The 144,179-nt window shown below is 38.9% G+C and overlaps 5 protein-coding genes across 9 annotated transcripts in view; 3 read left to right on the plus strand and 2 right to left on the minus strand.

Annotated features, from left to right (window-relative positions):
• Positions 1 to 12,453: 12,453 nt before the first annotated feature.
• LOC130563390 (synaptopodin 2-like protein) lies at positions 12,454 to 30,898 on the plus strand. Of its 4 annotated transcripts, none has more exons than XM_057348857.1 (4): positions 12,454 to 12,475; positions 17,372 to 18,540; positions 23,702 to 25,647; positions 27,680 to 30,898. In XM_057348857.1, exons 2-4 carry the CDS (start codon positions 18,348 to 18,350, stop codon positions 28,382 to 28,384), a joined length of 2,844 nt encoding a protein of 947 aa, XP_057204840.1. In that variant the 5' UTR covers positions 12,454 to 12,475; positions 17,372 to 18,347; the 3' UTR covers positions 28,385 to 30,898. The 4 variants fall into 4 exon arrangements, with proteins under 4 accessions (XP_057204840.1, XP_057204837.1, XP_057204838.1 ...); XM_057348854.1 differs by lacking the exon at positions 12,454 to 12,475 and adding an exon at positions 13,172 to 13,283; XM_057348855.1 differs by lacking the exon at positions 12,454 to 12,475 and adding an exon at positions 13,319 to 13,506.
• Positions 30,899 to 32,309: 1,411 nt separating this feature from the next.
• On the plus strand, positions 32,310 to 54,235 carry tspan17 (tetraspanin 17). Of its 2 annotated transcripts, none has more exons than XM_057348858.1 (8): positions 32,310 to 32,761; positions 40,641 to 40,695; positions 41,746 to 41,888; positions 42,973 to 43,143; positions 44,577 to 44,702; positions 45,007 to 45,054; positions 50,259 to 50,375; positions 50,722 to 54,235. In XM_057348858.1, exons 1-8 carry the CDS (start codon positions 32,675 to 32,677, stop codon positions 50,785 to 50,787), a joined length of 813 nt encoding a protein of 270 aa, XP_057204841.1. In that variant the 5' UTR covers positions 32,310 to 32,674; the 3' UTR covers positions 50,788 to 54,235. The 2 variants fall into 2 exon arrangements, with proteins under 2 accessions (XP_057204841.1, XP_057204842.1); XM_057348859.1 differs by lacking the exon at positions 32,310 to 32,761 and adding an exon at positions 32,849 to 33,660.
• Positions 54,236 to 68,115: 13,880 nt separating this feature from the next.
• On the minus strand, positions 68,116 to 77,166 carry LOC130563836 (melanin-concentrating hormone receptor 1). Its single transcript, XM_057349620.1, has 3 exons — positions 76,731 to 77,166; positions 75,259 to 75,984; positions 68,116 to 72,749 (listed from the first exon to the last, which is right to left on the minus strand). Exons 2-3 carry the CDS (start codon positions 75,657 to 75,659, stop codon positions 72,110 to 72,112), a joined length of 1,041 nt encoding a protein of 346 aa, XP_057205603.1. The 5' UTR covers positions 75,660 to 75,984; positions 76,731 to 77,166; the 3' UTR covers positions 68,116 to 72,109.
• A 22,368-nt stretch (positions 77,167 to 99,534) lies between these two features.
• Positions 99,535 to 144,179, plus strand: part of ctnna1 (catenin (cadherin-associated protein), alpha 1) — an 87,032-nt gene continuing 42,387 nt past the window's right edge. The window contains exons 1-7 of the mRNA XM_057348971.1: positions 99,535 to 99,802; positions 101,231 to 101,349; positions 101,617 to 101,812; positions 107,231 to 107,397; positions 109,962 to 110,081; positions 111,721 to 111,990; positions 120,199 to 120,402. Of these exons, the coding sequence (XP_057204954.1) occupies positions 101,245 to 101,349; positions 101,617 to 101,812; positions 107,231 to 107,397; positions 109,962 to 110,081; positions 111,721 to 111,990; positions 120,199 to 120,402 (1,062 nt within the window). The 5' untranslated portion in view covers positions 99,535 to 99,802; positions 101,231 to 101,244. The remainder of the gene's footprint in view (positions 99,803 to 101,230; positions 101,350 to 101,616; positions 101,813 to 107,230; positions 107,398 to 109,961; positions 110,082 to 111,720; positions 111,991 to 120,198; positions 120,403 to 144,179) is intronic.
• lrrtm2 (leucine rich repeat transmembrane neuronal 2) overlaps positions 139,620 to 144,179 on the minus strand; it is a 5,738-nt gene continuing 1,178 nt past the window's right edge. The window contains exon 2 of the mRNA XM_057348972.1: positions 139,620 to 144,060. Coding sequence (XP_057204955.1) covers positions 142,436 to 144,060 — 1,625 coding nt within the window. The 3' untranslated portion in view covers positions 139,620 to 142,435. The remainder of the gene's footprint in view (positions 144,061 to 144,179) is intronic.

The raw sequence follows: 144,179 nt of genomic DNA on the forward strand, positions 1-144,179 counted from the left end.
CAACAAAAGACACTCCAAAAGATGAGTCTGGCAGCAATTTGGCCACTCTTACTAAAGAGGACTTTGGTGTCTGCTCAAAGACCTCTTGTAACAGAATTGTCAGAAACTGACAAGTGTTAACAAAAAAATTATTCCTTCCTTTGGTCTTTGCAGTGGAACAGACAATTCTCTGTCTATAAAAAGATAAAAAATGATAGTTGGCCACTGGAAAGAGTAACGTTTTCCATGCATAATGGAATTCAGCTGTGATTCTAATCAATAGAAGATGGCAAGAAATGTAACAAAGATGGCTCAAACAATAGCTGCAGGAGAGTGTCTTTGAACAGACCTTCAATCAAACATGTTCCCATAGACGACAGACTGCAAAAACAGGCGTTTGAGAAGACCTGGAAATGATATAAACATGATAAAGAACATTTCTTCTCTAATCACACAAGACTCCCATGTAAAAGAGACTTCCCCATGCAGCTCTCACCACCACAAGTCCTGTTTCTCTTGTTGTTATTTTAAGCATGCAGGGAAAATGCTGAAAGTGGGTTTTAACATATGTTGGGTTTCTATAGTGGGCATCATGTTGGCTGAAGCATGGAATTGTTTAAAGCAGGGGAGGCATAATCACACAGACAGAGTCCAGCTGCCCCCTGTACAAGTGCCAACCTGTCATCTGCTTGAGCTGGAGGAATATTACTAATGTTATGAATATTATTATGTCAAACACTTACATTATGTGAATTACATCTAGTGAGCCATCATAATGTAGAGGACTACATCCAATAGCATACAATATTTACAGCAGTATACAGTATTAACCATGCTACAAATTTAACTTGTATCCTACTTGTTATTAGACATATTCAAATTGTGTCTTTACATCAAACTTAAATGAAAATGTATTATTATTATTATAAGTTTTATTATTATTATCATTTTACAAAATAGTAAAAATACTATTTTACAAAACAGTAAAAATACAAAACATAGTAAAAAACACTAAATATTGTGTTTTATTGATGTACATGATTGTTGTGTAAAATGACAAACATAACTTTGCAATGTTTGTTTTTTAAAGAGTCTTAAGCTGATCCGTCTATGTCTGTATTTATGTCTATGTCTCTTTATTCTTGATGCAACATAGTCATAAAAGGCCTTTTTTACAGAAACTCTAAAGGCTGAGTGTTGATTGTTGTTGTAAAAAATTTAAGTGTGTTTTGACAAAGGTAGCATTTGTGATTAATTTCTATGGAAGCCAAAGGTCACACTAGGTGGATTGTGGGATAGACGTGGCATCTATAAAGGGTCCTCGCATGCCCCAAAGTTTGTCATTATTTGGCATAGTTTTTGGTTACACAATATTTTTCTGTCTGTATAATAAACTTTAACTCTTTTTCATTTTATTTTATTTTATTTATTTATTATTTATTTTATTTTATTTTATTATCAGGCTGTAAAACATTTAAGATTCCAACTGAAAGCTCATATTAATCGTGTATGACAGCGGATTTCATTATTAATCATAAGCTGCAAAAAACCTTTGCTAAACATAAAGAAGATTAAATAGATCTAGGTCCATGCATTATTTTTTATTGTTGATAACTAATAGCAAAAGACATAAAACTCTTTGCCAGGTATGGGAAGAGATGATGTTATGGCAAAGATAAACACTGAGGAATGCTCCTCATAAAATATTGTGGTCTGTTTTTTATCATTTAAATCTCAAGACTTTCCTGTTCCTGGCAGTCAAAACGCTCATATACCACAACAAACCATTCAGACTCAGACCACAGAATGAAATAAAATTACCTGTTTGGAAGTGGGAGTCATTTGTCTACTCTTTACAAGGTTTCTTCAGTCTCTCTGTGTGAGAGCGCACACCAATATTTACAGTGACAAATGGAAAGAAAGATAGAGGAGAACTTGGCTTTATTCAGCTTGGATGCCTCAGCAGGGACTGTAAGGTTTCACTGAAGGACATTCTCTCTGGAAGAGAATATGCATATTCATGTCATGGCTAGAAAATATTTCATGTAATTGGAAATGTCAGTTTTTATAGAAAGTAAAGCAGTAGTATTCCTTTCAGAGTTTGGTCTGCATGAAATGCACGTGCAATTGTAAAAATGGTGCATGTGCTTTTGTGTTTCGTTTGACCTTTTCCCCTCAAAATGTAGAGAGTTTTCCGAGAAGAGCTTTGACCTAATATGGTTATTGGTAATTTAGTCCCTCCACATTCCTTCAGAGATCAGACTGGCCCGTTCATCTAAAACGAAGCCAAATCTTCTTCAGAGCCAGCTGATAACAAACCACCATTATTGAGACACAAAAAGTCCTTGAATACTGTATTATTAATGTATTGCAATATTTTATCAAAGTATTTCAAGTATTTTAGATACCACCGTAGACTACACATATCAGTCCAATTTTTTAAAATACTGCCAGGAAGTTTCTGAATCCTCCCATTGTGGAATATATTGATCAGAATAACACATATATGTGAAAGCCAAGAGCTTAAATAGGGCTGGGGGGTGGAGGTTAGCACATCCATACGGGAAATAGTGACACAACAAAACCTTCAAGGACAAGTCTCATCCAGCTATCCGGGGTGAGGGCATGTCTGCGGTCTTGCCTTTGTGTGAAAGTCCAGAAGACACACACACCTGACTCACTCCACACGCACCTCATTTTAAGACCTGTGTGTGTAAGAGAAGGAGGGAGAGAGAAGGAAGTATTTTTATGGAGGGATATTCCAAGAGTAGGTTTTCCCTCGTGCTTAACTGGACATTAATAAAAAGAGTCCAAAGACATGCTGAAAGTTTTGTGTCCTTGACTGAATTATTTATCCAGCAGAGGATGACCTTGACGTTTTGTATTACCAAGCAGAGTTAAAAAGTCTGGGGTTTATGTACTATAGAGTAAAAGGATATGGAAATCATGTCCTCTGCGAAAAACATTACTGTCTTCTTCTAACATAAATTAATGCCCACTCTTCAAACGCTTGGCTCTTTAAATCTTTTTATCTTTTTTTTTTATGTGAACAAATTTTACATATCCACTGTGGTCTGTTGTTTTATAGATCTTTCAGTCTCAGATTTACAGTGTATTTAGAGAAATTCTAAGAAATGTATAACTATTTTAATGCACTGGCATTAGAAAATGTGGTGCACATTATACAACATTTTGTTTCAGTAAAAACAAATGTTTTGTTCACCACCATGCGAGGCTGGTCTATGGGAATGGTTCCATAAAAAATTACAAGGCTTTGAATTTTTCGAAAATGAATCACTAAGGCCTCATACAATCACACAAAACAATAACACCTCTCCAAACGGACACAGATATCACACGCCTAAATAAATCATTGCAGTTATGTCGGTGTAGAAAAGCCTGTCTAGGTAATGTTAAATTACCCAAACCTCCCGTTCTCTAGCTTTCCCGTTTCCTTTAGAACAAAGGAAATTCTTTTCCCAGCTCCAGTTAACCCATGCATCATCTCAAAGTCACGCTGGTTGTTGTGATAATGCACGTCCATTAAACACCTGTGGGCACGTACGTGAGGCTGTTAACAACACACAGCAGACTCTCCATTAAAACGATAAGCCTTTCTTTCAGGGCTGAGCTACTAGGACACACACCAACAGTTGACCTTGCACCCCTTCAAGTAGCCATGAGTGCCCATAAAACCCGAGAAAGTATGGAAAGCATAAAAATCCAGCTGTCTGAAGAGGAGGAAAAAAGAGGAAAATAAAAAAGTGAGAGCGTGAGGAGACTACGGTAACATAAACTTTCCAAAACACAGTTTAGTCTGTTTAGTTTCTACATTAGTATTGGAACTCTGTTTACTTGTAAAGAGACGCCGCTATTAAGTTGCGAGCATGCCAGTGCCAACTTTTCAGTGAAACATGGGGTCCAAAATTAACATTAAATGCAAGTAATATTATGTGCTTAAAACTATACAAACTATACAAATGCATTATGCAGACATATTTGATTAGTAGTATAGCAAAAGCGTTTATTTAAAGTGTGATATAGTGTATTGAAGTTATACATTTTTGCAGTCTTTTCACAGGAGTGCAATAGAGGAACCATTTTGGTTCCCCAACATTTTTCTTATAAGAACCAATTCACTGCAAAAGTTATGGGTTTGATTCCCAGGAAACACATATTCTGCTAAACGTATGCCTTGACTGCACTGTAAATCACTTGGGATGAAATTGCATAGATGTAAATCAATAAAATGAATGTCTAATAATGATACATGTAAAAAGTATTTGTACATGCACATGAAATTCTGTCTATTGGAATAGAGATACACTAGATAGTATAAAGAGGTGACTGTCACGTTATTTTACCTACTTGACTTGCTATTTAGGTTATGTAGGGTTTTACTAGTTGTAGCCACCAAAAAAGCAGCTACATTTCATGGCCGATGATAAATATTTATTGGCATTGCAGGTCTGGAAAGTTCATTACGGACCCTGGCGAGAAGCCCCGCAGAGCCCATCTGGAACTCCAGTGCCAAGCTAAAGGTGTTAAATAACCCAAACCAATTCAACAACCTGTGTGTTAAAATGTATCACTTCTAAAATGCCTGTCAACCACAGCAGGACTCTGTCAGTGCAGAGAAAATGTTATGTTTTGGCACGAAGCATTAAACAGATTCAGTAAAAGGCAAAGATGTAATCTGAAGTGCAAACATTTAAGTGTATTACAAAAGAAAACGTCGTATGTGCATACAAATATACAGCCTGACGGTGATGAATGGCATTAATGAGCTGACATTCTACTTTCATCTCGTCCTGTTTGACCGAGCGTAAGCAGCAGACTATGTCTGCTTATCTCTTCTGCATCAGAAGGAGAGATGTGGGGTCAATCCACAGCATCTGTCCAGCAGCTGTAGGAAAGCTCATTGGGGGGTGGGGGGGTTTTCACCCGACTCGTGCCCTGGAACTGCAGAACTCTGTTATGTAGGCGGTGAACTTGAATAAGCTCATTCTGCCTGTTGAAAGGCTTGGTTTTGTGTCTATGGCCTGAGGCACTGCAGGCGAAAGTTATTGGTTCGCTCGAAGTCCTTTCGCATTTTCCACAGCAGGAGCAAATGGAGAACCCTGTGGTTAAATGATGTATGTACAGTTCATGCTGAAAATGAGTGTAAACTTCTTTAAATTCAGGGTTCTCAACCGAATCCCAGGATCAACTTTTATGAGAGAAACCACAAATCTGTTCTCCGATCAGGATTAAAGAAATAAAAAAATATTACTTATAGCTTAGAGCTTATTGGTTATTGTTAAATGTTCTCTCATTTGTAAGTTGCTTTTTGCTTGCTAAATGAATAAATGTAAAACAATTTGAACATGATTTAAAAGTAGTTTTCCTACTGAAAACAAAACGTTAAACCGCACTACAGCATTAGCCTGCATTTACATTTTCTGTTTAAATGTACAACAAAAGCAGCAACACCGCTAATCCAATAGTTTTATTTATTTATTCTATAATATACAATCATACATTAATATCTAATACAGATGCTGAAAAAATGAAGAGAGCATATAATTTACTATTTATGTGTATAGGTAAAATGATCATTTTTGTTTGATTCCGTGAACTACTTACAATATTTCTCCCAAATTTCAAATAAAAATATTGTTTCTTTTTGCATTTATTTAACAGGTCAAAATAACAGACCTAAACATTTTTTCAGACCTCAAATGCTGCAAAGAAATTAAGTTCATATTCACTTTTAAGCAATACAACAGTAATATTTGCACACATATTTAGGAAAAGTTCACAAATTATGTTTTTATGTGATAACCTTTGGAAAGGTGTTTTAATTATTTTCCATGACTGTATATGTTTTACACATATTTTGATCTATTTATTCATAAAATGTATATGATTGCGAAAAAAAGCCAGAAGTTATAAAGCACAAAAGCATTGTGTTTAATGTCCAAAGAATAAAAATACCTCAAGTCACTGGATGGAAAAGATATGAGGGGAGTTGTTAAATCAGTGTGTAAGAATTTGAGAAGCCTGAGCACATATGGCTGAAGTCATAGTCTGTAATTGCTTCCAGGCCCGCTGCAAAAGGAGGGAAGAGAGGTAGCTGTACAAATACTGCTGTGAATCATGGGATTCATATTTTTCCTAAGAGGCTATCAGACTCGAGCACCATATTTGGACTGTCTGAAAAGCCCTGAGAGTTGTCTCAACAAAACCACCAAACATCTTAATTAAAAACTTGAAAGACACAACTGAGGAGTAGATGTATAGATTCATTTATTGATGTACAGTGGATTTATTTGTTGTTAAACGTTAGCGCGGCGTATATGCTCAGCCCGTAATTGCTGCCGGTCTCCAGAGAGAGAGAGAGAGAGAGAGAGAGAGAGAGAGAGAGAGAGAGAGAGAGAGAGAGAGAGAGAGAGAGAGACTTCATACAATAGACACATGAGCCCCTGCTCATTACAGCAGCACAGGCTCATGTAATGAAACACACAGTGCAGCACAATCACATTGGGGGCCACTGAGTCCCTGGAATGCTGAATTACACAGTTAGGAAAAAATAGTGAGAGATTGAAAAGGAAAAAGAGAAAAGCCAGTTTCTAATATTTTGAGCAAATCGATGTAAATGTCAGAGATTGCGACAAAGATGGTGTGATATGATGCAGACTAAAAGGGGAATTCACCAAGAATAATTTGGGCCTGCTGATGAGGTCATTTATTTGCATGCTGCAGTAATCCTGGCTCAGTAGTTAATGATGAAGCAGATTACCAGGATCAGATATACTCTGAAAGGACTGCACACCACTGTGATCTACATCCACTCTTCTGAACCTGTTATAACTCTCTTTTTTGGCTATGGCTGTATTAGACAGGGTAGTGAATAGATGACAGGTAATCATATATACGGGCCCACAATCATACGTCGCAGCCCATGAGGACATCGGATTGGACGTAGTGTTGTCTCGTCATGCGATTGTCATTTTATGAATAGCAAAATTTTGAGAACAAATAAAAAACAATTTTTGCTCCTTGTAAAGTTTACTTAATTTAAGCAAGTTAATTAAACAATTTTTTAAAACATTTAGATTTTACCTTGTTCAGTCATCTAACTTAATCCATTCAAGTTTGGACTACATGAATGATTTGTGTTGTGTTAACACAGATTTGTTCAAATTGGCAGATGATTTCCATTTCCCAGCATCCTGAGCGTAAGACTGCATTTGGAGAGAATGTTTCTTAATTAAGTGTTGTTTTATATCTTTTTCAGTTAAGAGAAACATAGTGTTTAAAGGTGGGGTGTCCGATTTCTCTTAGCCGTTGTTGATGTTCAAATCACCAAAACAAACACACCCCTACCCACATCTGTCGCTTTCGTCAGCGCTCGGCTCGGCTAAAGTCCGTCCTGTGCACTGTGCACCTTACTGCTGATTGGCTACAAGGTTGTTTTGGTACTCGGCCCGACTCAGTTGTCTAAAGCGTAATTTGGAAATCGGTTACCCCGCCTTTAATGTTCACTTATCTTTAAGATTTAAAAGAGTTTGCGATATTTTTGAGTTTTGTGGTTACCACTGTTCAGAAGACTGGTGCCATTTGCTTAGGTAGTGGGAGGTTACATTTTTTAATTTGAATGTTGGTGAAGCTGTCTTAACCTGATATCTTTTTGAAAAATATAAGTGAATATTTAATGTTAAATTAGGTAAGAACATTTGAATTGAGAACTTTGAATTGAAATTTTTTATGCACTAATCATGATTGCTTAACAAATATTGGGTAATTTGAACACAGGCTGAACTAAAGCACGTGCGCATACATTGCCAACAAAACACAGACATCAGTTTCACTCACCGCATGCGGTTCATGTCCGGCATCTTTTAGCGCTGGGACAGCTCCATATATCAGTTTCAAACGATCTCCAAATCCAGCGTTATATCAACCGTTTATATAACATTCATCACCCAAATGCAGTGAACAAACAAACACCTGAACGTTGCGAACATATGCGCTCTCTCTCTCTCCTGCACACAAGTGAAAGTGACGTCTGCGCATGCTCCTTCTCCTGCTCTCCTTGCTGCCGCGTGGGCGTGCCGTGTGCTTTTCCGGGAGAATTGTCCAATAAGGGACTAAGAAAAATAGTTACGAAACAGTTTTATATGTTCGAAAAAAACTTTCCGAAACCTGTACGATCGCTGGGGGAGTGTATCGAGCACAGAAATACTACGTAATACGCCCAACTCTTTTTTTGACAAGTTGACCATGTTAAGCATGAGAAGACAGCACGTTTAACATTGTAAAGAAGTCAGAATGCATGACACACCGTTGCACCACCCCTTTAAATATTGCATGTAAATTAGTTTTTACTTTTTGGCTTACCACAATCTATAAACAGAGTTTCCCATGTTTTAGTGATGGTCTGTGAATAATTTGGTAACCAAAACTTGGTAACCATTTAATTAATTCACAATATGCACAAATTTATTCCTAGTCTTATCCATAATAAAACGCTACTCCGTTACTGTCTCTTGTCTTGTCACACTTTTAATTGTGAATAACATCACATCAATCACATAAATGTCATATATTTCATCTAAAACAACGTTTTGTAGTTTGCAGCAGTGGATACTGTCGGTCAACAAAAGTTGTAAAATATTGGATGTTTAGCCACTTACATCGTGCATTGCATTCTGAATCTAAAATGTCTTCTTTGATTTTGGTCACTGCTCGGCTCTCTAAACATCAGTAACTCCTGCCTTCTAGCATTTAATTATAGCAAAATAATTTTTTAAAATGTATTACACACAGTGTTGGGTGTAACTAAGTAATACATAAAATGTAATTCAATTTGGAAAGGTTTTCCTTAATTTAATGAAGTTTGTTAAAGAACTTGTTTTTTTTTGAGTGTAGAATTAAGTATAATCTTCAGTCTATTATTATTTAGTCCATAAAAACTACCTGCAAAGGAAGGATATGTGTTCTGATAAAACTTGAATGCTCATTGTGTTGTTCACAGCCTTTAAAAGTAAATTTCCCACTGAAAAGTCAGATAAAATATTAATATGAATAAAAACAGGTGTACACACCAGTACTATTAAAATAATTATATTTATTAAGAATGTAAATTTTATTTCATTTTAATTCTGATTGTTGTAATGTTCTGTATTTTGTTTTGATTTTTTATATTTGAAACAAAACTCAAAATGTATTTTGGGAAAAATATATACATTCATAGGATTTCATTACAGGGTATATTTATGTTGTTGTTTTAGCAGTATTGGTTACCTAATAGTCATACAGGCCAAGTAAATGTGCGTTACGGCAGGAATTCAGAGGTGTTTGTGCCATTCTGAAACATGAGAGGAAAAGCTCCCACCCGTTTCCTGTCATTCTTTGACGTCTAAGCATCATTAATACATGTAAGAGTACTGCCAGACATTCCACAGTTGCCTGTTATACTGTGATCAGTGTGTAATCAGATTATAACCTGCCAATGCTCCATAAATCAGACATGACATGATATTAAAATAAGGGATACACTGTATTCCATGACCCTGAGCACAATTATTTGTTCTACGCTCCTTGATACATTTTTACGATATGTATCTTGATAAAAATATGAAAATATATCATTTTCATCAAATAAGTGTGGAACATAAAAATGATGTAGGCATGGATGAATGTTTACGAAATGGTTTTAATGTGACCTTGCTAAACTAAACATGACATGACCATTGTTTTCCTATAGGAAAGTATGTTCAATGGAAAAATGATAACTCTTTGTTACGAAAATCACATCTGACTTTTTGTGTTTGAAAAATGTGCACTTCATGAAGGAAGACTCTCTCATTGAGTGGGAGTCTGTTTGAAGACCTGGAGAGGTTTCAAAGGTGCACCGATTTATGGAGATTTATTTATTAGGGAAACATTTGATACGGGATGTTTCAGAGTTTCCAGGTGCTGGTTCAGACTTGACCTGTGACCTCAAAGTTTAGGATAAATCTCTTTCTACATTCCCTCAACATCCATTCCGTTTATCTAAAGAAAGACTGGCAAATATACTTCAGATGTTTAGAATAACAATTCTCCGTCATGTGCAGCACCCACATAAGAACTGTTTTCCAATCTCCATTTATTGCGCAAATAACCTCATGGCCTTATCTGCCATATGTTTGCGTTGGCCCGTGTAAAATCATATCATCTCTGTTGACAGATTACACAACAGAGCCAGTATGTGTCATATTAAGCAAGCCATCAAAACAAGTTGGAAACCAAATTGCACTGATCGTTTCCTTATGGTTAATCCAGCTTTGTAATGCTGAATCATATCTTTGAAGTTTCGAGTTTTGCAGGCAGAACAAGCGGCAACGGCTCTCACCCCCAGGTATGCTTGCGGTCGGGGTGGATTCTCATGAACATGGGAACCATGTAGACCGAAAAGAGATTGGCGATTGATTTGTGCTTCCCTTTTGACAAATGATTTAATAAGCAATGAAAGCATTTTGTTTTATTAACTCTTTAAAACACCTCCAGAGGCCAAAAAATGCTCCATAAAACAAACATTACAGTAATTTGGAAAAGTTGGGCTGGGATGGGAAGGGGGATTGCAGAGGCACGGAGCTGGTTGAGGTTTTGGATGCGTGTAGGAACTCCGGCCACATAAAGACGCCCAGACGCTCGCTGTAGAGATGCGGCCCAGACTTTGCCTTTGCGTCTGATGCTCAGGAGGCTTCTGGGTTTCTCACGTCATTGCTCATACAAACACCCACACCCTGTACCACGTTTGGGCATGCTTTCTGAATACACACTTTACTCCAGACCACAGCCCAGCAGGCCCTGCAGTGTCTGTGGCGCTGGGTGCATTCTGGGATATATCAACGCAAATCATTCTGTACTTGTGAGAAAAGAGATCCTGGAACACAGCTGTAGTTTGACATTTCCAGACACAAAATTACCTTTATTTGAGGAAAAAAAAATACATTTGATAAAACACTTTAAAAACACAAAAATAGCTATTAAGATCATTGTCAAAAGTACATTTCTTTAGGGGGTCTGGATAACATTGTTGTCATTAACCATTTTGAAGTCTGGGACACCCACAGGGCTCTTGAAGTTGCCGGTGTAGTGTAATCAAAGATATAGACTGATTCAGTTTCATGTCTCAAAAGGGTGCTGGTGGTCTCCAGAGAGGTTCATTTGCAGGCTACGTATGATTTCAATCAGACAAACACTTTCTCAGTAACATACTCAGAGGAGAGAATGTAAAACAGAACACTTAGGAAATTCCACATGCTCTTCAGAAGAAAAGCCCAGATTTGATGGAATGTGTTGTAACATTTCCTTCACTGGTTCCTTCACCCTCACATGGACACAGATGCTACAGTGGGACAAGCACACATACTTATAGACGTACACAGACACAGCTGCCCTTTGGAACAGTCACGCTAGTCTACTAAAAGAAGAAAAGCTATGTCAGGCTGGCCAGCTGTAGAGAGGGCGTCAAGAAAAAACAAATATGTTTGCAGAGGTGGGGGGATAGAAAGAAGTACAAGCAAAAATGAAAAATGTCCTGTGGTTCACACTGAAGAATTGACATGTATATGCTTTGTGCCGTATCTCTATGGCTTAGCATGCAAAGAAACATCATCATGTAGGTATATTCTGGTATTGTATTTTAATTGAAACTAGAATTGTCAAATATTTCCAAGAAATGTTGTTTTGCATTTGATTATTTGATACATTTTCATAATGATTTAGGTACATCTCCACAATTGTTAACAAAGAAAAATAAGCCAAACCAATTCTTGACAAGCATTACATTTTCACCATTTCTTTTGCCAATTAATAATTTGACCATGTTACAAGTGACACTTAATACACATTTTTGTACTCCACGTCGTAAACCATTAAAACTGTTTGAGAATTATTGTCATTTTAATACAAAAAACAGGTCTCCGTTCACTTTAACGTGTTTATACCGCAGCCTCGCCCAGTCCAATATGGCGGCGACGTTGACGCATCGTAGAAACGGGCTGACGCGATCATATGCGGAGTCTTTTTACGTCAGTTGCGTTGCGCGGCATCGAATTTCTTTCTTCCGCGGCGTTAATAACGTGCTGTAAAACCAAGCACAAGTTGTTGCGTCTGCTTTTAAACAAGCACAGCTTTGCCAATACCAAGTTTTAAACGCTCGGTACGCAGCGTGTTGCGCGTGCGTCGTGCGATAGCGCGCCAACAAGGAGAGGGCGCCCACACACTGTTTTGATTTGTGTCTCGTCGCCTCCTTTTCTCTTTGTGCTGTGAGACAAACAAATTGCTTTTTGATGGAGTCTTGTTGCGTCGCGTCTCATTTAAACCAGAAGTTTACCAGTTTTAGCTTTGGAGCCCATCTAAAAGTTTTATTAAACCCTTCTGAAATAACTTCTCGCCCTGTTCCTATAGACCTGACCCAGAGTGGTCTGAATGGAGCTGGAGGCCTCCTAATATCACACAGGTATGACATTTCAAACGGGAGCAAATATTTGATGGCTCTTCAGAGAAACTCATTTTTTCAACGGCGAGAAGTTCAGAGGTAGTTTACACAATTGCATACAACGCTGAGATGTCATAAAGATCATTTTCTTTACAATAACGTAATAATGTTCAGAAATCTTTCCGTCTTTCATGTCTGCTATAGATACCTTGTTTTCCATCTTAAGTTTCTGTCCTCATGCAGCCATCACTATCAGCACATCAGTGGGGTTTGTATCCCATCCCAGCGAGAGTTTCAATGTCTCGCTTTGCCTTAACATGCATTACTGCCCAAGAATCATTGCAAGGGCTCTCCATGTCTGCAAAAGCCATCTGCACGGCGCTTTTGTGTTACGCTTTATTCTCCAATTGCACCTCTCTAGAGTAAAATACACTTTATATGATTCATATCAATCTGCGCTCAAAGTGTATGGATATGTTGCATATGGCTATTCCCTGTTTAACAATGTTGTTCATAAAAATGTAAGCAGAAAAGTTCAGAGCTGAGTGCAAACAGCTCCTAAACGCTCGTGCTTTAAATATGAAAATATATAATGGTATAATGTGTTCAGTATGCACTTTTGAAGGAAACCATATGAAGTAGGCAGACAAAGAACTCTCTGTGCTCCAACTCTTTCTCGTCCACACCCCCTTTTCCCTTCTTTCTGTCTGAGAGAGAGAGAGAGTGAAGCTTTGTGTGAGATACGAGAGGGCGGTGAACATAAGGAAGGACCTGAAAAGGGGCAGTGCAAACTAGCCATCACATACACACGAAACACTTGGGAGTACAGGTGAGTCTGCTATCTCTTCCACAGCTTCAACTGCATTTCTCATTAGTTTGCCGACTATATGAAAGACAAACTTGCAACTAGACTTGACACAGGAGAACTTTATCACCTGTTGAATGTAAACTACATCCTTGAAGGACCTTCTCAACTGCTTGAGGTAGCCAGCTGTGCTGGCAATATATGACTGCACTTAAGAACGTATCTGAAGTATGTATTTCGCATATATGTAAGTATTTGTCTTGAATCAGTTAAGGATGTAACTTCTTCTCTTCCCTGTGGAGCATAACCTCGCCGGCGGTGGGCTTCATCTGTTCGTGTATACTCAGTGCTGTTCTTTGTCCTGCCTGCGTGTGGTTGTTATGATGATACATTTGAGCAGCGTCCTGTAACAGTAGGACAAATATCCGGTGTTGAGTTTCTTAGCGACGGTAATGACTTATACATTAGGTCGAGGCTGTGCATCTGTCACTGACCTGCTGTATCTGATCCGAACTTTCATGTGTGTCATAATTTGCTAGACGTAGTCAGTTTGTACATTTCATTGGTCGAGTTTTAGTTTCTTTATGAAGTCAATGGATGGGTTAGTTAGTGCTGTATTTGTATTCATTGGTGTCTGCTTTTTCTCCTTTTATGGTGTTTTTGTTGATCTTGTTGAAGGGTTGCATGTCATTAAAATCTAATTAAAAGCTATTAAACTGTCTTATCACAGTAAGTTCATCACAAAGCACCTTGGATTTGTTTTCTTTCCTGTGCTTGATCTTTATCTGCAGATGCTCATCTTTGCTCTTGGACGAATCCAGTGAGAAGCCCTGCATCTAATGCGATCCTGACGACAAGACGCTTTTCTTTGTCATTTATACCTGGGGCCGCTATGTACTTTGTATGAATCAGGAACCACGTTCCATTGAAGTTTATAACCGATGGTGTTTTTGCTGTCTGTCATTAAGCTGCGCAAGCCAAGGCATGCTGGCTATCAGAATCTTGCTGTGATTTGCTCTACAAGAATGCCAAATGTTAAGTGCAACCCCCAAATTATTTTTCAGACCACTTACAGGTGCTTGAATAGGCCTTTGTGCAAGAGAAGCCGAGTTGAAGAGCAGGTCTCTGCATTGTGCTGTGGCGTACGGTTGAAGGATCCGGCCCTGGAGGGCTGTAATGGATCTGGGAGATTAGAGAGACCTGTCGGGCCCCTGAAGTTGATCAAAACGCTGTGTCAGACATTCTTGTGTACACCATCACTATAATATGCACTGTAATGGACCTACTGTTGCTAGAAATGCACACAAATACTTTTCCCCCACTACCTGTCTCCTGTGCCTCAGGACTTGTGGAAGCTGACTGTTGACAATGCGGGTGATCGAATTGGTGTATGCGCACAGGAATGGCCTCATTGCATTGGAATGACGGTTATACGGATGAAAAACCATTAGAGCATAACTGAGAAATGTGTGAGATCACTGCAGGTCAGAGTTAGTGTAGTTTCGTTTTTTAGTTTATTGTAGTTGCATTCATATTTGTAATTAGCTTTTATATAATATTTTTAGTTTTTATGTTCAATTTAATTTTTAGCACTTTTGTTTGGTCATATTTTATATTTACTTCACTTTTGGTTTTATTATTTAATTTTAATTTATTTTTGGTTAAATTGTTTTTGGAATTTTTTTTAATTAAAAAAAATCGTAGTGCCTCAAATTAAACTTAATTCAGTTCATTACTGAGGCAGCATTTCTAATTGTTGTTTAGTTTTTCAAATAATATTTAGGCAGATGTTTATTGGATTTCAACTAACCAAACTGTTGTAATAGTTTTAGGGTAGCAGGTAGGCTGGTTTGTAATTGGTGGAATATAAGGAAACAAAACAGAAAATACTAACACACACACGTGTGCATGTGTTTGTGTGTGATGTAAAATCAGATAAGATAGACTGACGCTTTAAGATGCATCAATATTTATCATCAGAGTGTTTTTTTGCAGTAAAGATTTGGCTTACATTTTGGATAATTATCTTTGCAATTTGCAAATGTCTCTAAAATGCCATCCGAGGTCACATTACGCATTGCTAAATTTTTAAGAAAATTAAAATGTGGTGGCTGGTTTTCCAAAAGCGAGCACCAAGGCCAGGGTGTACTGGGTGGATTTTAGGGTGTTGCTAGGGTGTTTTTGGAGTTTGTCTCTTGAAATTCAAATTTTTAATGTGTGTTGAGTTAACATTAGTCTATGGCTGTGTTTTTCCATTTGTTTTACCATCCACCAGGTGAAAATGTACTGTCTCAACTCTTAAATAAATAGCTACATATCACTTACACAAGCCACATGAATTGAGCCATCATCCACGGTTATAGCACAGATGGTGTGGCCCATGCTATTGTAGAACTCGGCACATTCTCGTTCATTGTGGACATACAAATAATTCGCTGGAAACTTGTTGCATCATGCCCGGTTAGTGTTCGGGTTTGTTCAGAGCACTTTTAATGGTGATCCTTTGACAGCAGCATCTCTAACAAAGCGTCTGTTCTTCACTTTTGGTCCAAGCAGAGGAAGGGGCAGAGATTGTGGGAGGCTTTTGTATTTGTTTTGTTGTCTGTATTGTAAGGATGGCAGAGAGGGCGTGATCGGTGGATATTTTCTTTGCGGCCTGAGTAAACTGTTGGAGTGGGTGTGATATAAACTCCCAAACATAAACGCACAGGGGTCAAGCTAATCGCAAGAAGAGTGAGAGCACCCATTTGTCATGTGTTTTATTGGTTTTAGCGGCAGTTGATGAGAGTTGATGAAGATTAATGGGGTTTTATTACCTCATGTGACCCTTAGCTATGTTGTAGCCTACAGGATGTGATGGGACCAGTGTTGGGTGTAAATTGAGAGCAGGCTACTTGTACCAAATTGTCTTAAGTTTGAGCATGAAACATTTTTAATTGGAGGTCATTTGAGAGCCCTTCCCATTAAAGAATGGGAAAACAAATTCCTTAATACATTTATAAATGGCTTCATGAAACTAGATAATCTATGGTGACCACATCTTTGAAACATAACATTTGTAAGCCTGGCATGTTTGTCATTAATTTAAAGGGTTAAATGGATTGTGCAGACAAAAAGTGTGATGATTTTGAGGGCAAATCTGGTGTAATAGATTCAAGCATGTTAAAATATGTTGAACTAGCCAAATTAAAAAAAAAAAAACGAGGTTATGTATTATTAGAATTTTATGGATGATAGTTTCTGCAGAACTCTGTCATGGTTTCTGCTGAGGTCTATGTCGAAAAAGGCAGGGTAGTATGGAGGACCAGGAGTGCCACTTAAAAATAACATGAGGAATCAGTTTAATAATTAAAACTTAAAAATGTCTATACATTAATCTCTTTTAAAATTGAGAAATTAATATACATATTTTTTAATATGGTTTACTGTTTTATTAACTACATTTTAAAACACAAATTAAATAAACCATTTTAAATATGTCTATTAATTTTTCCATTGAAAAGTGATTTATTTACTTGCATTTTTATGTTTGAATTATTACATTTATAAATTGATTCTTCGTTTTTATTTTTAAGCTGCACTCCTGGTACTACATAGGGAAGAAGGGCATTGACTAACACAAAACAATAAAAAAATGTTTATTACGATGTAGTGCAGGTAATAATAATGTGACTAGTGGTGTACAGTGACAAGCGGTTGTAAACCATTAGTGTAAAGCTTTAAAAAGTTTTGACCTTCCTTCCTTTAAATTGGGTTTTATTGAATGAAATCTCATAATTGGCCAACACCTGTTCCTTTAAATATCCTGTCTCCTTGATAATGCTTGAAGAAAAAATGAGATATGCATTGTTTCCACATGTAGGAAATGTAGTTCATTCCTCCCACTGATTTTGACAATGGGTGGGGAGTCATTTTCACAAATGCTATCAAGTGCAGAAGGCCAAAGGAAGTACCCCTCCTTTATGTAATAATAAAAACATTTCTTTCCATTATGTTTCCCAACGTTAGTCTAGTTCAGATCGCCATGGTATTATGACATGTTTAATGTTTTGTAGAATATTATTTATTTTTATAAATGCATTAATTGAATTGTTTCCACCTTTATGTTTCAGGAAGTAGCAGTTCAGAGGAACATCATTCCAAACAACAAAGACAGCGCTTCATTTCAACAGCACAAATACACAGAGGTTAAGACATTAAACCATGTCTGGATACACCATTGCCTGTGGAATCTCATTGGACGTAATCTGAAATGAGTAAATAAACTAAACGTCAGCTTTGATGGTGAGTTAGAGATCATATGGCCCATTTAAGCCACCCAGAGAGACCCAATCAGTAATGCAGGGATATAGAAAGAAAACTACAGAAGCCATCTGTTTGTAATATAAACTGAAAATTTAACTTTGTGAACGATTACAATAGCTGAACATTTGGATGACTTTTAAGCTGAATGTATCTGTCATTTGCTAATGAAACAAAAGGAAAGCACCAATCATAGCCCTTCATCATTAAGAGCAAGGGGTACGCGTGCCTTCCGAGAAACCGTCTTGGAGAAATCCTGGTAAACTCTGGTAAAAAGACTGGAACTTATAAAAAAACGAAGAAAAATATCTGGATCGGTGGATATAAACAGACACAGACAAATCAAACAGTGGAGAGTCTTGAGCCCTCACCGGATTTGCAATAGAGCATATCCAAGTTGTGAAATTCTCTTGGAAGTTTTCCATGGGAACTGCTCCAAAGTGCATTGAGAAGTGCCTCCTGGGAGGTCTTGTTAGAGTTTGAGTCATATTGTGTGGATTGAATGTACAAGTGCATTTTTCAGCTCATCTCTGGTGGGTAATGGGTCTGCTCGGAGGATTACCGTGAAGACAAACACCTATCAAAATGTAGAGCTTTCACTTTGATCCTTGCTTCTTCATAAATCGAAAGGGATAAAACAAGCCGAAACCGCCTCTAACAAGCCAAACTTACACCTCTGCTGAGTAACAAAAAGCTTGTCACACCCAGGCGAGCGTGCACGCTAAGAGGGAGATCAGTGAAGAGAGAGTTTGTTAAGGAGCGACACAACCAGGCACAGAAGCAGAGATGGATTATAAACATGAACCGGTGAGGAGAGGGGACAGCTGGGGTGGGCCGACTGCCACATCATCCACCCCTGACAGGGCTGTAGGAGAGAAGTCCCTGGAGAGAACCTGGATCTTGGAGAAAGATGACCACTGTGGGGTCAAAGGAAAACCAGACTTGACGACGTGCATCAGCCAGGTGGAACGGAAAACAAGTAAATATTTACTTCTTGTTTGCAACTTTGAGTCAAGAGAGCAGGTTATATTACACTGCAGTCAAGTAACACAAAAAGCCTAAACCCATGTAATGATACAGCTCGCTTTTAAACCTATTAAGTTGTTTTAAATGACCATGAGAAAGGAAAATCACAAATGGTCTTGTTCAGGTCTTATTTCTCCTAGATGGCAAAAGATTTAATGAAGGTTGAATGAAGATTTTTGCTTTCAGATGTTTTGATAAGAAAAAGACACCAGTAATCTCACATGTGTCTGGTCGAGTTTCAGTATACTGTAGATCTCAACAATGACTCAAACTTGACTCAGATTTGCCCATATTCATGAGTCAGAGTTCTCAATATGAAACAAAGCATTACTCATTAAAGCATCTAAACTATAATCTGCATGTTACTTTTAATGTAATACTTCGACTAAACAATTGAAAGGGACAATTTATCATTTACTCATCCTCATGTCATTTCAGACCTGTATGACTTTTTTCTGCAGAACACTAAAGATATTTTGAAGAACGCTGGTAACCAAACAACATTGAACCCCATTGACTTCCATTGTGTGGATTCAAAACCACCGAGACATTTCTCAAAATATCATATTTTGTGTTCTACGGAAGAAAGACTGAAAACATGAGGGTGAATTAATGATGACAGATTTTTTTTAGGTAAACTATGCCTCTAATTTGTCAATTTTTACTTCTTCTAAAGAACGTTAGAGACTAAAGTTTATACTTAAAATGATCATTTAAAAAATCTTAAGTCTCCCAAGCTACACTGTAAAACATCTAATAAAAAACACACACAAAAATGTATTCACATCTAATTTCTTTATTTGGCTCAGTTTAAATTTTGTACATTTTACAAACGTCTGTTGAAAATATGGATGTAACAAGTGATTATCAAACCTCATGTGAGTCAACTGAAAAATGTAGATGTTACCAGTCGCTAGAAAATGTTAAGTTGGTCTCTGAATTTTTTGTATAAGAGCCACCTCTGAGTGGCTACCTGTCATTATAATTAAGCAATTACAACTGCCATGAGATGATGCATTGGAGATGTGACAGGCCACTGTTCCCAAACCGAAACCGAGTTTAACAAACCCTCCGTGACACATTTGTTTCCTCACAGCAAAGACACATGAGCTGTACAGTAACGTCAGTGCATACCCAGTGACCATAATGTTTAAGCTTTAGGGAAAAGTTATCTGGAAGGAATGTGTAGTTTGCAGATGACCAAGCACCACTGCAAGAATGCGGCATTTCACAGCTCTACCGATGAGAGTGAATAAAAAAATTCAAGATGCTGCTGTGATGTCGGTATGCTTTAAAGTGAGTGTATCACTATTTGAGCTGAATGAGCTAAGCCAAATCTTCCATCTTATGTCGGTTTCATGCTGTTTTTTCCTTTACTTGTCCTTTCTCTCACTCTCCTTGTAAGCAATGATGTAATTTTCACACAGCGTTGTAGTTTGTTGACATAAAATGTTGAATGCTTATATGTCTTTCCAGATGCTGACTGTCTAGTAGCACTCATCTGGAAAATGAAATACACCCTCTATTTCATGCTCATAATTCATTTGCTTCAGGATTGATATAGAGATGAGATCTGCAGTAATGTAGAAGCTGAAATGAGAGGCATGTCTAATCTGTTAAATGCTTTTCTGTGAGTGTTGGCCTCTAGAGGTGTGAGTCTCCCAGAACAGGTTTTGATACCACAGTAAGGTGTAAGTGCATATTCATGGTTTTAGTTTATACAGCATCATACTTTCACACACGTTGTCCAGAGGAAGAGTGACATTTTATCCCACCCCCCTAACAAACCATAACATCCGACAGGGGAATCTGACCTTTGATATACAACCCCTTGGGCTACCAAATCCTCAAGCTTTGAGGGAATTTCCATCATCTTTCAACACTGAGGGGCTATACACATCTTAGGCAGCTCACTGCCAATGGATTTGGGTAACAGTTTTTTTCTCCCTCACATTTCTGCTGCTTTGGGAAGAGCTTTTTTGTCTTTCCTTGCTGGTTAGTAATGAGTTAAGAGATGAGTCAGATACTGGGTCAGCTAAGAAAGCAAATCTTTGCGGTTTAAACTGAACTCCGCCCTTGAAGTTTAGGTGCCCATTTACCCAGCCCAGCATTTGTAAAAATCACTAAAACTAAAGATCTGATTCTGCATAACAGAGGAAAAAACATTGGAATAGAATGTGTGAACTTTTCTATATTTTGTATATTTAAATATTTAGCTGGCTTAGGGCGTGGCAACATTTAATTTAGTATCTGCCGTTCGAATATCTTTTCTGACCCTTTAATGTATTGCAGTGCGGTTACTTGACGTTTGACGTAAGTTAAACCCCTCAAGTTCTCCGTGTGACAACTAGCCCCGGTGCTCACTAATGTGTAGCTCTGCAGAATGTGACGCGTATACAAACCAAAAACAGAGGCGGCAAAAACATTCAGAAACGTCACACAGCATAGCCACAGTTTTTTGCCCATCCTTAAAAAAGCAAAAGGGAAGCTAAGCCTTGCTCAGTGCCCCAGCCTGCTGCCTGCCTCGTGCCTGGTGCGCATTTGGAGCGGCGGAGCGCATCTTACACGAAATCCGATCTGAACTCGCTGTGGAAGGGGAGTGGAAGACAGATGAAGTTAAATTAGAAAAGCTTGTGAAGCAGCAACTAAACAGACTGTACTGAGAGTTTATTAAGGTAAGAGAAGGGAAATTTATAGGCTACGCGAAGTTTAATTTGAACTGGCATGGCTCTTTAAGTTGATATTTGTCGCGAATGTGATCCAATTTGAACGTAGGTTTATGAAACGCACTTTCAAGTCTTGAAACGTGATGACACATCATATTAATCACATATTAATACGGTGTCATATGCTTGCCGCTTATTCTGCTTGGTTAGATGGCATGAGAGCAATATTTTGCAATACATACAGGTCGGTCATTAGACAAAACTAATTTATTGCTGCTTTGGTGTGAAAGTGTTTTCTGAAAAGTATAAAGATTTTATTTGAGTTTTTATTTGTTCACAGTTCTTATGAATTTAGATTGTAAAAGTCTGGGACTACTAATATCTGGCATATTAAAATGTAAATGTTATTTTGCTTGAATTTATTTTAAGTAGAATGCGAGTCATGTATAATTTAACAATATCCTGTGAGACGTGTGACATGAGATTTTTTTTTGTTAAAAGTGAAGTAAAAGTAAGTATTTGTTGGAAGCTGTGCATCAGGTAAGCATTTGTCCAGGTTAGAGAACTTGTGGAAGTTGAGGTAAACGAAAATTGCTGTTGAAGAGAAAAGTTGCATTTATGCATGATTATGGGATTTTGCTCCAGGTTTTAAACAACCAAATCGGATCTTTTTAAATCTGTAGAGTCTGTAAAGAAGGAAAATGGAAAGCTTTTAACCACAGCGCTGGAGGTTGTGTTGCATGGCCAGACTAAATGAATAGGTATTTTTTGTGCTGGTGGAATGAATCGCAGATGCACATCACTCGGGCTCTGTAATAGTTTTATGCCATGTGATGCGAAAGCTCCTTTGAGTCTGGCAAACTTGCACATAAAACAAACTGAGAAGGTTTTACTACCTGACACAACTCAAATTAGGCTCTGGCAAAACAAAGACCTACCTGCTAAGCAAAAACACGCAAAATGATTTTCCTTCCAAGTCTGAGGTTTAAGATAAAAGCTAAGAACTACCTTCGGGAAGTCTACAGTCATTATTTGTTAAAAGGTCTATTAGGAAAACAGATAGTGTTTATGTTCCACACTTATTAGGTGAGTTAAGCTGACAACTAAGATGTGATTGTGTTCTTTATAATGTTATGTTGTGGAATGAGATATTAAGTGTTTATGTTTTGAATTTCTTGTCTTTTCCTGTTGTGTCTCGAAAAGCAGAATCTCCAAAGAAATGTGACGCTGAAGCATATAGCAGTAACAAATGCTTAAGGCCAGAGTTCAAGCATTTAAATGTAGACTTTGTCTTGTAAGTGATGATCGAAAGGGACCCTGACAGGATGTCAGCATATAGACCTATAGCTCCAAGTGGTTTGGAGAGTCCTCATGGCACGCTGCACTCTCAAGCGGGGAATTTTCTCGGCAGTTGAGGAATGCTAAGGGAGGGACTAGAGCCCATGGTGAAGGAAATACTTTCTGCAGCTTGGAATGGGTCTTTGAGGCCAGTCAATAAACCTGTGCCATTTTCAACAAATACATGCCTGTTTTAACATCCCTCTTTGCCAAATTATTGGCAGAACTGCAAATCTCAACATTTTTGTATGTTCAGGATGTCCTCAGACAATAAATATCTGAAAAGTTTATGCGGCCCTCAAAAGGTTTGCCTTTAGGCAGCATGAATCAAAATTAATGTTAAAAAGTTTTTTTTCTTTGCGATTGAAATTAAAGTAATTTCTTTTATGAATGTGTCTGCAGAAATTACATTAATTTTATGATTCACCTTTATTAGCAGGATGACTTGAAGTATTAAAACCCATATAATTCGCTTGACTTTTAAGATAATTATACTCTCATGTCAATACAGGACTAACTTTAATTGAAACTTAAATAGCTTTGAAATAACTGTGGCCTTAATGATGAGATCATGGAATAGCATTCAAGAAAGGCTTGTATTTGCCAAAACCTGTCCAGTGTCGGTCTCCAATAAAGCAGGTCTGTAATATTAAATGTGACTTTTTGTTTGTTAGTCTGGAAAACCCATATGCACTTAAAAGTGCCTTTTAAAAGTTCATCCCTCATACGACTTGAAAATTACTCGACCTTAAGTTGAGAAGTTTGGAAGAATGTCAGCAACTGAGATTTCTGGGGCACCATTGACTACCATAGAAGAACAAATTTAAATGGTAGTCAAAGGTGCCCCAGAACTGTTTGTTTTTCTACATTCTTCAAAATATCTTTTGTGTTCAACACAAAAAAAATGATACAAATGGTAGTCAATTGTGCCCCAGAAATCTGGAAAAAGAAATGTATACAGGTTTGGAACAACTTACAGTAAGGTTGAGTAATTCATAACAGAATTTTCATTTTTGGGTGGACTATCCCTTTAAAACGGGCAGGCTGTGAATATTTCTGTATACTGTTTTCATTTTGTTAACTGCTTTCTGTTTCATTCTCTTATTTCAGACCTCAGCAGAAGTGCCAGTTTGTCAGAGAAAGAGCTGAAGGAGGCGCGAACCAAAAGTCAGATCATCGCTGCTCAGCTCCAGGCCAACTCCAACTCCAAAGGTGTCCAGCTCTTCAATCGCCGTAGACAGAGAGTAAACGCTTTCACGCTTGTGAGTGTCGGAGGAGGCGGAGCAGAAGAGTCCAAGAATGTAATTGACTCACCTTCTAAAGGTCCATGGGACAAACCACACACAGCTAAGGACCACAAGGAGTTAAATCACAGAAATCTCACGTGGTCAGCCGGAAAAATCTACGGTGGTGGGTGCAACATGGAGGATGTAAGCGAGGTTGTGCGTGAGGATGTAGTCGAGGAGCGTGAAAGACACTTTCTCCCTGTCAATGAGAAAGATGAGGAGCTTTCAGAAGGTCTTACAGAAGCAGTAAAGGATGAAATTACTTCTGGAAGTGACAGTAATACGGTAGTTTTGGACAGCGTTGCTCAGGAGGAACCTCAGGAAAATGGAGGACACGCTCACTCTGTAGATACCAATAAAGACTTGAACGGATACAGTACGCAGTGCAATGGAAAAATAACCAAGGCGGTGACAACAAAAACCTCCATTATCAACCGAACGGCTCGGCCATTTTTCTCCCCAACAACAGTAGGCTCTTCAGAAGTTGTAAGTCCAGTGATGGACATCCCACCAGCTCCATCCTACGACTCCCCACCGTTACCCCCCTTCCAAGAGCCCCCTACCACATACTTTCAACCACAATCTTTCACAGCACACACACGACCTGTCTTCTCTCAACCACCCCCTCCGCCTTCATATCCAACTCCTCCACTCCCATCCTACTCCATCCCACCTCCACCTGACACAGCCATCGCTCCCTCACCCCAGCCTTCCTCGTGCTATATTTGCCCATCTGCCCCCAGACCCACATTTGTTCCTGAGCTCTTGACCAAGAAGAGGTCTGTGACGCCCATCAAAACCGGCATCCTCGATGAGGGCATGGCTCGCCGAGCAACCCGCAAGTCCATGTTCACATTTCAAGAGAAGCCAAAAGTAGCTCCAAACCCTGAACTCCTCTCCTTGGTGCAAGGAGCCGATGAGAAGAAGAAACAGAAAGCCCAGCCAGATCCATCACAAGAGGAGGAGCTGCTGGCTCTCGGCGCCGAAGCCTCAAACTTTCTAGCCAAGGAGGAGGTTGTTCACAAGGACGCGTTGGTGCCAGAGTGGGCCTCGTGTTTGAAGAGCTCCAGGACGCATGCCAGGACAGAGCACAAGCCTGAGCAGGCCCTCACCAACGCTTCAGGGAAAGGAGCTGAACTGTTTGCCAAACGCCAGTCTAGGATGGAAAGGTACGTCCATGATAGCAAGGAGCAGAGGAGGTCTCCCTCTCCGACCATGTCTTTACCGCCATCCTGGGTGTATCCATCTAACATGCCTGGTCGTGTCAAAGCCATCGTTAACTCTTCAAACGTCAGTGCACAGATTTCGATGACGCTGAAAGCTCACCACGGCACACAAAAAAAGACTCCGGTCAAAACGCCAGAACCTTCTCCGGCTCCAGAGGTGCCTTTGGAGAACGGCTGCACTAAAATCGAGATGGAGCTGTCGAAACATCAGCCATACCAGCTCAACTCATCTCTCTTCATCTTCAACCCAACTAAAGATCCATATAGCACTCTTCCCAGAGCAGCCCCGCCTCCTAAGCCCGTCATGACAGGCTACACTTTCTCCAGGCAAACCTCGCTTCCCACAAGTCAATTGCCATCACCATACAGCCCTTCTGCTGCCTACAGGTCCACCCATTGCTTTTCTCCTCCCATGATGCCTTGCAGTCCCTGCATCAGTTCTCCAGTGTCTCCTTTAGCTCCAGAAAGAGTGGCATCGCCCCGCTCTGGCGTCCAGGTGCCCAGACCCACGTTCTCAGCCAAAAAAGCTGGTATCACCCCACAGGTGTGGAAACCATCTTCATTCTTTTAATATTTTACTTATTTGCACTTTCTCTATTTTTTAAGTAAGTGGTCACCAACCCTGCTCCTGGAGATCGACCGTCTTGAAGATTTCAGCTCTAACCCCAATCAAACACACCTAAATTATCTAATCAAGGTGTTCAGGTTTGCTTGATAATTACAGACAGGTGTGCTGAAGCAGGGTTGGAGCTGCAGTCTGCAGGACGGTCGATCTCCAGGAACAGGGTTGGTGACCACTGCTTTAAGTACTCTTAACACTAAAGTGTTATGGAAAAGTCCAAATGATCGCTTGCTTAGTATTGAGAGAGCATTAGACAATTTTTTACAGGTGGTGCATCTCTCACTTGAAAAATCCATGCATAATGCAAAAAATGAAACCCCAATGGGTTTTGATCACTGTATAAGACTTTTTAGAGAATTTATTGTGAAAAACGTGGAAAAGAATATTTTAGTTTTTAGTTTCAAAATGCTGTTATTTTAGAGATACATCGGCTTAAGAGAAAAAAGAGTTTAAGAGTTAAAAATCGTTTACATTGTTTCCTCTCAAGTAAATTGATTTTGCTTTAAAATTGTTAGATATATTTGATGAACAAAAAAAAACCTCATTAAGAACATTTTAGCACCGCACACTTGCCTTCATCCAATCCGTTTTGTGTTTATTTACTGGTTTGGTTTTGCGTTTTAAATGGAGGCTGTAAATGTCAAGCCCTATGTATTTAGCATTGTTATTCATGAACCGGCCACTAGAGGGCCATGTAATTGAACCTTATTTAGTTTTTATCAAGACATTGTAATTTAGTGCAGCTGTGTGTTTTAAAAGTAGAGTTTATTCAGTTTTGCGCTCATGCCATATGTATTTTAGGTTCAAAACTAGTGTGTCTTTTTCCAGTGTTTGCTTCCAAGTTTTAAGGCGGCAGTCTGGTTACGGTTTCATGAAGCACTTTAACAGATGGCGTCTTGCCTTTTATGATCTACAAAATATAATTTAGTGGGAAGACATGTGAGTTTCTATACTTTCACGTGACACCTGTGCTGTTTTTCCTTTTAATCAACGCTGTATGCTTTTGTTTAATAAGTATGTTCACTGCAGGTATACTTAGATTTTATCTTTACATGTGATATCTGATAGGGATTTCTATGCTGGTTGTTTTCAAACAGTGCAGTTTTTTGCACAGATATTTTATCTTAGTTTTTTCTCTCGGCTTACTAATTAAAACCAAGAAATTCTGTTCATCTGATTTGTCTCTGTTTTCATACTGTGTTATCATCTGCTATGTACTAATCTGATATGTTCTGTGTTTGTTGTATTTCTCTTCATCATCTTAAAATCTTCTTTTACAGTAGTATCTGTACTGTTTAATGCAGAAAAAAACAGTATGCTTTCCCACAGATAGAGGTTTTTCTCCATCCACTGGCAATAGCAAAACAAAGCCGGGTGTATCACTAGGGGCCGCCCGCTGAGTGGTGCCCCGGCCCAAAATGAAATGAGAAACTTTTATCTAACGCTGACTGAATATGAATGTGCCCCGCGCATTCCTCGCCTGCCCCTGAAACGTACATCTGAGCCAAAACATCAGGCCCCTGCGGGCTTGAGCTTTAGACAAACGGCCCGACCTACGGCCTCCCTCATGCTTGGAAAAACACATTTGCTGGGGGTGAAAACCTACCCAACAGCCTCAGCGGCACAAATGCATATCTCAGTAAAGGTTAGTGGCCTTGGCAGCGTGTATGCTGGTAATCTGAAGATGGCATGGTGTCTTGGTGTGCTGTGAGACTTGCGTAGACGTCGGACAAGAATAAACGGCTCACTGTAATCATGAGGTGCATGAGAAGCCCAGATTCAATGGTGTGTTTAGAGATTTGCGAATCCAGCCAAAACCTGCATGATACATGGAAAAACCCGGAAAATCTATTTTTTTGTTGTTTTGTTTCTGATTTCGCAAATCAGATATCTTCTTTGTGGTAAAATATATAAGATATTGTGTGTAACATAATCGTTTTCAATATTCTTACAGATCAAGGAGGAAACCCCGATACCGATCACCAGCCCTGGTTCCACAACCCCGACTTCCTGGACACCCAACCTCACACGACGCTTTACCAGTCCAGATGTGCTGTCCAGTGCAGTCTGGTCTCCCAGCAGCCCCGTGGTGACCTCCACATCCACTAACCCCATCTACAAGCCCACACCAACCTCCCATTCCCCCCGACCGATCCATAAGCTCGCCACAACTTCTCCATCTCCGGGAACCATCTTCAAACCACCTGCCACCTCTCCTCTATCTCCACCCTGGGAAAACAGGTGCCACTCCCCGGCCGTCATCCAGGACACCAAAGCCAACCACCGAATTTTGGCCAAAAACATCATCAATGCTGCCAAGAGAAAAAACAGTCCGTCTCCAGGTGCTCTGAGCGGACACAGCCTGCCCATCTCCCCGGTGAGCGCTGGCACCTCACCTAATGATCACAAACCTGTAAGCCCCTTTCAGCCACGGATGCTGGGCGCTCAGTCGCCCACCCTTACCAGCCCATCTCCCACCCATATGATCCACTCTCCGGTGCGCTTGTACAACACTCGCTCTCTAACTGATTCTGATGCCTCGGTCGAGTCAGAGGATTCGGGTCTGCGCTCGCCTGGGGTGCGCAGCTACAAAACCTGCCCCCGTGGATGGACGGCCAGTTTGCAGGTGAAGAGAGGGAGCGTGCCTGAGGATCTGTAGGAAGCACTTAGACGATTGTATTTCAGTCTGAAATTCATTAAGAACGGGATCTAAAGAAACTTTTGATTGTTGAATGTATAAGATTTGGGATTTGCTGCACATGGCTACATTGCATTTGTTATCATGTTTATGTGTGATTCATTTTTTACATGTTAAGGGATGAAAATACAGTTATCATTTATTCTTGTGGCTACATACTCGTATGGCTTTTGAGTGGGGCACTAAAGGAGATGCGAGGCAGATTTTTACTTTTGCATACTGTACAATCAAAGTGAATAGGAAGGGATGCTGGAATATCGGACATCGCATTCTTTCTGAAGCCATACTTTGTGTGAGAAACAGACTAAATATAAATGAAGAGTTTGGTTCCAAAATGAGATAACTCCGTTTTAATTTTTTTTCAAAAATCTTGTTTTTTATTGTGCATTTCAATTAATGTCAGTCAAACTGCAGTTGGTTTGTTTTGATTTAAGCCATAAAAACTCAAAAGATACAGCCAACTAACACAATAAAACAATAAAAATATGATTAAAAAAAATCTCATTTTGGAACCAAATTCTTCAAATATAAGTCTTTTTTTTTGCTAATAATAAGTATTATTTGCTGGAAATCTTTCTCTCTGTTGTAGCTTGTAAAAGAAATAAATCTCAAATTGTGGATCTCAGCCTTTTTTACTTTTAGGCCCTCATTGTCCAAAACAATATTTTAAGGTCCCACCACTTACAATTCTAGCCAATAAAATATTTCAGAGCATGTACTGTTTATTCTACAGAGATGTATATTAAATAAACAAACACAAGATCTTGGTTTTCAGTTTTTGTTTAGTTTATAATACTGTTTTGTCCTATTGTAAATATTTTTGGCAAATTTGAGCCCCCCCCCAGTTGAGAAACAGTGATCACATGATGTTTTTTGTCATTTTTAGCATCATACAGCATCCCACCCTATTTACTTACTGTATATTATATAGTAAAAAATCATTCTGCCTGACACCTCCTTTAGTGTATAATGCAACCTAGAAGGTCCAGAAATAGGTTTGGTTTGGAATAACATGAGGATGAGTAAATGATGACAGTATTTTAAAGCAAAATTTGGGCCTCTGTGCAGCTGTCTGTAATCTTATGCAGAAGGGATTGTGTGGATTCAAAAAATATACCCAAAAAACTGACACTTATTACCAAAGAAAAAATATAATATGCAAGGGTTTTCAAAGCAGTATTTGTTATTAATCTCATTTTTAATATACGTAATATAAAAAGGTTTATCCTTATGCTTTTTTTGTACAAAATTGCTTTGACAGTATTGCTTTGAGAGTATTGGAATGTTGTTGCACAGTGACAAAATTTGAAGGTCTGACTCAAGTGAAACTTGGAAGGAACAGATTACTTATTGCTGATAATAAGTCAATTTACACTAGATGTAAAGTAAATACTGCAAAGTTTTACAGTGTGAAAAGAGAGTGGCTGGAATTATCTACATTGCATGAACCATAAATGGAAGATGCTGGTGATTTGAAATCCAATGCCGCTTCCATTCTGGTTTTGTGCTGACTTGCAGGATGGTAATAAAATAGGTGGTCGTTTTTAACAAATGCCTCCGGTGATCTGCTGTGAAATAGGACAGAAGAGAACACAGCACATAGAGTTCGCAAAAAAATAAGGAATAACGGGAATTTCAGTAGTCAATAATGTGTCTTGCTTAGTTCATTATATTTCACTTCCAAATAAAAAGTTATTGGTTAGTTTTTCCAGGCGATACCTACAGTATATATTCTAAATTTCACAGCAGCTTTACACTATACAGTGTCACACAAAATGAACTTCAGTAGTTTGGGGTTTAGGCTGTTTTATTACTTTTTTGGTACAGTAAGGTGCAAGGAATTATGGTATATTTGCTTTTTTACACATTGCACACACAAACAAATATATTCTTGGGTGCATGTAAGGTTTGTCATATAAAGTTAAAAGTCACCCATGATGCTGTCTGTCTGTACACAGCATGCATTACGCCAGATTGGTATATTTTTCACAAAACACATTGTATTCTGTTTTAGTAAAAGGACATTCACAGTATAATATCGAACCATTGTATGCCATAGTTCTGAAATCTGTCTCTCTGCTAATATTGAGCACTCTAGCGAGGATTAAGTCTCATGTAGGCCAGTCTACTCATGTTATGTACTCGAGTATTGAATCACAGCACATGAGAAAGTGATTCTCTACATTGGTACATCAGCAGGTTCATGAGCATGTAAACATGGTTTGATTGACAGGGACATCAGCTGCAGAATGACTTGGCACCTTTGGCTAGAAAAATCTTCTCAGCATCAAGGATGTTTTACAGCCCCAGTGAGCTGGTGTAATCCTTCCTTTGCTCTTCTGGGAGATGTTATGCGTAATTGAACTGACATGTACGTTTTTGATGTCATGTTTAAGGAATCTGCTCCAACATTCTCTCTCGCTGTCTTTACAATTCTTTGTAAATAAAAGTAATACACACAAATAAATAATATCTCCTTGGATTAATATTTTTATTTATTGATGTCTTCTAATAGTTATTATTTCAGGTAATAGCTGTCAGTTAATGACTCATGTTAAAAACTATGTATATTACATGAGGTATTTTATAAAAAGGTGTTGGTCATCCTGGAAATGGTCGAGATTCACTGGGGGGACATTTAAAAAAAAAATATTTTTAATTATTCTTTTATACATTCAAAATAAATACAAATTTAAATACATTTTTTAACCACAAATGCAAAAACTGCAACTTTATGTATGTACAAAATGTGCATAGCGTTTGGAGGCTTCTGGATAAAAAGAAAGTTCTCTATATTTTGAGGTGGAACTGATGAAATTTACTCTCTGGACTTTGTCCCACTGTGTTCCCTCACATTTCTACCGGGGGTGTTTTACGGAGTTAATTATTCTAAATCAGATAGTACAAACATGTGGGTGGAAATTTTTAAAGGTACATATAAACAATTCTTAATTCAAAGTGAGTACCTTGATTTTGATAAAAAACATTCAGACTGCCGAACGCCTGGTAAATACTACCACCTGCAGGACTGAAAGAGTAAAGTTTTTGTCTGTGCTCCCTCACTGCTGAAGGTAACCTCAACATGCGGGTTCAAAATAATATAGCAAATATTAATTAATGATAAAGAGAAATTAATAATAATAAAAAAACCCGCTAATATTAACCGGTACCTTTTCATTAACATTTAAATTTAAACGAAGACAGAAGTGTTTAAAATAGTTCTATGTTAATGAACAAGCATTACAGTCTCCGGGGAGACGCTGCAGTCACAGATGCTGCAATCGAGAACTGCTCCAGTAGCAGCAAAAAGCCACGATTAATAATAACAACAACCGGAAGCTTCCAAATAAACCAGTCCATCTATAACTTATGGTTTGCCTATGTATTTTTTTGTAACTGTATCGTTATTTAGGTTAAGATAAAATGTAGAAAACATGCATCCACATTAAGTGTCAATTAATTAACAAAGAATGCGTTGCTGTAAAGTCAAACAAATCTATATGGATTATATTTGGCCTATCAATAAATGTACAATAGGCCCACAAAAACACCATAAAAATTAAAGTCACGTTTTCTTGAAAGATGCAAATCCATGGTTTTATTATAGTAATGATTATTTTTAATAGTAATGTTAATACTGTAGTAACCATATATGTTTATGATAACAAAACCATGGTTAATTTGAGTAAAATACATTAAAACACAATAACATAATAAATGACAGTAACAACATTCAAATTTCATGTTGCGTTCCTACTCCGCCTGTAACGTTATTTTTTTCTCTTATCATCTCCATTAAAAACAGCGTGGAAATTCAGCCGAATGACTTTTATTGTGAAATGCTGCCCAGTTGACGTCGGAATCGTGGCATGTGATTGCAGTGTCGCGCTTCATTGCCCCTGCTGGATTGTTAGATTGATCAGGGTTGTTTTCATCGGGACACTCACAACAAGGTTCAAATATCAAACACATTTAATGACAGCAATCCAAAGCGCTGGGGCTTTATCAGGGGGGACCCGGAGCCTTAATGTCGCCACGCATCTAACCCTCTGTTGTTTTGATTTTAAACAACAGTTTCAGATCTGTATAAAGGCGAATGTTGACGGTGTGTTGTTGTGGTTCGCGATGTATTGCTGATTTTTTTAAAGAGAGGCTCGCAGCCTCTTCGCGTAAAATATAGATGCATGAATCGTTTGCGAGTTTTTCGCCAATCGTTGAATCAACACAATAGCGTTAGCTGGCCTGGACAAAATGAGCAGAAAACAGCATCATTTTAAAGGAGCAGAGGTCAGCTGCTGTGTGAAATACTTCTTATTTGGATTCAACATCATCTTTTGGGTAAGTTCTGTCTTGTCAATTTAATTTGCTTTATTGCTGCTGCCTTTATAATATACTCATTGTGTTTTCAATGATCTGAACAACTCCGAATTGCAAAACAAGTTCAACAGGATAGACAATTGCCTGTTCATCTCACAACATGTTACGTGAATAGATTTGTATTTGGTTTGATGTGTCGTTACACATTCTTCTCTATGGAAATCATCTCTTCTATGCATGGGAATCTTCTCTTTTTCTGTATGGAAATGATCTCTTTTTCATGAAGTCGAATAGACATTCAAATGCTCATTTAGGTTGAAGACTACCTGCTTCCATCGGGATTTGATCACAATGGTATTGTTGGATCTCATTACTGTAACTTATCTTGCCAATTACATCCCATTCAGAAGTGAGTGGAAAGAGTAAATAGCTTTATTCTTGCATGAGGGATCTTGGCTTAACAGCACATCACCATATATCACCATTAAGCTTTTTTCCTTTTATGCATTGAAATTGATGTATTTATTTCTGCCTTTTTGCATCAAACTTGCTTTTCCCAGTTTTCGAAGTGATTTGGAACTAAACTGAGTCTATCAGTGATGTTAACTGTAAAGAGAAAAGTAAATTTCCTGTATAATGGACATATTCTTTATCTATTCATCTACCCATATGGAGTATAATTGTTTTATTTTTGTTATAGACTCATATAACATATAACTGACTCAGTTGATGAATTCCGCAAGAGAATCTTGCTTGTATTAAGTGTTGTTTTAATCTCAGTATAATAAACACTGATGTTTCTTCATTACATCATTGTGATGATGAACCCATCACGTTGTTCAGTTCCACTGTGGTTTGTACGTATGACAGTGAGGGATCGTGAGATTACAGGAAACACTTGGACCGGGAATCATCAGTGAGTAAGTAGCGCCGAGTAGTGCCGTGGTGAACTCATAGCCTGAGGCATGTTTCTAGTAAGCTTATTGATGTCATAAATATTGGCCTGGTTTCTTTTCGGTGGTTCATGTTGAATGGCATTTTGAAAATCTCTTTGTCGGGCGTGTTGGTAATCGGTCCCCTCATGCATTGATGTTGTCCCATCTGAAATGTTAGCCGTGCATAATGATCCGCTGCACTCTGTTACAGCAGACATTCATAATGCCATTGTGACCACATTATAGACAGCCTGCTTTGTCGAGTTGAAACTTAGACCGTATTGACCAGAATAACTCCTGAAACTCCTGGAATCTGGAAGTCAACCCCAGTTTTTCAGGTTCGAATTTAGTCAAAGTGGCACCTCTGAATCATCCAAATTGACTCGTTTCAGTTGACTCAAATGAATAAAATAATCCTCATATTCTTTTTTTAAACTGGGTAGAGTTTGTCTGTCTGTTGCTAGGGTGTGCTGGCTGGTTGCATACCACCATGTCAAAAGAGGGCACCCCCAAGTGTGTTCCAAACTTTATTATTGTGAATGTTACATTGTGCAGTAATTGCATGCCTCACTTTTAAAGGGAAAATTCACACAAAAATACTGTCATTTTTTCACCTTCATGTCATGCAAAACCAGTATAAGAATCTTACTTCTACGGAACACAAAAGAAGATATTTTGAGAAATGTTTCAATGGTTTTGTGTCTGTGCAATTGAAGTCAATGGGGCCAGTGTTGTTTGGTTACCAACATTCTTCAAAATATCTTTTTTTGTGTGTTCAGCAGAAGAAAGAAAGTCATACAGGTTTAGAAAGACATGAGGCTGAGTAAATGAGCTTTTATTTTTGGATGAACTATCCCTTTAAGTGCTCACTCAAACTAACCATGCTTTTACTACAATAATCATAGTCGAACTACAGTATGTAGTAAAATCATAGTTACCACAAATTAACCATTGTATTTCTACAGTAACCATACTTTAACCATAATGTTTGTTGTAAAACTATACTAGTAGCGCATGTTAACCAGTTCAACCAAAAAACTGCACTACACTTTTACTATAATAAAGCCACGGTTCATTTTCTTAAGGTCCGTGTCACTGGTTTAGTTTCACACTATTACTCAAAGGCTTTTAACCCTCAGATGATTCATAGTAATAGTGATGCTTGCTTTAATTAACTGAGGCCTGATGTCTTCACGTCCCCCTACAGTCATATTGTCCCCCCCACCTTGTTTGAAAACCTTCTTTTGTCTCTTGACTCCTTTGTCTTTGCAGACGGTTTGACCCCTCCGTGCCCGTTCTGCGTAATGCCCATCTGATTGGTTTAAAGTGGAGACAGCATGAATTAGCAGAAACCTACCTGATCCCCACAGACCACATCATTCAGCTCAGGAGCTTGAGTGTGGATGAGGCTGATGGCCTGTAATTACAGCTGTCTCGCTTTCTAACCAGAGTCTGATATCTACCCGAGAGGCTATGCAGGGACATCCTGACATTCCCACCATTCAGGCCGCCCCCCTCCACCCCAGCAGCCTTTAATTTCTCCTCGACAAACTCTCCTCCTCCTCTCCTTTCGAGCCGTTGTCCACTGTCGGGGCTCCTCGCGCCCTCTCTGTCTCATATTCAAATGAAGATGTTTTGGGGTGTGGGAATGGCGTGCGTGAGAGGGGTCTCGCTGCTTCCCACAGCGTCCGAGAGGCCCGAGAATGAGCTGAGGTCTTGTGTCTCTCATTGAACCCCATTCAGCTTCGGTTGACGGCTATTGTCGCGCACGCTGCCCCCCATACAACAAAACCATTTGACTGCTGTGTTTGTTTGCACGCTCGGTGTGCGTGTGGCGAGTGCAGATTTTTAACAAAAGATGCAAATTTGTGAAGTTGGCAGCGTGCAGGGGGAGAGTGTTTTTGTGTGCTGTTCTATCCTTGCATGAGCTCGTGTTTGTGCGTGTTTTTGTGTGTTTTTCCTCTTCGTATCCTCCAGGTTCATGTGGCAGATGGGAACCACATGTCTGTTCCCCCCTTCCTCTGTTCCTCTGCGAGGGAGTTTATTTCCATGCCATTTCCCAGCAGGCACCGTTCTCACTTACACACACGCCCCACATTGACTCATTTTCACTCAAACGCGGATGAATCAACCCAGAGACTCACGCTGTTCCATCAATTATTAAAAACCACTCCTAATGCGCTGATATTGAGCCTCGGCTGACATTAGCATTGATGACATAAAGCATGCTGTCGTTGTTCATTGTTTTAAAGGGATACTTCACCCAAAAATACAAATTCTGTCATACTCAACCTCAAGTAGTTTCGAACCTGTATACTAGGGGTGTCCCCGACTAAGGATTTACATAGTCGATTCAGAAATGTCTTGCCTATAGTCAACTGATGGTCGAATCACGTGTGTGTGTGTGTGTGTGTGTGTGTGTGTGTGTGTGTGTGTGTGTGTGTGTGTGCGCGCGTGTGCGACACCAGGTGGTTAAGGGTACAGAGCAAAGTGCAGCGCAACATTGATGCACCAGAAAACGATCAAACATTAATTTACAGAATTTGTTTATAACAGAATATACCGAAATAAGCCAGAATCAAGTCACAATGTGCAAAATAAATGTGTTTAGGCAAAATGTCTGAAATGCAGGGGAACATGTATTCAAAACACAAGCCACAAATATTAAAATTAATGGACATTTTCCTTAAACATCACGTAACTATGCTGTGCGACTTGCTAGACCATATCTCACCTCAAAACTATTTTTAAAACTACTAGTAGATAATAATGAATCATTTTTTACAAACGTGAATACAGCACGTTCATTACCAATGAACCACCATGAAGTTACTTTATTAACAGCTTGTAAAGGAGGAAAGCATCTTACCACTTAAACAGTCAAAAAGTCTCTTTCTCCGTCCTCCTGACACGCGCGCTTGCTTTCAGTGCAGAGAATGACAATTTACGGAAGTCTGCGCCGTGCTTGCTATATGCGGCGTTTTTGGTTATATTACTTTATTATTTTTTTGCATCATGCGGCGCAAAGTTCAGTTTAAGTAACAAACCACGTGCATTTACAGACAAAGTGTTAATTCATATTTATATGCCCAAACATTCAGTACGTAACAAATGTTTGGAAACGGTGTACACATTCATTTGCGAGTCATCGTGCTGCTTTTCTATACCGGTCTCACAGCACAGAAGACGCGGTCCTGCGCTGGGTCATAGCCAGACCTCGCGCTCATATGCGCCAGGGGTTTCGGGACCCAACCCTAAAATATCCCATTTCTTTACGTCATAAAAAATATTTTTGATGGCGCAGTATGTGTGCCCGTCTGCTACGCCACTGCCCATTTAACCAAAATGGCATGATCCCCATTGCATAACACCTCTGCGAAGATTCGACTGTGAGATTGGTAATCGAATCAGGCTCCTCCTATAGAAGCATCGAATCTTCGACTATTCGGAGTCAACCCCTACTTACTGTATACATTTCTTTGTTCTGTTGAACACAAAGAAAGATATTTAGAAGAATGTTAGCAACTGAAATTTCTGGGGTAGTCAAAAAAGGGCAGTCAAAGGTACCCCAGAACTGTTTGTTCTTCTTCTTTTGTGTTTAATAGAACAAAGGAAAATATTAAAAAAATTCTACTATGGTAGTCAATGGTGCCCCAGAAATGTCAGTTGCTAACATTCTTCTAAATATCTTTCTTTGTGTTCAACCAAACAAAGAAATCTATACAGGTTTGGGACAACTTGAGGATGAGTAAATCATGACAGAATTTTCATTTTGGGTTGGACTAACCCTTTAATATATTCTAAGGCTTATGTTGTCAGGGAGTGTTGCAGATTTGTCCCTGAGATGGAGTGTAGAAAATCACAAGATACCTCCCTTGTCTTGGAAACTATGAACTATAGTAGTCAACATTTCCATAAGCCTGTCCAGAGGAAGATCTTTTAGAACCAATCTAGAACCAAAATCAACAATAAATTTTCACGTTTTCCTAAAGGAATTGTTATTGTTTATTGCACAAATCTTACTGTGTTGATGCTGAATTGTTTGGGTGGTTGCCAGAGCGTTGTTATTTGGTTGCTAGGCAGTTTTGGGTATTTGCCTAATAGCACAAGATGAAAGAGCATATCCCCTCATCTCTGTGGTATTCTGGTTCCTATATATAGCGAAAGTCAATCTTTTAAAATAAGTCTAAGCACATTTTTCGACACATTTTGTCATCCACCAGAAGATAAAATCTGAAATCAGTAAGAGCTCTCCTCAACAAACCTGCATCATTCATGTCTTTAGCACTGTAGCAGGCGTGGAAGGACAGCTGTGCCTGTTCGCACCAAATAAAATAGGACTTTTCTTAAATAAAAGATTATTTTCATACTCCGTTTAGAAGATTATATATAAAACTTTGGTAACACTTTAGTATAGGGGGCAATTCTCACTATTAACTAGTTGCTTATTAGCATGCCTATTATTAGCATATTGGCTGTTTATTAGTACTTATAAAGCACATATTCAACATGACCATATTCTACTTCCTTAATCCTACCCAATACCTAAACCTAACAACTACCTTACTAAGCAACAAACTAGGAGTTTACAGAGGCAAAAGTCCTAGTTAATGGTTTATTAATACCGAGAATTGGACCTTAAAATAAAGTGTGACCAAAACTTTATAATTGTAGTTGTTATTATCATCTGTGTTGTGATCTTTAAAGGGATAATTCACCCAAAATGTCAAATTCTGTCATTTATTATTCACCCTCATGTCGTTCAAAACCTGTAAACCTGACTCTTTTTACCTGTGGAACACAATAGAAGATATTTGATGTGGTGTTGTTTGGTTATCAACGTTCTTCAAAATATCTCTTTTAGTGTTCTGCAGAAGAAAGTCACACAGGCTTGGAATGACACGAGAATGAGTAAATTAAACTCATTTTTTAAAAAGTATTTTTTACTTTTGAGGATAGCCTTTAAGTTTAATATTTCTGTTTAAGGATTTGCTCAAGTCTCTAACCTAATATATGTGCAGTAAACGTAAATCCAGAACGCTAGTCAGAGTTTCCGAATGACGTGCTTCCATGCAACAGTTCTTGAATAAAATAAAGATAAAGATGTCAGAAGGCGCACGAAAAGCATTTCAACAGCAAAAGCTGTTCTTATTGAAGTAACAGCTGGTGGAAAAAGTGCTTCTGCTTACTGTCAGAGAGTCGAGAGTTTAAGCCAAGAGTGTATTTGGCCGGCACTTGCCATAATACAGAGATACTGTAAGTATAATCATCTCGCTTTCTATGATAGCTCATATAGATCTATGATTGTCTCTGATTGGCCAGAATAGATATGATATACACACAGCTGGGACAACACTCCCCACACAACACGGATCAAGAACCAAAACGATGGAGGACATAGGCCCAAGTCTTCATGATGGGGTTCAGGGATTCTGCACTGCTGTATTGAGTGTGTTCAGTGGATCACTGGTTTAGCTCTGTCACCACCGTCCAATAGGATTAATGGAGACCACAGGGAAATGGGATTATGGGATTTGTGGCTGTTACTCGACCTCCGACTCTCACCTTCTTTCTCTTATGTTCTCTTTTATGTTCTTCATGCCGTAGGCACTGTAACACACACAAACACGCACCTCTCAGATCACTGGTGTTGGACGCTTGTGTAGTTGTACTTTACAAGTTAAAGCAAAAAGGTCAGCGAGTAAAACGCAATAATGTTGAGTGAGGTATCGGACTAAATCTGATATCTGCTTTGGTCTAGTCTAGTAGTTCGGGTGCTAAAGTAGGAGATGGAGGTTTGAATCTGACCTGGGTCATGTACCGATTTTATTCCTCTCGTCTATATAGTTTGTGTTGGATTTTAACACGATGTGATATGATATGTACACTATGGCTTTATAAAGGCGCTTCACGATTCCATTGAAAAAACATTTTTCTTATCTTAACATAAGAAAAACCGTTCTGTTTCACAAAAGGTTGTTTAAAAAGATTCTTCAGACTATAAATAAGAAGTAAATGGTTCTTGTACGAACTTTTACGCGAATCATTCTTTGGGGAACCAAAAAGGGTTCTTTTATAAGTAACCATTAAAAAAGTATTTTATAGTATATACGATACAATAAGTTATGATACGATGAGGTATTCTAGTTGATATGATACTTTATAAGCTGTTTGTGGAACAGACAAAAATTGCTGTAAAATGAAAATCAATGATTCCATTAATGTTTTTTTTTTTTAACATTTTAACTTTATTTTATAGACGTTTTGATTAGACACACGCACCTGTCGCGAAGTTAACGTCCAGTCTGTGTTTGGTTGTAATATAACTATTTAAAATATATATTTAATTAATATTAATATTTAGTTGTACTTGTATATTAATTGTATTAAATTAAAACTACTCCGTTATTGATTCTTCGCGGAGGTCTACCGGAAGTAATAACGTTTGTTTATGTTGTTGCCGCTGAAGAAGTCAATACAGTCAAGTAATGTTTAAAATAGTGATAAAGAATTATTAATGATACCTCAGTTTTATACCTATGAAAAATGACAGCAGTTTCTATGATGTTTTTTGTGCGTGGGTTTGTCAAAAAAGGGTTAAGGTTGGAGAATTCGCTTCGTCTCCGAGTCCGACTTTTCACAGACTTATTACTGGATAGACATTCCAAATCATAAAAAATACAGTAATCCTCTAATGCAAAAAAAACCCCTGGTTCCTGTAAGCAGTTGTAGCAACACATCCAAGTCATTTCTCTCATTCAGGTAAAAACAAGTCTTGGCTCCCTCACAGATTACGCCAAAGATCTCCACTTTCCGGATCTTTGACTGAAACTGCGCCAAGATACTTTTTCTCAGGTTGCCGTCAGATAAAGCAGTGCTGTCTGCACAGCGCAAACCTCGAGCAGGAATGAATTGTGTAAGTGGCTTAAATGTGATGGATTCTGTTTTGTTCTTGTGTGTTGCAGTTGCTGGGTGCCGCATTCCTCGCTATTGGACTTTGGGCATGGGCAGAAAAGGCAAGTATACAGAGGAACACGAGGGTGCTTCAAATTCTTCATTTCGTTATCCACGAGGTTGCCCAAGCAACAATCTTAAGACACAAATAGTGGCGTGGACAACAGCACTATTTACCAGTAAAACTTACCCACAATTCCCCCCGTTATCTCATTCAGACTGCCAGTTTAAGCAGCATAATTAATATCTGTTGGGCTTCACATTTTATTCTGCTGAAAGTGAAGTAAGATTCTTTTTTGCCTGCAACAGATTAAACGCTGTTCGGAGGCTCCCCATGATGCCTTTTCCCCTCTTTGATGTCTGTGCTTTCCTCGTAAAAACCCTTCAACCGTGACACATGAGAGCATATGGGTGGAGTGCTTTATTTTCCCAGCAGTTTAATGTCACTGTTATGTTTTCTTTTTGCGACACGCCTGTAACAGTAACCTAAAAAGGTTTGGGTTTATCATGTCTCTGATTTGTCGTTCCTCTCCGAAGGTCAGCCTCGCTGTTATGCATTCATGCGCGAAAGGTGAACGTAATTTATTCACACTAATTCGAAGTGACTTAATGAATGTAAAAGTCAATTGGCTGATAAATATGGTGGAAATTGCTCATATTGGGTGGTTGATTGCTCTGACACTTGTAGACCATATGGCACTTTGTATTAATGTCATCCAATTAGGGAACACCTTGGCGACACCATGTAAATAATTAACAACGTGGTTCATTTCTAATTCGGCTAAATGTTAATCGCTGAAAAAAGCATTTGGAGTTAAAGTGGGGTTTTATTTAATTTCATGCAAATTATGTTCTTTTTAAATAAACGTCAGGAAGAATAAAATGGACGAGTAAAAACACACAAAACGAAATTCTGTATATATTCAGTGTCAGCGTGCCTTTCGTTCTGAGGTCACACTAAGATTTTACCCTTGTGTACAGAGCCAAACTTGGAAAGTACGGATCCCTGTGGAGATTTGTCCAAACAAATCCGACGGCTTGGCAGGTGGTAAAGGATTTTAGGGTCACGCTATAAACTCACAGCAATTCTGTCTGATGTGTCTGGCCCACAGGGAGTGCTGTCAAACATTTCCTCCATCACAGATCTGGGCGGTTTCGACCCTGTATGGCTCTTCATCGTGGTAGGGGGGGTAATGTTCATCCTAGGATTTGCCGGATGCATCGGCGCGCTCCGGGAAAACACGTTCCTGCTCAAATTTGTGAGTTTCACACTTAAAAAAAAATAGTTGAGTCAACTTAAAATAATAAGGCAACCTATCACAAGCACGTTTTTGAGTTAACTCAACAAACAGAAACTGAAGTTCACCCAACTTAAAAAATAATGTTGAAGTCATTAGTTGTAACAACAAAGTCAAGTTTACCTAATGAACAACAAAACAAAATATTGTTTGTTGCCTGAACATAAATATAGAATATAGATTGGTTATTTAAAAATAAACAAAAGTATTTGTCTTTTACTACAATTGTACATGATTTCTGCCCCAGACAGACCAAAACTTTGATCAAATAACTGTTTGAACAGTTGTGGCATTGTGTCATGCACTTACACCTCAACATTGAACTCACAAACCTCAACCATAGTAACTATCAAAAACCATCATTCATTAAAAAACTCTAAACACAACAGATAACTAACAGTAACAACATTATTAAAGCATAAATGAAGCCAGCAAGAACTAAAACACTAATCTTTAAAAGAAAAACAAATAAGACAGAATTGAACATGCTGCAATGCATCTTGGGAACTTTCAAACTCTAGCAATATTGTGTGTTCAGAATGCACTGTTTTGTAAGTTGGGCAAGCTTTCTGATGCATTTTGGCCCAAAACTTGAGAATCTAAGTCCAGTCAGCAAAATTATGTTTGTTAGAAACATGTTTAGTCTGATTTTGTTTAGTATATGCAAAACAATAATTTGACTCCTTTAACTAAAAATTCTATGTTCAAGTTACTTATTTATCTTTGTAGGGAGAACATTTTGCAAGTTGGATTTTTTACAGTGCACCATTGTGCCCGAAACGACCTGTTTGGTTCCAACTTTTACGCTTTTTTCCGTTTCATCCATTTCAAGGTTTATTAGTTCCCAAATATAAGAATTGAATTTAAATTAATTTGGTATTACACAAAAAGTATTGTGATACCTCCACAAAGCACAGCTCCTCTAAAGAGTAACCCGATAGCAACACAACATAATACGTTTGGAATAAGGTCAGGGATATTTAGCAGGATGAATGGGGTAATCTGATTCTAATTTCACTGTCTCTGTGTGTGTTTTCTCCTCTAGTTCTCAGTGTTTCTGGGGCTCATCTTTTTCCTAGAGCTCACAGCTGGCATTTTAGCGTTTGTGTTTAAAGACTGGATCAAAGACCAGCTGAACTTCTTCATCAACAACAATGTTAAAGCCTATAGGGATGACATTGATCTCCAGAACCTCATTGACTTCGCTCAAGAATACGTGAGTCAGCATCAGGCTCTCTCATTTTCTGCTGTGATGGGGTACACCGTGTACTGTATTATGTTTAGTTCTACAGTTTGAATATGGACATGAGATGCCTTTTTTGTCATATCTGGCTGCAGGCATTTTTATTATACCTCAGGATTGTATTTTTCTTAATTTCAGACTTGGAAACCTTAATGGTTTATTTTATTACTGAATATATTATCATTTAAAATAACACAAACAGTTAACATTACAATAATACATTTTATTTTTACCCACATTTCTTCTGTCACCATGTTGTGGCAACATTTCTACCACGACAGACAATTTTATAAATAGGTACAATAAAGCTCTATTAAATTTTTACAAACATGTTCTCGGTTACCATGGAAACTGCAGTATCAGGGAAGCGTATTCTTAAAAGGGAACATGAACCATGATATGTGAAGGATTTTTTTTGTCATCTCATGTAACCTTTTTTCTAGGGCTGTCAAACGATTAATCGCGATTAATCGCATCCAGAATAAAAGTCTGTGTTTACATAACGCATGTCTGTACTGTGCATATTAATTTAGTGCTTATAAACACATACATGTACACAACATGTATATATTTAGAAAATGCTTCCATGTATTTATTTATATTTGCGAATAATTTAAATTATATGTAAATGTTTATTCATATTAAAATTATATATTTTTCTTAAATAAATGCGTATGTTTTTATAAATATAAAATTAAAATGCACAGTACACAGACATACATTATGTTAACCCAAACTTTTATTCTGGATGTGATTAATCGTGATTAATCGTTTGACAGCCCTACTTTTTTCTATTTGCATCACAATAAAGTAAAAAAATACATTTACATTTAGTCATTTAGCAGACGCCTTTTATCCAAAGCGACTTACAGAGAGTTCAGGGAGCAATAAGCGATATGTCATACAGGAGCAATAATACAATAGTTGCTAATACAAAGTTACTAGTTTCAATATTAATGTTATTTAACAAAATAAATGTTATTTATATAGCACTTTTCACAATTTCATTAATAAGGTAAAAAGTGTAAAAATATTAATTGTGTTTATTTCACGCACAAAAGCATTAATCATGGCAAGTCAAAGTGTCCACAATTTTATTCCAAAAACGTTTAAAATGTCATTTCCACCGCATAATGTTATTTAAAAGAAATGATACACAACTTAGGGTGAGGTTCAGAAAAATTACACATTTTTTTAGTGATGCTTAGATTAGTGAGAATGCAAACAGCGTATTTTAAGTGCATTTTATACTTTGTCATTTTGTTTAAAAGTTCCTGTACTTTAGGAAATATCCCCTTGTTTATCACAATTTCAATAAAAAAAGTATTTTTTATATATTGTGAATGACAGCTGTGAGGATGTTAAGATGATGATAATGTTACTCATGTTGTCGTGTATCACATCAGTGGTCGTGCTGTGGTGCACATGGGCCGAACGACTGGAACATGAACATCTATTTCAACTGCACCGACTTAAACCCCAGCCGGGAGAAATGTGGCGTTCCTTTTTCCTGTTGCGTCAAAGACCCTGCGGTGAGTGAGTCACTGCACCTGTTTAACACATGCTCTTTGCTCCTGTTTCAGCACTTTCACACTTTACCCTCCAGGCTTCTTGTTTTTTTGTTCTTGACAGGTTTCAAATTAGCCGAACATATATTAAATACATTCATAAGGTTATTAAAAGACCTAATGTGTTCTAGAGAAAACTGAATGAAAATCAAATGTATCTTGGGGGTGTGTGTGGCACAATGGTACATTTTTATATCATAAAGATTCAGGGTTGTTCTAAGTAACTATAAGTGTCCTTCAAACTAAAATGCTCCTTTGGTCTCTCTAGGAGGATGTCCTGAATACACAGTGCGGCTATGATGTCCGGCTTCAAGGGGTGAGTCTTTTATTCGTAGGCAGATTGTCCATACATCCGCTACATATTCTTCATGTGGAGAAAGGCTTGCATGAATCATGTCGAGAAAGAAAAGGCAGTGTTCAGAATACCCTCAGCAGGGAACACAGAAGGGTTGAGAGACTTTCTGAGAGCTTGTCCTCTTGTTCTGCTCCTTAACAGTTTAAGCCTTTAAAAGTGATAATTAGCTTCTAGTTTTAGCCACTGGAAATAGTGGAGCTCTGTAATTGTTCAGTCAGCGGGTTCTGCCAGCCCTGTGTTTCTCAGTATGGGTGGAGTGATACTGTGCCATTGAGAGACAGTGGTGAACCGTGGGTGCAGAGAACTGCTTCTGTATCCATGGATACACACAGTCGCGGTTCAACTTTAGATCTAATCTGGTTTTATTTCAATTGTTATACGTAAATAGTTACACTATAATAAGGTTTTATATGTTAACACGAGTTAATGCATTAGCTAAAATGAACTAACTAAAAACAATACTTCTACCCGTTAGTCCTATGTGTAATTTTTGGAGGATCTATTGACAGAAATGCAAAATACACTGAACAAAATTATAAACGCTTTTGTTTTTGCCCCCATTTTTCAAGAGCTGAACTCAAAGATCTAAGACTTTTTCTATGTGCACAAAAGGCCTATTTCTCTCAAATACTGTTCACAAATCTGTCTAAATCTGTGTTAGTGAGCACTTCTCCTTTGCCGAGATAATCCATCCACCTCACAGGTGTGGCATATAAATTATTAGACAGCATGATTATTGCACAGGTCTGCCTTAGGCTGGCCACAATAAAAGGCCACTCTAAAATGTGCAGTTTTACTGTATTGGGGGGTCCGGGGGGTCCGAAAACCAGTCAGTATCTGGTGTGACCACCATTTGCCTCACGCAGTGCAACACATCTCCTTCGCATAGAGTTGATCAGGTTGTTGATTGTGGCCTGTGGAATGTTGGTCCACTCCTCTTCAATGACTGGGTTAGGGTTAGGGTTATGGCTCACCCACACGACGCCATACACGCTGTCTGCCATCTGCCCTGTACAGTGAAAACCGGGATTCATCCTTAAAGAAAACACCTCTCCAAAGTGCCAGACGCCACCGAATGTGAGCATTTGCCCACTCAAGTCGGTTACGACGAAGAACTACAGTCAGGTCGAGACCCCCATGAGGACGACAGAGGTGGATTTAGTGATTTGGGGGCCCTAGGCAAATCCATGTATGGGGGCCCCAACTATGCACCATTTTACTTTACTGCAAACCTTATTTTTCTTCCTCCTCAAAGCACACAACTTTTCACCCCCAGTCAAAGTGACAGGGGAAAACTAAGCTTAATAAACACAGATACTGACTAATTAAAAAATATATAATAATGAATTCCCAAATGAAAAACATGGGATAAGTGTCTTAACAAAACACTTATATTAAAGTTCTAAAAAAATTTGATGAAATGAAAACTAAAAAGTTATATACAGTAAAGCATTAAATTTATTCAATCAAACAGAAAAGTTGAACATTTTAATATAAGCCTTTTTTATAAGACTTTTTAGCCCATAAGTAACCAGTCTAACTAAATGAGCAAAGCTCATTCACACCCTACGTTCTCTTGTAGTTCACTGAGCTTTGAACGATTCACTGATCTCTTACATTCTGTGTAAACGAATTGGTTCAAAGGAGTCATTTGTTTGCGAGTCGTTCTGATCGCAATGTGCATTCATACTGGCGAACTCGCTGTGTACAGAATAACGCTGATTCAACGAGCCAACTTCACAGCTAAAAACATTATAATGATGTACAGCAAGTTAATTTAGGAAATCTTTTCAAGAAATTCAAGAAAATGTAAATTGAACGTAAAACTCCTGAACAGCCGTGAAACACAGCCGCGTAATACAGCTCCTAATATAGCTCTTTTACTGAACTCTTCAGCATCTCACTGCTGGTAACGAAACAGCGCCTCCATTGTTTCGTAACTGCAGTTACAAATGACAATCTGTTTAATAATGCACGCAGTGTTTTTTGTGAAGACACTCGACATATTTTTGACGAGAGTCTAAGGCGGCACAAAATTTGATTGAAGCGGCCGCCTCCAATTTCTTTATGCAGGAAAAACCCTGATCTGGGATTACTATATACAAAGTGTGACCTTTCATGCATTTAAATGTGACCAAATTTCTGTACTAGTGCGTACAGTATGAATCGTTAGCACTGTACTGACGTTATTACATTTTGTCTTTATGTGCCCATCGGTCAGCGCAGCGGATTCAAACAAACTTTCTACCCTTGAACTGGCCTTCTCCTAAAAGCTCTTTGTTTGACAGATGTTTAGGTGGTCAGTCATTATAACTGTGTTGTCGGTGTTCATGGAGAGATACTTACCGGCGCATTATCATTGCTCGTGGCCGGGAGAGTGCTGCGTCTGGCGGAAGAGAGATGCGCTACTGCTGTAGGAGCAGCGGTGGAGTTTGTGTGGGGAAAAAGCAGAGACTTTGGCAACAATCTTTTGTAAATCGTCTTTTTTCCTCTCCGCTGGTGTAGCTGTGTTTCTTTGTTGTTTTATTTCCCTGCGACTTTTACTTCATTTTGCAGCTAATGTACCACACAATGACACTCGCTGTGGGAAGTTCTACTAATTCCGACGCTGCGTTAACTTTCTCTAGCTGGTGTCGAACTCATCTCGCGCATATACGGTGCTAATGGAATGGTCCACTCTAATCTATAATGGGGGGAGTGCCTTCGTACAGATGTAATAACGTAAAACGTTAACAGGGATATCCCGACTATTTTGATGATTACTTGGGGCTCTACGTGGCTGCTGACATGGCTTATTGGTTAAGTCCACCCCTTCCTTTTGGGGGCCCCTGGTAGCTCGGGGCCCCAGGCGATTGCCTACCTTTGCCTAATGTTAAGTCCGCCCCTGGAGGACGACGAGCATGCAGATGAGCTTCCCTGAGACGGTTTCTGACAGTTTGTGCAGAAATTCTTTGGTTATGCAAACCGATTGTTGCAGCAGCTGTCCGGGTGGTCGGGGGTTGTGAGGCCGGTTGGATGTACTGCCAAATTCTCTGAAACGCCTTTGGAGACGGCTTATGGTAGAGAATTGAACATTCAATTCACGGGCAACAGCTCTGGTGGACATTATTGCAGTCAGCATGCCAATTGCACGCTCCCTCAAAACATATGTGGCATTGTGCTGTGTGATAAAACTGCACATTTTAGAGTGGCCTTTTAGAGTGTTCAGTGTAATATACACTATGTCTTCATAGGACGGTGTATAAAGACCTAGCATAATGAAGCGTTATGTTTTTATTACCTTAGAATGAGCTTTTTCTATCTACATACACCACGGGTCCCCTTACATGAATTCACCATGTTGTTTCTACAGTAGCCCTAAACAGACAAACTGCTCTACAGAGAGCGTTTCGTAAATACGTTATTTCCTTAGGCAAAGAAGCGAAAACGTGACAACATATTATTTGTCAGTATCAGCCACCCTAGTGCTTCGAAAGGGAGGGGTGGGCGGTGGAGTGAGCCGTTGGTTGCAGTTCACAACCTCGCCACTTGATGTCGCTAAATTTCAAACACTGGACCTTTAATTTCAGCATTTCTGCAAATGTTAACATTTGTAAATGCACAACAAGCAATTGTATTGGCATTAGCTAACATCAAGAAATGCTGAAAAACTGTATTGATTATTCAACATTATTATTATTCAACATATTCATGTTAGCTGATGCATTTTCTAATGTTAAAAAATACAACCTTATTATAAAGCGTCACCATTTCATTTAAAAGATTGATTGATGTTGTAAACAATGTTGCAATTTCATTTTGAATGTGTGTGAGCTTCTCTGTAACTTTGAGTCACATTGACCTATAGAAACATGGGATTTATCTTGCAGAAAATGAATAGTTAAAAGCTTTCTATTAATGTCATTCTGATTCCAAACCTTGAAGTACTTGAATATTTATTATTATTTGTTTGTACTGTATATAAATGGGCCCTTCTCTGGAATAAATTTAGGAGTTACTAGGGATACAAGCTTCCTGAAGTAGATTGGGTGACAAGATTGCAATAAATCTTCTCATAGTTGGAACTCGGATTGGACATTTTAATGAGATATTACACATTTTCACTGTATTTTTCAACAAACCCTCCGATGTTTGTTCATGTTTCAGAGAGAAGGGGGAAGTGATTTTTATGGACAGCCCTTACGAAAATTAACCATGGTTTCACTACAGTTAAAACGAACAAAAATATGGTTACTGTAGTAAAACCATGGTATACCACAAAATAACCATGGTTTTGATTCAAAAAACATGGTTACTATAGTAAAACCATAGTTTTGACAATAGTAATCAACACACCAAAAACCATGGGTTATTTTCATAAGGGTGGGCACCTACAGCAATGTCTCACAACATAACAATCAAAACAGTCTTTGTCTGGAGTTTGCAATTTCATTTCTTTCTAAATTGCCTATTGTGACTTCCAACTCCAAACACATCACACACAATCAACCAACACCTACTCGAAGAATCATTTTTTAATGCTCCACATTTCTTGGAACTTTGGATAGGACATGGAAGTATAAAAGAATGTCATGCAAAGATCTTAGATAAATAGTCCACCAGCAGTTTTTCGTCATTCATCTCTAAATCCCTCTCACTTCCTACCGGTTTAGAGTTACATTTCCAACATCTTTTGTGTTTTCTTCCCTGAGGGAACGATAGATTCAATGGAGAACATGTTTGCATGGTTCACAATAGCTGGAGTTTGTGGCTTAATCTTTTCTTCGCCTTTAAATGTCACCGTCAAACCCTAAATTACACGAAATTACATCTGCCTTCCCAGAATCCTATAGACAGTAGCTGAAGACATTCTTTTACGGCTGTGTAATACAAACTGGATCTTCTCCTTGTTTGATGATACAGGGCGGGCTGTGTTAAATCCGTGTGACATTTCAGCTGCTAAGCGTAGGAGTGACTAACTCCAGTGTTGCCGGGAGGATATTTGTTCTGGAAAAAGATTAGTGCACAGGTCTTACCAGGTGAAGGCCTAGATGTTTTTCCCGGACTTGTGTAAAGACTAAAGGTCAGCTCGGAGAGATGAGCAGCGTGCCCTGCTCGATGAAGATTTAGTTACTTATTTCAGTTTGACATTTAACAAACAAGTGCTATTTTAAATATTTCAATAGGAGCTGGACCAGCAGAGGTACATTTATACCAAGGGCTGCGTGGGGCAGTTCGAAAAGTGGCTTCAGGACAATCTGATCATTGTGGCTGGGATTTTCGTGGGTATCGCGTTGTTACAGGTGAGCAGAATGCATTCGGGCGGTGAAGCGAAACAGTGACAATGTAGTTATGAATGCACAGTTTTGCTTTTTCTGGAAATTTGAAATGTTTTTTCACGTGAATGTGTGTCACACTGCCACCTTCTGGTTAAACTCCAAAATCACACCAGATTTTTGCATAATTTCTCTGTGGTTTTCTTACATCACAGAAAGTCACTAACAACAAAGTTATAATGTTTATTGTATCTTAACGATATAAAAAACTATCTTCAAAATGTAAGCAAAACAATGCCTTTTTTTTAACTAGCGTTGATTTTAACAACGTTTAAGTAACGTTTAATTAACGTTTTAACTTTTCATTTTGCAGATTTTTGGGATATGTCTGGCTCAGAACCTTGTGAGTGACATCAGAGCGGTGAAAGCTGACTGGTGACCCTTTGCAGGGGACTAGAGGAGACTTCTTGAGATCATGGCAGAGAGCTAAATGCAAAGGAGCACTGTTTACATGCCACAGAGCCGGGACGAGTCTGCCCTCCTAACCCTGTGGACGTTTAATGTAAACTGACTGTACAAAATGGACTCTCCATCTATAATTATTTTCTCTTTGTGGTTTCTTTCATGAAAACAAGCTCTTACAGACGCTTCCCAGGAGGAGTCGAGAAGACGTGCTCAGATCAAGCTGTGATCTCAAAACGCTAGTTCACCGTCTCTTTTTTAATGTTAAGCGGATGATGTTTTCATTGACCTGTGGACGACTTGCATATGGAGAACAATCTAAAACAACCACTGAGACTTCAAACAGAGAAGCCATGAGCTAAACAAAGCCTTACTGCAGCGTGGCTGGGTTCAGCTTTTTACACGGCCTTCTGTCCGTCGGTCATACGAGATGATGGGCAGTCGGACTCTTACCTCTGATTGGCCCTCTGTTGGGCAGGGGCAGCCAATCAGAACGATGTACTTGATAATTACACGTAATGCTTTTTTTTTTTTTTAGTTCTACCACTACTGTTGGGGAGGTGGAGTTTTCTTTGTCTGTACAGCAACGCTTTGGTCGCTTCCCCTCGTTGCTTTTTGGTTGGTTGTAGCAGATTAATCGCTGTCCCAGACTCACTTCACATTGCTAGATTATAATGAAATGCTATAGTGACACGAAACAATGTATTATTATGAATATGATGCTGCTTTAAGTCCTAGAAAATATACATCGCTATACTAACCAACTGAACTTTCTATGGAAATCATTAGAGATGTACATTTCATTTGGGGAAATACACTTAATATCACGTACAAACGCACAGATTGCTTTGCAGAATGACTCATGAGATCAACAGATTTAATCAGTTGCGCATATGATCATAGAGGTGATAGAAAAAGCTTATGGCAGTAACACTGCACATGTTCACCCAACTGGCCTTTAGACATTTTATTCTTCACTCACATTCTCTCTCTCACTCTTGTCTAACTCTCTGCATGCTATCATCCATTAAAAATGCATGATAATGCAGACCTCCTTATACACACGAGCACACACACATGCCCATATGTGTGATTGCCATACCAGTTAGTTTTCACCTTGCCGTGTTAATCGGCTACATTCAGAAAGTCTATAGTATATTGAGCCATGACCCTACAAATAATGTAAAAAAGAATGATGATACACAACAGATGTTCTGTATTTCGAGACTGATCTGATACAGACCTGATTGAAAAGCTCAGTTGTAATCTGTGATATTGTGAAAAGTTAAATGTGAGATTTCTCTTCTGTGGTCTTTCGTGGGAGAGCTGGGTTGGGCGGGTGGTGCCTGCTGACACTTCCTGCCTGTGTATATAAGAAACAAATCTATTATGCAGAGAACACACATTGATGCTTGTTTTTCGTTTTTTTACCCCAAATTATCCTTTGTTGGGCACATTGTTTAACCCCAAATCACAAAAAAGATGAATTTTGTTTGAAGAACATGAAGTCAGTTTAAGGATAGTAAAATGAATGAATGAAAAAATATTTGATAAATATGAACATTCGAGCAATGTATGAGAAGCTGTGCTATATTGAGAATATAATCATGGTTAAAGGGCATTCTAGGGCACAACGTGAAGTAAAATTATGAAATTGAATTTAATTATAAAAGGATTCTTCTGTTAGAGGTTATAGTCCTTGACAAGTTAACAGATCATTGCAACTACAAATAGTGGCTCAGAGAAGAGATTATAGTTGTTTGTGTTTTATAATATGACTATTCATTTTGACCAAGTTAGATATTGATACATCAGAGTAGGTTTGGTTGAAATTAAAATCACTATTCACCATTGAGCACAGAACACCAGAAAAATAATTCAGCAAAATGTCCTAAAATGGCTTCATTTTCATTATGCACATTTATTTGGACTTTGGAATTGTGACCTGGGACCTGTTTTTGTGAGGTTCGGTTAACAATGGGATCATGTTTTTGTCATTCAATTGCCTTTTTTTGTACATATTTGTTTTCCAAACAAAGGACCTTAATGTTCCCTTTGCCAGACCTCTTGCATACCATGAATGTAAAGATCATCTTTCAACTCTATATAATCATATGATTTACCTTTCTAAGTGCAATGGACACACTGAATAACATTAATGTTTGTCGGACAGAAGGCACACAACTGAAAAAGCATAGTTCTGTCTTAGTGTAGTGAATTAGACGTTCCTTGTGCATGCATTGGCAGATTTATTATGAACTGCATTGTGCAGTTTTTGTGTGCTGGTTCATCAAAACAGCTTTGACGATGGATGGTGATAAAACTAGTCAGCCTTTTGTGCTGACCGTGTTCTGTACCAGCTGGTCGTTTTTACATTAGAATCATTTCAGATGTTTCTCTTTAAGCACAGATATATCCGAGTTAAAGCTGTCTACATTTAACAGTTGTACAGAACTTTCCGAGGTTAATTCTGTCTGGATGGTGAACGTTTTGTGATTGGTCAATGCACATCAAAAATTTTTTTTAAGATTACAAGATGTAGTCTTAATCTTTAGCTGAGCACTATGCTTGACATGACACTTGTCACTTTTACACGCTTGGAAATATGAATTGCGAAAGCCTTTAAGATGTTCTTTTGTTTTGTTTACATTCCCTTACTAGTTATCAAAGTGTCTTCACAGAAATCTTTGGATTCTACCTCATCGTGGAGAAATGATTTATATGGCGATTATTACGGGAGTCATAACTCCGGTGCAGCCGTTGTGAACATTAACAGTGATGTAAACCACACTAAGTATCTTTAATACAGAGCCGATCTCAGTTTGATTTTTAGTTGCTGGCTTAAGTATGTTGTGAAGAAGAAATACAGTCACAGAATGCAAAAAAATAAATAAAGTGACTCTTTCTAAGGTTACAGTGTGTTTTTATTATGGATTGTTTGTTAAAGCTATTGTAGTCCTATGATGGACGGCAATATTCCTGGACTCTAGTCTTTGCAAACAAGCAGCTCTCAGCTGTTATCAGATGTCCTGTCAAGTTGAGGACTTGTTTATCGATGTGGCATTTATTATCCATCAACATCACATTAAAATAACCCAACATACCCTCTTAAACTGGAAAATGAATATGGCACTTGTAAACCAAAAGCATTTCTTCAGCTCTTCATTACATGACTGTACTAACCTGACTCACATCGTGAGGGATGTTCTCTCTATAAACCAGTCGTCACAAGATCACACATCGTGTTTGGTAACATCCTAGCAATGCCACTGTTTTCTGTAGTCTTTTTTTAATTTTAATGTTCAGTTTTTGGGGAGCGTACACAAATTGACTTTTCTTGTGGGAGATGGTCTGTTACACTGTAAACTACGTTACATGATATTTCAAGCTTTTCTTTTTCATAATAAAATTGAATTACGACCTTCTGGGTTTTCAGTGTCATTAATCTGCAAAGTCTGTCAAATATATATTACTGAACATGAGTGTCTGGTAGAACAGATGGGCTGTTTCCAGCTGAAATGCTTTAAAATTCAATTTATCAGTTATACATTAATCATAATGTGCTGTTATGTAATGTAATCTCATTTCACACAACGGCCCAGTTTCACAGACAAGGTTTAGCTTAAGCCAGGACTATTTAAGTCGCTTTCATAAAAATGCCTCAGTAAAAAACATTACTGGTGTGCATCAAGAGACAAAGCAATGGCAATGGTATATTTTAAGGTATGTCAGCGCACGTTAATTTCAGTTAAGACCACTCAAACTTTCATTTTAGTCTGGGACTAGTCTTAAGCCTTGTCTGTGAAACCGGGCAAAGGTCATACAAAGTAAATGCAGGACTTGAACACACTTTGATGGCAAGTTTTGGTCTTAAAAAAGTTTTTTTCTAAGTTACAATGGAAGGAATTTAAAAATGCTTGCGTTATTCATCTAAATATGTGAATTAGATTTCAACCTCATAAAATTGTACATTCACCCCAGATTTTTTTTAAAGAAATGTAAAAATTGAATTATGAAATAATGCAAATTTGTATATATAAGATCATTTATACTTTATTTTTTGGCTTTTTGACAACATGTCATTGGAAGTACAGAAGAGTAAAAAAATGACAGCAGGTGTTTACCAGATTTTATTTGCGGCCACTAGATGGCGACAAAGATTGATAATTTGTAACTGCAGCAATTCCCTTAAAGGGATAGTTTATCCAAAAGTGGAAACGCTCTCATCAATTACTCACCCTTAAGTTGTTGCAAACCTTTATACATTTCGTTGTTCTGCTAAACAAAGAAAGATATTTGGAAGAATGTCAGTAGCCTAAAAGATCTCATCCCCCATTGACTCCCATGGTATTTATTTTCCCTACTATAGCAGTAAATAGGGATGAGATCTGCCTGGTTACTGACATTCTTACAAATATCTTTCTTCATGTTTAGCTGAACAAAGAAATTCATACAGGTTTGGAACAATCTGAGGGTGAGTAAATGATGACAGAATTGTCATTTTTGGGTGAACTATCCTTTTAATGCATATTGAGGGATAATTGAATGTATTATCCTGTTGCTGTCTTTCTTTTGTCCAATATTGTGTAATGCTAACACAGCAAAACCAAAATCACTGCATGAGCGCCATTAACCAGATGCTTTAATGTACGTATTCGCTCTTTGACATGAATTCTCTGCGCATGCAGCATTAAATAACATGCACACCATCTGCCAGCTATTATTTGAGATTTTTTTGTGTTTATTTCACTTGTACTTGAATGGGTGATACTTTTTAGTTAGTTGCTAGTGTGCTTAACTGGCTAGTGTGCTTAATGGTCTTTTAAAGTTCTGTATTAAAGGTGCTGTCAATCTGTGCATGCTGCCAATCGGCCCATTGACATTATAAAGACCAAAGCCACAACCGTTTAGATAAACTGCCACAATTGGATACTGCTTATCTTACATGTTCCACCAATTACGAGTTAATCAAATAATGATGAAATATTGAATTCTCATAGAAAGCCCTGTATTTGATATTTTCCAGAGAGGATGTTTCCGATCAAATCAGCAGATTCGAGGTGCATCACAGCGTTACCTGAGGGCAGGCAGATTCCTTGTAGCTTTTCTTTTCCGGCAAGCTTCTGATCTGCTTTCATCTGCCCTGTGCCCTTTCAACATATGACTGAACCCCGACTGGATTACTGAAAGCCTCAAAACTGGTATGTGACATTTCGATGGGATTTCAAGATGTCCCTGGTACAAACTATTGTGCTGGTCTAACCTTAAAAAAAATGATATTGCTCCCTGAAACGACCCGTGTCTCAATTTCACTACGCTGGACATTTTTACAGTGACTCATTCTGAATCCACTTTTATATATTCTCAAAGACACAATGTTATCGATTGCTAGTTTGACTTGCAACTTTTCTTGAAGCCAAGATTTTAGCAGTGATGGCATCTGTATTGGATGAAATTAGGAGCAAATGCTTTTATTTGTTCTGTGTCATCAAAACAGTCTTTTACTCTTACATTTATTGATGTGAAAGTGAGCGTTACGCACCGCAGACATTCAATTCACAAGACTTTTAACGCTTCTTCTGTCTGTTCTCAAAATATGGTTTTATAAGAGCTGCTAGACATTTAATATAGAACATGTCATGTCTAAGTTTTTGGTTCAGTGAAGACAATGTATGGAGACAGACGCAGGAACGCATTTGACAACCTTCATTTGACAGATAAACTGATGAAAATGATGAAACTACAGAAACTTAATTTTTCGCAGAATTACATTTAAATGCATTTGCTTGGATCCTATTTTATTGTGGTGTAATTGACAAACAATAATGGATCAGACCCCTCTTTCTAGATTCACATGTATAATATATCTTAAATCCAGGTGAAAGTCTCAACATCTAAATGAGATTAGGAGCATCAGAGTTTAAAATGTGTTCTTATGCAATGATAGATTATGGCCCGGTTTCACAGACAAGGATTAAGGCTAGTCCCAGACTAAAATGAATGAGTGACCTGTCTTAACTCAATACAACTTGCCCAGAAATATGTTAAAATTTATCAGTGCCATTGTTCTCAAGATGCACACCAGTAATGTATTCTTCTCAAGCATTTTTTAAACATAAAATATCTTAATTCAACTAAGGCATAGTCCTGGTTTAAGCTAAGCCGTGTCTGTGAAACATGGGCCTATATGATTTTAAAGAGATAATGGCGCGAATGGGTGTTTTTCTATGTCTTTGGTGTGTTATAAGTTGCCCATGCATGTATTAGACACGTAAATTGCAAAAATTAAAGTATAACCGGCTGCACCGGACTGGACACCGGCTGCTGTACCGGACTGGATGCCGGCTGCACCGGACTGGAAGCTGGCTGCACCGGACTGGACGCCGGTTGCACCGGACTGGATCCCGGCTGCACCGGGCTGGATGCCGGCGGAGACACTGGCTGCTCCGGACTGGACACCGGCTGCACCAGCTGGGACGCCGGCTGGATCACCGGCTGGGACGCCGGCTGGATCACCGGACTGGATGCCGGCTGCTGCACCGGCTGGGATGCCACTCCATGACGCTTCTCCCTCCTCCTCTGGTCGATCGGGCCCGTGGCCGACTTAGCCAGGCCTGTGGAGGACAGAGGGAGTTCAGGGTCGGAGGAGTCCACAGACGTCATCCCCGAGTCTCTCCTCCCCCACTTGCCACGGGTGCCGCCAGGAGGACCGGGGACCGTGGAGCTCAAGCCAGAGGGTACTGAGTCCCCCCGGGCAGCGGCAGCCAAGACGAGGCCCTCCAGAGCGATCGACCGTGGGGCGGAAGTTCCGAGTGGAACCTCACCCCCGGGATCGTCCCGGTTGGCCACGTACCTGACCATGTCCGCAAACCCTAGGGGAGCCAGCAGCCTCTTCTCCGGCGGTGTGAGGCGAACATGCGCTGGTGAACTCCCGGTTCCCGTAATTCCCCTGACGGAACCCTAGCAGCAAGTGGGCTTGGCTGGTCCATGAGGACGACGCCGTGCCATCCATCGGAGCTGCCTGCTGGGTTCGTTGTGGCTCGTGCATTCTGTCACGATCGTGTGACGTGGCGGAAGAACCCAAGCGCAGGCAGCGGCAATGAAGGGGTAGACTTTAATACAAGACAAAACAAAACACCCACGAGGGGGTAATGAGGACAAGACTAATGTACATATAAACTGAAACCAAAAACTTTCCACGAGGGGAACACAAAACAGCAGGACAAGGATAGACTAAAACTAAACACGACACAACGTCTCAAAAAACAGGTAAGGTAATCCAATGGAGAGCACAACACGTATAACAACACATCAAATACAATGCATGAGCACCAGACAATGAAACATGAGGACTATTTAAAGGGGAATACAAACGAGGGATAATAACACAGGGCAGGTGAGGGTAATGAAACACGGCAGGGAAACAATACAGGAAATGAGAGGGGCGGGGCCAATGACGAGACACGAGAAAGCACATAGAGTGTCAATGGTAAACACCCCATGACTTTCTCACACTAAACATAAGGGATCTGTCACGATCCTGCCACACGACTAGAAAATCATGAACAAGAAGGCAGGACCATGACAGTATACGCAAGTAAGGTGGGCGTACCTGTCAGTACAATTGCTTGGGAACCTGATGTTCCAAATATGGTAAGAAGCGTTACATTTCCGTCACACGCTTGCAGTATTTGACCAATCACTACGCACTGGTTAACTGGCCAATCATAGCACACCTCGCTTTTCAGAGCCATGATCTTTGTAAAAAATCTGCGCGTTTCAGAGAGGCGGGGCAAAGAGGAGATACAAACATGCACGGTATGTGGAAAATACAGCGTTTTTGAACCTTCAATCGTGTATACACATTGCATTATATGGTGGTATATACAGTAGTTGGATATAGCCTACCAAAATAAATGTGTAAAAAACAACAGTTAATTTTGTGTAAAATGTACATTTATTATTAAAATATTTTCACTAACAGAAAGTATTTGTCTGTTTGTATTTGAATATTTGGAGTCTTAAATTGTGTTACTGGCGCGTTTAAAGCAAGGGCGATCAACATTGAAAACTTTGGCGGAAGCTAAGTGTTGCGTTGAGCTCTCGAGGTGGATTGTGGGATCGACAGATGCGGAAGAACGATTCACATGCTCCAAAACTACAGAACGCGCACACGATATATTGTGCGTATCCAGAAACGGGGTGCAGGTGCGACAGAGAATGAAGCGAATCCAGCTAATATATGCCGAATATGATGCACTTTGATGCTTTATGGCAAAAGACATTGGCTAGTTTGATCAACCGCTTATTTTGCATTGTTGATAGCGTTTTGTTGTTATTACACTTGACAAACATAAATACATGAGCTATGTTTGAATGTTATTTAAATTTATTACACGGCTCATCTCAAAACTAATAACACATTTTAATCTGGATGCAGCAAATCCTTTTGACAGTTTTTTTTTGACAATTTAAATATAAATTTGTCTTTTAATAACCTATATGACATTATATTTATAAATGATTAAACCAAATTGCCTGTTAGTGACGTTTGAACATCGTTTCTTACATTAAAACCGAAAGTAAGCGGCTTTTCCCTGCGGAAGGTCGGCATTTGGTAAAAATGAGCTAATAAAATATTTCAAATTCACATTTCATGTGCAGTTTTTTCTCATGTGGGAAGTTGTCATGTAATAAGCGGGATAATGTACAAGCAGCTGGCTGTTATCGCGAAATAAGCCCCTTCAGTCTTTTTTTATGCAAGTTTGCATACCTCTGTCTGAGAACCACTGCTTTAAATGATCCGATTGTCTTTTTATCGTTGTTATGTACAACATTTAGATATTTAAATATCTAAATACGCATGCATTATATTTTTCTTTTATCAGCAATGGTATGGTTTGGGGTTTAGTTTACTACTAAACATGTCTTTTTTTTCCTGTAACATAATGTCAATAAAGAACTAGGTAGTTTGTTAGCAGATTTTTCATTTTAGTAGTTCTAGGAAAATTAACCATGGTTTTATTATAGTAAAAGGGAAGTAACCTTGTGTGCGAATTGCAAATTGCAGTGCAAACACCACTGCTTATTGTGAAACCTAAAGTAGTTATATGGTAAATTTACTCTGGTTTTACTACAAATAAACCAGTATCTGCAGTTAAACTAATGTATGGTTAATTTTCATAAGGGCATGTGAAAATGGCTTTGCATCCTTAAATATTTTATTTCTGTAACTGAACTGATTAAAACAATGTACTGCAATCTAAAGACCCAGAAGTGTGTCTGTTACACCAGCTCGTGAGTCTGTTAAGTGAGACTGTAAATGCTGTCATGCCAGAGAAACTATTGATTTTGTTTTCCGGCCGCATGAGCCACCTTTGCTTAGTTTTCAAAAGCTTCTATTCAGCCATTGATGTCGTCAAACCTGCGTCATTTGACTGCAGAAAGGCGGCCATCACATGGCAGCGCTTAGCTCCTTGCCGTTTCATGTGGTTGCTATGTGAGAAACTCTTTTAGCTCTGTATCCGCCCAGAAGGGGAAAAGCAGAGCGTTTGGATTTTTGGCACTGCTTTATAGCAATCCATCTAAGAAAAGCACAGCAGGTTATATTTAATGCTCTGTTTGGCAAGGCCACTTTTCTGAATGCTAATGAGAAGAACATGCGTGCATGTTTTGACCAATTGAAAGTTTTATCTTTATTCCCTTTGAAAAATGAAATGAGTCACACTTAGTATGTGAGAATGCAAGAAGAAAATTAAACTGGTTACTCTGACACGGGGTGACATTTAAGAGGATACTTAATGTTCTAGTGAGGTAGATGTGCTGGTACGGGGAAGAATCCTTTCATCCTTGCAGGATTTATATGACTAGATAAGATGAGAAAAGGTCTCTCCTATGGAGGGTGGAGAAGATTTTTGAACCATGAAGCATACAATTTCTTTCTCTGGCTCCCTGTGTTGTCCTGCAAATGATCCCCAGTTGATTTGTATCGCCCACACTTTTCACAGTATTCTAGTGTTTTGCTGTCCAAACGTCCCATCCTCCTGTCCCAGGGCTGGTTGAAGTGCAAAATGCCTCCATGCAACGTAAGGTTCTGGCATTTATTGCTCGTAATGGATTTATTGGATGATCGGGTAATTCAATTGGATTTCTAGTGGCTGCCGGGAAGTTTTAATCAATTGAATCAGAGTGACGTTCAATTAATGGGAAGATTAGTTAATGTGATTAAGAGTTTACTGCTCTTAACATATTCTTCAATAGGGCGACGATGCTTCACAGAATGATACAAGAGCCTATTGATGCATAGTTATAATCAAACAATAACTTCCTTAGAAGTTTTAATTTGTAGAAACGCCCATCCAATAAAGCAGAAATTCTCAACTATGTGTTCAGATGTGAGATACAAAACTTAAGCAATTCAAGACATGAATTGACCTTGATTGCTGGAGCTGTATGCGTAATATCTGTTTTATGATCTTTGGTAAACTGAGGGGTTTTGATTCAGCGCTCCCATCAAAAGTTCCCTCTCAGTTAAGTGTTGCTCTCTTGACTTAATTACACCTCTTTTATCATACGCTTTTATTGCCGCTGAAATATTTTCACGTGTAATGTTACGCACGTTGGCTCATTGTTCGCATCTATCACGTTTAATGTTATGTCTGTTTTATATGGATGCCTTTAGCATTACCGCCCTCTAAATTTTTACAGCACACCTGTGAAACAGAATGCAATGTGATTTCACTTATTTATCGGTTCCTCTCTTTTAGCACACTAAAGTGTTCAGCTCTGTTCTGTGCCAACCACTAAAGTAACGTGTTGGGACTATGGTAAAAAAAGTATGAATATACAGTATACTGTATATACATATATGTCACTGCTGTCCTTCTGAAACCTCACATCTTATTTCATGATTTTTATTTTTTTTGTCATAAATAATTATTTTTAGTCACCCTTTATGTTTGTCAGTGAGTTTAGCAAATATCTAATCTAACCAATAAAAAGTATTAAAAAGTGCTTGTCAACAACACAGTATTTAAAGGAGCAATGTGGAGCTTTTAGTGGCATCTGACAGTGATGCCGCAGTCAGACTTGACGTTGAGCATGCAAAATTCGTTCGGACGGTGGTATGAAAATGGGAGGGAGCAATTAAAACATACAAATAAGATCTTACAAATTTTTACCAATAGCCACCTCGTAAAATAGTTACGAATAGAGATTTCTGATTGTTGTTTTGTTATTTTATTATTATTATTTTATTTTCTATTTTATTTTTACATTTTATTGCGTGTAGTTAAAGTGTCCAGCATTGTTTTAGTGCCCTGTGTGATACTGTGATGGTGTTTTGTTTAGATAACACTGTGTACTGTCTGCACATGTTTATTTGGCCATGGCTCACGGTTCACGGTTCACGGAAAGGCCAGTTTTTTTGATAAACGCAAGTTTGGCCGCCCTCACATATTTTTCCTAATTCACCGCAGCAGCTTGTTAACTAATGCACTTCTGTTCTCCAAGTTTTCAAATTAGGCACAATGCCAATCTCATGTACAAGAACATTTTGGCAAATCATTAAATGTCCATGTAAAAACCCTGTTTTGTTCGTTTTTACCAAGATATGCTTTTTACGGTGATGGAGTTGAGCTATTATTGAGGGAACATAATGAAATACTTGGCAATGGGAATCCTGACTAAATGACATCTATATTGGCTTGTTTTTCGACGCTCTCATCTTTTGAATACTTTGAGGAATGCAGTAATAAGGATACAGAGCATCTTGTGACAAATACACATTTAGCCAAGCAAATGAACATCCAGTTGTTTTGATCTGCGGCCGATCTTAGCTGAACTTTAAGTAAGGCATCAGATTGGACCTCGGAAGCTGGAAAGGGTTTTTAAACACCGAAAACGTTCTGCCTGACTGCACCGATTACACGAACTTTCTTCAAAAACATACTAGAAGATGGGAAGTGAGATAGACCTTTGAACAGTGAAAGATTCAAGTTGCAGTGTGGCAATTCAAGATCCAGCCTCATATTTAATCTGCCTTTCATTCTGGAGTCTGTTGATAGTCAACGAGGGGGTGAAAGTGGGTATTATCTTTTTGTACTTCGCCTGACAGTTGGAATCATGGTAAACATCCACATTCAACAGTGTGCTGAGTGCAACGCGCAAGGAGTATCAGCAAACTGTCTAGACAGAAAAATGTACGCGGCATTAATGATACAAAAAAGTTTTGGAGGCACAAGCCTTGAGAAGTATATGCTGTGGGTCAGGAAATCAAATGATGTGCATTTTAACTATTGTAATGAAATGTCGTGGACTGTCAGGAAGTCCTTATTCCTTGGTTGTTTTAATGCCCGGTCTCATGCTGGTCCACTGAATGTGACATGAATGTGCAAGTTAAACCAATAACAAAATAGTTAATAGGCATTCTAGAGGGTTTAAAATAACATTTGAAAGGATAGTTTACCCAAAAATCTAAATTCTGTCATTATTAATTCACCCTCATGTCATTCAAAACATGGAACACAAAAGAAGATATTTTGAGAAATGTCTCAGGGGTTTTGTCTTCATATAGTGGATGTCAATGGGGTCCAATGTTGTTTGCTTATCAGCGTTCTTAACAATATCTTTTGTGTTTTGCATAAGTACGAAAGTCACACAGGTTTGTAATGACATGAGGATGAGTAAATGATGAATAAAATCTTGTTGCTGTACCTTCAAAACAGCATGTATTTAGTCTTGCCCTATAGACAAAGACACATTACAGGACACATTACATTTTTTTGGAGGATCTACTGACAGAAATGCAATATAATAAACATGACTACGTCTTCAGAGGTGTATAAAGACATTACAAAATGAAGCGTTATATTTTTATTACCTTAGAATGAGCTGTTTCTATCTACATACACCGTCATACATACATCTTATTCCTGTGTCAGCCACCGTAGTGCTTCGAATGGGAGGGGGGAGAGGTGGAGCCGTTGGTTGTAATTCGCAACCTTACCACTAGATGCCGCTTAATTTCATACACTTGACCACAAAATAAACACTTCAGCTAGATTACCATGCACGATTATTTTTACACTTATTAGGGCTAATGTTTATCTTATGGAAGATCTGCAATAACATCAACATTTATATAATTATTTATTTTCTGTTTTTCTATTTATATAAATAAACAGGCTAAGGAAACCTTAGAAGTGTTGTCAATAGAGCTTAACCCAGCACACCGCAGTAAGTGAAACAGCGGGTTCCTGCTGGTAAAGCTGGTTAAATAATGTGTTCATGTTGTGTGAAACGTTTCAACAGACCGCTTGTTGGTTTATGGGTTTATAGCATGAACAGAAGAAAACAAAACCAGCAGGATTCTTCAGGGACCAGCATTCAAAACACACCCGTGGTCTTTCAACAGGGATTGTAAATTCATGATTTAAAAAATGATTTAAAGGGTCATTTTATGTACGAGCTCAACAGCCTCGTAACTAAATGAAGAAGTTGATATAAATTGAATAATGAAATTGGCTCACTTTATCAGTGATGGCAAATTTCACTCTGAAGGTCGTGGTATCATGCGAGGTAAGAACAGGATCCATAATGAGATAAAATAGGTTTTCATGTATTAGTGGTCTTTCAATTGTTTCAGAGGAGAAGGTCTTCTTGCTAGAGAGATGTAGGTCCTTACGCTCTCTGCTTCATGGAATTTCAGTGACTTTTTTCTTTCTGACCTTTCAATAGCTTTGCTTAAAAATTCTGCACCAGTATTTGACAACTAAATTGGTCTAAATGCCACTTGTCAGCAATATGTTGTGAATTACTGGATTGATTTTAGTTTCTCTGTCCTATTTTTTGTTATAAAAGCTGGAGCTTGAATTTGTAAAGATTGGTGCCTACTGGTTTTCAGGCGACCATGAGCTCGAGCATGTCCAAATTGACCCCCCGCTTACACGTTGCCTGCTAATGTGTGTCTCAGACAGTCACATGCACTCAAGCGAGGAAATTCCAGCAGGACATTTGCAATTGAATCTGATAATCACCACAAGAGACCAGTCGGGTTGTTTTAGGTAAAGATTTAAGAGTAGCTCGGTGCTGGGGAAAGAAACTCACGGCTTCGGTCAGAGGGCCGTGTTTATTCATTATTACACACGCTGCTCATCTCTGCGGGATTCTGGCTCTCGGTACGTAAATTTTTCTTTGACCTGTTTTATCACAGCGCTATTTTAAGAAATGCTCCACTAGGTCGTATTTGGGAAAAGTTGAAAACGACCAATGTGGTCGTATGAGTTGGAGGACTTGTGGCGCTGAGAGGTATGAAGAGATTCAGTCTATGTCTGTCTTAGTCATCTCTCTCTCTCTCTCTCTCTCTCTCTCTCTCTCTCTCTCTCTCCTTTGCCAATTTTATATTAAACACAATTTTATATTAAACACATAAGATATTTTGAAGAATGTAGGAAAGCAAATGGTTCTGGGCCACTTTTGACTACCATTGTAATGTTTACCTACTATGGTAGTTGATGGTGGCCAAGAACTGTTAGGTTACAAGCATTCTTCAAAATATCTTTCTATGTGTTCATCAGAACCAAGAAATTTATAGAGATTTGGAACAACTTTTGGGTGAGTAAATGATGACTATATTTTAGTCTTTTGTAGAAGCCTGTTGAATTTTAAAGGTATCACATATCCACCTGGGAAGATTCTTTGATTCTTAACTTTTTTTGCATTTTTTAAAGATTCCAATCAGAGACTTTTATTTTGGAATAACATGTATTAATGAATTATGAATTTACATTATCGACTAGTTGTTGCACTCCTGGATTAAACCAACCATCTGTAATTTCATATCATGGTCTGTTTTCATTTTATTATCCTCATATTTTTTAAGCAGAATATTCTTAGGGGCAATTTACATTTAGCGTCTAAAACTACATGGAAAACGCGAGCCGCACCGCTTACTCTTGACAAATGACCCGCGGTGCATGCGAGGCACTCTGAAAAATGGAAATATTCTCGATGCGCCGTATGCGCGCCGTGACCTTGTCGCTCCCTATTTGCGCGCGCTTGCAGCTTGTCTAAATTTAAATAACAAACTTGCGCGCGCAAAAGACTCAAAATGTGAATCGCCCCTTAAGCCGGGAATGTGACGGATCAGAAACCGAGCCCGTCCGAAGATATTTCGCTGCGTAGCAAAGTTCAATTGGTGAACTTTGACCTGCGAATTCTCATCATGTGAGTGTGTGAGACCAATAGAAGATCAAAACAGAAATAATGCCGCGGTCAGATAAGACTTTGAGCAAGCGAAATTCTTTCGGACAGTGGTACGAAAATGGGCGGGAGCGATTCCTCCATTTTTTTATTTCTGTACCTAGAGGTCACAGTGTGACGTTTTGATCTTCTATTGGTCTCACGCACTCATGTGATGCGAATTCGCAGGTCAGAGTTCACCAAACTTGAACTTTTCATCGCAGCGAAATGCAAAATATCTTCGGACGGGCTTGCGTTTTCAGTCTGACGCATTCGCATGAATGGAAGTCAATGGAACGACAAATCAAGTGTGACCGCGGATTTATTCTGTAATTGATGTACTGTACTCTTGTCGGTTGATGTCCATTTCTCAGCCACTGCACTTCTGCCCAGCCTCATATCATTCAAAGAGCATTAGCATCTAACATTAAAGACATAAATTCGTCATTACCGCCCTTGGGGGAGCAACATTTCGTTTAGCAAGTGATTAAATAAAAATTCACTGAAACATGATTAATGTGCCAAGAATAGGTCACAACACTACCCCTCAATTAGTCTACCCAAGAACCTTTGAATATGACATTGCTGTGTTGCATGTGACCTTGCAGTAATTGTTGAGATTCTTTTCACCTGAGACTGTGCTAGAAAGGCCTGTTTCTCCTTTTTTGTTTGCCTTTTATCCTCCTCTCATTTTGCTTTGAGGATGTGAGCGCTTCATGGGATTTCTTTTTGTTTATCACAATTTCATCACATCTATCATTTTTAAGAAATCTATTTATCAAACCCATTCTCTCGAACAGAGATCTCTAAAGAACAGCCAAGGAAGGCATGTAAAATATCGCTCTCATTTGGTGATGATACCCTGTAGGCTTTTTGCGGTTGGATTGCGCAAGGACTCAACGCAAAAGGGAATCTTTGTTTGGCTTTTTTCGTCTTTATCACCAGGCCAGTAGTTAGAAATTTTAAACCCAATGTTCCTCATTACGAAGTTTGGATATTTGATAGAATGTTTGGACGGCGTTGTGTGTGTCTGAGTTGGTTCACTTCAGCCCTGAAAGAATAAACAGGATACAGAAGGCCGCCATTGGCCGGCTTTATCCAATACTAAAAATCACTCATAAACCAGTGTAATATTTACGCTCTTTGAGAGATGAAGCGAATAATGTAGTAGCTGTTTTTGTTCGATCCAGTTGATATATTGTTTTTGATAGTGATTCTGCAAAGGACTGAAACGGAACATCACGAAAGCACAACTTCCATTTCTAAAGACATGAATGCACTTCAGTATCATGGTAATCGTATATAAATCTTTGAGATTGTTCCCTAATTCCATTAGACCACAAAAGACCACAGGCTATATAACCTAATTCCATTAGACCGTAAAGGATATAACATGGATGGGGTCAAAGCTCAGCCTGTTGTGGTTTTTAATGAAGCAGTTACACTGATTATATGTGTTTTTTTTTTTAAATTACCATCACTGCGAATAATCCCTGTACTGATATGATCTGTAATAAATTTTTATGAAATATTGGGCTCATAAAGCTTTTTATCGACTACAATTAGTTCTTTAAAGGTTAACTCTCTTAAGCTTTGTGCCATCAGACCACATTTATCCATTGACCCAATGCGACTTAAAAATGAAAAGGGCCATCCTTTAGAAAAGCCCCCAGTCAAAACATTAAGGAGGTGAAAAGCTATTTCATTCCCAAACTTGCCATACGATTTCAATGATGTTTGAATATGTTCGACCGAGGACCTTTTACACCTCATGAAAGCATCTTTTCATGAGGTGTAAAAGGTCCTTATGAGACATTATCTTCTTGAAATATGGAAAGCAAAGAGAGAAGAATGTTTACAATGTAGGGTACACCTAATGCTGTCAAATGGCCGTTACATGATTATACAGAGCAATTATGGGATATAATGAGGTTTATGAAATAGGCTGTCCTTATCATCATGAAATGTCCGCCATGTGTGACAGTAGCACAGTTAACAGACATTAAGGGTTGTCAAATATAATTTCAAATGTAGGCCATAGGCTGAAAGATGACTTATCCGACGTTGTTATTTTATTCCATTGCTCTGAGGCACTTTACATTACAGTCGAAAGCAATTACAAAATGAACAGATTACAGCAAAATTGCAGTTAAGAACAAGATGAGAGGAATTATGTCTGAGCAAGAAGAAACAGACAATTTTACTGTCTACGAATAGAAATATCGGACAGTAACAGAAAAAAAAATTAACTTAGTAGTTGTACAGTATATGGTGATATGGTGCAGTTATATATACATTTTTTCATTTACTCATTTTCATGAAGTTACAGACTGTGTGGTTTTATTTCTTTTGTGGGGAACAAGATTAGAGCTTTTCTATACAATAAAAGACATCAAAGCAGCATTGTTTATTATAAAAGTGTTTCATACTTGCTAGTACAGAGATAAATATAGATCTATATTGCAGATCTTTAAGGAACAGGTAAACTTTGAAACATGGCAAATCTTTAAAGGGACAGTTCATCCAAAAATGAAAAATTCTGTCAACGTTTACTCACCCTCAAGTTGTTCCAAATCTGCATAAATAAAGGTATTTGGAAAAATGCGTGTAACCAAACAGTTCTTGGCCATTTATGACTTCCAAATATTCTTCCAAATATCTTTCTCTGTGTTCATCAGAACTAAGACATTTATACAAATTTGAGACAACTCGAGGGTGAGTAAATGAAGACAAAATTTTCATTTTGTGTGAACTGTTCCTTTAACTCTTAATTGCTAGATGTATTGCATTTCACAGAGGACAGAAATGAATTTTGAAGTACATTTATACTGTATAATCAAAGGTGGCTTATTGTTTGGACTTTATTTGGATGTACTGTACATAGATACACAAGTGACAAAGCCTTTAGGACATTCCACACCGAATCAGGGGTATGTGTTAAAAAAGTAATAATAAACCATTCTGTACATATATTGTACTTCTCCATGAATCACAAATGAACTTGCAATGTCATGCACATCATCTTAGGGAAACGTTTCTAAAGACAATTTCACACAATCAGCAGCTCATTCATTTATGTCTGCTTTCCCTACCAAGAAAGGATAAAAAATAAATATTTTCCATGAAAATGGGGAAGAAACTGACTTTTATACCCAGTTGGTTGTTTGTTTGTCAGGCTTTATAACGTGTTGATTGAGGGTGGCAAGACTGAAATGTGACTAGTCACACATGGTTGAAGTGTCACACGTTAACAGAGAGCGCATCTGTTCTCGCATCGCCGCAGGGGCTTCTTGGATAGAGAAGCAAAACAGAAACTTGGGGAATTTCACACTGGACGTCTTTGCACATCTATATAATAAAAAAGTCAGAACAGTGTAGAGGTGGACGAAGTACACAACTTCCTTACTTGAGTGAAAGTACAGATACTACTGGTCAAATATTACTCCACTACAAGTAAAAGTTGTAAAGACAGATTCTTACTTAAGTAAAAGTACAGAAGTACGTGCTTTTAAACGTACTCAAGTATTAAAAGTAAATTTCCTTTATGTCAGTTGTGCATTGTTTTATTGTCGTATACCTTATGCCTCTGAAGCAACCTACTGAATACACCGAGTAGCTCACAGTATCAGTGGTATTAAAGGAGTAGTTCACTTCAACATTTGCCCCCATTGACTTTCCATAGTAGTTTTTATTCCTACTATGGAAAGTCAATGGGGGCAAATTTTGCAGTGAGCAACTCCTTTAAGAGCTTTATATGTTTAGCACATATATGTTTAGTTTAGATATAATCCTGTATGATCATTTAGCCTAATTATCCTCATTAGCCCCCTAGGCCTATATGTATTTATGAGCAGTGTTCTTTTATTTTGTATATTCCCTTTACCAGTTTTAGCAGCAATTTACCAGTAAGTAGTAAGGTTCTTGTAAATAGTAAAGTGTAGAAGCCATGTGTTTGTTGGATTATTACCATTTGTATTACCATAATTTAACTACAAACATAAACTATAGCTAGTATAATGAACTATGTTCATTATATGTTTAGTTGCTGTGGTTTTACTAAAGATTATTAATTGGAGTACGGTTCCTATATATAGAAAATGGTAAATATGTTGATACTGTGGTTTTACTGCAAATACAATCCCTGCTGAAAAAAACAATGCGTTTTTTGAATTAGAATGATATTTTTAATTAAATTCCTCTTTGTAGTGTGTTTTGGGTTTTATTCCAATAGGATTTACCATCCCATCAATAGAATCCATCACATACAAGTAGACAACAAGTATCCATAGAACAATTCCCATTATAACCATTAAATCCATTACATTTTATGTTGTATTTTGGGCAGGGTTCTATAGTTTGTATTTCAACAGGAATACTTCAACTATAGTTACTTCAGTAAAAACATCATTCATTTTCCAAATCGCTTTAAATGATACAGCAGCAGATCAGAAGTTAACACGCAGGCGTAGCTCAAGGTGTATGTGAAGCTTATTTACCGTTTAGCCGTTATGCCGATCATTTTCATGACGATGTTTCTACGATCTTTGACTGATCGTAACCCACAGATGATTACACCACACTTTAACATGTGCCTTTTAGACTTTTATTGTTCTATTTGCCTTTTTAGAGAGCCATCAATGGTGTAGCAGCGCCTACGTTTACATTAGTTTAGCGGGGAAGATCCCAGAGTTGCCAGATTTGCCTTAAAAAATCTGCCAAATGGCCATTCAAAGCTTGCCGGAAAACCGCGAGCTTAGAAAAACTGAAATTCTTGGCAACAGTAAAAGGTCCTGGCAGATCGCAAGCCAGATAAATTGCGCACACACGAAACCCCGCTGCATAGAAACCATTTTCTACTTTTGGACCTTTTTATAAATGTAGTAGAGTAAAAAGTATGATATTTGTCTTTCAAATGTAGTGAAGTTAAAGTACAAGTACTCAGAAAAAATAATACTCAAGTAAAGTACAGATACTCAAATAGTGTACTTAAGTACAGTACTCAGGTAAATTTACTTCGTTACTGTCCACCACTGAGTGTAACAGAGAAAGATTGAAGCCAAGTAGCTATGTATGCACGATAGTAAAGATTTTATGTGAGGTCAAGGTAAATATTTAAAAACTTTTTGGAGTCTCAAGTATGAGGTATAAATGCTGTTGAAAAGAGAAACAACTTGTTGTTTGCCAAGATGCATAGAAGAAGACTCCCTTACGGTACATGAGGGACCTTTTTTTGTGATGCAGATAGAACTGAACAGTAGCTTAAGATGTATAAAAATTCTAATGTATTAAAAATGTGTAGAATACATTTGGCATTAGAATACAAAATGAGAGCATAGATGTACACGTCATAGTTGTATATCTTGATTTTTTTCATAGCTTACAGCATTTTAATTATTAAATAATTTAAAGTCATTTTAAAAAGTTTTATAAAGCCCCCTAATGGGCCCCGGACCCCTGGTTGAGAAGCATTGCTTTAAAGATACACCAATATCTACACATTAAAGAAAGTTCCTGCCAATTCAAAGTGGAATGCTGTTGCTGTATTTTTGCCAAAAGATACTAAAACGATTACGAGTATCAAATGGATAAGATGGACAAGAATGGACAAGATTAGGTCAGATTTTTTTTCAGACTCATAAACTCTTTTCACATCTTACAAACCCCTTATTTTTTATATTACGAAGACATTTCATATGAAAATCAGCATAGACAAGTCTGATGCTTCACTCATATGGTCTTTTAACATTTGACAAAATACATACTAAATACACCAACAAACACGAAGTACCAGAAAACTTTTTTTTAAACAACATATCAACAGTACCCATAAATACAATAAGACATTACAGGCAGTTTTCCAAAGCATGACCCGAACCCCAATCCCAGTCCAGTGATCTGTCAGCTTCACGCACGCTGTTTGTTCACTCCAATTCCTCGTGAAAGAACAGCGGCGTCTTGTTTCACACTTTCCCCTTAGAGAATCGGTCTAGCGTGTGATTGACACTCGTGGAGCGCGCATTGCAAGGCAGGCCTCCACATTTCATAGTGTCGAGTGGGTGTTAGATGGCAGTGCACCGATGAGTGGTGTCCGGACTGACACTCGATACGCCGTCGGTTTTCATGGTGGTCTTGGACGTGGTGACCTGCGAACGAAGTTCTTTGCGACGGCAGAGGCGATCGCGATAGTTCTGGGCGAAGACGAGCAGCATGAGGGGGTTGATGCAGCTGTGCGAGTAACTCAAACAGATGCTGATGTTGTACACGTAGACGAATGTGGTGGTGGGCTGCTTGATGCTGAGGTTAATGACCTGGATAACGTGGTAGGGAGACCAGCAGATAAGGAACAAAGCGATTACCATTAGAACTGTCTTGGTGGCGCGTTTGGCCCATACCGACTGCTTGCGTTTGACGCGTTTGATGGAGCGAAACACGTGGTACAACGTGAGCGTGTAGAAAGTGCTGATGATTATGAGAGGAACGATGAAACCCAACATGGATTGGTAAAGTGTGTACCAGTACATATCACTAGGCCCATCCAGGTAAATCATACACATGTCCATGTGCTGTTTGGAGACCACTTTAGCGTATATCATGACAGGGATGCTTAAAAGGAAACTGCCCACCCACACCATAATGATGATGAAGATGGTCCAGTGAATGGTCCTCTTCTCAGATGTGGGATGTACAATGGCAACGTACCTGAAATTTAAAATAAATAACATTTAAAAGCATGCATTCAAAGTGAGGTCATCATAGTGGAAGTTTGTTTTGCTTAGAGGTTGCTGTTTTTCATAGCTCTTGTTTCGTTTAGGGAGAGCTCAGTTATGTCTCACTTACTGTATGTGTCAACTTTGACTAAAGTATTTGAGAAATTAAAATGGAAAACTGTGTGATTGTTGAACACAGAGAAAGATATTTGGAAGAATGCTTGTAACCAAACAGTTGTTGGCAACCATTGACCACCATAGTAGGAAAATTTGCTTTATAAATGTCTTTGTTTTGTTGAACACAAAAGAAGAATGTTTTGAATATTTTGAAGAATGTACTTGTAATAAAGCAAACAGTTCTGCGGCACTTTTGACTACCATTGTCATTTTTCCCACTATGGCAGTCAATGGTGGCCAACAACTGTTTGGTTACAAGCATTCTTCCAAATATCTTTCTCTGTGTTCATCAGAACAAAGAAATGTATACAGATTTGGATCAACTCGAGGGTGATAACGGAATTTTCATTTTTGGATAAACTGTCCCTTTAAGTACTTGAATAAACTTCTTTTTTGTGAGGGTACGGTCATTTAGGGTCAATTTGTATTTTTTCTATCCTTCTGAATTAATGGGTAATCTTTTTAATTTTTCCAACTTTGAAACTTGTCTGAAGTCTGAGAAAGTCTGAAACTTTCGAAGATGCACAAAGGGCTTCAACATTGAATGTCCTAAAGCGATATTGGCCTTGGAAAACACTTCAAATTACATGTCACCAAACAGCAAAGTTTATAAGAACTCTTGCTAAAGAAGCTCCTTCATTCATCTAGATTAAAACCAGAGATCTTGTGCAAAAATCAAGAGATTTTTACATTTTATGCACAGATACACAAGTTACAATAATGTCTGTGTCACTCATTATAATGTAGCATTGTTATTGTAGTCTTTGTATTTTCCATTGTGATTCTTTATAAAGGGAACAGAAAACATCAGCCAGCAATAACAGTAGCGAGTGGCTGCATGCATAATGTATTGCTCTCAGTAGTAAAAGTGACTTTATCTTTCCCCCTTTAACAGAATGTAATACTATATGCCTTAACAAAAGATAATGAAAATGTGCGGCTAAGATGCCTCATCTAAGTAACTCTAGGCATCAGAATCTCTTTTCTTAGTGGGGCCTTTGGGAATACAGCAATAACACTATATGAAAACGTGTTGGAGCGATGCATTACCATCCAATCATAGGCCTTCTAAAAGACTTGTATGCTCAAAGCTCCCCAAAACAAAACAAAGATCGTTCTGCCCTCTTTGTCTGTATGTGATCATTTTGCATCCAGGTGTGTGGTGACACATCGTGCCTTTATGTCTCATCAATTTAAGAGGAGTTTTTTAGTCACACATTGTTTGTTGTTGTTTTCCAGTCCTGCAGCCTAATGATACAGGGATGATCGATGCATAGTGCACACTTTTTCAAGGTCACGCGGTGTGGATCACACCCTTGAGGATTACACTGATTCGTTCTGCATGTTTTCAGTGGGAAATCTAGATGAAGAGTTTGATTAACATTGGTGATTACAGATGGGCTGTAATTTGGAATCATTAAGTAGAAATGTGCGGTGCTGATTAGAATACAGAATTCGGTTCTGTTAATCTCAGATTATATGTATTTTGTAATACAAATGCAGGTAAAATCGCTGTGCTTTTTATCTCTGATGCTGTTCTTTGATGTACTTGTAAACATGTTCATGAAACGTGTTCAGGTCACATTTAACTCGAACTCAATAGCTTAAAGGAAATGAAGCCTATTTAGAAGACCATCAAGATATTTTGCCTTGTGACATTATTGCCCACATTTCCATTCCAGTTCTCATTAATGTAATGCTGCAAAAAGTAATCTCATCCTCATTGCTGTAATGTGAACCGTGCAAAGTATTTAATGGTGGTATTTGTTGCCCTTTACTACAATTAATTTAAATTGGCATAAATTCAAGATTGTAATGCAGTAAAAAACTAAACAGTTATGAGAATCGAATGTGCTTGATCACATTGTAAAACAAACAATGCACAAAATGAGAATGATTGTAAAAATAAGCATCATATGCTAAAAAACTGTGGAAATGGGTTTCCATTGCAGATACCATAATGAAAAATCAGCTGTTTGTCATACATTTTTTACAAAATTATTTTATGTATAGTGTTTTGGACTTTATTCCAGTAGGATTGAATGGTGTTTTATTGGTTCTCATTCACCACATAACATCCCACCAACAGAACCCAACACATAATCTATAAGGACCCACAAATATCATAGTTTCCATTAAAACCTAAAGAAATCCCCTTAAATCCCTTACAATTTCTGTAAAGGATTTTTGGTTCAGCAAGGGACATTTAAGAAATTTGCTTAGAATGCGTTTCATGAGATTCATCAAATGACACAAAACCCTAAGGATTACTTTGCATAATGACACTTTATAATTTTGTTATCAGCAGCATGCAAAACTCTCACCTGTCAATGCAGAGCACAGTTACTATCCCAACTGTGGTAAACTGGCTACTGACGTCCACCACAACCACAGCTTTGCACATGAAGTGCCCAAAGACCCACTGCATGTCCAGGACCAGCTGATGGATGTTAAAGGGCATCACCAACAAGAAGAGCAGATCTGCGATGGCCAGGTTCAACACGTAAATGTCAGAAACCATCTTCTTCTTGCATGAGGCCACAGCATAGATAACCAAACTGTTGGCCAGCGTTCCCACTGAACACAGGATGCCGTAGACGGTGGGGAAGATGTGCATGAAAGACGCGACATCAATCACGCTGTAGGACGGGATGGTTCGGTTTACGCACGAGTAGTTAGACGACTTGGTAAGTTCGGGGTCGCAAAAAATGCCCGTGGAGTTCATGGTGAACGATTAAAATCGATCTGCGCAAAAAAGAAACACGAAAAGAAACTACAGGAAAAGTTGCCGCGTAAATTCGAGATCAATTACGCAAGTTTTTACGCGCAGCTGTCATTTCCGATGAAACTGTAAAGCTTTCCCTTCGATGCTTTCCTTTCGATGCCAGCCTCGTTTTCATCAAGTTTTTCTGTAAATTTAGTCTTGAAATACCGTTTGAAAACTCAAGTATCGAAAGCAGCAGCTGGACGGTGTGCGTCTGTCTCCTCCAATACAGCAGCTGTTTGAACAGATTCAGCGTGTCTCCACCCTTCTCTCACCCTTCCTTTCACTACAAATAAGTATCCAAAAAAAAGGATATGTGCTTCAATGTGATATCTTTGTTCTTCAATGACAATATCCATGACAATAATGTGTTATTTCTTAATGTCATTTTGGAATTATTTGATGTAATTTAGCATTTAACATTTGTCAGATACTTTGGTTAAGGTGCATTCCCTTTGAATCCTGGGAATCTTTTCATTGCTAACAAAATGATCTATCATTTTAGCTACAGGAGGTTATTTGTTTGTTTTTGTTATTGTACACTGTTAAAAGAGGTGCCCAAAGGGGTTCTTCGCGGTGATGCCATAGAAGAATCATTTTTGGTTCCCCAAAGAACTTTACAGTTAAACCATACAGCCTGACAAATGTGTGTATGGTACAGTGCCTTGCAAAAGTATTCAACCCTCTTCATTTTATTCACATTTTGTTATGTTGCTGCCTTATCTTAAACTACTTTAAATAAAAAAAATTACATTAATCTACACTCCATGCAATGACAATGACAAAAACAAAAAACAATAACAAAAAACAATAATGACAAGACAAAAAAAAACAGATTTGTGACAACTTTGCAAATTTATAAAAAATTAAAAAACTGAAATAAGTACATTGCACAAGTATTCATAAGCTTTTCTGGGACACTTGAAATTAAGCCCAGAAGCGTTAGTTTTGCTTGTAGATGTTTCTACACTTCGAGTGGAGTTAACCTGTGGCAAATTCAGTCGAATAAGTATGATTTGGAGCGGCACATACCTCTCAATAATAGGTGCAACAGCTGAAAATTCCTATCAAAGTAAAAACCAAGACATGAGGTCAAAAGAACTGCCAGTAGAGCTCTGAGACAGGATTGTATCAAGGCACAGATCTGGGGAAGACTTCTGAAAAAAAATCTGCTGTATTGAAGGTTCACAGAAGCATGTAGCCTCCATTTATCCTCAATGAAAGAGGTTTGGAACCACCAGATCTCTTACTTGAGCTGACCTCCTGTCCAAACCGAGCCATCGATGGAGAAGGGTCTTGGTTAGAGCGGTGACCAAGAAGCTGATGATTACTCTGGTTGAGCTCCATGATCATATATGGAGATGGGAGAAACTTACAGAAGGACAAACATCACTGCAACACTCCACCAATCTGGGCTTTATGGCTTAGTGGCCAGACTCAAACCTTTGCTCAGTGAAGACACATGGAAACTTGAAATATGCAAAAATGTACCTTGTAACGAATCTTTCAAACTGTCAGAAACAAGATTCTCTGGTCTGATGAATCTCAGTTTCATGCATCATGTCAGGAGAAAGCCAGGCACTGCTCAACACCTGTACATTACTGTCTCAACAGTAAAGTGTGGTGGAAACAGCATCATGATGTGGGGGCGTTTGTCAGAGTAGAAGAAAAGCTCAACGGCACAAAATACGGAGATAATGATCATGAAAACCTAGCCCAGAACATTCAGAACCTCGGACAGGGCAGAAGGTTCATTCTCCAACATGACAATGATCCTAAGCACTCACTTAAACAATGCAAGAGTGGCTTATGGACAACTCTGTCTTTGTCCTTGAGTGGCCCAGATAGAGCTTGGGTTTGAATCCAACTGAACATCTCTGTAGAAACCTGAAAATGTCTGTCTACTGATGATCTACATCCAACCTGACAGAGTTTGAGAGGATCTGAGGAGAAGAATGGCAGAAAATTGCCAAATGCAGATGTGTAAAGCTTGTCGAATCATACCCAAAAAGATTTGAGTCTGTAAAGGTGCTTTAACCATCTACTGAGTTAAAGGTATGTATGAATACTTATGCAATGTACTTATTTTATTTTTTAATACATTTGCAAGTTCTAAGTCACAAATCTGTTTTTGTTTTGACATTATTGTGCATGGAGTGTAGAAAAAAATTATTTAAAGGAGTTTAAGATAAGGCAGCAACATAACAAAATGCGAATAAAATGAAGGGGGATGAATACTTTTGCAAGGCACTGTATATGTTTTTTCCCTTTGTTTTAATTACTATATTGTCATGTCTTCATGTTGTGTTTGATGGCGGTGATGATGTTCTGCACGCAAAGCTTCTTTCTGAAAGATTAGACGATTAAGCATGATAATGATTATGAAAATATAATAATTCCATGTGCATTATATTCCGATTGGCTGCGCATTGTCTGTATTTTCATTGTGTTGGAAGATTGTAATGATTAATTGATAAATTGATCTTGCAGCCCAGACAGTTTAATAGTCTACGTGCTATTAACAGGTAAAGCCCAACCTATTAATTTGCTCACACTTTAAAACTAAAGCCTTATCTGTCCAAGACAAGCTCTTAACCGGTGTCAGCAATACTTCATTCCAGAAGTCGGCACTCCATCATCTTGTCTTGATTTGAACGCTTTTAGAGAGAGAACAGATTGGAAACTTCTCCACAGATTAAAAGACGAACTGAGCTATATGTGCTCAGCCTCATGTCCAACACTCCCAGACACAGACTTTTGCAAAGCATTGATGATCTATAAAATGTTACTTGGATTACTATTAATCAGGTGACAAAATATGCTAATAATAGTCATTTATCTTGCATGTTTAATGGTTTGTTGTTGCGAATTAATTTAGCAGACAATTCACAAATGAGTTTTGCATCGACAAGGTGCATGATGAATCATGAATGAAGTGCTCACACTCTTGTGCTACAGTGAAAGAAAAACTTTGAAGGGATTCAGTTGTGTGGATAGCATGGGATGTCACTTACACATTCCAGATTTGAGGACTTGAGGCCAGCTAGATGAGTATCAGTTTATGAGGGCCGAATTTAAAAAAATGTTTAATCAAACAAAATCAATTTATGGGAAAAAAACAGCTTGTGTGCATTCCTTATTAAACAAGCTCATAAATCAGCAAAATCAAATAAATCCAAGGATGTTAAGTTTGTGTGAGGTAGGGTAAGGAGTTAGAAAAGCCTGATCATGAAAATATCTTCTATTGATTTTCTCAATAACACAAAGGAACAAATGTGCCAGTGTGTGCATAACCGAGAATGATCGAGGCATGTGCACTGTGGCAGTGTGTGATTCCAAAGTGTACATTACACTGCCGTAAGCCCTTTTTACACCATAATAAAAACTGCATTCTCTTGTCACACATCAGCGCTCTCTCCAAACTCATTGACTTCCTCTCTCGCTCTCTCTCTCACATACACATATTCACCACTGTCAGAAATGCATTGTATCAACCCCAATACCTGTCCAAATGTCATCCAGTTTTAACACTTAATATTTCACAAGGAGTTAATAAAAGCCACCGGATTTGTTACACATAAGAGACACACAATGTGTGTGTGTGTGTGTTTATCTATGCCTCTTTAAAATTAAACAGCCTGAGCAACGTTTAGTGGTTCCGGTGGCTTGGCCTGAGGTTGATTGTCTGTCTCGTGATTTGGATGGGTGACCAAATGATCTTTAGTCACGCTGACATCTTCAGCCGGGAAAACAATGCATATATTATAGTCAGCCTATAGATCTATACTGCCCTACAAAGGAAAGATGTAGTTACTACATATAGCCTAGATGTAAAGTGAGAAAAGGGATTTTTGTTTTAGTGGATTTTACAGTTACAGCAGGTTTTTTTCACAGTACATTTCACTTAATTTGGGCATATAAATCAAATCACTTAAGTCAAAGAGAACAAATGCTTATGCTAAAATGACGGAGGGCTCGTTACAAATGTGTTACATGTCTTTTGTAGGATCGGTTGAATATATAAATATATGACTATGGAATAAGACAGATCTTTTTTACAACTTCCATGCATTTCACATTGCTGTTGGATGACTTTATGTCATTCCTGAGGTTGTTTCAACAGACACTGGACTGAAATGGCCACAATACATGCAGAAATGCTGATTAAAGGCACAACTGGCGTGTTCGCTTCATTTTTTTCCCACAGCTGCATGCAAGGAACAGAAGAAGCATACGATTGAATCTATTGACTTTTCTGTTTTGCAGGTCTGTTTTAAAGCAAAATTAAAGTCTTTTCAAGGACCCCGGCCTGCTCGGGTACCCCCTGAGGCACGCATAGCCCTTTTGGGAATAGCTAGTACACACCACACATTTTGTAATTTGCTGGAGGAAAAGTTAAGGCTTTGTTCAAGGAGCAGTGTAATTATGGAAAACTCATCAAAATCTCCAGCACAACTGCCAATTTAGCGCGTCTCATTACTTCACAGTCGGTTTGTGCTGCTCTTTTCGAAGTCTGCTGATTATGGAATGTAATTTGCGGCTGTTGATACATGTGGATTCATTCATGTTATAATGCATGTCCTCATTCGCAGTCATCAGCACAAGTAGATTGCTTGACTTTTTTTTAATCCTGCAGAAAGCGTCTTCTATTCCTTTAAATTGTTGTGATACCATCATCTATCTCGGATGCAATTACAGTGCAGTGCATCATGCATTCTCATTTATGTGACGTGCGTTTATCGCAGTGCGTATTACTCAGATGATTATGTCATGGAAATGTAACATGTGAGCTAGAATCTCATTTGATAAGGAGGATTTAAAGATCACGGACACGACAGTGTTCAGATGAGCATTTCTAAAAATAACCCCCAATGATAAAGGAAAAAAAACATGGACGATTAATGGCCTGGGGGGACTAGAAATGAGATGAAACAGAGAATGTGGCTCTTTTACTCTGTTGTCACATGCCTCTACTAAGATCACATGATGTCTTTTACTGGAACATGTTTGGCGAATGAAGATAACTTTCACTGTTTTAAGCCTGCATTCCTTCCGACCCCCACCCTCCGGTGTTTTTTTAAGAGTATAGGCACCTATGATGCCCCCCAAATTTTTCTAGGTAGATCAGTGGGATTTGAGACAACGATTTTATGAGGAAAAACATAATGGCCAGCAGAGGGTGTAAAAGTGCAGTATTGTGCTTTTCATTCAAAAACTGAGATGAATGAGAATACTGACAGATTTCTCCACACATCATAAACCTCCTTGTTGGCTTCACAAGCAGCATTTTGACAGATTCGCACAAGAATAAGATTCAACAAGACATAATAAAAGAGATCTTGACTATGTAATTCCATCCTCCGTTGCCTCTTCGTTGGCTATGAAAGTTTTTTTTCTCAGATTTTGTGCACTGAAGAGAGAGAGAGAAAAAATGAATGGATTTATAACCACTCATCAAAATGTCAAAAAGGGCTGCGGGGAATATAAAGTGAGTTTGGCCCAAATTATTTAATTTTATTGATCCAATCGCACGGTCTGTTGTTTCAAAAGCTCTAGCCAAGTTTAATCAATCTAATCGCGGTAGTACTGATGGAAAATTAAATAACGCGATCGGACAGGATCTGTGGTTTCGCGTTTAAGCTTATGAGAAAGATGCTGGTCCTGCAATGCACAGCAAAATCTCTGAACTTGATCACCTTGCATGCACACAAACAGGCACACAAATGTTCCTGCTATTAAAGCCAGCGTTAACCAGCCAGAATGCCAGGCAGGTTTATGCTGCTTTGACTTATCTTTTACAGCCTTTTTTGAATGAATCTGATTCACTATAGTGATCTTGCAGTTCAAAAGGAGGATGGTTCAACCCCCCCAACAAAAATTCATGCATAATTTATTCACCCGCATGTCATTCAAAACCTGTATGACTCTATCTTCTGTGGAACCCAAAATAAGATATTTTGAGAAATGTCTTCTGCAATTTTGTGTCGATGGAGGTCAATGGGGGCAAAAGTTGTTTGGTTACCAACATTCTTCAGAATATCATCTTTTGTGTTCTGCAAAAGAAAGTCATACAGGTTAGGAATGACATGGGGATGAGTAAATGATGAAAGAATTTTCATTTTTGGGTGAATTATCCCTGTAAGCATTTATTAAATAAATGAATCATTAATAAAAAACTTGATAAAAAGTTAAGCTGATGCAATATTTTTCCAGGTTACAATTTTCCTGTAGGCAGTATTTCGGACGAATCACAGCATTACACATTTTGATATAAAGCAAAAAGAGAACATCTCTGCTCAGCATTATGGGTAGTTTAGTGCTTCACATGAGAATTGGCTTGAAGTTGAAGTTGAAATCACACCAATTTCTCTCTCCAGAATCACATACCGATTAACAAACTCTGAGCTCACAGTTGGTCTGGCTTGAAAGGTTTATATGTTATTGCTAAAATCCATTTTTCAATGGAGAAAATGAATAGACTTTTTACTTCTGAAACCCTACTGCTGCTCTCCATCATAGGGTTGAGTGCCTTGCTTAAGGGCACAATGATGATAGTTTATAGATCGCACCTTACAGGTTTCAGATCTGCAATCTTTCAGTTACAAGCTCAGATCTTTAACCATTAAGCTGCACCACCCAGGATAAGTTTTTCAGGGTTTAGCTGGTTAAAGTGGCCGACTAATGTAGTCTAGCTGAGACAGACTAGACAGTTTTCTGGACAACAGTATAGTCTCTAAAACAAAAATGGTGGTTTCACAGCAGCATTAATATTCTGTCACGACGTCACCTCCATTTACTAATTTTGAGGCAATTTTGAAAATCATCTGGAGCTTCAGAAACAAATCAAAACATTGAAGTACAGCACTATATTGATCGCTTAAAATGATTTATTTGTTTGTGTGAAGTGCTTGCATGCAGTGGAAAGATTTGCTTTCTTTCAAATTATTTTATGCAAAACAAGGTGTCCACACAGCAGGAGAGATGAGCATCAGAATATATACTACTGAACAGTCACTCTGCTACAGACGTGGATGCTGATTTATCTGTTTTTGATATGAAATGTGCAAGAAATGTTCACTTGCGCCTAAAGATGAACCAGGCTGACATCAAGGTGCAAGTTACAGTATAGCAGTTAAGTATTAACAATTTTTTTATTTGTTTAATTAAAACAATATATTTATATATAATACATTTTAAATGGATTTATTTATTAATTTAATTATTTTTAAAATTATTTATATTAGTTAATTATTATCATTATTTATGTATTTAATAATAATAATAATTATTATTTAATAATATTACACTGTAAAAAATTATTAGTCGTTTTTTTGTTGGTTCAACTTTAAAAAATAAGTTACCTGTTTGCCTTAAAATTTTGAATTAATTCAACTTAAAAATATTAGTTAACTGAATGAATTTAAAGCAAACTCGTCGTGTTGACTAATATTTTTAAGTTAACTCAAAATTTTATGGCAACCAGGTAACGTTTTTTTTTTTTTAAGTTGAACCAACAATTTTTTACAGTGTATTGAACGTTTGTGATCAAACAATTGTTGATTGACCCACTAAAGACTACTATGAACCCTCTGGGGGTCAAGATGGGTGATATTTAAACATAGATGAAAATTCTTGATATATACAGTAGTCAACATTTGAAGTGGATCAAAAAGGTTCATCAAAGTTGTCCTAAGACAAGAACAATACCCGTTCTTGGACAACTTTGATGAACTTTTTTTGATCCACTTCAAATCTTGACTACTGTATATATTGAACACACACACTCCACTGAGTGCAGGGGAGGACTGGCCATCTGGCGTTCCGGGCATTTTCCTGGTGGGCCACTATCATTTGGGGCCAGAACGGACGCTTTGGCCGCTCAGACGGACGTATTATAAATGCGAATGCAAAAGACACGTATGCACTCCACCCCCTCCCGTTGACAGACATAACCATGCACCACCCATCCCCCCGGTTGACAGACCTATTCATGCGCACCACCATATCCCCCACCCCCGTCGACAGAATTGGTGGAGGGCCGATGTGGGCCAAAAAAATGCCAGGGCCGATTTTTCTTCCCAGTCCAGCCCTGACTGAGTGGAATAAGATGTGAAGGTTGTCTTATTTGCTTTAACTTGCACACTGCACACAGGTGAAAAAGCACACATTTTTATCGAGTGACCCTGACTCAGCTGGTGCTTTCGCGCTGGGAGACGAAGCATGTAATACGTGTGCAAAGTCATGCAAGACTGTACCATTAATTTCTCACTGTGGTCAGGATTTCAGCTGACCAGAAAATTGCAGATGCAAGGTACAGAGTTTGGGGGCAAGATAACTTGGGAAAAAACTGATGATGCATTTTTTCTTTTGTGGGTTTTGGTAACTGGCTGCTTAAAACCTGGAGGCTTTCATTTAAAACTTAATACCTTCAAAGTCTCAAGGGCTTTTATTCAGCAAACATAAGGCTTTTTTCAGAAATGTAATGCCTAATCTGAGTTGCTGTACACTATTTTGTGCATGTTAATTATGATTAACATATGGCGAGTTTTATACTTACTGCACTGAGAGACGTTCAGGAGAGACGTTATTTGTTTAATGAAAGTGAGTGCTGCTTTTATCTGAGAGTTTTGACACGCATGGTTGTATCTTCTTTCTCTAACTTTAAATGAGTGTTATTTTATTTTTACAAATTAACTTCATATTCCAGCTTTAGTGCAAACCCTGCTGAAATAAAACAATATAAATTTCCATTTCCTATCTAAAACCATTACAAAATTCCTTTATGGAATGCGTTTAGGGTCTTATTTCAATTGGATTTAATGGTTTTCTATTGGTTCCCATCTGGTAGATAACATCCCACCCAACACATTCCCAGTAGAAACCCACAGAGGCCATTATAGTTTACATTAAAATCAATTAAATTCAACACATAAATCCTCTTTTTTTCTGAAGATTTATATTTTTCAGTTACTATGTCTTACAGATGAAATCAAATGGATGTTATCTGTTAAATCTGTACATGGTTCATCTTGTCTTGGCAAAGAATAAAACGAACTAGACTAATTTACAGTCGTATAAGTAAAGCAGCAGCAAACGCCTTCAGGCTTTTCATCTCGTCTCTTGTTAATATGTAAAAAGCAAGTAAGTATGAAAACAAGAGGGATAATTCTCTTTAATTAGATCCTTAGAGAGTTTTTAGTGGTCACTGTAAAGCTTTAGTGACTGTGTGTAAAGAATTATTGGGTTCCCTACTGAGCTCAAGGGTTAAAAATACTTTGAATTGTCAGGCGACTTAGTTTGATGTAAAAACAGATAGGGTTGTAAAACCAAATTGTCTGTGGTTTCTCCAGCAAACATTTTAGATCAGTAGGATCAACCCTGTGTTAAATTGCCACCTAGAGGATTTTTTGAGTTACTGCATCAAATCAAACAAGTGGTAAAAAAGATCTAAATAATCATTATTCTTCATTGGCAATTTAAAATTTGCTGTGTGTTTTAAGGAACTAAATTAAATCTCAAGCTTTGCGTGTAGTTTTCATGAAGACCATTTGTGTGACTCCATGCATTTAACCCATTGTCTATTGCACTCTTATTTTACCCTCCGTTTCTGCCGTGTAGATTACCACGAGCCTGTTAAACCAAATGTAACGTGACATTTCTATTTCCCTCTTCTCACTGCATGCGTCGGTCTCTCTGTATATTTACACAAGCTATCAGAGTATGGCGCAGGGAGGATTCATAGTCACTGCGAGGCTCAAACAGCACGCTGATATTTTGCAGCTTTGCTGTGATTCGAGGGAAAGGGTTGTTAGGCGAACGAAGAGAACTGCTTTTTTCTGTTTTAAGCAAAGTGTCATGATATATGCAATAAAAATGTATCCAGCAGGTTCATTTCACACTAATGAGCACTGATTTCAGACATGCATAAAGTATGAATCTCTGAACGGGATTATAGTTCATAATCTATTAATTGATGAAGTGAATAATTGCATTATACATATATAAATTCATTTATGTAATGTCTTCTTTTTTCTGCTCAGATGCATGTTGGTGGGAAAAAGCAGTGGTTGCCAGGGTAACATCCTTTCAGGAATTATGGGATGTCCTCTTATAAAAGCAGCTTTTATTAGGTTACTGATATGGCTGAAGCATTCATCGCATGTCCGTATATCTAATTTTAGTAAATCTCTTTTTCAAAAGAACTATTAATTTATTCATGTGAAAAACTTTTTAACGAAGGAAAATACTGTGCACTTTAATTAAATTACATTTTCTCTCCCAGTAGCCCCAAGAGGACTCACTCACACTGACACACCATGTTACGTTTAGTAAGCATGGAATAAAAATGTCTTCTAACTTTGACCATGGGGTACAGAGCTGACCTCTGCGAGCCAACCTCCCTCCGCAAATGCCAGAGAAGATGTAAAGGTCTCTGCCGAGTGTAAAAGTCACCGTAATGAATCTGTAATAGTGTCCCACCTCCCTACTGAGTTTCTTCGTTCATCACATCCAGTCTCACACTGTGCAAGGGGACAGATTATCTCATTAACACTGACCGGTGCCGTGCGGTCAGAAGTCAACCTAGAAAAATCCAAATTTGTGAATTTCTCAGCCCCATGTGCATTAGAAAGTTAAAGATCAACAATGTGCTGCACACTGTTTATTTTTTCTTCACAGAATATCTTAAAATATGGTTTGTCTATATCTCATTTGTTGTAGAAGCATCCTCCTTTAGATTGACTAGCGGTCTCATGATAGTGGTAAAAATAGCCTCGGCCTACTCAGAGTTGATTTAATTTAGGAGCCGGGTGTCTCACTGTGAAAGAGATGTGATGAGAATAAGGAAATTGAGTGTAACTTTGCGCACACTGTTAAGATGAAATTGAAATCTGTGGATTTTGATTTATTGGATCAGTGTGAAAGAGAAATGCGGGGGGATGCAATTAGAGACAAAACCGAATTAAAGAAGGATGTTGCAAATGTAAAGAGAATCTATTAAGCGATATGTCACACAATTCATTCTGTCATTTGACTAGTGCAGTTCTCTGTTGACATATTTTCTATTAAAGCTTTAACTTCTTATTAAGTGGCCAATAATATATGCAACACAGCAACGAACCAAGTAAAATCTATTAAATGGAAAAAAGTATTTGTTGCCATTTCCAATTATCTTAAAGGGATAGTTCACCCCAAAATAAAAATATTCTCATCATTTACTCACCCTCGAGCTGTTTCAACACTTTCAACACATCATATTAGGAAAAATGACAATGGCAGTCAAAAGTGCCCCAGAACTGTTTGCTTTCCTACATTCTTGAAAATATCTTCTTTTGTGTTCAGCAGAACAAAGACATTTATAAAGCACATTTTCCTACTATGATCGTCAATGGTGGCCAAGAACTGTTTGGTTACAAGCATTCTTCCAAATATCTTTCTCTGTGTTCATCAGAACAAAGACATTTATACAGATTTGGAACAACTTGAGGGTGAGTAGAATTAAAAATTTTGGGTGAACGGTTCCTTTAACAGTATTTGCCATACTGCCACAGGAAGTATTCGCTTTGCCATGAGAATCATACCGGCGTTCCATTTTAAAAGGCTCATCCCTAGAGTTTAAGATAAAAAGAGAGGAAGGTTATAGTGGACCATTTAATATTAAATGAAAATTGTCCATTTTAAGAGTACACTTGCATATGGCCTTCAAGCAAACAGACATGGACCAAAATCCAATTTCACGGGATCATTAAGCAGAGAATTGCACACTTTACTCCGTGAAGCTACATCTGGGCATCTGTGTGTGCCATATGACTCGATGGGGAACATCAACTGTGTTGATTTCAAAAAAGGAAAAAGAAACAGAAAAGTAGAACGCTGATAGGGATTGGGATTGGGACTACATCCCCCCATAAACATTTAATCTGCAGGTAGCTCATCGCGCTCCTGGGCACGGTCGGAAAAGCATCAAGCCGTGTGAATTATGACGCGCGGACCATAGGGGGTATGGCGCGGCAGGAGAATGAAGAAAAATATATTATCCGAGAGCTGATTAATAATGAAGAGTTATAAGCACGGCAAGCTTGGGCAAACATCTCCGCCGAATTTTACAGAGCAGAACCGCTTCCTCCATCTGCTGGAACTCCTGACCAGTAGCACCAGCACGGTGCTGTGAGCAGTAATGGAGAAGATGATGGCGTCTGAAATCATGGAGACTGGATGTTCGGCATCTTCGGCAGAATATTAGAGAACTGGAGGGTTTGCGTGGGTTCCTACTGTGCCTGCGTGTACTGTAGTATGGAAGCGTGTAGAAGAGTACAAAATGGTTAATGATGCCACACGGTCCTGTGAGAGGAGGAAATGATTTTACTTCATGACCCACATGTTAGGGAGGGACCTTGAACAGTTTATGTGTGTGTGTGTGTGTGTGTGTGTGTGTGTGTGTGTGCGTGTGCGTGTGTGTGTGCGTGTGTGTGTGTGTTTGTGCTGTAGAGAGGGTTTTTAATGTGTGTCTGTGATGAATCAGAGGTGAAAAGGGAAACCAGTAATAACAGGCAAAACAACATGATAATAGATTATGGTGAAATAGCCTCATGAGGCGGTGCACGGAAAGGTCTGGATCTAGCTTTCTCTTTATCGTAATAAATGTGTATGTTTGTACAGTGTCCCATTTGCTGCAGTAGGTAAATACTATACAGTAATGGTGTTCATGAAACAGAGAGCCAATATTTGAGAAAGCAGCCTTTAGTTTATGTCTCTCTCTTTCTCTTTTTGCACAGGGCTTAGTTACATTTAAAGGGATAGTTCACCCAAAAATACCCTAACACCCAAAAATGTCATCATTTATTCACCTTCATGTCATTTAAAAACGATATATGACGCTTTCTTCTGGGGAACACAAAAGAAGATATTTTGAGAAATGTCTCAGTGGTTTTGTGTAAATGGGTAGTTGACAATTAAACCGTAAATGCTTTTAGGCTATAAAAATATAAATATTAATAATCTATAATTATAGATTATTAACTGTTTGTTTCCTAAATTTTTGCTGTCACCATATATGACACATATATGGTACGGTATATATGTCAACTACCCAAATATTATAGAAATCAATGGAAGCCAGTGTTGTTTGGTTACCAACGTTCTTTAAAATCTTCTTTTGAGTTCTACAGAAGAAAAAAGAAAAAAAGTCATACAGGTTTGGATTGACATGAATGATGAAAGAATTTTCTTTTTTTGGATGAACTATCCCTGTAAAGGTCCAGTGTATGAAATTTAGGGGCATCTATCCATGAGGTTGCAAATTGCAACCAATGGCTCACTTCACTCCTCCCCCCTCCCTTTCAAAGTACTACGGAGGCTGACACAGAACAAAGATGACGTCACGTTTTTGTTTCTTTGCTGAAAGAGATAACGTATTTACGAAATGCGCTCTGTAGAGCAGTTTGTCCGTTTAGGGCTAGTGTAGAAACAACATGACGAATTCCATATAAGGGTACCCGCGGTGTATGTAGATAGAAACAGTTCATTCTAAGGTGATTAAAACATAACGCTTCTTTGTGTAAGTTCTTTATACATCTCTGAAGACATGTATATTGTATTGCATTTATGTCAACAGATCCTCCAACAAAATTACTCACAACACATTTAAGGGAACACAAATCTATGTCCAATGAAATGAGAATGTCTCTTCTCTTAATACTACTGTACCAAAGACTTAGCAAGAAAATCACTGCTGTGACAAACTAAAGACGACTGGCACAGGTAAGAATTCAAATTTTGTTTGGCATGATGTGCACTGACCGGATCACCACCCTTAATGCCTCAACGCACACATTTCCCACAATTCAATTGGTGCTTTTATGTCATTCTTCGGTTTGGTGCCTGAAGAATTTCTAAAGCAAACCTCAATTCACCTAATCCAAGTTTAAACTAGAGAAAAGAGATTAAAGAATCCTAAATTGCCATTTCAGTCAGAAATCACAAAACCATTTGGATTTTCACTCTGAGACATTTTAAATTTCTCACTTTGCAGCAAAAATGTTGACCCTTAAAAAAGTTGGTAATTTATGACCTATTTAAGTGTATGGCACAGATAAATATGCATGCCACTTTTGAGCGATAAAAACACAATAACCTTGGAATACGTGACCCATTTTTATGTTGTCAGCCAATCACATGCGGAGCCGTCGCATAGAGATGCAGTGAAGGCGAAACTGACAGGCACCCCCTTACGCTGTGTCACCATGCATACACTGAGCTTGAGTGACATATAGATGTGGATTGCTGATGTACTCGGCATTTTTTCGGAGACATTTAGAGCACTGATACCTCTGGTGGAGGACAGCTAACTAAATGCTGCCAGACTCCTGCACGTTCTGATGTGACTGTTGCTAGTTACCCATAATTCTGTGCACAGCGGCTGCCAATTACAGAGCTGCGTACAGAGCAGCCCGGTCATGAAAACAGTAGGACAAATGCCAAGAGCACAGAAGCTGTGTAACTGACCTCTTTGTGGTCCCTTTACACAATCGTATTTATTAATAGAGACGTTTTAGAAGTGACTCGATGTCACGCAATGAAAAAACCCTTCAGTTTGGCTTGAGACATCTGCTGTCTGGATGACCAACCGGAGTTGAAAAACTCGGCGCGTACATCGCCATACATCACGCGAAAGGCTTTTGAACTGATTTAATCAATGCTGCTCCCTTTGAATGCACGAGCTACTTTTTGAATGATGCAAACCTAAACATCTGTTTGCATCAATATTTCACATCAGCGATTCTCTCATGCACATATGAACAGCATATGAAATATTTACCATGGAAAAAAAAGCCATCGCAATAACACTGAGGAATGGGCCACGGGAAAGAAGTTTTGAGCGAGCATTGGTGATCCACATACGTTTAAAGGCTCTCGGCAGCTATTATGATGTGTCCTTCCATCTCACTGACCCCTTGTCTCACCTCTATCTCTCCCTGTCTCTTTACCGCACTCGTGAGTTAGTAGAAGGGACATAAAACAACCAAATGGACATTGTAATGAAGTACATCAAAAATGAACACTGTTTTCTATAGTTTGGATCCATTGCTTTGCTTTTCTGTTTCATGAAATATGATTCGGTACAAAGAAAGACGTGGATGAAAATGAAACGTGACAGCAAAAAAGGTATCTTTGATTTGTTTACAGAGAGGGAGAGAGCTCGCCGTTCGGAAGCAGCTCAAATGCTGATCTGATGTACCCGTATGGCCTAATAGCCACTGAAAAGCTCCTGCCTGCATTTCTTGATGTTGGGTTAGATATAAATTTCATCCAGATAAACAAGAGAGGGCTGAGAGAAGTCATTTGAATCAACCTTCACTATATTCATTTTCCATAATTGCTTGTATGCAAATGCAAATTTGTTTGTGAGGATGTAAAATTTAATGAAAGCATGAAAGGATGTCGTTTGGGTTTCAGTTCATAATTGGACAAATTGATCCCCGTATCAGAATGGGAAGAAGCAGGTGAATCAAACACAAATGAGTTTTCGAATATTTCAATGTCTCAGCGAGCAGCAGAGAGAGAATGAACTGACAATGTTTTCCGTGAGAAGGTTAAAAGGTTTTCTTTCCCGTTAGAATTGTATTTAATAAGCACCATGGAGTCTGAAACAGCACCGCCATTATTCTGGAAAAATTGTGTTTTTCTGTCAATTAGAGGACGCATGTGAAAAATGCAACGCTGGGATTTTTTGATGTGGCCTGAAAATGCCAAACAATCAATGGTAATTCTACAGACGTTTAGTCGATCTCTTTATATGTATGTGATAATTACAGATAATTCATTAATAATGGATCTAAGATCTGTGCTGTTGACACTTACTATTTAGAAACGTGAGAAAAAGCTATTTATGAGTCTGTCAAAAACGGACAGTTTCTCCCATCATGCAAGCATGTCTGAAAATGGAATTGTGACTCTTCGGCTAAAATATCCCATGGATCATATGGCTTCTGTAACTGGTTTTCCTTGTCGCATTGCATTGCTACCGGCAATAAATGCCGGGGAAGTTACAAAATTAACCATCTGTTCCATCTTATTTTAATGCATTGACAGGGAAAATAAAACATAATAAACTGCACTTGACAGTACATTAAGGTGGTCATTTTGCCACGATTGAAGATATACCCGACTGTCAACAAGTCATGGATTGTTTACAGTGTGGTGCGGGGGCCATGACTGGGCATTTATTACCATCCGTTTGGGTTGTATTTCACCATTGTGCCTCAATCCACTGAGCTGTCACCGCATGGAACCACTGCAGACAGAGATTTCCCAGAAGTCTCTGCTCTTGGACTGTCTGGCTGAGGACTGTTATTGTGATTGGTAATATAAAGTTTCCTGAATAACTCTTGGAAATCACCAACTTTGCATCATAAAACTGATTAACTGTTTCTTTGAATAGTCGATAAGTTTTAGTGAGCGGCCTGGCATTTCTTTTTATGATTTGTTATCTAATACACACACACCGAATGAGTGCTGTAATATACTTCTCCCATACAAATCTGTGCCAGTGTAAACCAAACGGGACAGTATTATTTGGCTATCCAGTTAACTGAAAACCCTAATGAAATTAATAATAATAAAACACAAGTTTTGATAATTATAAAGCATAAGTTTTGAAGAAGACCTAAACGGACAAACTGCTCTACAGAGTGTGTTTCGTGAATACTTTATCTCTATTAGCAAAGAAGAGAAAACGTGACGATATCTTGGTGGAGAGAGCCGTTGGTTTCAATTCACAACCTCACCGCTAGAGGCCACTAAATTTTATACACTAGACCTTTAACAGGTTAAAAAACCAAACCAAAACCCCAAATCTTAAGTAATGTTTAGTCATTATTGATTGTACAGACAACATTAGGGTTTTAAGTGTGTGAGTACTGAATTTATCTCTAGGAACATGCAGTAGACCAACTTTTACTCTCTGATCTTTAACTCTGAAATTCTGTGAAATAAACTGAACAACAGCGGTACCCATTCACTTCTATTGTAGGAACACAAATCCAATGCAAGTCAATGGGTACTGTTGCTGTTCGGTTACCAACATGATTTAAAATATCATTTTTTTGTGTTTTGCAGAAGAAATGACAAGAGGGTGAGCAAATGATGACAGAATTTTCATTTTTGGGTGAACTATCCCTTTAATGCATCATACTTGTATACAATATCTGGACTTTTACAAGTTAAAACAATCTGTGGAGCATTTTTATATTTGAAATATTTAAACATCCTTAAGACAAATTTACTTGAAAATCATATAGGAAAACATTGTAAGATATATTCTCATCTGAAAAAAAGTTCTTATCTTACACAATTTTCTAGTCAAATTATCTTTTTAGGATGTTGATATTTAACTTAACCAAAAAAAAGCAGACAGGAAATAACTAAGAGAAAGATTTTTTTAAGTGAAGCATCAAGCTGTTCCACACTGAGATTCTATTTTAGCCACCAAAGCCTGCCTTAAAAAATCACCTTTTTACAAGTGTGAAAATCTACTTCTTAGTATCTGAACTTTCACCCATGCTCTGCTGCACATTTGTCCTGTGACTCAGTGAACTTCATGCTGTTCTGCACCAGTGTGTGATGTATCGACAAATCGTCTGTGATTCTAGGATATTTACAGAAACCAAAAACAAACTTACAAGCACATTTCCGGTGCAGTTTTCCATTAAATGAAGCTCCATCATCGGAAAGCATGAGTGTCAAGGTATCGAGGCAGAAACGTGACGCTGTATCTCCTTGGACGATACCATGGACGATACGTTGTTTATTCTCACATTACAGTTTCACATTTTAAATGTGTGAACCCTTTAAAATCAAATGGATTTAGATGTTTTATCAGCTCAAATAAATTAATCCCAATGTTATTTTTCATCTGTACCTTTATCCTTATATACAGTAGTTATAGTTATTCTCTTAAATTTAGAATGATTTTAAAAAATGTCTTTATAATTATTATTGTTGTTCTAGGCCTTTAAAACATATAAAATGGTCTTAATCCTTTCATTATAGCGACAATTCTGAGTGACAAAAAAGGCAGCATGGGAAAAAATTTATTCCATTTCATATGTAATATAATGAAATTTTATTTTGCATATAACTTTTGAATGGCTGTGTAACTTTTAGAGACCATAGTTAAAATAGCATCAGACCTGCCTTCTGATTTGTAAAACTCTCTTTCTAATGCTATATATTAAAACCACGGTATTGCTTTCTCCCAGACTGACTTCCAAAGCTCATAATAGCCCTATTATTCAGATAATGAACCCAAAATGTCATCGTCATCACCCAGCTTCTATCAAGCCTTTCGTATTGATACTCATGAGAAATGCATATGACTTCATGCTATTGTAATTGCGGTGTTCTCTGGTCCTGTACAATAGTGTGAGTCAATAATAGGTGAAGCAAGCAAAAGCCCTGTGGAGCGGGTCTGATAGATCTCAATCACACTGGGCCAGCGAGACCCTAAATGAACTCGATCTTCAATATATTCACAGTGGCTGTATTAATCCGCACTGACTCACCGGGCGCCCGTTAGAGAACCTCGCATTGACCCAGCTCAACAGGAAATGAATGTCTCTCTTGGTGCCTTCAATCTTATAAGTTTTTTCTAAGTCACTTGACTTCTAAATAGCAAAATACTTTGAGTGACAGTTTCCGTGGCAGCCTACCATGGAAATGTGAAAATGTGCAGAAGTTTATGACAGTCAGAGAGACATCTCGGTCATTAAAAGCAGTGCCTCCGTTCCAGCGTAAGTCGATGAGAGCCTCTGAATCCATTTTCTATTATCGGTGAATCAGCTACGACTAAGCCACTATAACAGTAGGCTCCTTAAGAGACTTCAGTCATTACCGCGGATGATCGAAATGCGTCGTATTAATTGCTCTGTGCTCTATTTGACCTGCGTTCCTTTTCATATACACTTGTGTCGGAGAACACGCTGTCTGTAACCAATCAAAGACACTTTCTTATCAGAAACAGCCACAATTAACCAGCTATTTATCTAGCGGACCTCCTCTCAACATGGGAAATATGACTCAAGGCGAAACACTCCATGCATGTGACCCCTCCATGAATAGCTCATTAACTTCTTCCACTTAAATCAAGAGGGACATTACACAACCAATAAGATCATTATCCAGCATACAGTCTATCACCGCACACCAGTCAATGCAAAATACGATTAAATATCAGTGGCTTTTAGGCACTAAGTAGGAGTAGATTCGGAAATCCTATAAAAAGCAAAGTGCTATTACACCCGGGGGACCCGCCGGAGACGAATTCAGGAGGCGCTGTGCGTATTTTTGTAGAATTGTCAAATGACTCCTTTTTAAAACTCCTACATCTCACTCACCTACTTCTCAATCTCGCTCCCTTGTGGACCTTATAGTAAAATGGAACAGGTCCCAAGTGACGGGCTTTACAAAATAGGGCTGTGCGGCGGATGAACCTAATAGAGCGCTGGAGGCACGAGGAACAGGCCACAGTTGATAAGTCATTGACTGAGAGCCTTACGCGTGCATGCGAAACCATGTCAAACGTTACATTTATCTCACGAACCCTAGAACGGACCAGTGGGCTTATATTAAAATGTCATATCTGAAACTGCTCATAACAACATGGTGTTTAAAGAACATTTAGTTCTGTACTTGTGAATGGATGACTTGCATTACAGGAAAAGAAACTGAAAACTTGACATTTCCATGCCCGACAATTTTCCTCCAGGTTTAGGCACTCATAATTTATTTTCTGTTAAAACCTCTGCTGCCTTTACTCAGCCATGACATTTGTTTTTCCTGATAAAAATGGCTTCTATATATAGACACGGGCCACAAGGTGGAGCTCACTAGACCCCAACCAAAGACTTCAGACATCACAGTTTGATTCAGAAATGTCAGCTAGATGTTAAATAATGCAAACGCATGTCAACATCGTTCCCTAAGGTTTGATTGAATGGCTACAAAACACCCATGCATTCCACTTGTCTCAAGGGCCATGTTTATCAGCGCACAATTGGCCTCATTACGGCCTCCATGTGGACACATTCACTTTATTATAATAATTAATTCTATAGCAATGTGTGCTGTAGTATCCCCAAGTTTCATTTATTTTTGTGTTTGTTTGGGACGAAGCCCAGATTTTCCAGGGCCCTTGTTAGTATGAAAGGCAGTACTGATCCGTAGCTTCGGGCCCTGTGAGTGATGTACTCCCAAACGCGGGCATAAACATTACTAATCACATAGCAGACCTGAGGAGCGGATTGCTGTGACCATGGAAATGACTACGCCATTGTGATAAGGGCTCTCGTCGATGACATCATAGTCATCTATGTGTGACTGCAGGGATGACTCAGGAGGGTGTGGTGAAATCATCAACACAGACATTCTTACACAACATCCCCCTCACCCCCCCACACACACCCCTTCCTCTGAAACATTCTTCCTGGAACTCCTGTGGAGGACAGTATCTTTTCACAGTTGATTACAATCGAGATAATTGATTATTTATTCAGCATAGCTCGCATGTAAATGTGTTCATAACAACAAGGAATAATTTATCACGTACTGTGTCTTATATTCAAATGTACAATAGAATACATACTTGCAGTACCGCACATAAAGCTTTTGTGCTTGCATAATACATAATATACTGTATATTTTTTTGCATAATACGATTTATATGGTTCCAAAAACGTTTCAGTATGTATCATTTTAATGTGATTTCATGTGGGTTTATGGCAGTAATTCAACTCAACTGGTTTTGTTTCTGAACCCATAGATTGTAAATCAAGTGATGATCTAATGCAGTACAAAAATTAAGTGTCCAAAAAACAACCACAAAATCACACATTGACACTTATTAACATTAGCATGAAATGCAAAGCCCAAATTGTTGTTTCAAACAGACGTATTAACATGACTAAGCGGAACAGGAAAACTGACAATTTTGGTTTCTGAATATCTCATGAATTTAGATGGTTTAATGCTCTCTGCAGCCAATAATTTACTTTACCAAACACATTATAGTCTGCACAAACCATTATCCCTGCAAGTGAACGTGCATGCAATGTAGTTTTTTCACGTTTTTAGGTTGTATTCTTATATATGATCTTGAATTTAACAGATAACTCCATGATGCCTTCTGCAAATGGACAAATGAATTTGTGCTAAAATGATTTGTTTGATTGGATGCACAACAAGACAAAATATACGACAACCATTTTCTCTTTCCTTATTTGTATATACAGTATGTGCAATTTTGCATTATTTCTTTTCTGCTGTCTATGACCCTATCAAAACAGATATGATCTTTGGATTATATCCCACCACTTCACTACAGCCTATTGAACCTAAAACTATTGCCATGTCATTCACATAAAGAGAATTATGCAACAGAGGAACAATATACAGTATATTTAAATGAGGAGACCAGTCCACATTTTAATTTATTCAGCATTTCTAGATGTATTGTGGCCATTCCAGTTCAGTGTCTGTTGAATCAAACCTCAGGAGTGACATAAAGTCACACAACAACAATGTGAAGGACTGACAGCATGAACACACATGAAAACTGTGATACAAATGGATCACGTATTTTTTTTTACTTTTCCAAAATACGGTTGTATTGCTTAAAAGTGAATCTGAACTTGTTTTCTTTGCAGTATTAGAGGTCTGAAAAAATACAGAGCATGTTATTTTGACCCGTTTCTAAAGTTTTGAGTTTCTGCAAATAAAAACAGTATTTGTAATAGACATATGGGAGAAATACTGTTAGTCATTTACAGGCTGAAACAAAAATGATAATTTTACCTAAAGACATAAATAATAAATTCAGAAAAACTGAAGATATTTTTGAATATATATATATATACTGTATATATATATATATATATATATATTTACAGATATGAAAATGGCCATTCTTGTCAACTTCAGGACCAGGAATACAGTATACTGTTTGGCTAACATTTTCACACAGATCTCTCAACCCCGCAATGGTCCATATGGGCTTAAATAAGACTTGTTTAAGTCTCTTTAAAGCCGTGCTGTTCACATAACCTGGTGCTGTTCTTTATCACCGAGCTTGTGAAAGTTCTTAATTAATGTCTTGTCCAGCCATCTTTCTCATTGCAGGTTTTCTCTCTCCAGTGCCTCCAGAACAAAAAGTCACTGTTGTTAATGTACTCTCTCTTCCTTAGCTGCTGATTTTAGATTATTGTCTGTGCCACACCACTAAAGCAATTTCCTTTTTCTCTCTAATTGGCATTATGAGCGCTTGGCTTCTCCTGATTTGTCGAAGTTATATATTTATTTCCACTGCGGGGATCTGTGGCGCTTTCCCAAAGGGCAAAAAACCTTGTTTGCGTAACTTGAGGAAAATATGAATTTCTAAAGCTAAATTAACACAGCTGTCAGTTACTTCAATGCATTTTAATGATCCCATAAAGAGAAATGACCATATGTCACCGTAATAAAACAGACTAGCTGCTAAAACAACATAGGCCTACTGAAGAGAATAAAAGATCCATCTTCATGCACTGTCATCTTTTCTGTAAGGCTATTATACGTGAGATACGCATGTTTATTTTTTAATACATCTTGCCCTGTCCAATAACCTGTTTATTGCTCCTTCACTTCATTAAGTTCCAAGGAAAACACTTGGGTATGGCAGATCTGCTTATTATATTTCACATTGGTATTCAGGCTTGTGTAGACAAAGTACTTGTCATCCATATTCCAGGCCTGTACAGAAACCGCTTAGCACTGCATATAGTCCATGTCATTGTCTGAGAGATCAGTTCACCTCCCCTCCCCAATAGAAATATATAGACACATTAAATGCAGTTTTGCATGACGTATAGTCAGTATGACTATATCATAGAGAATAAAGGCGTGATTTTGATGATGGTTATGATTTCGATGAGTGGCCTGTGAGCTCTATCTGTCTTTATGTGTGTGTATGTGGTGTGAGAACAGAATATGAGAGGATTTTGCCATCCAAGACGAACGTGACATCAAATATTACTTCTTAAAAACAAAACAATGACATATGCCACAGCACAGTCACATTTAAAAGTTTTAGAAAATACAAAACAAATTAAATGACAATCATGCAGTTGCCTCTATTGTAGAACACTATACCCTCTCCATGTAAACTGCTGAGAATGTACGATTATTACTATTAGTGCTACAACTCGCCAGGGACTCGTGTCTCAATAACTTCCTATATGAGTCAGACCCCCTTGTGTCATACTCAGTTCTGAGGAAAACAATCTCACGCCAGCTGCCCATATTCTCCTTGCTTCGTCTGTTACAAGAGTATGTCAATGACATAAAATATCATCATTAATAACAATAGATTAAACACAAAAGGAAAAAGTTGCTGTTGAGGACAGATTGAGAGGTAAACGAAACTAATCCAAGCACTTTTCCAGATTTTGTTAAAATTTATATCAATGTATAAGGGAAAGCCTGAGATTTGTGGTAAAACTATATTACAAATCATTATCAATCTACCAAAAATCTACCATAGTTTACAAAAAAGCCATTGTTAACTTTTATAAGGGATTTCTTGAGTTATGTGGTTTAGTCCTCACCATTTCATATACCTTTTTAGTTCATTTTAAACAGTCCAATTTATAAATAATATCAAATGCAAATTATTTATAAAAGTGATTATACATGATCTCTGTGGCTATATAGATGTGATAAGTTAGGAAAGAGTGGTTTAGCTTTAGACAGATTTACATAACGTTAGTTTTCCTTTCACATGCAGCTGAACTTTACTCGAGTTGTCGAGCCACTCCCTAAACAACACACCTGATAATACTGACTGCTGCTGATCCGCCATCATCTCCACATTAAACCTGCGGGATAAACCGAAACTGCTGTTAACACTTCACAAAGTCATTCATTTATCTCTCCAACGGGATCTTTCTGTGGACGAGAACTTCGGTTGGTGTTTAGTCGCTGGGAGGGATTCATTTAACAACAAGAGGAAAACTTAACCACGGTATTTTAAAGTCTCATCCCTCCATTTTGAATCTGACTGGAATTTCGGGAGTTTGGTAAGTTACGTATGTTTCGCTTTTGGCTGGTTGGTTTAAAATACATTGTTTTTAGTTTAACCTTATATACACAGGTGTATTTACCTCAGAATCTGTTCATTAGGTTAATTTTGTGTCTGTATGTTAAATGAAAATGTAAAAAAAGCGGTGTTTGTGGCTACATTGTTAGCGCATTTCCTAACTTCATGGGATGTTTGGAATATTTGTCTGACGTTTACTATTTCACTAAATAAAGAAACAAACAACTCTTATGGACAAGGTAAACTCCGTTTATTCGCCCTTTAACTACTTTAATACGTTGTGAAAGAGCGAGATCGGATAAGCCGTTTGGAGTATTGAAACTGTCCTGGAAAGTTTAGTGGGAATGCTAGTTAGCAGTTAGCCGTACGGGTCACATAAGCAAATGTATTAGAATCGTATTCCAGAATAGCGTTTTATTCACACAGTACAGGAAAATGTTGACATTTATATTTTGATGTACGTTAGTTTGTAACTTTTTTAAAGTGTGGTATGATCACGAAAGAAGTATGTGAGGAAGTAAAATTGAGTTGAGGGCTCCGCCTAAACCACAAGCCAGGACCAACAACAGTTCAGGCCTTTCCTGTGAGCTCAGCCCTATAATAACACGGAAGGCAAAGTGTGTAGTCTTAACATAATAAGAAATGATTAATGATGAAACCATTTCTTATATGTTATCCCTTTCTGATATTAACCCTATATGCCTTAATATTATGCGTGAGTGTATTTTGTTGTTTTTTTATTACATTTCCCTATTAGGATGGGAATAAATAAACATAAGATGCAATGCATTACATATGATTACATTTACATTCTAATGTATGTAAAATGAATGTATGTATGTATTAATGTAACCTATGTTTATATAAAACAGGGTTTGTTACAAAAGTTTTGTTGAAGTTTATGGTCTTTAATTTCAAAATATTTTTTCACTTAAAAGGTTTCATTCTGAATGTGATGTCCATGAAACAGTTGCCTCACCCACTTTGTCTGCTTTCCCTGACCTATATAGCAAACAATGTCCATTGAGTCCAGCAATGTAGTACTGACAAGCTCTTGCAACAACGGCAAAACCCCCGGGTAGCTTGATTATCCCTGTCCTTCAGCACACTATGGCTGATCAATAAAACTGCGGTCACTGTTTGAATGGAAAATAGCAAAGTGTGCCACAGAGCTACTCGCACAGCATTACTATTGGTTAGGTTTGGTTAGCAGCGTTTACTTCATTAGCGGCTTAAAACTACGTACGTTGAAGCCTGTAAAACTGATAAACTGTCCTGTGGCAGAGAAATTGAAGTCTAATGTGTCATATGACATTTGATTGAAAAAAGACACAACAGCCCCAGGCCTCTTGTTTGTCCCTGTCTCACCACCCCTCTTAATCCATTGATCGCTGTTTTCTCTCCTCAGAAACTCGGAGAAACATGACAAGCATTAATACAGCAAACATCAACTTCAAATGGGATCCCAAGAGCCTGGAGATCCGCACGCTGGCTGTGGAAAGACTGTTAGAGCCCCTGGTCACACAGGTTAGCAAACTTTTATATCTGTCTGTTTCCTTCTCACCAGCACTGTACTAGAAAACAGTTCAGTCTCTATTGCTTTGTTACATTTATGCATCTTGGAAGACGCTTTTATTCAAAGCAACTTCGAGCTATACATTTGATCAGTATGCGTGTTCCCTATGAATTGAACCCACAACCTTTTGTGCTGCTCTACCAGTTGAGCTGCAGGAACATATGGGAATTGACCAAAGCCAAATCATTTTCGGAAATTCTCTTTTATCATTTTTTTAGGTAACCACACTTGTGAACTCCAGCAACAAAGGACCGTCCAACAAGAAAAAGGGGCGCTCCAAGAAGGCTCATGTTCTGGCAGCTTCTGTGGAATCAGCAACCCAGAACTTCCTGGAGAAAGGAGAGAAGATCGCTAAAGAGAGCCAGTTCCTAAAAGATGAGCTGACTGCGGCGGTGGAAGATGTCCGCAAGCAAGGTACATAAAGAGAAGGGTATTAACTGTACGGTAAGAGTTCAGAAATGGCTCTGAAACTATTACGAGGAACTTACGAATATCATAATTTAAATAATGCCTTTAATCAGTGGTATAATTTCCTCTTTTCATTATCTGGCTGTGCTTATCTGAATGTGTGGATGGTTTTTTGAATTAAGGGGCTTGGCTTGTGTTATCAGAGCTGTAGCTATCGCGCAACGGAGTGTGTACTTCCCCCAAGACTGTTGTCCTGTACATCCCTGTATATCTTCAATCTCATGTTGTTAATTCTCATTACAGAACATCGCTGGTATCTCAGCCATGTCTCTTTACGCAGAGAGGATAGCGGAGGCAGGTTAATAGAAGGGTTTAACCTTGTCAAATGCACTTCTCATTTCTCTTGTGTCTTGTTTGCAATGCATTTTTTATGATGAAACATGCTGATATTGATGTGCAGTCACTGATACACTCTGGTTAGGACAATTTATTTGTGACTTGTGTTTGAATAAGACACAATGGACTCATTGTATCAGCAGAAGTTAGGAAGCCTTCAGTGTTGGCATTGCCAGGTAGAGTTAAAAAAAAAAAGGTCACCTGTTACTAACTAATCCCAGGTATGTGTTTGTGCTCCCTGTGCTACAGAGGGATTGTCAGAATCATTAGTGAACAGCTTGCCTTGACTTGCTGGGGTGATCCATCAAGAGTTTTATTTACGCCCGGTTGCCAAGAATATGAGAAAACAAGTGGAAAACAACTTGCATGTGTATATGGAGTCTGCCAGTTGTCAAAGGTGGTGTCAGATGCGGATAAGACAACACTTGTGTACAGATGGAGTCTGTTACCTCCTGTCATCGTGTGATGGAAATAACTATATAGAGTCGTCGTCATGTGTTCTTATCTGAAGTGCGCTTTCTGACTTAGATTGCACCGTCCTTTGGAATTAGTCTGGCATTTCACAGTTCAGAGATGCAGTGTGCACTGCAGGCTCAACCCACTTATCACTTGTTGAAATAACATCTTTGTCAGTTTCAGACTCTACATTTAAACTCGCTGTTTATTGGCTTAGTTTGTGCAGTAAAATCTGTCAGGCGCTGGCCGGCAGACTGCTGTGATGCAGAGGGTTGTCACATCGGTTTTGGTATGCTGTCATTGGCTGCAGAATCCAGACGCTGTTGCTCGCTGGTGCCGGGGACTGTCAGCTATGCAGTTTCGCTCAGCCATGCGTGTTTCGAATGATAATGCCGCCATTGAGTGGGGTTAAAGCTTCCCTAGATTGAAAAGAGATCCCTTTTACCCAGCTGTGGCTTACCAGCTATTCTGAAAGCAGAAGAGGTGGTGGGGGAATGTAATCATTGCATAATGCACATTAAAACCCACTGAATTTTTTCTACAATTTCTTGCGTTGAGTTGTCTGCTACATGTATATGTGCAACATTACCATTTCTCTTGGGTGGAATGTTTCTTATTTAATGTCGCAGTCGAAATGGGTTTCTTCGCACCTTCCAATGGGAGAGATGAAGGATGCTGGGAATGATAATGTTATCTACCTTCCCTCCAAGGGGATCTGGTTGCTCATTCTGCCTTCCTCAGATGTCCACTTTAAACATTTCATCATGAGCCTCTGTGGTCCTCTCGTAAGCGCTACTTTAGGAGTCATAGATGCAAGTTTATTATGTGTGCACTGATCACTATCAGCCCTGTGAAAATGGCCTTATAGATTGCCCCCTCGGGGCAGTCCCAGAATTCCAAGCTCCTAAGGTTTTTGTGTGGTCTGTCGTGGGCCGTTTCTATTTTTAAGTGATGGGTAAAATTAGGCAGGAACTGCTTTTCAGTTTGATGCGGGTTTCTGTGGCAACAACGGCTTGCACAATAAACCAGAAAATCCAGTTTTTATATAATTTTGTGGGACTGACTTCCTGTTACCAAAAGAAATGCTGTGCACATTATTTCAAAACATCAACAAATAATGAGACCCCCTCCAGCACAGTGTTCTCGGTTACGGCTCCCTCAGATTGATTTTTCTTATGAACGTTGTCATTACTTGTTCTCCTGTGGCCTGTATCATGAAGCAAGGTGAACAAACACTGAGTTGCAGAGTAAGTTTTGAGTTGACAAACTAGACCAGGTGCAGCTGTAGCACAAGGCTCAGGTTTGATCCAGAGTTTGTGAGGCGCGTGCACTTGAAAGTGTGACAAGTGCGGCAAACAGCCAATCACACGGAACATGGAAGGCATCATCAGGTTGATTGACTCTCGAGTATCAGCGCAATTCACTTTTCTGTTGAAGATGAAGAGCTCATGGTTAGAGAGTCAGACTCGTGACCAGAAGGTTGCCGGTTCGATTCCCTGGGCCGGCGGGTAACGACTGAGGTGCCCTTGAGCAAGGCACCAACCCCTACTTGCTCCCCGGGCACTGCAGGTGTACGTGTGTTCACGACTTGCTGTGTGTTCACTACTCTCTGGATGAGTTAAATGCAGAGGTCACATTTCGGGTATGGGTCACCATATCTGACTAATAGGTCACTTTCATTCTTTCAATAAGATCAAAAGATATGTATGCTTCATTACTTTAAAACACTTTATAAAAGTTTGTTTTATACGAATATAGTTATATTAATTTAAAAGCTATGTTTAATATTAATGAATAAATATTAATGATCAACTCTAGGGCTGCAGCTATCGATTCTTTTACTAATCGAGTATTCTACTGATTTTTCCATCGATTAATCGGGTATTCGGAGTTTATGAAGTATTTTTTCTTTATTAAAAAGCAATACTAAATATACAAGAGAAAATAAGACAGGTCTCTTAAAATGAGTAAAAAAACTAATTTGTTTCCTTTTTAGAACAATTAGTTTTTATTGCTGAAATTGCACACATTAATATCTGAAAACTAAGCCCATTTAGTACATTACATTGCCATATTGAATTCAAAATGCAATATAATACAAATATAGAAATAAGGAACATGAATAAAAATAGAAAGAATAATTTCAAAGGTAAACCACTAACTTCAGCTTATGCATGATGCATTTAGTTTATCTAAATTAGTTTGTTTCTTTTTTTACTATTAAATAGTTATATATATATATATATATATATATATATGACTTTTTTTAGTATGTCTGTTTCTTCACTCAAACAATAACATGTTCGTGAAATAAACTCTCAGAGCAACTCTGGAGGTGAAGTTCATGTCCTCATTCAGTGCAGATGCAGACAAATTTATGAGCATCACGCGTATAGCACGTTAAACTGTGCAGTTCATTCACGCAGACACGCAGAACAGCCAGATGGCATGTGTAAATAACATGATTTTTTTGTATTCGAATAACTCTAGTTACTTGAGGAATCGTTTCAGCCCTAATAAACTCATAATAATTATATGAATCTGTTTTTAATTATAATCAATAAATGTAAATATACAATACAAATGAACACTTGGCAGCAAAAGATCTTCTCTCTAACATCACTTTAATTTTTTTTTAATTTAGAGCGAGAGCTACATGGGGAGAGTGGCTTCACTGCGTCAGATATGCGTCACTCTTTTCTCAGTGCTGATTGGTCCAGTTTTGGTTTGCGATCTCTATCCCAGAATAAAACCTGCTCTGGAGCAGGTTAGCCATGTAGCCTAAGTTACCATGGCGACGAAACCCATTCAAAACCAATCCACCTTCTTGAGCCCAAAAACTCAGATTATGCTCAAACTAAACGCGGATTTACCTGGGTAAAAACTCAAACCGGCTTCGTGATACAGGCCACTGTCCTCTTCACTGTTTTCTTTTCTATGCATAGCTTAAAGGCGGGGTGTCCGATTTCTCTTAGCCGTTGTTGATGTTCAAATCACCAAAACAAACACACCCCTACCCCCATCTTTCGCTTTCGTCAGCACTTGGCTAATGTCTGTCCTGTGCACCTTACTGCTGATTGGCTACAAGGTTGTTTTGGTACTCGTGCCTGACTCTGTTGTCGTAATTCGGACATCGGATACCCAGCCTTTAAGTGCAACACAAAGATCTGCAAGATTGTGTTCAGTTCATTTAGCGACGCTTGAGCAACCCAAGACCGTGTTGAATGTGATGTTTGTTTGTTTGTTTGTTGTTTGTCTGACTTTATTTTGATATTTTAAGATTGTTAATGTTTTCCCCCTCAAAGGAGCTGTTAAAATGTTCTGCTTTGTTGCATTGAAGAGATTTAAAGAGGGAGGGATAAGCAGTAGCGCATAAGCCAAATGGGATGCGAAGTGATGACAGCCTTCTGCAGCTACATCAGATAAGACTGCAGTGTTATCCCAGGGACTCGACCTTCACTGAAGAACCCCGCTATGTGCACTAGCGTGTGTCAGCGAACCCTCACTGTGAAGAGACATGAAGCGAGTCTTTGCTTTCATCAGAAAAGGCACTGCGTTTCTCTGCCCCTTACTTTTGCTCACAAAATGACATCCTAATGCAATTAACCTGTCACCCTCCAGCCACTGGCATTTATCCTTGACCGTGCACACTTGCTGCCCAAGTGATTAGCTCTGTTTCACTGTGTAGTTGTTCTTAAGAACGCATGTCTATGCTTTGTGATGGGCCACAGAGTGGCTGAATCAGACTTGTTGGCAGAATTGTTGGTTTGAGTTTCACAGCTCCCTATGTAACTCTGTTTGAAACAGAGTATTATTGATGTTTTTCCCCTGTTGGTCTCATTGTTTACTCTGCACTGTGTGGCCATGCTACGACTTCAAAAGTCTGTGGCCTCCCTTGTTCAGAGGACAAAGAAAGTTATAATTCTGGAGCTCCTGCACAGCATGAAATTAATGTGTACCAGCTACTCTTCGTACGGTTTTAGTATTCATGTTGTTTTGCAGACAGGATCTGAAATGACATTTTTGGAGAGCGAATTGAAAAACAAGCCATGAATATTTCTTGATAAAAATATTTAAAAACACTTAAGTAACTGTCTCTATTCCAATAATCATCTCTATGACATTATTTGACATTTATGCAATTGGCAGACGCTTTTATCCAAAGCGACTTACATTGCATTATATTATACATTTGTTTCTAAGTATGTGCAATCCCTGGGATCGAACTCATGACCTTGGCATTGCTAGCGCCATGCTCTTACCACTGATCCACAGGAAAGCCTTTGTAGAGTATTACAAAGTTACAGGCCACTGGCAAGGAACTCTGATTTACTTAGCGCTAGTTTTTCTTTAGGTATGTATTCATTTTGCACCCTTGCATGCAAGTGTCCTTGGTCCTAGTCTTCAGCATTTTAAAAGCATGCTTTCAACGTAATTGCATCTTCAGATGTTTAGCTATCTGTTGTGTCGACTGATGCATTCTGAAGTCATAATTTTCCTAACCTTACGGCATAAGGACTAGGAAAGGACAAGTTATAATTGGTAATGGGATTTCGCATGTCATTTTTCCAGGAGAATCCATGAAGTTGGCATCAGGGGAGTTCGCGGAGGATCCTTGTTCTTCAGTGAAAAGAGGCAACATGGTGCGTGCTGCTCGTGCCCTTCTCTCTGCCGTCACTCATCTGCTTGTGTTGGCTGATATGGCCGATGTATACCAACTCCTGCTTCAGCTCAAACTGGTAAGACCTACATATTTACACCACATTCTTTTTTTATTTGAAAGTTAGTTTACCCAGTAATGAAAATTGCCCTCATCCAGACCTCAATTGGACAGTTTACCCCCCAAAAATTCTGTCATTTTCTCACCCTCAAATTGTTCCAAATCTCTAAACTTTTATTTGTTCTGAGGAACACAGAGAACGATATTTGGAAGAATGCTGGTAACCAAACAGTTCTTGGCCACCATTCACTACCATAGTAGAAAAATTACATTTCATTTTTGTATGACTTTCTATATAAAATGTGAGAAGAAAAATCTGATAAACCATGTAGTAGTGTGTGCAATATATTCTACATTTTCTGAAGCTGTGTGATAGGTTTGTGTAATGAACTGGCCAAAGTCATAATTCGCTTATAATGGTCCTCTCCATCGTAGCTCTCAGATGCCACTTGCACCATCACGTTGTCTACTGCGTCACGTTTGGTTAGGGCACACGCAATAACCATCAGCATTTTCTTATTTGGGTTAGCGATTTCATTTCGTATGTTCACTCAAGATGTGACTCGAGGGCTTATGTGGAAATGTAGAGGGAATGTACCGAGCAATTTCCGTGTGCTGGCCCTCTTTTTTTGGAGTGGCTCATCTCATACCAACTAGTAGACATTCTCTGGCAGAATGTCAGCCCAGTCTTTTTTAAAGCATGTAACACTTGTTGGAACAAAAGTTTAAGGCTTAATATTAGACGGACTGTTCCAGGGGTTTAAGTGGTGTTAACGTTTAGATTCAAAGTGGGCCGATATCAGGGTTATTTCAAACCTTCATATCTTGCTCGAGCACTTCAGACTGAGTCTATCCCTGATTTCAGAGTTCTTTTTATAACCCCCTTCATTATCTCTAACCCTCATCAGTCTCTGGATCTTAGCAGAAGCTGAATGGGCTACCACAGAGCCTTGGCTTTGGTCCAGAGGAGGTTGTACACAAAGAGGCCTGAGTGTAGTTAATTTAACCCCTTTGATGATCTGCACTGGTTTTGGTGCTTTCATTGACCTCTGGCTTACATTGCTCAGCCTACCTGGCTTGAACTTCCTCCTCCTGTGATTTTATGCAATGCACAACCCGAAATCTGGGTCTGCAATTTATATGGACAGCTTTTTATATATTAACCATCTGCCTTTTAACTGCTGTGATTTGTTTTTTTTTCTGGTTGGGTTTTACGCATGTCGTGAGCATTGCTGTAGCCTGGACTTTATGGGACATGTAAGCCTGAGTTTTATATAAAATGTATTTGCGTTAAGTCGATGGGTTGTTGATACAAACTAAATTACAGTCGCCTTCTCTTCCTGAAAGCTATTGAATCACACTCTATGTAGTCCTTGATACAGTGTAGAGAGGTCCTGTCACGTTTGTGCACAAAATGATTTCCCTGCATTGGCAGTCATGTTTAAAGCATTGCTCCTCTCTGTGAGATTTTATTGGAAACGTGTGATACTGACATGAGTGGATTTCCTTTTTTTTAGCGTTACAATTAGATTTTCATGCCAGTGCTTTTCGGTTGATGTAAGTCATGATGGACGTTTGTGCAAGTGGGAGTAGAAGCTTTCTTGTGGAAGAGTAGGCGCTGTTTTTCCCATCGAATTGTTTTCAGAGCTTGGCTTGAATGATCAAATAAGAAGGTTTTTAAGAATGCTTATGTGACCATGAAACATTACTTTCCTTTGATTATGACTAATGCACTAATGATTTGACTAATGCATTTGCTGTATTAATTAGAACAAATGTCGAAAAAAAGGAAAATAATTATAGTTCAAGTTCATGATTTACTATTTTTTAGTTTTGTGCAGTCACGCCCATCGCAGTTGGATGGCAATGATTACATTTCGCTAATCATCGTGGTGCAGTCATTTCATATTGATACGCACAATTAGTGACTAGGTATTGCTTAACTATATAGAAAACTTTTTTTCTTTGCTATGCGAGTTGTGACCTTGACGCTTGAGCCTTGACGCTTGAGCCTCTGCGCAAGCCTTCGAAATGAGATGTAGCATGTATTTTTATTTAATCGCAGTTTAATATTAAAATCTTATCAGTTAACAGTTAATGTTCGGATAATGAGCATCGGTTCTCGGTTAGGTTCTTCGGCTAACCGAAATGAGCATCCCTAATGTGAGCATTACAGAAACATTCTATAAGTGTGGCTCAGTGCTTGATACGCAAGCTTCAGATGTGTTTGGTTGGTGTGCAGGAGCAGGTTTGATTTCGGCTTCCTGGTCTGGTTATTCCGGGATCCATGCTCTTCAAAATTGCCTGTCCACAGTCACTTGTCTCGATTAATGAAAAGTGTCAGTTGTAAATTTTTCCTAGTTGTTTTTGACAACGCTTAATGACAGGCTGCTGCTCTCCTGCTCCATGTCTTGATTGTAACTGTCTCTGGGTACAAAAATGTCCTTGTAGTGCAAGATTTTTGGGAAAAGGGGGCATGTCTAATTAATGGGCGGGTCTGGTAAAGTTCCGGAATGGCATTGCTTACAGCATCTTTTGATTTCTTTTTTTTTTCTTTAATCGTTTTCCATGCTTACCCAACAGGTGGAGGAGAACATGGTGAAGGTGCGTAACGCTGGCACCGAGCAGGACCTGGGCATCCAGTACAAAGCTCTGAAACCGGAGGTGGACAAACTGAACATGATGGCAGCCAAGAGGCAGCAGGTACTCACAGTTCTCTAAACCTGAAGAAAATTCTTGTTTGAGGATGTACTGTCATCCAATGGCATGGAATTTTCCAGCCACATGTGAAGCATAGAGAGTACCACTGGTTACAGATGATGCGTATAAGCATGGACAATCTCCTTAATACCATTTTGGGAGGTGAAAATACAACTTTTTTTTCTAGACTGACAAAATCCATTTAAATGTTAAGAGAATTGAGTCTTTGGGATTTTTTTCTCATCTTATCAGGTTAAGCAGTAGTCAGCAGTAATGGATTTTAGGATGAATTTTCCAGGTGAACTCACTGACTAATGCGAAACATTGTTTTGCTTTTAAGTGAGATTATAGTATCTTCACAATGCTAATTATTTCTCTGTTCAAATGTGGAGTGGAACTGTTCAGTTGATATTTATTCAGTGTGATTTCGCATCTCATGCTACACTGGGCCCTTCCAATTTTATAATTTCAAAAATCATTCGGCAGACGCTGTGGCCCTACTTCTGAGGTGCAAATTGCTTGGGTATTAAATCTTTTCCATCAGCCTTTTCTGCATCTGCTCTATGGAATGAGGCATAACTCTTCAGTAATGACAATTATTTAAGCCGCTTGCATGTTACCTACTTTTTTTGGGACAGTTTTAACTTTTAGTTAAGCAGTTAAAGTCCGGGTAAAGAGAATTCTGAGAATTGTTTCTAAACACATTATAGATGTTAGAAATGTATTGCTGAAACACATTACAAAGACTCAGAAATATGTAGTACTGAATTGTGGAGTTAAACTGGTTTTCACCAATTCTCTATTCAGGATTTTATGGGTGGGGCTAAAACAGGGGCTCGATGATGTAATGGAGCGTCTGAGCATGCATGGCCCCTCCCCTATCACTAGAGTGCCTAGCATCAGGCGTCCAATCAGTCACTGGCTCATGGGGTTGTAAACTCACGCACACGCTTTCAGGCTCTCTCACGGTATCACTCTGCCCAACTAAACAAATCTCACACCAAATAACAAGCAAACGTAAAGCAGATACGTAGGGGAATAACGCGAACGGAAGGAGGATCATTGCGCGTGATCTTGACATGCTTCAGTGACTATGTATTGATGAATATCGCACGCATTGACTCGCACATGTTTGAATTCAAATCCTCCCATTAAAATCTTCACATATAGTCTACTGGGAACTCGGGTTGAATTGACGTGAGTGGGTGTGGGTTCACTGCCAACTGCGGACGCCCCCAGCATTTGAGATCAAAGATCAAAGATTTTGATAACTTATTTTATTTACTTGGATGATTTTTTTCTCCGTTCAAATTTGGCTGGGTGGTTAATAACACACTTTTCTGTTGTGTGACAAACTCCGAACACATATTTTAATGTCACTTTACCCGGACTTTAAGAGTATGGTACCTTAATGCAAAATCTGCAGACTAGCTATCAATGTAATGCTCTGTTCCACAACCTAAAGGGGAGTTGCCAGTTTGATTGGAGTGCACATGGTCCATTTTTAGCTATTTTGCAGACTGCTGGGCTGTGCTTTAATGATCTGACTATGAGCATGTGTTGACCCTTGGGGGGTTGCTTCAATGACCTTATTATGACAGGCCTGTAACATCACCTCTGAACTCTCCTCTTCATATGACAGGAGCTCAAGGACGTCCATCACAAAGACCAAATGGCAGCGGCCCGTGGCATCCTGCAGAGGAACGTTCCCATGCTGTACACGGCCTCACGCGCCTGCCTGCAGCACCCTGACGTAGCTGCCTACAAGGCCAACCGGGACCTCATCTACAAGCAGCTGCAGCATGCTGTTTCCGGCATATCTAACGCGGCCCAGGCTACCACCAGCGAGGACTCCAGCTTCTCCCACCCTCAAGGTAGAGGAGAGCTGGCCGACGCCCTCAACAACTTCGATGTAAGTCAATGAGCCAGCATTGGATGTCACAAATTGGACCAGTTTCTCTAATTTAGACAGAAATAGCAGTCTAATAAGTGAGTGGAGAATTGGCATTCCACATCACTGCTAGGGCTAAACTGAGAAGCTGCTTCCCTGTAATTGAAGCGAATTAGGTCTGTAAGCATTGTCATTTAGTGAACAGATTTTAGGTGGCGCGGTGATTGCTTTAGGACAGACTTGTATGCAATAACTGTAGAATGACATTGTTTAGACTTTAGTCTATGTGGAAAGCTTACACACTTTAATGCAGTGGTGAATTTCTACAGCGTACTGCTCGATTCAGGTCCAGAAATGTCAAATTTAAAATAAATGGAAAAGGTTGCAATGAGGCATTATGAAATATGCAATCCCTAGTAGACCTGAGGCATGTCTTACGGTTTTGAAACGCAACTGCTGCTGTAATTGCTGAATCATTAATTCATCATCGGGGTCTGAACTTTTAGTAACGGCAAATGTTTGGAAATTCATACATAAGTTAAATATGTAGGCACCAGTTATGATTGCCACCAGAATGGTCAGACTACAGAAAACCATTTCAGAAATTCTGTGTCTGTGGTTGGGGTTATAGAAGGAATTTCTTTTTTGTAGACAGGGATATAGGTGAGCATATAAGTAGGATTGAACTCCAACTGATGCTGGCTTTATCAACGAAAGAGTGCAAGAGCAGAGAGTTGTTGACATCCTGCGTGATTGAGCTGTGTCGAGGAGACGCTAATCCTGGACTGAATCCGATTATGTTTGTATGTCCAAACAAAGCCGAGCTACTGACCTCAATGAGTCTTTCACAAGTTTAAACTTGGGTTGCTAGGTTCAGTCAGGTCACGGCCGTGGTGTTTTGATCCTAACACCAAAAGATTATGGTAATGGTTTGCAAGGAATGCATTTATTTGATGATGTGACTTGTGCTGATGAACCACGATCATAGCCTCTAAATTTAATTTGAGGTTAAGGGTAACATTAGATCATTAGCTATCCTTCATTTATTCGCGTCTTAGTCTGTTCTGGAATAGGATGCGAACCATTAGTCGGTTTTGGTCTGTTGCATTCTCAACATTTTAAACAATCAGTTAGTGAAATGATGTATTCAAATGATATGCATGATCTGTAATGTTGCCATAGAGATCTTCTGAAAGGAGAAAAAGTAGATTATAATGGCACCAGCACTGTTCTTTTGCACTTGAGTGTCCAGACACATTCCCTTTTAGATGTGTTCGTGTCGAGAACAAGCAACCCTTTATTTTGAATTTAAAGAGATTTCAATGGTGTACGTGATAGATATCAGATATCTCCTGAGCTTAGTCCTGATTGTTTGCTTTTGTAATTTTGACCAAACCAGGTGCATCTAATGTAGGGTTGAAATTAGTGCTGCAACGACGCGTCGACGTCGTCGATTACGTCGACTTCTAAAATTTCACGCACTTTGTGCGTGAAATGCGTCGACGCTTCGTATTATTTACGTTTATCTGCTGTAATAGCAGTTTCTGTTCCCGGGCGTGTGCAAATTAATCAGCAGAACAAGAGAAAGTATAATTCACCCGACAAAAAGCGATCGAGAGCCTCGGACGCAGTAAGTTAGTGAATGGACGGAGGAATTCCCCCTAACGTTACCCCCTGAATGCGATCATCACAGCATGGACACGCAATCACAAACGGACGGAGAGGGGCGCGTAGATGTAGACTTTCATAATGAATTACTTTTTTGTAATTTACTTTTTTGTAATGTAAAACTACGCTTTACATTAATGATTTACACTGACTGACTGAAGGACTGACTATCATGAAACCACCAATGCACTTTTTATGTCATTCGTTAGCTTTATGCGAGGAATAAACCAATATAGCATAATTAAGAAACTCTGACCTCCGCTGGTGCTGTCTGTCAATCTCCAGTCAGCATGCGTGTGTACGGTGACGGTCAGGACGCTACTCTTTCCAAGATGTTCCAATGTTTTCATTATTCTTCATAATGACAAGATGATAGTCTATGGTTTTGTTTAAAATGTATTTTGCTAGAGACTGTGAGTTAACGTTACTAGCTGAGTATAGCTTAGCTTATTAGAAGCACTGGAAGCGGTCTGAATATTTTGCGTCTTCATACGAAATAACTCTTTTTAAACCTCTGATTTAACTGTATACTGTCAGATGTGTTAAACATGTAACATATCATCTCTTCTCGTTGTGTTCTAACTATTATTTACTTTGGGGAGCAAAATGATCCCCGGGACTTCAGAAGGAGTAGGTGCTTTAAGCGCATCATTGTGCGTCCGGGATGCGCATAACTGTAAATAACGAAGCGAATGCATTAAGCGCATCATTCTGAGTTCCGGGTGCGCGGGCTCGCTTTAACGCCACTCTGCATTAGTCTTTTATTCGGTGATAGTTTTGTACAATAAACAGAGACAGATAGTAGTATTTTACTTTTACTAAATTATATTATGAGACTGAAAATAGAGTCGGATATTACTTAGAGGAAAAAAATACAGAGCATATATCATGCTCTAGTATTTCATATACACATTTTTTAATGTTTTTACATTTACATTTAGTCATTTAGCAGACGCTTTTATCCAAAGCGACCTACAGATAAGGGAAACAATGGAAGCAATTGGAACAACATAAGGACAACAAAAAGCATAAGTGCAATAAAACATTTTTTTTACCTTTGATACAGTACTTAAGTACATAAAAAATCAGTATTTTTTACTTTTAAAATTAAAACTACTTCATTAAAAGAAGATGGTGATTTAATGTAAACACGGATTAAAATGTTAAAACAACAATATTTATTTATAAAATGGAGTGGAGTAAAAAGTATGATTTGCTTTATAATGTAAGAAAATACTAGAACTTATTGTTTATTTGCAAAGTTTGCCAAAGGATTAATCCAAAAAATCTTTATTAGATAAAAATAATCGTTAGATTAGTCGACAATTAAAATAATCGTTAGTTGCAGCCCTAGTTGAAATGTAACGCGACTGTTTACATTTGCTAAAACAAATCCCAGTTGATTCAGATTAGTGGTTTGCATATGGAGTTTTTCAGTGTTTGATTTAATATAGAAAACTTACATTGTCAGTTCTTTGAGTGATCGTGCCCACTAAAAGCCTAAATGTAGATTTGTTTTTACATGTTGTAACTGTAACGGAATAAGAAAATTTGGTGACACTAAACTAGGAAAATGAACACTGATTATGTGGTTAGACACAGTCGGCCTTTCCACAGACTATTCGTGACAATAATGAATATTGGAAAATTTGTGCTAGGCGAATACCAGGCTGCTTTGGATTTGCCAGGTTTGTGGCATTAAATTCTTGAATTCGTAAGTGAGCTGGTGTTATTTTTGTGAAAGATTGCCACCATACTTTGTGTGCTAATAAATTTACAGTCTCCGTAGCATACAGCCCTAATCTAATAAATGCTTGATACAGCCCGTGGAGTGTTTACAGGCTGCACTTATTAAAACACGATGTGCAAAATACACTATTTTTATTTGCTGCTTTGAAATGGATGCTTTTAGTCATTCAATAATAATAATGAGGGAAGGCTTTAGATATTAGCACAGTACTTCATTTAATCTTTAACATCCTTAATTAGAGCCTGTCTATTAGTCTTGCTTATAGCAACGGCCCCCTTTTGAGCAAGGGTGTATGGGAGACGTTCATCCAGGCAAAACCGCTCTAAATTATACGTGTAAACAAAGTCAATGTTTCAGACGCATCCAGCATCCGCCTGTTAAATTTGCAGCTAATCTGGCACCGCAGGTACTCGTCTCTTGTGGTGAGTGGGTTTGCTCATCAGGTTCCCTGTGCCTTGATTATCTGTTGAAAGATTTAGCACACACTGGTGTCAGGTCTGGTGTCGCCCCGCTAAAGAGATCGCGACAAATCAAATCAAACCCTGTCACTCTGTTGTCTGGCCATTGATGTTTTCTTTTTGCAAGCGTGAGCTCTCATCCTCAATCTGGGGCCTATTAATTATTGAAGTAATAGCTTCTTGTCATGTTTCTTGGGTTTTGTGCTCCCTTTGTTTCTCCAAAACTGTCTCTCGGGTTATTTGGATCAGGGAGTTCAGGGGCCCTTCAGAAAGCTGTGATCTTCAAAATCTGCTTCGTCTCTGGGGCTCGCATGCTTTCGTTTCTTATTTTGCATTCTCACCCTCTCGAGGTAAAGCCACCTGGCTTTTCATCATCTTCCCACTTGACTGCGAATAAATCTGGAAGTTATAGATTAATGTAGTATTCATTAGTCATCGGGAGCTGTAGGTGTAGTTGTGTGAGTCAGTCGCTCTCGCTCTTTCCCTCCCCTCCACCCAGCTCTTGTTCCCTTTTACATGCCGCAATTATCCTCAGTCACTCTACAACAATGGACCGACTCTCTCTTTTCTGCCTCTAACCCGAGCCCTGATAAACTGTTTGTCATGTTTGTCGATTGACTTATCAAGACCATCTTTCCCCTTTTGTTTATGAGCATGGTTAGATTACACTGCATCGGGCTGTATTGTAGTTCGCTGTTCTCTTGTCCTTTCCATTGAGATTAAACCCATTAGGAAGTGACAATTTAATCATGCGAAGCCACACCGCAGAATGGTTTCAAAGCTCGCAACAAAATTAAATTTTATAGATTACTTTTTATTGTTACATATGGTTTTTTGTCCCTCGTACTTAGTTTTATCAGAATTTATTTGAGAGGAGCAATAAATCTGAAGTGATTTAACTTGAATTAGGAGGTTTCAGAACGATTCCTTCGCAGCAACCTAAGGCTAATGATGTAACATAATGCTTAATTGTAAGTGAAGCAAATGTTCTTTTTTTCTCTCTTCAACTAATCAATACCAGGCACAAAGCATGCCAAGATTTTTCTCAGCCGCAGACGGCCCACAGCTCTATCCATACCTGCGCTCGCTAGAATTATCGGCACCCTCAGACCTCCATTACATTGATTGTGCTATACTATGTGATTGGCCCAGTTTTCACTCTTGACCTTGCATGCTGCTTTTCTGGAGAGTTTTAAAAGCATGCGTTGAGCTCATCACGCCAGATCGATCTGCGCGCAGCTGAATTATTACCTTTTCAGCAATATCCAGGGATGATAAAACCTGTTAAAGTCATGTTTTAGACATTTTCAATCAGCGAAGATCAACCTTGCATTGCCTTAAATCACAGTCACACTTCTGTTTGAAAACTTTTCGGTCCTGCAAATGCTCCCAGTTTTTTTTTACGGTCCTGCAAATGCTCCCAGTTTCTTTTTTTACGGTCCTGCAAATGCTCCCAGTTTCTTTTTTTTAATTCAAAACTACGGATGCACCGATATGTAAATTTTGGCCGATAATCCTTTAACATTGGTAGCCGATGACCGGTATATTGGCCGATTTACAGCATCTTGATATGAATATAAAATTCTCTAAGACTGAAACAAAAGGCAAAAATGAACAACTGCTTTTATTTGAAAACATTCACTGTAGAAAACAAGGTAGCCATTAGTTCATCACCTTCAAACTTTAGAACGTAGTTCTTTTAAACCACCACTGCTTCACTCGTACACGTGTTTAATGCTTGTGGGATCTGTTAAACAAACGCACCCAATAGTAAACAATCTAAATCTAAATGAGGGCTTGCATACTTTTGTAGTTTGGGTTTGCACTAGGGCTGGGCATTAAAAAATGATCGATTATCGACTGTAAAATCATCGCGATGTCCGATAATATCGGGTGTGTTTGACTTCATGCAACGTTGCGCAGACAATCAATCTGCGGATACGGACCGGGAGGGACCCGCCAAGTGCCAAACAAACACGCACGCGTGCACATACAAACACACAGGCGCGCCACACGCACAAACCAGTGTTGCAGTGACTTCTTTCATCAGGTAAAGCGCATAGATAAACCATAGCTTTTATGCAGTAGAAAAATGTTGCAGGTGTCCTGAAATTTCATCCTACCCGTCAGATAATCCTACCAGCGCGCACATCAATGTTACGTCATTTGTTTGAGCTATAAAATCATCCTACCTGTTTATTTTATACTGCTACGGGAATATGATAGTGTATTTTCGTTGTTAAATCATCATACATATAGTACAATTTGATAGGGTGTTGCGCTGTAAATTAATCCTATATGTTTCTTTTATGCTGGTAGGATCTGACAGGGTATTTATGCTGTAAATTTATTTTGTGTTTATTTTAAGATAGTAGGACTATCTATCTTGACAGGGTATTTTGCATTGTAAAATCATCCTACCTGTTTATTTTGTCGATGTGGTTTAGATTATATTAAGTTTTGCCCTGCGGTAGGAAAACCTGACAGGGTAGGACAATTCGAACACCGGTACAGCTCCGCGAGCGTGAGGTTTTGCTTTGCCGACGCAGCTCGTCTTTCTCTTGGTCTATCTGTGCAGCGACCGGCAGAAAACAGCAGCACTTTCAACTGACCGAACAAAACAGCGTTTCCAAAACTCTCACTGTTATTGACTGCCTGGGCATATGAACATTAACATTCACGCCTACATCGCATGATAATGTTATAACGCGTATTTTCCATTATTATCAATTATCATCTGGTATCTGTCTGTTATAATCGACATCGGGATATTTGCGAGACATCGGTGATATACGATAACATCGTCACATCGCCCAGCCCTAGTTTGCACTGTTGTATATTATAACTGTACAGAGGTGAGGATATAACTGCTCTATTCTTAGTAGTAGTGTTTTCAAGAAACCAGACACCCTTACAAAGGAGAGGCGTCCTCTGCCCGCCCAGATGGCATCTGTGTAAATGGCAGCAAAAAAGTGTGTGTGTGTGTGAGAGAGAGATATGCTTGGTACCTCGGATCATGCGCGTCTTAATTTCCTGGTGACCGTGCAGAAACTTCAGCACGCATGCACATTTTTTCCACATCACTTCTTGCTGCTTAATTTGAAGCTGAAGCAACTTTTTGCAGAGAGGGTGATTGGGAGAGAGGGAGAGAGAGGCTTGTTGCCATGCCAACGTGACATGCAAGCAAAAGAGGTCAGATGAGATGAGGCTAATAAACTCGGATTCTAACAACTGAATTGTTGAATATTTTACTGCCTATATGACATCAGACAGACAGGCTCTTCACATTGCTGAGGATTGATTCTCTTTGCTGCTAGCTGTGCCGGCCATTTTTTTTCACTTCTATCGGTTTTCTGGCATGTCAGCGGCTTCTCATTCGTTTTAATTGCACCCGACATTGACAAGTTTATTCTTCAAAACGACAATGCGCTGTCCCTAAGTGAATGTACCGCGCAGAATTGCTCAGAGGAGGAACTAGGGATATCCAAAATGTCACTCTGGCTCGAACAGGAAAAATAGCAGTGCTTTATATGCACAACTGCATTTTATTGCCCCGGGCTGAACTCTGATAGCTGTGCCGTTTAGGGTTAGTTGCTTTCTTTTCTCTTGTACAAACTGCTGTATTTACCAAAGCTTCTTCACTAAAATACAGATTGGGTAATACCGCTTGGCCGCAGACAGAAAGCCGGCCGTCTGATGCATATTGCACACAAATGGACTGGGTTAATACTAACAGTGCCTGGTGATGTCAGATCTTTGAAAGATATTCATTGTTTTGTTTGAAGCTCTTAGTACCAGTTAGACTATATAGCCATACATAACTCTGCTTATGGATATGTGAGATTACTCAAACCAGGTCTAATAATTTACATAATCTGCAGTTAAACTTGATTTTTGTTCCGTTTTTTTTCTTTTTGGCCTCAGTGGATAGTTCAAATGGCTTTTAAGAGACTGCCACAGAGCTCATTTTAAAATGCAGCTTAGGTGCACAGGTGAGTTAATGCAGACTGTGATTAAGCAAACCCGTTGGCTTCAAATTGCATCAGGGTCCTAGACCGTCATTTTAGAACTTGTGAATTATTGATTTGTCCAGTTAATATCATAGTCTATGCCTCGGTGTAAGGAGAGACAGATTCCACATTTGTTTAACCATGTTTCTCATGCAGCTCATAGTGATGACCATTTATCTGTCAAACTCTTAAAGTTGAACATTTGGTATGAGAAAGTGTAATTCACAGTTATCCTTTGCAAAGAAATGCTGAATGGCATTATCCGAGTACATGAATTGTGTGAATGTGCTTCATCTTCATCTGTGCTTATACATGTTTTTTTTCTCTCTCTATCCCCCCACAGAAGCAGATCATCGTGGACCCTCTGAGCTTTAGTGAGGAGAGGTTCCGCCCCTCTTTGGAAGAGCGTCTGGAGAGCATTATAAGTGGCGCCGCCCTCATGGCCGACTCCTCTTGCACGCGTGACGACCGTCGCGAGCGCATCGTGGCCGAGTGTAACTCTGTGCGCCAGGCCCTGCAGGACCTGCTCTCCGAGTACATGGGCAATGTAGGTGCACTTCAAATTCAGTTTTTCCCTTTTAATTTCATGTAGTCTTCACCAGTTTACAGGTTCCTGAATGGCAACGGTATATACCCACCTGCTACCTTAGACAGGCACTCTCCTGCGCCGAGAGTTTTATTTGGGGGGCAGTGCACATCACGTTCTCTGGTTGGTGTTTTATAAAGACCTCCAGGTTCATCACAATTTGTCTGTGCCGACTGGCTTTTGAACAGAGGAGTTCAGTGCACACAAGCTACCCGCTGGGCTACTGATCTGTGCATTGAATTGTTTGACTGCTGTGGGTTTCAAATAATTCTTTGTTTGCTCACCAACATAGTTTTTTGTGTCCTCTACATTTCGCTTGTTTTTATTGTAGCCTATCTGTCTTTTATCCTGCAGTTGCATTCATTTTGTTTCAATGCCAGGCATGAGTAGGTTTGAAAAACATCATTTGAAAGGAAGTGTTTTGCATGCAGCTCAGTGGGTGATACGATGTGTTTGGGGTCCATTGGGTAAATCAAGAATTTAAAGGGTTGTTCATCTGTGGTTGCTGCAGTTATTGAAAAATGTGGCTCAATTGAAGAAAATTGGACATTTTCTTGCACCCAACTGGCATGAAGTGTACTAAAATTGGTAGTATTCAGTTGAACAATGTAATACATTTTGAGGTGTCAATTGAAAATGTACTGAACACCTGTGATGTATTTTGTATTCGCTCACCACAATTATGTGATTTCTTTGAATTGTCTGCATTTGTGGTGTTTTCTCGGCAAACACTGAGGTATGCAATTGAAGTTGTTCACAATTAATTGCATACATTATGCATTTCCAATATGTAATCAATTGACAGTTAAATAAACTACATGTATAGTTACATTTACTTAAGTTCAGGAGGAGCATGATAATGTAATGCAACGAATCAGCGCGGAGTAGACGCTATATAAAGCCGTCCCTCACCTCTGTACCATGACAGTTTTGCAGCATCCATCCTCCACCCCATCGCCTCACTCGCTACTGGTATCTATCCTATACTTCAACGTACGAGTGATCAATGTGTTCTTTCACTGTGTTTGTATGTCTGTCTGTGTTAGCCATCCCTTTTCTCAGCTTCATTCACGTCTTTTGGAATTGCTTCCCCGTTTCTAGATTATCCAGTATTTTCCTCTTTCCCTGTGTAATCAGTTCTACCTTTTTGTTGGGAAGAAACATTTCTCTTTCAAGGTATTAGGGGACAGTACTGCCATCCACAAGTTTGTTATAAATATTGTATAGATAATAACAAGCTCCCTCGGTCCCTCCCAATAATGTCTATGCCTCAAAGTGTCAAGCGCCATGTATTGTGTGATAGCTTAACATAGTAGTGTGCCACATCACAGAAGATGATGTTGTGGGGGGATGGAGAACGTCTTACAGGTGTCACTGACTATTTGTGTCATTCTTACTAAACATCAGGCAGCAGCAGGTCCCCGGCACTGTCTGTAAGCACGGCGGTGTTCTCGGCAACACAAGCTGACGCGCTCCAGATGGCTCATCGCAGGTTCAGCGTAACAGACTATGATTCTGAGCAGCGTCTGTCATTATTGTCCATTTTTAAAGAGGCTCTCTGATAACATCTAGCGAGCCGTTTGGCGTGGATAAGGCATGAGCATTCAATAAAGTCAAATTACACATTCGATTTCTAGTGCGGTTTCAAGTGATCTTCGAAGAGTGCCCGTGCCAGGATTAGAAAAATCATACTTGATTGATTCCAGCCGTGATTGTAATCGCTAATGGCTATTTGCGTAATAAGCTAGTCATGCCATCTAACATTTGCCGTATTACAGTGACCGCATGAGAAACGCTAACATAATTGGACAAGACCCTAGAGAGCCACCTCTTATGAGACCCTAGAAGAGCATTATGTATAGAATTATTTATGCGTTCTGATGTCTCAGCGCTGATAATGACATAGAGCCACCTTGTGTCTCCATAGAGACGTTTGTCTTTTCTAATGCATATGGTGCTGCCCGTGATGCGTACATTACCGTCGGCGCTTTAATGCGTACCCTTGGTGCTGCAGGTTTATTTTAAGACACCGGTTCATCCAAGCAGCACCCGGCCCGTTTCCAAACAGGTTTTCTACTTGACTAGGCCTTTGCCGCGTGTCTGGCCCAACGCACACAGCCTTGCTCCTCAGTCGTGATGCACAGCTAACATGACAAGGTGCTGGCTGCTCATTCGCTCTGACAGGAGGAATAGATGAGGAACATGATATGTCCATTGTCCATCCTTTTCTTGCTTCGCCGGCTCCGGAGCGCGTCCTTCTGGAGCCTCCAGATGTTTTGGCCAGCAATACGTTTTATATTTGACGTTATCTACTTTTTTGGCTCTGTATCATTTTTTGTGTTTTATAGGAACGGCTAGATGGGTAATAAATTGCCTATAAGGACTATAAAGAATACATGGTGCTGATAGCTTGCTGTTTTAGGTCCTGAGAGTGGAGTAAAGTTTGGTATTGATTATAATGCAGGCGCCGTCTTTTAAATTATGCGTTTTGTTTAAGATCTTTGGGCAAGTTGCTGAAAACTGTGCATCTCTTAACTTTCTGTCCTTCAAAGGTACAAACATAGTTCTGCCTTACCTTTTTTTGTCCTGGTTAAATAGAGGAATGCATTGGGTGCAGTAGCTTTGGATTTTGATTAGTGTAAGAAAGGTGCGGCTCCTCCCCCTGTTAGAATGAATAACTAGTCTCTCATTCAGTTTGTGTTTGTGCTCTGGTCGTGTTGTTAAATGAGCTTTGATGGCCCGCAATAATACAGAGATTAAATTGGTGTTCTAAATTCAATTTTTAGCTGACTGATTTGTCCTGGAATAAAGGAACTGCCTTGTTTGAGGTGACCTGGTTTGATTGAAGGAAATATTGGCTTGACAGCTTATGGGCTTTCAGTCACAGCTGAGGCTGTGCTCTATTAGAAGAGTTTTGCCCTTTAAACCGTTTTTCCTTCTATTTAGCTACAAGTGCATCAGCTTTTCCTTCTGCATCTGTGTCAAGCAATATGTCGACATGCAACTTTGCTCAATTAAATTTATCTCAAAAATAATGTTTGGATAAAAGACTAGAACATGTTTTTTAAAGTGCATAATGTTTGATAGCGATTGAGCTTAAAATCATATTTAAGAACATGTAAACACCTTAAAAAATCTTGTTTTAGTGTGGAAATGTTACAAACCGTTAAGAAAAACCCAACTGGCTTTTACATTTACGTTTTTGCAGATGCTTTTATCCCAAGCGACTTTCATTTAAGTATACATTTGATCAATATGTGTTCCCCGGGTCCGCGGTATAATAAGTAGCTTGTAGGGTATTTTGAGCTGAAACATCACAGACAAATTGTAGAAATAACAGAGACTTATTTCGCATTTTTAAAAAGCTGTGTAATTTGTCCACTTTAAGGTAAAAAGCACTTGATTTGACACTTATCAGAATGCTGTGAATTTCACTTTCCACATGAGAGGTTTGGCAGTGTATGTTTATTTTGACAGTCTTTCTCACAAATCAGCTGCCTAAAGCCGACTTCAGTATTCTTTAAATAAGAGGTCTTGGGAGGTTAATCTGGAATTTGAGTTCTGTAGCTGTAGACTCTGGCAGCGGCATAACATTTGAATAATATTTATGAAAATTAAATAAAATGACAGTTTGCACCAGCTTTGTTTTAGGACATCAAGTTGATAGGGCTGAAGAAGCATGATTTCTTTACATTATTATGTTATGAAGTTCTTCTCAGACATCCATAAATAGCTTTTGTTTCATTTTGTGTTTGTTTAATGTCTTGGATTGACAAAACCAGATCTTTGCTTTTGATTCTTCCTCAGTTGCATATTTAAAATGAATTTGTGGAGCATAACCACAAAATAATCAAACCGTCATAATAGATTTAATATTATGATGAATACTAACATTTTAATCACCGTTTTGTGACCTGAATTTAAGAGGTTTGATTATCTTCGAGTAGAAACAGTGCATGTAGGCAGAAAGCGAAGACACACGTTGAATTATAATAGACTGCCGCATCCTATTTTAGCTCATGCTTTCAGAAGCTTTTCTAGACGCTTTAAAAATAGATCACAATTAATCGCCGATTAGTGCCGAGATTGATCCGGCCCTCGTTACTGGGAAAAGCTTTGTAATTGTTACGGCGAATCTTAAACTTGGTCTTTGCTGCAACCCAAACTCAAGTCGATTGAGATTTCGACTTAAAAGTCTAACCCAGACTGATTAGTCGAATGATTAACAATGCAGAGCACAGCTAAATAAACAAGGCTCTCCACTTTGCTGAGCACGAGCTCATGGGTTTGAGTGTTGCGGTTCAAGCACGGATTTAATTATCCTATCCTCTCGTGACTAGTTCACGCGACATGTCCGTTCACGACATTTCTGCTGCATTTTGTTAATAATACATTTCAGACCTTCCGACTCCTCCTGTAGAGGTGATTGTACACAAGGCGAGCTGGCAGTAATAAGGTTTGACATGTCAAGCTTTTGACATTTTAAATTCTTGAACTTGAAGGCAAACATCTGAAGAATCTGTAAAAAGACAGACGCCGGTTTCTCGCAAGCTTTCCGAGACATCCGTGGACTGACGGGGGTTGGAGGTCTACACGTACTTGCCTCCTGTCTTTTTCTTCTATTCTCTGTTTCACATTTTCCTCTTTGCCATGGGCATTGAGCAAGATTGACACCTGGTCCTGTTTCATGACAACTTATTTTATTATTGCTTTGTCTGTCCACAAACTGTGTGTTTTTTATTTTTAACTTCACACATACGGTTACCCTTGAATAATTGTCTTTTCTCATAAATAGAAATGGCATTTGAACAGTAAGTGTGGATCATTACCGTTTGACCTTTTCTGCTGAAATTTTCTGCTTCAGAAATTCAGTGTGGGGACACTTGCTTGTTAAAGCTAAGCCGTAATGAGTCCTTGGCTAACCTGTTGGCTTCTGGTTTCCCCAATATTTGCCAGTATTAATTAAGTTGAGAGTTCCTGCAGAGTATGTTTGAAAAAGCCAGTCCACTTTTAATCAGTTTGTCTTGTTTTTCCCATTCAATTCAGGTTATTAAAAGCAAAAGTTATTTGGTCTATTCCTTTGTAACCTCATCTAAATGCATAATTAAAACAAATTACACCCCATGTAGTGCATCTAGGGAGTGCTTTTCTGTCCCCGAGGCTTTGGTTTAATTTACAGCTCTCTGTAAAATGCAAATCTGTCACACATGGGCTGTCAGATGGTTTTCCCATACCTGGTCCTTGATGATTTAGCTGTTTAAATCACGTCTCTTACTTTTCAGCGAGATGGATAAGGTACAATTTTGCCCAAGCAGTTTTAATAGCACAAGGTATGAAACACAGTCTTTCTGCACCCTTTACTCTCTTTCTTTTCCTTCCCTCTCCTCCTCTCTCTCTTTCGCTCTCTCTCTCTTGTACATACACCACCCTTGTTTTTTCCCCTTTCTTTTTCTCTCTCGCCTTCCTCTTTCTCATGCTCGCTTTTTTATCCAATGTATCCAAAGAGTGAAGAGTTGGCACTTCTAAACATTAGTCTTGCACTTTAAATTATGATTAACAAAAATCTGTTTTTGTGTGATGATCTCATCTGTCAGGATATTGATTTGAATTGTTGGTTATGCAGCTGTGGAATGCACCTTCTGGTCAAATGGTGTTTAGTGTTTAGTGATTTTCCAAAAGCTCTCAAGTGTATTTGCTTCTTATTTAACAGAAATAGAAGCCTAACTTCAACATGAAATTATCACTTTAGCAAAAGACTTTAAATGGCACCCAGTATTCACTCTTAACAAGGTGATGCAACATCCTAATATTAATGTCTTTCAAATACAAAATAATCAGTTTTTCCACATAAAACGGTCACAATATTTTACATCGGTTATGTGATCATAATTTCCAATCAACCGCATGCACAACATGTTAACTTCCAATCAACTGCATGCACAACGTGTTAATTTCCAATCAACCGCATGCACAACGTGTTAATTTCCAATCAACTGCATGCACATGGTGTTATTGCTCCTAATACAGTAAACTGTCATAGAAACGTGTATCTTGAACACTCTAAATTAGTGTAACCAAAAATATTGTTTGACTCGAGCTTTTTTCTTTTTATGGCGTTTGATTTGTTATGGGCGCTGATTCTCATTGAGCACTTTCATCAACTCGTGTCGCATGCAAATTGATGCTGAAGCAGTCTAGAGCTGGCCTGACCTCTGCTAAGGTTTAAATACGAGCTGATAAAATGCATGTTTAGGCGGCGGAGGCGTGGCACTTGCCGGATTTATAGCCTGCTCTCTGCAGTCTCATCGCATTTACTGTAGCACGTCGAGTGTGTGCGTGTGTGAGAGAGTGAGCGAGAGAGTCCCGAACCACTGATGATTCCATTATTTTTATTCATCTCTCTTATCCTCCTGGGTTTAGACTACTGCTGCTGCAGAGCCGTAGCATGAATCTGTGACTGACAGCTTCTATTAAAGCCCCTTGACGTCTTTGACGTGCTGTTGAACGTTTAAATGACAGCTCAGACTCATGTTGAAGGTTACGTTTGGTGCCATGCCATTTCACCTCTTTTGGGATGCTAAGTGACCTCTGCTGTGCTGAGTTGCCTTGTGCTTTCTTGTTGCATATGTATGTAGCGGCTTTATTTCGTCACAGAAGTAAACATTTTCTTTTTTCACCTGTTCTAAGACAATTCCTTGTTCGAGTGCATTAGGACAAAATGTGAGCCTGAGCAGAATACTGTGGTGTCCTGTTACAATGGAGGTAATAAATGATCTTAATAGTAGCGGATGGGAATAAATTGTACTGGAAATTAGCGCTCCTGAGTTGCTCGTTTTTTTCTTGTCTTGGCTAATAGTTCAGAATTTAACTTTTGTCATTTTTTTTCACTTAATGAAATGGCCACAGACATTTTGTTCCAGCTCAAAAGCTGCAGAGGCTGGCAGCGCTGGTTTCATACTGTACAATAAAAGGCCACTTTGCTCTCTATTTTCCTCTGTGCCAAAATGAAAAAATATGACATGGCGAAAAGACATTTGGCCAACACTTGAATGAGTGCTGCAGACTCTAAAACTAGAAGTGATGGCTCGGAATGATGGTTATTTTCAGCCGTCGTCAGTGATTGGGAAAATGTTCCCATTCTGCAGCTCTGGTCTTGTACGCAATAATTGATTATGCTCACTCGGTTGAATCATGATGTGTCTCATTTACTGCAGTCTGTGTTCATTTGAAGGAAGAAATCCTTTGGTTTTGTGCTAGACTTGGGAGTCCAGACCCACCCAGGGTGAGAAAACAATTTAAAACTTCCTTGTATGGTGAACTATAAAACCGTTCCTCTCCTCTGTGCTGGTTTGGTCGATGCAATGTTGCAGATGTTTATTGTCATAGCTATTATTGTTTTAGCTACCATAAACTATAATGTCACCTTAAAATGCAAACCTTTACTTTATCACTAGTTAGATCGTTGACGATTGGGTAGATATCGTCAAAGTAGCAAAGTGATGTCACAATGCATTTGATTAGAACAGTGGTTCTCAAACTTTTTTGTTGTAAGACCCCCTTTGGTGCATCACTTTGATACCCCCCCAAATTAAGACTTAAAATCTTAAACTTTGAATATGTTTTTGGTTCAATTACAATTCTGTTACAGGGCTGTACAGTGCGACATTTATGAATTTTTTGGAAAAATAAAAAATTATATGGCCCTTATTTATCCATCTGTATGTAACATTAATGTCCTTTGTCATTTACCTGCCTATTCATGTGATGAACTGCACTTTTTATACTTATGCTAAAACTATTTGGCCTGTGCTACAAAACTTTAAACCTCTGTAGCACCAGTGCTATGTGCAAAAATAGCTAACGCACAGCCGGGAGTTATACAATGCTGGAACATCAATTCTTTTGGTTGGTGGTCTTATTTTTCTGGTGTTTGATTGCATAAAATGTATAAATTTCTATATTATGGCTTTCCTCTAGCTCAGTGGTTAGAATCAAATGTATAGTATAATGCAATGTAAGTCGCTTTGGATAAAAGCAACGTCCCCCAGTTTGAGAACCACTAGATTAGAATGTTCATTAAAAATTTGTGTCCTTAATTTTTTCATTATGTAGTAATGTAGTAATAAATTGTCATTTATAAAAGCAATAAGATACGACATGGCCATGCTATATTATAAACCGCACATCACATTGCCGCACATCACGCCTAAAAATCTCTTTCAGCCGTGTCTGTTCACAATAACAGTGTGGCCTCTCGTACTGACAAAGTTCTGTTTGACAGACGCTATAGAGAGCGATGACTGTGTTTAGCATTCTGCATTGATCCGGAGGGTGAAAGTAACTTTATATTCATTTGAAGGGTAATTCCAGCTTTTAGTGGAGGTCACTACAGGTTTCTGTTTAAGGATCTAAAATGGAATTGAATTGTTTGATTGGATGATTGTTTTGATAGATGATGTGTCTGCGCTTTCCGGAACAGAAGGGCTTCTTGTGGTCCATACCAAGAAGTTGGCAGATTTGTGACATTAGTAACGGACGTCAGCGTATGCAGTGTTTTTGACGCCATCCTAATATCTTTCAGTGTGTCCTCCAAAACGTTTTAATGCACATTTTCAAGAAATTGTTGCTCGCTCAAATATATACATTTTCCATTTGGCAAATTTTTGCCGCAGATTCGCATTAGCAATCATTTTCTAGTTGCTCTGTAAGTGCTTGTCACTATCGCCTTCCTTGTCAGATGTAGTTTTCCAGACAGTTAATCATAAGCCTTGTTTAAATGGAACAAATCACATTTATTTTTCCCTTGTTGAGGGGAAGACATGCCTCCTAGGCTGCAAGGTGAGAGTGTTCAGTCAATTGTTATGTACGAAGCGCGATGCGCTTGAGCTGTCATTGGGCCTCATCTCCTATTGGTTTAAAGATGACATTGAATGCAGATGTATATCCGCAATTGAGACAAGTTTTCCAACAAGTTATTACTCTGGAATCAAAATATTTGATCTACTTCTCAGTTATTTGTGGGTGCAGTTGTGCAAACTGATTATTCTTTTCACTGGTATTTTAGAATTCAGACTTATTTAACAAAGTCATTTTTAATATTGTTGGTTTTCTCTAGAATGTAGAATTTTATTCATTGCAGATTTGTTCATTTTATTCTTTGTGTCTAGTCTTCAGCTTATATGATTCGTCCTTTGTTGATCGAACATTGTGTGGTAACGCACACGCTTTTAAGCTGCGTGACATAATGTTGGCCGCTTTCAGTGTAGACGCGGCATAATGCGCTAAAAGTGAGTTGAAGAAACCACGATATTGAAATTCATAAGCAGCGTTTCCGTCTTTCTATTCTGAATAAATAACTGTTTCCTGCTTGCGGGTGATTGCGCGTTAACTTGACTGACCTTGATCTTATTTTCTCCATGTATTGAAAAAAATTGAACAGCTTCTTCTTTTGTGCACTCCATCAAGTGCATTGTCACCTGGACTTTTGAATGATCGTAAAACCTTAAATTGTGTATGCAAAGCCATCAACAGTTTTAAAGGAAAAGTACAAGAATTACTTTAAATGCAAGCCGAGTTTTTAATGCATTGTCTCTTTCTGAGAAACATGAACCATTGAGTGCTCCTGTAGCACAATGAAATTGTTTTTTTGCACTCCTCGAGACTGGATTTGTGTAACGTTACGACTGGAATATCTAAATGTCGGTGTGAATGTAGCAGTCTGTGAGAGGAGGTCTTGGGAATCTGCATTACGCTCTCCCTGAAATGTCTGGTAATTGCATTTAATAAATATCCAGAGGAGCCGAATAAATTGTTTTCCAGCAGATAAATGAGGTTAGGCCATGTTTAATTGCCTCTGAACCCCCCAAAACAAATATTTCAATTAGTTTGACCCAAACACAAACGATGCTACATGCCTTCAAAATCCACCAAACCCCATGAACGGGTGATTTATCTTTTTGCCTTTCCATTGCACTCCTTTTTTTGTGACTGTCTGTAGAAGTACTGTCCTACAAAATGCATCTTGTTTAAAGTTATGATGTGTTGTATATGTGAATATAATTGCGTGTTTTTAAGTGTAAACATTAAAGTAGCTAAGCAAAAATAACTGTGCGAATGATAGTTTCTTATTCTGTCATGCATTTACTGGATCTTTCAGAGTAAGACAAAGTTGTTTATGCAGTGCACAAGCAGCAAGGCTTTGAATGGTGCGTAAACACAAATCAATGGCTTGCTCAGGCTTCAACAGCTAGCTGGCTCTTTCAGTTTGGTTTTGATCATTGAGCGTTGGTAGTTACAATGAGAAAGCTTATTGTTTTCTGTTGCGGGGAAAAAAGTGTGAAGCGAGTGTCTCAGCTTTACCCCTTTAAATCCACCGCAACTGAAAATATTAGCTTTTTTCCTGGGGCAGAATTATTCTGACCAGGGCATGTTAAGTATCGCTGTCACAGCTAATGGCATTTGTCCGCATTCACTTTTTAGAGTTGTAACATTTCTAGCTGTGAACAGAGTTACACAAGGGCACCATTGCTCTCATAGGTAGTACAGGAAAACACATTTCTTCCTAACATATTGTCGAGATCCAGGAAGAAACGGTTGTTTACTGGTCTCACCGGCTTGATTCTTGCCACTGTGGCGCCTTTAGTCTCTTGAAAGACCGCAGTTTGTTTTGGCATGCTCTTACATGCCTGCAATCTCATGTCTTATATGTTTGCACTGTTGTTGTTGGGATGGAGAAATCTTGTAAGCTGCTTGTTTTATGAGATGTTTAATGCTGTTGACTTCATAGTATTGTTTTGCAAATGGCGTATTAAAGTTAATAGCCTGTGCTGGTCCTTTGTGCGTCTTGAACACATTGTAGACGTGTTGCGATGATGTGTGGCTCGTTTTCAAGGTGGACCGTTATATATCGGGTTCAGCTCAAGGTCCGTGTTATTACCAAATGCTTATAATGCCATTGAAGTGCACTGAAATGACCCTACTTGGAAATTAGCACAGAGTCGTAAACATGACCTACAACTTCCATGTGCGGCTAAATCGTATTGTCCTGTGGGTGGTGCGTGGTCTATTGCCTTTCAGCTGTTTTATTGTTTTTGTGATATACTCCAGTTTTCTGACGTGATCACGTCAGATTATACAGTGGCATAGTAAGGGTGCTCCGATCAGGATTTTTGGGGCCGATTACCGATCTTTAGAACCAGTATCTGCCGACACGATCACAGATTACCGATCACAGCCTTCTATTTATCATGTAGAATTATTTGTTTACCAATTTTAAAGAACAGTTTATATTACCTAATGAATTAAGAGATGAAAAGGAATCATAATTGACCACTTGCAAACAACATATTCCTCTCCCTTTTTAGAAAGTAAACACAAATGATAGCAGCCAGGGAAACATAGCTTTCCTGTTTAATAATTATGAAAAAACAATGGAATAAAACCAAAACGTGCAAACTTTGGGAATGACAACTCCATTTAAATGCGGGAGTGAATGCCCTGATAGTTCCATGTGGCCGCAGTTGTGATGATTGACACACTAGTAACCATAGCAACGTTCTGGCCTCTCACAGCTGTAAGAATTTAACCCATTTGGTATCTGTTATTTTTCAGAGATTCGCTTTGTCCATCAATTAAAGTATCTCTGACAAGAAATTGTTTTGTTGGAGGGCGCTCTTTTGCAGTGTTGCCATCATCATGTATTTTTAAGCACTTTTATGTTTGTTGTTTGGTCTTAGATTTTAAAGCTCAACACTTTAGGTGTTAAAAATGGTCCGTTGCGGATATAAGAGATTTTTGGGTCTTATAAAATATAAATTATTTGTACTTTTAAGGTTTATTTTGGGCTTGTCTTTGTTTGCTGTTTTTTTCTATGAAGATCTGGCAACACTGTCACTTTAGGGAAGGGCTCGTGAGAGCGGCTAAACGTTTGCCCCGTGTCAAATTTGCGAAAGGAAAGACTTCTTTCACTGCTGTTTTCGGTTCGAGTTCGGTTCTGTACACACTGCGTATAGTTTTGGTAAATGCTGTCGGCACTATCTGCATTTTCTGGGGTTAATTCTATAGTAGAATGCAGATATCACACTGGTAAACTGAATTTATCTGCAGTGTGTACGTGTATCAGTTTACTTCAGACTGCAACAAAAAGGAGTGACAGGCAACCGACAGCTAAGTGAGTGACTGACCTGAACGGTCCAGACCTCATACACCGCTCTGTCTGCATAGCGCGGCAGTTGAACACACCTAAGGTCTGCACGTTTTGTGTCATCTGACCGGCTCTTTTGATCGGCCGTTATAGAGATCGCCGATCAAGCTATTTAAAGTGATTATCGGCCGATAATGATCGCCGACCAATCAATCGGAGCACCCTTATGGCATAGTTTACAAACATATTTAAAGCACTTTGCAGTTTCCTGCAGTTTGCTGTTGTCATTGAAATCGTCACGAAAAATGTACTCCCCTATCTAACATACACCGCTTACCAGAGAAACGTTGCATACAACTGCTGCCTTAATGTGTAATTCCTTTAATCAAAAAAGGAGACATTTTTAGAATTTAGTTTTTTCCTCTTTTGGTCATGGTCTCTAAGCAACAGTCATGGCATGAATATTAATGCATGAAAAATTGAAAGGGCGAGAGGTGAACATTTGAAGAAATTAGGTTGTCACCTTGCACAGCAGAACTTTTTCTGTGTAAGATATTTAATAATGATTCAAGCTTTTAAAGTCTCGCTCGTGTTTTCCTCAGCGTCGTGTGGGATTTACTAAACGCTCTTGAGTAGGGGCAGCGGTGTCACAGGCATGCTCCGATAGTTTGACGTATGGGCTTTTATTCAGTGGCCAAGGATCATTCCCCCGATAATTATAGAGAGCGTGGGTGGTAGTATAAATTTGTGTCCAACATGCTTAGTATATCAAAATTGCGATCTCGTTACCTTTTCCTGGCGAGATGGCTTCTTCATTTTTGTTACGGATCACAAAGCAAATGGTGAAAACGAAATAAAAGAGATTCCCACAGTGAGCGAAAGCTTTGGCATTTAGACCCTTGAGGTTCAATAACCCACCTTGGAATCGGCCTCCTGGCAGGTTTCAACCTATTGTTGACAGTATAAAGACGGATAGCATGCTATGTTTATTAACGGCTCTGTACAACTTGCCAGCAGCGACTGGATGTCACGACTGATTGCTCTGTGAAGACAGATGAAAGCTGCCAAGCTTGGCATACCCCTCAATCCTGAGCAGAAGCTGGTAACTGGATGGAGAACTGGTCTGTTATTTTTGGGTTTATACAGATGAGGGACTGTCATGCATGTCCTCTGGTGTCTTTATAAGAGCTATAATGTTTTAGTGTTTGGCCGCCCGGTAAATGCCGTTTTCATGTCTGTGACAGTTATATGTGAAAAAGGTCAAGCTTGTATGCATAATGAACCGGGCTGTTTCTGCTGACATGAGTTGTTTCTAAATATAGTGTCTGGAGATGATCACAGTAATTGACTAGTCGTCCAATAGGGTTTAGCTTTTTTATACCAGTGAATAAATCTTTTTTATATTGCTTTTTTCTCAAGTCAATATCTGTATGGATGCATACATACAGTTGCGGAAAAAATTAAGATACTGTTTCAAAGTACCATCTCTGAATTTTTTTACTCTGAATTTACTGTTTATAGGTATGTTTAGGTAGAATTATCATTTTTGTTTCATTCTGTGAACTACTAACAATATTTCTTCTAAACTTCTAATAATTTTTTTTATTTGCAGAAAATGAAAACTGGAGAAACGGGAACCTCAAATTTAGTAATACTTGTACATTTGTACATGTAGTTAGGAAAAGTTCAAAAATGTTTTTTTATGTGATTAGTTTTGTGTCTTGTCATTCTGTCAGTCTTTCACATTGCTTTTGGATGAATTTGTCACTCCTGAGGCTTGATTTTGTTGAAATTCAACAGACACTGGACTGGAACGGTCACAATGCATCTAGAAATGCAACATTTGAAGTGGTCTCTTAATTGTAGTGAATTGTCACTACAAAACATTTCCACTGTTTTGCGTAAAAGGGAATAGTTTATTTTATAGACCCCTTTCTTGCCGACGTCACGCTTGCGTCACGGCTCTAGCTGGAGTCAAAACAAAGGGAAAACTGGAGGTGGCCAATACAACCCAGCACAGATTCAGCTACATAAGGAGTTTAAAATATCATATTGTTGTGTTGTTTAGTGCCACAATTGACAAAGTACAATCTCCAATTTGATATTTTAACACATACCTGCTCATCAAAAATGCTTGTTTCACTTCATAACACTTAAGATTAAAAAGCTACTGTCTTTTGTTGGTGCGGATTATGATTTGGGTATGTGTCTAAAAATATCTCGCGTATTCCCAAATCAGAAACTGGGGAGCAATGTTATTTTTCACGTTAGCGTTAGCTTTTGAACTCATAGGGTATGCTCGCTAACTTTGTTAGTTATACAACTAGCAACTATCGGCCAGAAACTAAACATAAAGGAAACTGTTTGTCATCTCTTTTTCTTTAGTTGTCACAAGTGCATTAATATAAAGGGTGAGGGAACAGTGAGAATGCTCATGTTATGTATCAGGTTTGTCTTCAAGTAAATGCATTTGCTAACGTTTGCCACTGTTAGTACACGCAGGCATCTTTAGATTTATACGCTTTCAGGTTATCTTTTCTATACACGCTTGGTTTCTCTGTTTGGTAGGTGTAATAGATGTAGATGTCAGGCCACTTAACTGGAGGTAATCCTTTCAGTTTGTCCCTGGATCCATTGAGTGAGCGCATACAGGTCGGCCAGGTTCATGGCGTTAAAGTTAACTTTTTCAAAAACAATCGCGGTCCTAGACAGTGAGTGACCTTAAATGTTAAAACTTAATCCGATTTTTTTCTAGTCATTGTCAAAAAGCAAGCAAACAAAACGTGCTATCTAGCATTAGAAATGCGGTCAGTGGGATCTTTCTGCCTCCAGCTAAGCTCTGCCCACAAAACGAGTCACAATGTTTACTGACAGTTAAGGCGTCTATAGAGCCAAAAGTTAATCCGAATGTTCAATAGTGACAACCTGCCTCAGGCTGACATCTATGAAAAATACTCTTCTGTTAAGAACAAACTTCAACCTTTTGGTTAATATCTGCTTTCATTATATAGTCAACCCTTTACCTGAATGTATTTTTGTATAGTTTCTTTTTTGTTTACTTTGGCCCTTAGCGAGAAAAAAATGGCATAAAGAAAGTGAAAGTCAATGGGGCTCATCTTCCATTGTATGGAAAATTACTTATGGTAAAGAAGAGGGTTCTTGCACTTTCCCTGCTTGTATATCTTCTTGTTATGAGTTTGTGACTAAGCTAAATTGATTTTCTATGTTCCAAGAACCGTTTTTGGTCCAGCAGTGGCCCGTGTAAAGCAGCGTAAATGTTTAAAGTAGTAAACGTTAAAGTATTTTGCTGATGAGAAGATCGATGCATCCACCCTAGTAAGCGCTTTCAAGATTAATTGATAGCTCATAAAAAACGCTTCAAACACGAGCAGCTCTTCAGTCCGTGAACCTACGAGTAGTTTTCCAGTAGCTCCATCAGAACTTTTTCTTTATCTTTCTTGCCTGCCTCTGGCTATTTTATTGCGATTAAACTCCTGTACTATTGTTTTGGCTGAAAACGCACAGAACCATCAGGTGATATTACTTATGGGAATGGTCTGTATTCATTGCATGTGGCAGGAAGATCCCTGTGGAAATTGCCCTTCGATATATTTGATTGCTTTTCAAGAGCGCCTTTTTAGGCGGCTATAGGTCCTAATGGAATTTCCCTGAAATGCAAGCAGTCTCTTGACTGTATTCAGTCAATGATGAGTGTGATCCAAATCGTTCACATGTAGCTGTGAGGAACAAGAGCCAAATGTGATGGGATCCAGATAGGAATAATTAATTATAGTATTCTTGCGTCGCTTTTGATTATGGAGACCATGTGGGTGGCGGCAAGCGACCCTCTGCGTTCTGTCCTTGCGAAGTTCTGTTTTCTGCCTAACCCGATTATGTAATTGACACAGCTTATTTATCAAACGGCTATTGCTGATGGTCTTTGTTTGGGAAGAGACATTGTCTTGTATACCCTGTTGTTGTCGTGTTGTTGCATGAAGGTCACCTCTGTTTATAAGTCACAAGTTATTATTGCAGTTCTTTTCTTAACCTGCTGCAGCGAATTAGCTGAATAAATTCGCTCCGCATGCACCTTTTTATCTCATTGATTCTTTCCGATGTTCGACTGTATTTGAAATTCTCGAGAATGAGGCTACATAAAGTTACTTGTGGTCAGAACAAGGATAATGAATCTCTTTGTTCGTTACACCCTGGATGGTAATGAACACGAATTCAGTTTGGCTCAACACTGTTTCCCTGGCAACCATGTGAGAGATAAATGGAGCGTTTTGTCATTTAAATCCCGCGCGTCCACAGCTAGCGATGGCCATCGTTAACAATGTCGAAACCAGACTCGATGGCTGTTTCTGCTTTTGCGTTTTAGTGTTTTTAAAACAAGTTGATTTAAAAGCTGCTTAAACATGTAAATCTATTGGTTATCGTTTCCTTCTCATGCGCTAGTTGCGTTTGTATTGCATCAAGAATTTTATAAATGTTAGTTGTAGACGTTAACAGGGCTTTTGACCTCTTTTTTTACTAACAGTCTTAGTTGAACTTACACGCATGTATACACAACTAATCCAATGATGGAAAGCTTTTTTAACCCTGTATGGAGCTAATGTACCGTCACAAAGCATAGATACACAGAACATTTATGCTTAGATGTGCACTGAGAAAACCATTAGTGTCAGCTAAAAAAAACTCATGTGCAAACTCACTGCATGTGATGGCATCCTTATTTATCTTTTTGCCTTTGCATAATAGGGCCTGTGTGCTTGACTTCATGTACAGCTAGTAATTAGCACCAGAACATTTAGCATTTTCCAAGGGTATAAATAAGTGCTTCAGCTGAATATAACCAAAAAATAATGCTTTGTACTTTGCTGTTGCTGCCTCATTGCTCCCCTTGCTGTCGTTTCTTTTGTGTCGAATGCTTTGATCAGGGAGTGTATGAGGAATGACTACCCTTGGTGCCTAATGGAGCTTCGGCCCTTTGCTTTAATATAGTTCATTTCGAGAGACTTGTTTTGAAAAGTGGTGTTCATTCATCCACTATGATCCCTGAGAGCCTGTGCTCAGAACTCTTTCTTGACAGAAATGATACCCAGGGAAAAAGAGGACATCTTCATCTGCTGAAAACAGAGCTGGCAAATTAACGTTTCGAGTTGGCGCTGTGGTACAATAAGTAATCCTCTAAAGTATTATCCTCTTTCTATCTAGTTTCGAATTTGTCCGTCTTTTGTGTGTGTTCGGTGACTTCCTGTGTGTTTTAAACGAACCTTCATAATTGAGTACATGCCGTGCCAAATGTAGAGACCAAAAATATCTTCTCGCATATGCTCATCGTAGTGTGCTTAAACCCCCGTTTGTTTCATTTCGTCAGAAAAGGACGGACCTCTGCCACGGAGGGCTGCAACCAAATTAAAAAGTGACCTTTGGAGTTAATAGCTTTCTTTTTTTGCAGTGAGTGAAAAGCCTTCAAAGCCTCTTCTTCTACAGACTCGGTCCAGTCAAGAAATGGCTGCCCTCTATAAATCATGTTCTGCCGTCCCTCCCCAACAATCCTCCTCTTCCCCAGAGAAAATGTCTATAGGCACAGGATCTGTGAACCAGTGGTAAACAGCCGCCTGGAGGGAGAGTGATGCTCTGTGGGAATCGAACATATGCGGTTTTTCTACCTTACACTTACAGTTAAATCTTTAGATACGATTACATTCGGTCTTGTGACCGCAGCGTATTTGTAATGGCAGATTTAAAGCTTTGTGCACGTCTTTTAATAGTGAGGCACCAATTGTGGATGGCACAACATCACTGTTGTTGAAGTGTCTGGATAATCTAATGTATTTATAGAAAAGCCATTTAAAATGACTATAAAAGCAGCCATTCACTGTACCTGAGATATAGGCCTTACAAGGTTAGGCCTATAGAAGCAGTCTAGTTGTAATTTATGTTTCTGGTCTTGTACATTCTGCGCTGGAAATTGGTTTTCCTGCAGCTCGCCCTGCAGTTCTTTGTATATAATGCGAGTTGTGTTATGCTTTCTGCCACCCTCAATCCTGTAACTTCCGCAGATGCTGATGCTATAGTCTTTGTTGGTATATAGCTAGATTCTGTTCTCATACCTATAAATCCCCTCCTTCCTCTTAGTAGGAACTTATTATATGTAAATCGCCAACAGTAGGCATTTGATATGTTTGCAAGCTCAAAGCATTTGCTTTGCAACAAAGGCCTCAATGTCGCCTTATTTCTGGATAAATGCAGATTGTACAGAGCTATTCTCTCAGAATAATGCCGTTTGGATGATGTGGATTCAGAACGACTAACTTGGCTTTCATTTATTTTCGGAAGGAGTATTTCAAGAGCGTCTGAGACCCCCGTAATTTCCCACTGGTGCTGTCATGCGTCAGCACCGCTTTACGTTCTCCGTTCCTCAGAGGTCTTCTGTCTTTAGCGAGCGGAGACGGAAAAACCCGTCCAGATGGATGGTACACACAGTCTGACTACTGTGTGCAACACGTGAGAGAAGTAAGTAGTCACATAATTCTCCAGCAAAAAGAGTTCCCGGCCACCCTCAACCAACCACCGGCATTTAGATTATTTAAATCCAGAGCCACTGGGCTAGATAATCATTTTCAAGCAGTGTCAATCATTTTGTGTTTATAATGGTGTTTTTAAGCTTATTTGAATGCCATTCTGCCCTGTGCTAAATTGGATTTTTGGCTGTGTTGTTGCAATTGATGCCAGTCATTCAGGCAGGTTGTTATCTCGGTTTCGAAGGGCAGGTGAGTGCCGGGTTATGATAATGTTAATGATATCAGAAGCCATTTACCTCTGAAGGGCACCTTGCCTGAAGCCCAAATACCTTGAGCACAATCCTTAAAAGCCTTTCAGCCAGCTCCTGTGTTCAGCACGCTTGATACACGATAACCTTTTTACAAGCACTTGTTTGGAGAAATACCGTAAAGCTGGCAGTACTTACAATGTCAGGGCATTGTGTAGCTAAAGAGCATATTAGACCAAAGCGTTTATAAATTGTAACATTTTTATTTAAAAATATACGTTTTAAGGAAAAAAAATCTTTTCAGTTGGCCACATCTTTACCCACTATACAGATATGAAATAGTACATATTACAATACAAAAGGAAAAAGCAGGATTTGGGGAGAGGTGGGTGAGAAGCATTCATTTCTGCACAAAGAAGTTTTGGATGGTGGTTTCAAAGGGGTTCATGGTTTTAGCCAGTGTGAGCAGCAGGATGTCAGCGTGTGGCGAAATTAGAGTTTAAAAAACAGTTTACAGGAGTGCAAACGGATCTCTACAAAGTAGTGGTTTTGCGGTCACATTATAAGCTGATTAAATGGTGAGATGACAACATTTGCCATTATATCGTTAGAAAGTAGCTTTCCCCACCACATCTGAATGATCAGGTCAGGATATAAGGCTTTCCGTTTTTTTTTCTTTTTTGGGTCGTGTGTAAATTGAATCGTTTAAAAAAAACATGCAAGGAGAATTGAAGGAATGCAGAAAGTAAATGTTGACTCTAAATCCAAGACAGAACCCGCTGGATGTTCTTGGCTCGGTAAATGTTGATTCTTCTGTTCTAAAATTGAATCCATTCATTTTCCAAGTGCTGTAATAATTACCAGATACACCACCAGATGCACAGACATGATTAGCTACATTTCTTTTTTAGTGTTTGCCTGGACCAACAAGAAATTAAGTCGTTTGCATGGTTTCAAACAATACAAATGTGCTAACATGTGAGGGTGTATGTTTCTAAATTTGAGCTCAACTCAGTTTTTTCAGCACCCTCTAGAGGACATAATGCACTTAACCCATCTCCTCAGGCGTGCCTAATTTCTGTTGGACAGTTGCTCATGTCCTCTGCCATGTTTGTCAAACACTTTCATAAGGTGCACAAAATAAGCTTTAATATGGTTGCCAGCATCTCTACTAAATTTGAGCGTACCACCAAAAACCTCTGCCAGGATGTGACTTTATGATGCGTTACTTATTTTTAGCTGTTTTCCTTTAAGCTATAGCTCAATGAATAATAATTTTCTGCATCGAGGCAAAATGCCCTATTGCGCCTCGCCAGAGATGGTGTTCCGAGCTTCGAGAACTCGCCTGTGGTGTTGTCAGTCACTGTGGAGTCATGCAGTTCCATTTTCCTCTTATGATTTTTAGCCCCCATTTCAGACACGCCACATGTTCGCTTCATTTAGATGTTGACTGGTGTTTGCGCACCCCGAATTCCCCCTCCCCGCGCATCACTCCCCTCAACTCCTGATTTCAACACAGAGAGCTACTGCAGCAGCGGCTTCTTTAGTCTGATGCTAATGTCGTTCTTAGCGCTGCATACAAATGCCTCCTGACCCAGCCTTCTTCTGCATGCTCTCCTGAGATATGCATTACGGTTCAGCCTTTCTCTCTGTTTAGACGTCCCTTTCTTGTCCTTGCTCTTATTCTCACCCTCTCTCTTTCGCATACGGACAAAAAGGCATTTTTGATGTGGTGGACCAACTGGACCATGGCTATGAAGTAATAGAACTGTCTTGTTTCCATGAAGCAAGTTTTCTAGTTCTAGATCTGTACTGACCGGGAAGGCTGAGTCTTGCTGGGGCAGAGGTTTGGGTGATGGAATATTAGATTCGCTATCCCCAGGCTTAATTGACTCAATGTTGAAGCTGTCAGGTGTGATTACGATCTTTGCTGCGTTCAAGCTGTGCGATGCGGCGCATTTGCATTTATTTTTAGGAGAAAATTGCCCGTATCCCTTTTTACATGCTATGTTTTGTTCTTTGTTTCTCTTCCATAGAAATGTCTGTTCTTGCTGGTGTTTTGGTAATGTAGCATGATCATTTATTTCATGTTGCAGTGGTCTAAGCAGCATCGTTCTATCACAGTGAGGATGTCAGTGTTTTAAGCCATGTAAAAGAAGATATGCGCAGTGATGAATGAACAAACCTCTAATTTAATAACTTCCTGCTGAAGAGCTTTTTCCAGACATTTAGTCACAACCAGTGCAGAGCCATATTGGACATTAACCTTTTTACACAAAGTGCTAGGCTTTAAGATTTCAAGGAAGTGGACAGTTTAATCAAATGCAGAAACAGGAAGGCCGTTAAGTGTTCTCATTAGTTCAAATTTAGGTCTCAATCAAAGTGAAACCATCGTTTCTGCCACATGAGGAAGCCAAGTAATGTGAGTGGTCTGATTTCCCTGTTCAAATCTAGATTTCATTACGTGGCATAATTTTGTAGCGCAACTTGTTCTCAATTCAGAAAAGGTAAGAGTTTTTTTATGTAATTGAATTCATTTCCTCTCCCCAAATGTAAATGCAGGTGAGATCTATATAGTGTCGCCTTGACCGTGCACTGTAAAAATCAGTTTTTATTAATCCTTTTAAATTTGCACTGTTCAGCATAAGTAACAGTTTCTCATGGAACAAAATGTCACAATTTATCAGAAGATATGTCATTTCATAAACCGTTGTCTGGAGCACAAGGTTCCAGGCTGTTTGGCTATAGATTTTGTCGTCTCTGCTGCAGAATACATAGTACACACAATGGTGATGCCGTGACACATCTCACATCCAGCTTTCCTCTGCTGAGATTGATTGCCCCAGCTAGATATGACCCTGGCATTTGTTTTACAAAAATAAACTTGTGAATTTCTCTATATTTCCCCTCTTTCAGATTCATCCCAGTCATCAAGCTTTCATGGATGTCAAAGCTTACAATTCCAAAGAAATATGCTTGTTCGTACAAACCGAAAAGGGAAAGTCCAGAAGCAAACCCTGTTTGTTTTGAAATGGACAAATGGTAAACCCATTAACTGCGGGAATAAATAAAGTTTATACTTCACACTCTTTGTAAGGCAGCTGCTGACATTTGCACTGCCCGTAGCCGTTGATGATCACGAGGGCGCCCTCCTCGTGATTGGGCTCGTACTCGTTATAGGGCACCTGCGTGGCCAGGTCCGCCATTGGTTGTCTCTGCTGGGTCCTCATCTGTCGGCGGTTCTGAATGGCCGAGCAGTGGCGGATTCGCCTTAGAGTGGGAGGGCAGCATTTTCGTGATATGTACACTACAAAAATGATGAGAAAGAAGGAAAACAACAGAGCCATAGTGCCAATAATGACCCTCTGGGTCAGCACTGTATTGTCCATGGCGGAGAAGTCCTCCGTAACATCTGCCCCCTCCACCATCAGGGTAGTAGCCAGGGCAGTGCTCGGCGGTTGGGTGGTGGGTGTAGTGGTAGTAACAATCGTAAAGCTCCCAAAATCCTCTGCATCGAAGTCCTGCGTTGGGGTCTGCATATTTCCGAACAGGGAGCTCGTGAGCTCTGGGAGCATGGCCTCCGTGGTGGTGCTGGTCAGTACGACCGGCGCCGAGAAATTTTGGCAAAGTTGGAATCCGTAAACTGCATCCAGTATTTCCTCACCCTGTGCGTACTCAGGACTGTAGCAGAGGATAGAATGCTCCCATCGGCCCTTAAAGGTACTTAGCCAAGTGGCTAAATTGCAGATCCTTTTGGTACATTCCCACAGGTTGCTGGAAAGCCCGACAGAGGTTAGGGACTTCCACATATCCATGGTTTGAGGATCAAGGCTGGTCAGTTTGTTGTTATCCAGCAGCAAGATCTTGAGATTGGGCAGAGTCTCAAAAACCTCTGGTGTGAGTACTCGTATTTCATTCCCAGTTAGATCCAGTTTCTCCAGAGTCGTCCATTTCCATTCCATGGTACATGTTAAATTGTTGATCTTGTTCCACTGTAGATAAAGGAATTGGAGGGCGACCAGGCGTGGAAAGTGTGCCAAGTTAATCTTGGTCAAGTGATTGTGTTCCAAATGGAGCTCCCGCAGTTTAATTAACCCGGCAAAGCCGTTCCGGGCCAGGCTACGGAGCCGGTTGTTGTTCAGGCCAAGGTATTCCAGGCTCCGGCAATCCCAGAAGGCCCGAACGGGTGTTGTGCGCAGGGAGTTTGACCGCAGGTGAAGGATCTGCAGCTTCCGGAGCCCGTGAAAGAGCTCAGGCTCCAAAGCTGTCAGCTGGTTGAAAGAGAGATCCAAAATCTGCAGGTTGATGAGGTGGATGAAGGTTGTGTTTGGCAGCTTGGTGATGCGGTTAGAGCTCAGGTTAAGGTCCTTGAGCTTATACAGCCCCTGGAAGGCATCCTCATGCACGTTGGTTATTTGGTTGTGATCAAGGTGGAGCCAGGTGAGCTGAGTGAAACCGAAGAACTGGTCTGGGCTGAGATCGCTGATGGTGTTGTGTCGGAGCGAGAGTCCAAGGGCCCCTTTATCCACGCCGTCTGGGGGCGCCAGGAGCCCCTGCGTGTCGCAGTAAAACTGCAGGTCTTCACATCGGCATTTCTGGGGGCAGGTTGTGCATGACACAGGAAGGAGGCACAGTAGCATGCTGATCACACAAAGTGCCGCTGGTGCTCGTCCCACCAATGGCCACCTTGAATGGAAACCTGGGTGGGTTTAAAGATAAGAAAATAAACCGGGGGGAGGGAAATCTAATCTCTGCAGTACACGAAACATTTTTTTTTCATGATGATGTGCTCTTTCTATTTGTCAACATAGTCAAAGC

This window comes from Triplophysa rosa, linkage group LG13 (genome assembly GCF_024868665.1).
Source record: "Triplophysa rosa linkage group LG13, Trosa_1v2, whole genome shotgun sequence".
Classification (NCBI taxonomy): domain Eukaryota; kingdom Metazoa; phylum Chordata; class Actinopteri; order Cypriniformes; family Nemacheilidae; genus Triplophysa; species Triplophysa rosa.

Bases quoted from the DNA above. Each gene is read 5' to 3' on its own strand.
- LOC130563390 (XM_057348857.1), top strand. From the start codon at position 18,348: ATGGATTATAAACATGAACCGGTGAGGAGAGGGGACAGCTGGGGTGGG. The intron at 18,541-23,701 runs GTAAATATTTAC...CTCTTATTTCAG, and splicing joins CCAGGTGGAACGGAAAACAA to ACCTCAGCAGAAGTGCCAGT. The intron at 25,648-27,679 runs GTGTGGAAACCA...ATATTCTTACAG, and splicing joins AAGCTGGTATCACCCCACAG to ATCAAGGAGGAAACCCCGAT.
- tspan17 (XM_057348858.1), top strand. From the start codon at position 32,675: ATGAGCAGAAAACAGCATCATTTTAAAGGAGCAGAGGTCAGCTGCTGT. The intron at 41,889-42,972 runs GTGAGTTTCACA...TTTCTCCTCTAG, and splicing joins ACACGTTCCTGCTCAAATTT to TTCTCAGTGTTTCTGGGGCT. The intron at 44,703-45,006 runs GTGAGTGAGTCA...TGGTCTCTCTAG, and splicing joins GTTGCGTCAAAGACCCTGCG to GAGGATGTCCTGAATACACA.
- LOC130563836 (XM_057349620.1), bottom strand. From the start codon at position 75,659: ATGAACTCCACGGGCATTTTTTGCGACCCCGAACTTACCAAGTCGTCT. The intron at 72,750-75,258 runs GTGAGAGTTTTG...TTTAAATTTCAG, and splicing joins ACTGTGCTCTGCATTGACAG to GTACGTTGCCATTGTACATC.